Source organism: Desmodus rotundus, chromosome 1 (assembly GCF_022682495.2).
Source record: "Desmodus rotundus isolate HL8 chromosome 1, HLdesRot8A.1, whole genome shotgun sequence".
Lineage (NCBI taxonomy): Eukaryota > Metazoa > Chordata > Mammalia > Chiroptera > Phyllostomidae > Desmodus > Desmodus rotundus.
In genome coordinates, this window is record NC_071387.1 from 147870859 (window position 1) to 148015037 (window position 144179).

Below are 144179 nucleotides of genomic sequence, written 5' to 3' on the forward strand. Positions count from 1 at the left end.
TGTGCATGGGTGTATTGAGAAGGAGAGGAGAAACAGGAAGGTACAGAAAATACTTGGAGAGACAATGGCTAAAAAGTTCCTAATTTGATGGAAAACATTAATTTATAGATGTTAGAAAGATGAACACAAAGAGGTTCACACCTAGATGCAGGCCGTGTCTTCTCACTGTTTCCTCACTCAACATAAGAGGTGAGAGAGCTGGGGTTCTCTTTTATAGGGGCACTGATCTCATTCTTGAGGGCTCCACTCTCATAACCTAATAACAACCTCCCAAAGACCCCCCCCCCCACTGTCTAATACCATTGGGGTGAGGGGCGTGTATTCAAAAACACGTGAATTTCTGAGGAGACACCTTTGGTCTCTAGGAACACCCTTTGCAATACATGGGCACGGCTAGTAAGTTTCAGTGCTGCAGCTGCTGCCGACCTCGTTTCTGGTCCTCTCGTTGGACTCTCTTAGTATTTCTTGTAGTTTGTTAGTTGATGATCCTGAAATTTTTAAAAAGGACAAATAGATTATCTGAATACATAAGGCCATTTTCCCTATTCTTTGCCAATATTTACAGCTTACTTTGTTCTTGTCTTATATTTGTTAGAACTTCCAGTATAATGTTAGATAGCAGAAGTGATAACAGTAATTCTTGTCAATTTCTGACTTCAACGGAAGCCATCCTCATAGTTCACCTTTGTAGCTGAGGATTTGGGGAAATAAGGACTTTGGGTTAATAATATCCTTTATTTGTGTTAAAAAGGTTTTTTCTATTCCTAGTATGCTAAAAAGATTTTTTTAATTAGATATACATTTTATATTTTATCAAATGCCTTTCTGAGGCATCTATTTACATGATCGTATGGCTTCCATTTTTTATCTAGTAATAGAGTGAATTATATTAATTTTTTCCCAATTTTGAACCTCTCTGGCATAAACCCCACTTGGTTATGATGTATAATTCTATCAATATATTACTCAGTCTGATGTACTGACATGCTCTGCAGTATTTTTGCTCTAATGTCCACATTTGTCCCAACTCGGCACTTTCTGGTGGCCTAGGGCTCTTCCTGTTCCCAGCATCTGCCCTTTTTGGGACAGCAGCTCATTGGAAGGCATTCTCATTTTTAGGTAGCAGCTTATCTCTGTTAACATTATTCCATATGCTTTGCATATTTTAGGATCCTATCTAATAATTTCTGGCCCACCCAGTATCTACTTCTGTATTGTAGCACTGCTATTAATTTTATTTATTTTATATTTATTTATTTATTTTTAGAGAGAGGGCAAGAGAGGGAGAGAAACATCAATGTGTGACTGCCTCTAGCATGTCCTCAACTGGGGACCCAGCCTGCAACCAGGGATGTACCCTGACTGGGAATTGAACCGGTGACCCTTTGGTTCATAGGCCGGCACTCAATCCACTGAGCCACACCAGCCAGGGCTAGCACTGCTATTAATTTTTAAAAAACAAAAGCAAAAAGCATCTGATCTGTCATTTCTAGGAATTTGGGATGGGAGGGACAAAAGCCTGTGCATGAGCTCCGCATTCCTTCTTATCGAAAATCCAAGATTTTTTAGGCTCTTGTGAAACCTGATGATTTCCAGTGCTCTCTGATCTGTCTAAATATTACCAAAAACTAGGCACATCTCCCTAACATCTCCTTCTTTTTCAATAATGTGCTTTTTTGGTTTAATTCCACAAAATGTCAATGTTTGGGAAGGCAGGTGACATCACAGTAACCCACTCTGTCTGTAACGGAGGTGTGTCACAACACACTTTCCCACACGACTTTCCCCCCCACTGGGAACAAATGCTTAGAAGTTCTTCTTGGATGAACCAGCTTGGTAGGCCACCAATATTTTTTTTCTCCTCCACATCAGAAAAAGGTTTTGGGTTTTTTTCCAATGGGAATGCTCAATAGTGTTAAGAACAGAGTTTTCAAGTCCCCTTTCCCTTGAGGTGAAAAGGACATTGTATTTGCTCACAGTTTCTTTTCTTCAGAAGTTCATCCCACTCAATCTTTGTCTTAGATCCTTGTATTAGAGTTTCCCAAATGGCCAAGTTGGAACAGTGTGCACATAACCTAAGTCCTTAATCTCCCAAGACAAGTTATTTCTCTACAAGCAGGACTCTGCCCAGGAGGAAGCCTGTGATGGCCAGTGAGGGGACCATAGAAGCCAGCAGCCCCCTGGCACGCTGCTGAGCACATGGCATTTAGGACCCGAATCCCAAATCCATTCACTGAATCCCAATATGCCAACAACACTCACTGATTTATTCAATATGACTGACCACGTACTATGGGCCTGGTAGTGTTCTGCAGGTGCAAATTGAGCAGTAAGCAAGATACGCAATTCTTAAAATATGCATGTTCTTCTAATCCCATGCTATGTTTTGAAAGCTTCAGTTTTGTATTAGGTGGTTTTTTTGATACTGAGGTAATATGATCCTGGTAAGGGAGGGCAGAACCTTTTCTTCCTGCAGGGCACGCTGTGAAATGATATGCCGTTTCTTTCCTAGGAAATGAGATATGCAGAGATCATCAGTTTGTTTGTCATTAGATGTCAGAGAACAATACTGGATAACCAGTCTTTTCCTAACTCAGACCCTGGCCAACAACCCACCTCACACACGTTTCACAGCGGGGCATAATTCTACGGGGGACAATAGCTTCTTAAGTTATGGGGAAGGTAGGGTTAAGAGAGAAACTCCCTCTGATCAATACAGCTGCAGCACCATTATAAATAATTTAACCACATTCTCTGTTTTTAGTTTCTTTGATCTGCTTCTCTCATCATGTCTGAGTGTGTTTCTGTCACAAAGTTTGCTCTTTGCCAGGCTGAAGAGCCTCCCCTGAGTATTTCAGTCATCGTCTTGGGGCAAAGGTCCACCTTGTATTTTTCCTCCTGCCTCATAGCTGAGCATCCAAGTGCTTTACCATCCTGCAGGATCTGAGTGCATTTCTCTGTGAGGCCTTATAAGCCAGAGATCAAGGGAGTTGCTTATGAGTGCCGGTAATGAGATAAATGGGCTGGCTCTCAGAGCCATCCTCTTGTTGTTCCTTATTTGTTCTAGAAGGTTGTTTGTTTTGTGAGTGTTGGGGGAGGGAAGCTATGGGGAGGAAGGAGGAAGGATAATTTACAGAGTCTCAGATTCAGATTTAGTATGTTTTTTCCTGGCAGTGAATGAGAAGAATAGAGTATATTAAGAGGTAGTAATTAGTGTAAGATCGGCTGCTGTGTGATTATCGAAGGAAGAGATGATTGGCTCTGTCAAAAACGATGAAGTGTGTCTATTGTTCTACTTTGCCACCAGGACACACCTTTAAAACCTCTCTCTCACTGTGTCAGTGTTCCTCAACAGACTGCACAGCTCCTATCTCCACTAACCTGAAATTACAAATGTTAACACCACCAATACAGGCTACTGGTTCATTGGTTAAGTATTTGCTAGGACCCCAGCACTGTTGTTCTATTATAGAGGAGAGGAGTCTCTGGGAGGAAATTCACCCAATAGAAAAAAATGCTAAGAAAGGGATTCTATAAGCATCATACTATAGAAATAACATTGACTTTGAGGAGCAGGAAGGACAAGCTTTTGGCCAAGAGGCAGGCACATTTTCACCCGTCCCCAAACTACAAACTAGCCAGCCAGGGCAAAATATGGAGCTATGTGTATGTATGTTTAAATTTTTAAAATCACCTTTTTCTAAATAAGATCAAGGGCACAATGGGAAAAGCATGTTGAGAATTTTATTTATTGACCCATTTTCTGTTTTTTGTAAATGCCATATTCAGTCTTTCCACAAAAAGTCCTTCAAAGTCTTGCTGTTCTTGCAAGACTTAACTTGTTCTTGCTGTTCTTCTTCCCATTGCCTCTGCCTTACTTCATTTGCATCTTATGTGAATCCATAGTTAAAATGGACAGTTCTCTGTCTTTTGCAATTTGAAGTGAATACTTTTTATTTTAAGGACTCAAGAGGTTTTTATGGCCCTTTTCCCCCATCACCACACATTTCGACAGGTCTCCAACTTGTGTACCAAAGCTTCTGGTGCTCTAAGGTTCCTCCCGCAGCCATTGTTGGCTGTGTACTCTGGCAAACAAAAGGTGAAGAATGCAATAGTTTGAATGGCTTATCTAGTGTCAGAAGGCAGTCAGGATTAATAACAAGCTGAAAATAAACCAGGACACCCCTGAGAGCCTTAGGCTCTGATGCAGAACTCGTATCTCTTTGTTCACTGTGACATGCACAATTTTGAATTCTACCAGGGGAAACGTTATTATTACATTTTCCATTGTAGAAGATTCCTCTACGATGATTTTCTTCCTCAAACATTTCTGAAACACAGTAGAAATATTTATAAATATTCCCTTAGAGAAGCAGTATGGCTATGTTACTATAAATGAGAAGAATATTTCTGCAAATATATTTACTTTAGAGTTGTATAGGCTCTAGGGGAGAGCACTGTATTTCACAAACACATTTCACAATATATTGTTTACTCTTAAAAGGAAAATTGTTAATATTTGTCTTTTAGTATCCTTATATGTAAAGATTCATAATATGTTTTTCTATGTATAATGTATACATAGTTGAAATGTTCATATCTCATGATTCCAAAAGGTTTCAGTTTCTTTTTTAAATATACCAAGTTTGGTTTACCTGTATGAAAAGAAATACTTTCTATTTAACTATAAAAGTGTTCATTGAGGTACAAACTTTAAGTAATTTGGTACACATTACACAATTATTTTGTTAACAATGAGACAGAAAAGACTATCCCATATAAAGCATCCAACATCTTTTAAGTCCACAAGTATTTAGTGAATGAATGAATGAATGACTATATAACTGGAGAAACAGATCAAAAGAAAAATTTTAGCCATAAATAAAGTACAGTATAACTCAAGTAAGAAATTCTCTAAATATCTAATTCAAATGTCTTTTCCTTTCTTTCCTTAAAACACAAAGGAAAGCTTTAATATTGGACACTTACTCTTTGCAAGGGAAATCTGAGGGTCGTGTCTTGCAGAAAAAATCTCCAGATAAAAATGAGGAAAAAAGGTATTGCACCTAAATACCATTTCTTTCTCTCTTTTTTTCTTCCTCTCTTCCTTTCTTCCTCCCTCTCTTCCTCCCTCTTTCTTTCATTCTTCATCGTAAGTCTAAAATAATAATTTGAATACTATGAAGTTACAGAATCTCATCAATTGTAACTAAATTGTGGGTAAAGAAAAACTGGAAATCTAAGTAAAGTTCAAATTTTAAAAAATGTATTCATTACCTTGTTTGTGTTTTTCAAATGACTATTGCAAGCAGAAAATAAAAACACTAATACAGCCTTATCTCCACCTGCCAACAAAACCCACAATTCTATTCTGAGAAACTGTAATCTATGTTGCATGAATCTAAAATTTATTTTCTTTTTTCTTTTACAGAACCTTAAGAAATGTGCCCAACTGAGGGAAGGAGGGAGGGAGGGAGGAAGGAAGGAAGGACATTTCCCAGCTTGCAGCTGGGGGTAACCAATAGATGTCAGTAGAAGTTCTAAGGGGGCTTCTGGGAAAGCCCTTTGGCCCGCTTCTTCCTTCTCCTCTAACTGAAACACAGTTCTGATGCCTGGCATTACAAGCCCGCCTGGGACTACTCAGGAGGACCTGAGGATAGAACTCATGTGCCAAGATATCTAGAGAAGAAAGAAAGATGAGCCTGACTCTCAAAGGATGGTGAGACTGCCATTCTAGCCTTTGACCACCTGCCTCCCATCTTCTTTTACTCAAGAGAAAATTAAATTCTAATTTGTTTAAACCTTGTTATTTGAGTATCTGTTATACAACCAAACCTAGTCTCAACTGATATAGCCACATTATAGCTATTTGACCTTTAGCAATCCATTTAACTACTCTGTATCTTAGTTTACTCATCTGTAATAATGAGCACAACTAACAGAGAGTTGTTAAAGGGTTAAATGAATTAATATGTGTGAAGAGCTTAGAATTGTAACCAGCACACTGAGGGCTCAATGAATCCATCTATAACATAATACCTGGACTATAACCGTGAAAGAAAAAGGTATATGAAGGGGAGAAATCACCGCATTCCTTTCTTGCCACATTTTTCGGACACAGAGACCTGGGCAAAGAGCTTAACAGAACACTGCTAATACTTCTCAATTAAAAGCACTTTCGGATAACTGAGTTCCTCTAATCCTTACCACAGTTCTAAAACGAGGGTGAATGTTGAAGCTTATTTGTGTTGGCAGGTCATTAGCTGGCTGGCTGAGTGGCCAGAGACCAAGTTCGCTGTGCCAGTAAGGGCCAGTTGGCTTGGTTCCATCTCATGGCCCCAGACAGTGAAGCACACTGAGCCTCGGTTAGCGGCCCTCGGAACATGATTCCAAGTTTAAACTGTGTGGGAGAAGACATGAAGAAGTAGAGCTCAGGCACGTCCTTGAGAAACTCTAAGGGTCTGTCTTCTCCACTTGCCAGCAAGTGCATGCGAATGGTGACTAAGGCATTTTTTTTAAAAAAAGAGATTTTTCTGATCTTTTCCAGAACATTTTTTTTCAGATAGCTTATTTAGAAGGCTTCTGAGCCTTATTAGGATTGTAACTTTAGGATACTTCCCAGATTAGCACCATTTCAATCTTAATATAATAATGATGATAATAGCCAGTAAGTATCAAATACTCCCTATTGGTTAGGCACTTCTGCAAGTGCTTACTCATACCGTCCCATCAGAGCTCCACAAAACTCTGAGGCAAGTACCATTCTGTCTACCCTTCAGAGGTGACCGCCCCAAGGCACAGACAGTGGAGTGACTTGCCCAAAGTCTCTGGGAGAGGCAGGGCCAGGAGGGAGGCAAGCTCTGTTACCGCCTGATACCTGACATATTCATAAGCTCTCTGCTGTGTGCCTTTACCCCACTCGGTAGGGTGTGGGTATGTTCTTTTGATCAGGTGCCTTTGACTGTGGCCATATTTTTATCCCTTGCTATTCCACATTCCAGTCTTTCATTGTGCATGAAGGATGAAAAAATCCCTGACAGGCCTTTTCACAGGTCAACTGCCAGGATTGCCCTGTTTTCTATGCCCAGCCTGCTGCCTTTGGTTGGTCCCTCTTCTCAGCTGGCTCACTATCAAGTCTGTGGCTCTAAGGGACGCCTCCTGGGAAATGCTCGCTGAAGAGTCCATTCCTACTAGTGGTATCCAATCACGTAAGAATGGCTTCCTGTAATACATATCAGAATAAGGTAAGTATTTAGGATCAAGCCCCATTTCCTTGATCCTAAAAGCCACTATCAATACGATAACAGCTTTTGGAGGTAAAGGAGATAAGGAGGAATTGGCACAGGATTTTTAAAAGTAAAATGGTATAAAAATGCACTTTACTTCTGTCGTCCTCCCCAAAACCCATAGTCCCAGTGTAATAGAAAAATAATTGAGAGACATTGGACAAAATACCTGGCCAGTACCCCTCAAAGCTGTTAGAGTCATCAACGAGGGAAGTCGAGAAACTGTCACAGACAGGAGACACGAGGACTGAATGTGATGGATGCAGTGTTCTGGATGGGATCCTGGAACAGAAAAAGGAAACCAGGTAAAACCTAAGGAAATCTGCAAATAGTTAATAATGCATTAATATTAGTTAGCTGTTGCAAATGTACCATATGAATATAAGATGTTAATAATAGGGGAAACTGGGTGCTGAGTATTTGGGAACTCTCTGTCTTATCTTTGCAATTGTCCTGTAAATCTAAAACCTGTAAAATAAAAAAATTATTAAAACAAAACAAAACAAACATGGGCAACATAGTAAAGTGCTACCATATATGTGAGATGCTACTGGGCTGTCCGACCTACTGCCTTCTCAGTGATAGGGACTCCGAACCAAACAGCCTCTCCTCCCGTCTGAAGAGCTTTGGGCACTTTACAGACAGGAACACATCAGTTGTTCCTGTTTCTGCTGATCCAGGTAGCACATTTTATGGTTCCTGTGTTACACAGTAATGAGATCTGGCACAGGGAATGGCTTGTTAAAGGTCATTAGAACCGGACTTGGCTGGGTGGGGAGCCTTCTCTGTTTACCTTTCCCAGTACTGAGGCAGGATAATAAGAAGCTAGGAAAATTCTTTGGCAAATAGAATAAAGAAACTGAAACAGATAGGTAAATGGCCAAGCAATTTATAGCCGGATAATAAATTGCAAAGGTTTTATCTTCCCTAACAAAGGACACGTAGGAGCAAATGGTTTACACATTCCATACCCTATGGGGACAGACTGGCCTTGGTCCTGGTCCCTTTTGGGTGACATGATTTGAAGGTGAAACTGTCCAGATAATGACTCTATATACTCATTTTGAGGAATCAGCATATTAAAGGACACACCTAGAAAACTGATGAGTATTCTATTGAGATTCTCTCCAGACCTCCCATAAAATTCCCACCTTTAGAGAACAGATAACCCTGAAGACGAAGAACCTGGTGTGCGCTCTCTCTCTCTCTCTCTCTCTCTCTCTCTCTCTCTCTCTCTCTCTCTCTCTCGCACACTCATGTGTTCCCCCATTCCTTCTAAGGCATGTGCCTTTGCTCTCTTGCTCCTAAGCTCTAAGGGTTCCAATAACACTTGCAGCCAGGGGAGCAGAGGCAGCAGCAGCTCTTCCCAGGCTAACCCTCTGAACCTGTCTCCAAGGACCCTGCTTTTGCTTGTATAACTTGTTTCCTGAGTTCTCGCAGCCCAGCTGGCTCACTTTTCCGCCTCTGTGACTTTCTTTGCAAAGGGCCAAGGCAGCTCCACCTAGGTTCACTTCTGTTACTTTGATCTCGTGTCTTCTATCTTAAGCTCTTACTTTGTTTCACCCTCCCCAACTTTAATAAATGTACTCTCAGAATCACCTGGATTCGTGTCGTGAAATCTTTCCTGCACAAAGTCAGGAGCCCACACGTTCCAGACTGTGCTGGAGATCTGTCTCGGTCCCAGTCCCTTTCCAGTGACAGTTCCATTGTAGGCTGGGCAGGAAGACTGGCTTAGATGAATTTAATTCAGTGTTAACAAGCCCCCAGTATGTATTGTGAGCACTGGGAATTTGAAACTGAATAAGGTTTAGTTCCCTGCTCAAGGGTCACCTGTAGTCACTGAGGAGAGACACATATATCAACAGGTAATTTTAGTAGGAGAAGCTAAGTGCCATGGCAGATGTGTAAAGATTATTAAGGAACCTGGGAGGAAAGGCACCTCCAGACAGGAGGTGGCTATTCAGCCATTGGATAAAAATCTCAGCCTGAAGTGCAGGTGAATTCTGGTTGGAGTCCTGCTGCACCTGAATCCTTACAGTCCCAAGGCCTCTTCTGAAGGATTCACTTGGTGGTGCCAGTGGGACTGCACTGGCGCCTGTTTTCTGGCAGGACATGACTCTTCCACAGCCCAGGTCTGTGAGAACGTGAAAAGGCTTGGATCCCAAAATCACAGTCCAGGTCACTTGGCTTCCTCCTCTTTCTTTGCAGTACGAATAAAGGAGAAACGTGCAGCATCTTCTGGACGGTAACATATGTTGGTGCTCCTAGGAGAGTGTGACAGCCTGAACTTCCTGTTTATATTTTTAGTGACTGATTAGCTTGTCAGGACAATGGAGATTAATGCTATTATCTTCTGTCCTTTGATAGTAAGGCATTTCTGTGGGCTGTGAACCAGATTGAGGAGACACTCCCTGGGCCCCTTTCATCCCTCTGAGAGATTTAAGAATCCACATTAATTCTTTAGGACACTAAGCCCCAGTTTTGAGGCACTAAACAAGACCCATTTTGTAAACGTGATATTTTCTTCCTTTTGAATAGAGTCTCTGCACTAGAAAAGCTATTTCCTAAACCAGGGGTTCCAAATAAGTTGTCTGTGCTGCCTAAGTTTTATTCTCTATATGTTGAAATTATCTGCTCTCTTTTCCTGTTTTCTGAGGGATGGCCAGCAGTCAACTGATGGGTCCTCTTCTTTCTCTGCTCGGAGTCATCACGGTCACCACCACCTCCCCTTCTCATGTCTTAGTTCTAGTTCTGAGAGACAGATGCCCACATCAGATCCTATGAGAGTTCCACCCTTCCCATCACACACACTTTCCTAAACTCAGGAAAGAAACACTGTCTGCTTGGCTTTTTTCAGCACTGGATGTGGTCGCACAGGCTACAGTTGTCTGGTAGATTACACCAATAGTTGTTCAACTATGAGAAGAAATTGGTCTTTATAACATCTCTTGTACGAGTGTCCCTAACACAGAGAAATGGCCCTAGCACCCAGATGAGGACTGACAAGTGATGCATGGGGACGGCCAGCTGAAGATGTGTGTGGAGGAAAGTTTACAATGCTTAGGGAAGAAAAAGAATACAACATAACAATCTGACTTCTAAAGGGAATGCAGACCAGCTACAAATAACGATTTTCTTAGTATCTTTACAGTGAGTGATCAATATTGAATCTTACATTTTTTAAAAATAAGCACTGGGACAGTGATTTAGTAGACAGCAGTCCTATCAGAAGATAATTTATTTTGATAAATTCATCTATAATTTATCTTGATGGGATTTAATTTCACTTTGAAATAAATTTATCACAGTTAAAATATATTAAATTCTAAAGATCATAATTTTACCTCTGGCCTCAGGCATAAGAAATGAGTTTACATACAATCTTGTATGTTATAAAACTGGCCACGAATCAGAGAAATACAAAAAATTATTTTGAAATGATTTATAATTATCATTTACACTATTGTCTTTAGAGGAAAGAGTTTTCTGGCAGAAAAGGCAGCAAGATTCCCTGCCATCTGCTGGGAATTCAGACACGAGTACACCAAAGTTGCTGACACCAGGAGCTCACTTCTGCTTGAGGAAATAGACAGTAAGCGGTTCATTGCTGCTCACTGTGATAGTTACTATAACAGAAGCACATCATCAGAAATACGGGGTCACAGGGTGGAAGATGGGCCACTGACTCTCTTGCTCTGCCTAATCAGCTAGGCAGGTGAGGCTTGACTTTTTTTTTTTTTAATTTTTCCAATTATAGTTTATAATCAGTATTATTTTGTATTAGTTTCAGGCATATAGCATAGTAGTTAGACACTCATATACTATAGAGTGTTCGCTCTAATATTTCCAGTACCCAACAGGCAAGATACATGATTATTACCATATTATTGACTATATTTCCCATGCTGTATATTACATCCCTATGACTGTTTTGTAACTACCAATTTGTACTTTTCAATCCCCTCACCTTTTTCATCCAGCCCCCTGTGCCCCTCCCCTCTGGCAACCATCAGTCTGTTCTCTGTATCTATGAATCTGTTTCTGTTTTGTTTGTTAATATTGTTCTTTAGATTCCACATATAAGTGAAATCATATGGTATTTGCCTTTCTCTGACTGCCTTATTTCACAGCATAATACTCACTAGGTCCATCTATACTGTTGCAAATGATAATAGCCATTCTTTTTCTTTATGGCTGAGTAACATTCCATTGTATGTATGTACCATCACGTTTTTATCCACTTGCCTACTGATGGACACTTGGGTTGCTTCCATATCTTGGCTTTTGCTAATAATGCTGCAATGAACATAGGGGTGCATGTAGACTTTCAGATTAGTGTTTGGGGTTTCTTCGGATATATAGTGAGAAGTGGAATCACTAGGTCATCAGGTGGTTCTATTTTTAATTTTTTGAGGTATCTCCATACTCTTTTCCACAGTGGCTGCACCAAACCACATTCCTGCCAACAGTGTAAGAGTTCCTCTTTCTCCACATCCTTGCCAGCACTTGTTGTTTTGTTGATTTATTGATGATAGCCATTCTGACAAGTGTGAGGTGACATATCTCATTGTGGTTTTAATTTGCATTTCTCTGATGATTAGTGATGTTGAGCATCTTTTTATGTCTATTAGCCATCTGTATGTCCTCTTTGAAGAAGTATCTATTTAGATCTTCTGCCCATTTTTAATTGGATTATTTATTTGGTGTTAAGTGTGTGGTTCCTTATAAATTTTGGATGCTTACCCCTTATCAGATGTATATCACTGGTGAATATGTTCTCCCATTCAGTGGTTTATCTTTTTGTTTTGTTCATGGTTTCCTTTGCTGTGCAAAATCTTTTTAGTTTGATGTAATCCCATTTATTTTTTGTCTGTTTGTTTCCCTTGACCTAGGTGATATGTCAGAAAAAAATATTACCAAGAAAAATGTCCAAAGTTTTAGTGCCTATGTTTTCTTTTAGGATTTTTATGGTATCAAGTCTCACATTCAAGTCTTTAATCCATTTTGAGTTTATTCTTGTATATGGTATAAGGAGATGCTCTAGTTTCATGTTTTTTGCATGTATCTGCCCAATTTTTCCAGTACCATTTATTAAATCGACTGTCTTTATTGCATTGTATGTTCTTGCCTCATTTGTCAAATATTAATTGACCATATAGGCATGGGTTTATTTCTGGGCTCTCTATTCTGTTCCATTGATCTATATGTCTGTTTTTATGCCAGCACCATGCTGTTTTGATTACTATGGCCTTATAGTATAGTTTGATATCAGGTAGCATGATTCCTTCAACTTTTTTCTTCTTTCTCAAGATTTCTGTGGCTATTTGGGGTCTTATGTCATTCCATATACATTTTTAGATTCTTTGTTCTAGTTCTGTGAAATACACCTTGATATTTTTGATAGGAATTGTAATGAAACTAGAGATTGCTGTCAGTAGTATGGACATTTTAACAATTTAAATTCTTCCTATCCATGAGGGTAGTGTATGCTTCCATTTATTTGTATCTTCTTCAATTTCTTTCTTCAGTGTCTTATAATTTTCTGAGTACAGGTCTTTTATATCCTTGGTTAAATTTATTCCTAGGCAATTTTTCTGATGCAATTGTGAATGGGATTTTTTTTTTTTTTTAGTTTTCTTTTCTGATTGTTTGTTATTGGTGTGTAAAAGTGCAACTGATTTCTGGATTTTTTAAAAAAAATTATTTTGTGTCCTGCTACTTTATTGTATTTATTTATCGGTTCTAGTAGTTTTTTTGGTGGAATCTTTAGGGTTCTCTATATACAGTATAATGTCATCTGTAAATAATGACAGTTTTACTTCATCCTTTCCAATTTAAATGCCTTTTTTTTCTTGTCTGATTGCTGTGGCTAAGATTTCCAATACTATGTTGAATAAGAGTGGTAGAAGTGTACATCCCTGTTTTGTTCCTGACCTTAAGGGAAGTGCTTTTAGTTTTTCCTCATTAAGTATGATCGTAACTGTGGGTTTGTCATATATGGCCTTTATTATGATGAGATGTGTTTCCTCTATTCCTACTTTGCTGAGACTTTTTATCATAAATGGGCGCTAGATTTTATTAAGTTTTTTCTGCATCTATTGATAGGATCATATGATTTTTATATTTCATTTTGTTTATGTGGTGTATCATGTTAATTGATTACAAATATTAATCTTGCATCCCTGGAATAAATCCCATGTGATCATGGTATATGATCTTTTTAATGTATTGCTGGATTTGGTTTGCTAGTATTTTGTTGAGTATTTTTGCATCTATGTTTATCAGGGATATTGGCCTATAATTTTCTTTCTTTGTAGTGTCTTTACCTGGTTTTGGAATTAGAGTAATGCTGGCCTCATAAAATGAGCTTGGGAGTTCCCACTCCTCTTTGAGTTTTTTGGAATAGTTTGAGAATATGTGTTAGTTGTTTTTTAATGTTGGGTGAAATTCACCCCTGAAGTCTTCCAGTCCAGGACTTTGTTTATTGGAAGTTTTTTGATTACTGCTTCAATTTCATTCATTGTAATTGGTCTGCTTTTATTTTCTGTTTCTTCTTGTTTCAGTTTTAAGAGATTGTATGTTTCTAGGAATTTAAATATTTCTTCCAGATTGTCCAATTTGTTGGCATACAGCATAATATTTTCTTATAATCCTTTGTATTTCTGTGATGTCAGTTGTTACTTCTCATTACGGATTTAGAGTCTTCTTTTTTTCTTGATGAATCTGGCTAAAAGTTTTATCAATCTTGTTTATCTTTTCAAAGAACCAGTTCTTGGCTTCATTGACCATTTGTATTTTTTTTTTCGAGCTCTATTTTGTTTATTTCTGTTGGCTTTATTATTTCCTTTCTTCTACTCACTTTGAGCTTTGTTTGTTGTTCGTTTTCTAGTTCCTTTAAGTGGAGGTTTAGATTATTTATTTGAGATTTTTCTTGTTTCTTGAGGTAGGCCTTTAATGTAAAGTTTGACTTTTAAATTGACTGTTGAAGGACAAGTAAAAGTTCAGAAGGGTAGGTAAATGTCTCTAGGCTGACAGTCAGCCAGTGTAGAGGAAAGAATGGAGAGAGTGGAGTGTTTCAGGTATTAAAGATACTTCACTGTGGTTAGGTTGGGAGAGAGGAATGACCGAAGATGAGACTGGAAAGGTAAGTAGGGCTTTGCTCTCCAAGGGTTGTAGAAGCATGCTAAGGAGGTAGATATTATCTGTAGAACAACACTTCTCAAACTTAAATGTTCACAAGACTCACTTGGGGGCTTATATTGATTGATGGGTCTGAGTGTCAGCTTTTCTAACAAGTTCCACATGTTGTTGCTGCTGCAATAAAGTGGTCTGCAGGGCTCACTTAGATAGCAAATGATTACAAATTCCAGTTCCTGGAATGGATTCCCTCGGTGCTAATATGTACTCTCAGACCTTTGAGAGGAAGGGTGTTGGGTAGGATCTGGGCCAACAGAGCTTCCAGGATGGTGCATGTTCTCTTCATAAACTGCCTTCTGGGTTTACACCCTGCCTCCTGTGGGTGCCCTACAAACAATATTTTTTATGTGTTGTATGATGTGAAGAGGGTAAGGAAGCAAAGCTAGCAGTATATTCTTGCTTTCTACTAAGAGGCGGCAATGTTGCAGCAAATAGTCCTAGTTGTCCAAAGCAACTGATGTTGACTGTTGGCATGGTCCTGGGCCTTCTCTCCCAAAGCGTTAAGCATTTGGAGATGGAAATCTCAGCTCCAGTCCACCTCTGCAGTGGGACTTCGTTCCTCTCAGCCAGTGGCAGTGTCTACAGCAGCCCGATGTCACCAGGCCCAAAGTTGAAAGATTCCCTTATGCAGTAGCAATAAGGAGCAGTGGAATTAAGAAATAAGAATCTTGCTCTATGACCTTCCAGTTATTATTGTTTAATTATTTTTATGGGTTTATAAGTTATTAAGTCATTCCTCAATCCTTTCTCAAATATAACAAAGATTATTAAACTGGCCATTTTTCCTAATAATTGGTAGTACATATCTGGAATACAAAAATGGCAGGTTATGTCAAATAAATGAAAATTTAAATTTCTGCTGAGTCCACTGGTCTCTGGGTCACCATTATCTGTGTGTGAATTTAAACATGTTCATACATATGTGGTTGTACCCACAGGTCCAATTCCAAAAAACAAACTGCCTACTCTTGTTTTCTCTGTAGAGAACTCGGGAATGAGGTGTTGGGTGTGGGAAGGGGACCTTCTTGTCTGCAGTACCCCTTTTGTTCTGTTTAAAATTTTTCTGATATAATTGCTTACCTTTTTTAAAAAAATAGAAAGGACAAGAGTTGACGCACTGGTTTGGGCAGTAACAATCACTTTTCTCCCGGGGCATATAGTCTTGAAATGTCTTTCGCTGCGTGCTTAAGGGGAAAAGATGAACATCATTAGGTCTCCAGTGTTTAAAGCCAGGCTGCTAAGTTACCTAGAGTCTGTTAGTAAGGAAATGAATATTTGAAATAAAAAATTCCCCTTGTCAGAATTTTTTTTCAGTTGTGTCCTCGGATGCCAATTTCTGCCCTTTTTACAGACAACAGTGAAACATAATTGAAATGAGATGTAACGTAACAAGATGAAAAGGAACTGGAGGGAAAGGCGTTTCTTTTTAACAGTCAAGCATCTTCATTGATGTCTCTCCCACCAACCTCTCTCCCCCTCCAAATATAAGGCTTTGGGGGAGAGCACATTACAGATATATGCTTTATTGAATATTAAAATTTTAATGGGTATCTTCTACCACGTTATTATATATTTATAAGCAGAGAAATGTTATTGTGCCTCCCATAAATACCAAGTATTCAACATTCTACAGTTATAACCCAGTTTGCAATCTCCAATGGTTTAAGTAAAATCTCATTTTAATAAAGTGGAGTAAGCTCTACAAACTCATTTAGACACTAAAGTAACATCAGTACATGGCTATTATAGAAGTAAAAAGCTGAAATAATTTGGTTTGGAGCTCTACATTCTGTAATCTGTGCTTCTTCTCCTCCTGATAGGCAGTAAAACGTTGTTTGAAAAAAACTTAAACACAGCTTCCTGAAACTCATTTGTCTACTTACATATTAATAGGACTTACATGTAGTAATACTTCCTACATTTTTAGGTTTCATTTATGAAGGATATAGAGATAAAATACAAATGTTTTCAATATAATAACTAACACGGAGCCAAACCTCACTTTTTAAATATTTTCAATAAAAACGTCTTCCTTCTCCAGAGTTGGACATAGCCTAGTCCAGCCAGGTCTGACGCAGACACAGGAAAGCTACTGGGATCCCTTTTTTTTTGTTATTCCTCAAATGCTCAGGCCTCCAATTACTGATAAAACTCTCAGGAAAAAAATACTTTTGCTAGAAACTTAACTGCCTTCTAAAGATGCTGCCCTGAACTACTATTTAGGAGACATGTATTATTAGTCAGCCTGAAGTCACCTGAAGATCATGTCCTGTCCATGTAAGAAGGGGCTTTTTGAGTTATTTAATAAAGTGATCCCTAAATCTGGCTTCTCATCAGAAATTCCCACGGAGCTTAAAACAACGAAAAGATTCCTGTCTTTGCTCTAACCTTCTGAATAAGACGCTTTGGAAGTAAGAAATATTTTTACATACCACAAACCATTATCACAACAAAATGAAAAAAATAATTTTTATATCATTCAATATCTAGTCCATAATGAAATTTCTCTAATCCTCTCAAAAATATTTTTGTTCAAATTAGGACCCCAACAAACCCCAATGTGTTGTTCTTACATTTCTTTTAATCTAAGCTTTTCCGGCCCCCTGTACTTTTTATGCCACTGACCAGCTCTGGCTTTGGGAAGTCCTACCTTCTGATGGGGCTGATTGCTTCCTTGTGGTGCCATTTACGTGTTCCCATTTCACTTGTTACAAGTGAGATCTGGCAGAGTGATTTGTGGTAAGTGCACCTTACATGGCGTTGTATCAGGACGTTGGTAGTGTCTGTTTCACTTTTAGAGAATGTAGGATTGGTCAGTTGGTTCAGGTGAGCCTTCCGTTTGAAAGCTTTCCATCAACTTCTCTCCGAATAATTAATTTCTCTACGCACTGATGATTGCGGCCTAAAATCAGCCCTTGTTAATTCTTTTCTATCCCCAACATTCCTTCCACATTTACAAACAGAACTTTTCTGAAAAAGTTCCTTTATCAGCTAGCATGATCTGTTTACTCTGACATCGCAGTATGTTCAGAAGAGGCAATGTAAGTGCTTATGTTTTAGAGAAATGAGTTAATGCTCTAAACAAATTGTTTTCCTACTTAACACCTCTGTCCAAACTGCCATCTGAAAGTGGGTCCAGCTGCACCGCCAGCCCGCAGTCCTCAGCCCCGTTCCTGCCGTGCGACTGGGCCTTACCCCCTCCAGCCACAGGGACTCATCGAGCTAGCAGGTCCAGCCTCACGCAGCTCTGATGCTGCAGAGTTGTTTCCCACGGCAATTCATTTATTAATTCTATTATTCAACAAATGTTACTTGTTGAGAATTCTGAGCAGTGCAGTAACTACTGGTGGAGCCAGAGTATGACGAAGGAGGGGTATGTGTTAAGATCAACCTGCAATTTTCACCTGCTCTGTCTAAAGTAAATGCACGGCAGGGTACCGAAACACACGTCACCTTCAGGGCAAGCCCTCTAGACCTCCTGACTTCTTACTGATGGCCACTCTGAGCCCCTCCTAAACAGAAATTCTGGATTTGCCACTGAATGTAAACCTTCTTCCAGAGAAGAGCTCTGTATGTATTTGAATATAAATATTGCCCATTTCTCCATACCCCCTTGAAAACCCCGATCTTCCTACTTCTGACTGTAAACCCACTGGGCTGACAACACAGAGCACTTTGGTGTCACCACTTCCTTCATTTTAGCTACTGTACTTCTGTTCATGTGGCAGGGATACTAACTTCGAAAATTTTTGATGTGTATTTTTCCTTTTGCATTTCCTCTTCACCTGAGGCACTTACTTACCTGGAGAGCTTTAGCAAGGAAAAAGAAAGGAAATATGCACCTTTAGAGTCTGCAGCAAAATAAGTATCATAAAGTCAGGCTTTGTCACTTTACAAAGGATATTCTAAATTTCTTAAACATGTCAAGGCAGTGGTGGAGAGCGCTCAGGAAATGAAGACAGGCAAGTCCCTGCCACAAAGGCTGGAAATCCTATTACTCCCAGCCCTGGGAAAGTGTGGGAAGGATGAGAGGTGGGCACAGGAGATGTGTATGGATTGCCTAGTAGCGAAGTCCTGACAGGCATGAAGAAGTCTCAGACCATAGGGGCTGGTGGCCTGCCAGTACTGCCCTTAGATCTGGGCAAGAGGGGCCCGCGTACTCTAGAGGACTGCATTCTGGTGCTCCCCATGCGGGATGGACAGGGCCCCTTCTAGAGCATGCCCCAGGTACCGAAGATCCTGGCATTCTCCCGAGCCCACTCCCAAAGCCTGCATGGGGTCCTCCCCTGGCTCCTTTCTGGACTGTGCTGCCAGGGTGTGTACCCCTAGGTCCAAGGTGTGAGGATGTAACAGCTGTTTGGAGGAGTTAGAGGTGATACAGAACTTGTCACAAGCATGAAGGAGCTCCTGAAGGTGTGGAAGAGTGCCTCGGGTGGGAAAAAGAGGACTGGCCTTGGGCTGGGAACCCTGAGGCCAAGATTTCTAAATTTGAACCTGGCCTTTAAAAATCAGGTTCTTCGAGGTGCTTTAGTGGTGTTAGTGGGACAGGAAGCTGGGCACATGTTGTGAGCAAGGATCACCTCACCCAGACTGTGTGGAATAGAGAGAAAGCTTGCGATCAGAGGGAGGGTTGCAGGTGGTGAAGAATCACATGGGGATGAAAGAACCACCCCCTTCCCTCCAAGGAGAGAAAGCAGCTTTTATACCATGGCTATCCCCAACGATTGCAGTGAGCCCGGGCCAGGGAGCCAGGAAGAAATCTCTTCCCTTTGCCCACTTTGCTCCAGCCCAGCAGTGGTCACTACGAAGTCACAGCCTGGGGAGGAACACAAGGTTGATTACGGGTTTGTGCTAGTCACAATTATTTGGTATGGCCTGCTGTTTTGAAATCTGTCATTCTATTTAACAACCTATAATGATAGAACATAATTTTTCTACTTTGATTAGTAACTCAAATATGTAGACATGTGGTATGTGAGGTGGCCCTCTGAATTGCTTCTCCAGACATTGCTTAGGAGCCGCTGCAGTCCTGGGAGTGTTTCAGCTTTTATCTACATCCAGGGTGGCTCGCTAGCATTGAAGTGGAGGGGAGGTCCCTAGATACACGAAATGGAGACAGTGCTTCAGGCATAAACATCTAAGGGTTTGTGTATGCCAAGAGAGAGGGGGTGGGGTGTGGGGTGTGTGTGTGTGTGTGTAGGAGTTGAAGGGTATAGATATGGAGTCGCTAAGATCAGGTAGGTGGGTGGAGGCCTGGCATCAGGGCAAGGGGGCCATACTGCTGGGACTGTGCAATCAGGGGCAGATGGCAGGCAACCCACCACGAAAGGCCACACTGGATCAGTGGCAGACACCTCCACACCTCCGCAGGCACCAGTCCGGGAAACAAACTGAGCAGCAACCTGCAACAGAGTCCTCCAACAATACCCAGATAGCAAGGAGCAGGAGATAAAAGCAAAACGAAACACTGATATTAGAAGAGACTGAAATTATTAGTTGACCAATGTAAACGGCCCAGCCGCTCCTACCCCGTGATAGTCAAAAATACAGGCAAATGAAGATTGGGCCCATTTGAGAAAATGAATGTGATCCTTTCTTTGCATATCTGAGCATTCATTACATTTTTAACCCTACTAAAACGGACTAGTATCATCATTAGCTGTTTGGGGCAGGAGTAAAGATCGCATTGTTGAATCATATTGAGCTGTTAACTAACCACCCTCCCCCCCTTCAAATTTATGAGGTTCTCCCTTGTTTTTCCTGCCCAAGCAGCCTTTTCAAAATCTGCGACTGGCCCTCAAATTTGGAGTGCTTGTTAAAATACAGACAGCCAGTCTCACCCCAGAGTTTCTGGTTCAGTAGGCCTAAGGCAAGACCTGAGACCTTGCATTTCTCTAAGTTCCCAGGCGACGCCACTGCTCCTCTCCAGACCGCACTTCGGAAACTCTTGTTGTAAGTCCTACGCTAATAAAAAACCATTTTTTTTAAAAAAAATGTCACTACCGGACACACACCAATTAGCACTCAGTCATACAACACATATAAAGAATAAACTTCCCCCAAAACTTACTTATTTTTTATATATGCTGGTTATCAACAAGGGAATACTTTTTATTTTTTCATGAAGAATAGGAAAATTTTAAGATTGGTAACACCCAGTACTGAAGAGGATGAGGAAACAGGTAATCCAGTAGTCTGTTCATGAGTTTATAAAAAGCTGTGCTGGTTTTGGATGGCAATTTAACAGTTATTTCCCATATTTTTTAAGGTATAATTATTCAATCCAGAAATTTCCTTCTAGGAAAACCATAGAAAAATATTTGATGTTCACAACAACATTTGTGAATTGGAAATAACCTTAAGGTGAGAAATATTAAAATAAGTCACAAAAGTAAAAAAAGATATTGCCTGAACAATTATTCTTATATGCACATTTCCATAATGTAACCACTGAATAATTTCCTACAGTACGTCCTACAGCAGAGAAGACATTCTGTCACACAGTATTCTAGCATGGCACTCAATTACTGAAACTCAAATGGCAAGATGAAAACCCATTAACATTCGAGAGCAAGCTACTTATGTACACTTTTTCAAATTGATTATTTTCCTTCACTCCTTAGAGACTTCATACAGCTCTATCAAATTCCCTGACTTGCTCATCTAGGATTAAGTGAGGGAAACTGGCTTTGAGCCTAAGCTCATAGTTTATCCAGTGACTTTTAAGATGGCTTTCTGATCACATTTAAAAATCTCAGTGTCAAGTTAGTGTACACCAGGACAACCTTAGAGCGCAGTGTGGCAAGGGCTACCAGAATTTATAATGTGCATGCGCTTTGCCCCAGCCACCGTACACCTGTAAGTTTATTTAAGCAATTATACATTTTCAAACATCTTACAGCAGTATTTTTGTAATTGTGTAGGTGTAAAATAAGGCACTGATGTATTTATGCAACGCAGTACTATACAACTGTTTAAAGCAAAGTATGGATGGTAAAAGGCATTCTGAATACAGGGTCCGGCACAAATAACGTCCCTTTTTATTACAAAATCATAAGCATGTCATTCTGTAACGTAATACCACACTCAAGCACACCATATAACATTTTAGGTGAAATGTTCAAATTAAAACTATAAATTATTACACCTAAATTACCCCCCTACCAACCACACTTAAGCAGGTGTTACTCCTGGTGAACCCTGGATGTCGAAAATGGAAAAAATTCAGAGTATACAGTATATCTCATATTCATATGTATACTTACATAGGTGTATCTGTGTGATGCATGTATGTGGGACTGGGCAGATTTAGGAGTATGCTTTCATTTCGGGTTAGGCTGGTCTCCTCTCACTACTCTTTTTTTTTTTTTCTTCAGTTTTCACAGTTATTCTTGTATGTTTTCTCAAATAAAAATAAACATAATTTTTATTGGGATAGAATTAAATTTATAAATTAACCTAAAGAAAAAAAGCAAGTTTTGATGTTGAGTATCATCTGAGAATATGGTGTATCTTTTCATGTGTTCACGACTTTTATTTTTTAAGTTTTCCTCAGGTTTTAGACATGTCTTAAGTTTACACATAAGTTTCTTTGTTGAAATCATAAAAGGGATATTCTCTTCAAGTATATTTTCTAACTAGCTTAGGTTTGTGTATATATAAAGTCTTTCATTCTTCTTAGTAAATATTTTATTTACTGTAATTACACATACAGAAAAGCGCACAAATCAAGTGTATAGCTTCATATTCATAAAGTGAATGCGCCCGTGGAAACAGCACCTGGGTCATAACATGGAACATTACCAGCACCACAGAAGCTGCCTCGTACTCTTCCAGTCCCTGGGGAGCTGAAGACTACAGAGGACAGTTGAAAAAATAATGTATGCATTATGACTCCATTTACATAAAGTTAAAAACCAGGCAAAACTAGTTGATGGTGATTACATCATGACAGTACTTACCTTCGGGGAGGGAGGTGGTGACTAAAAGGGGCGCTGATTTCTAACGCCATAGGTAAGTTTTTCCTATTTTGAACTTCATTTAAATGGAATCGAGTATGCACTCTTTTCTGTCTGCTGAAGACTGCTGCTATTTCTATGTTAATAATACTTTACTAAGTTTTCAGAATTTTTCAACAAATTCTTCAGGTTTTCCAGATATGAAATCACATCTAATAGTTTTACCTCTTCCTTCCCAACTTATGTCTTTGTTTTCTTTAGTCAAGCTTCATTAACTAACCTCCCTAACACAATGTTAAGAAAGTAGAGAAGATAGTGGGCCTTGTTCTGCCTTGAGTTGGAAAACCTCTTCTGTTTTGACATTAAGATGCTGGTTTGGGGCAGAGGTACAATGTCAATGAATTTCCATCAACTTCTACCTGAGTACATTTGACACGAACGAGTGCTCAATTCTGTCAAATACCTTTTCTGCAAAGATGGAGGTAACCATATGACTTTCCCCCTTCACTCTTTTAATATAATGAATATTAATGGATTGTCTAATTTTCCTTGCATTACTGTAAGTCCAACTTAGTGATGATTTATCTCTTTTTGAAAGTGCTATTAAATTGTTTGCTAATACTGTTAAAATTTTTGCAATGATATTCATAAGTGACATAAGTCTATAATTTTCTTTTTGGTACAATCTGTCAGGTTTGGGAGACAACACTATCATATTCACTTTACAAAATGAGTTTGGAAGTCTTTTTTTTTTTTTGGCACTTTGAAGTTCAAGGTACTTTTTGTAGCTTTTGGAGTTCTTTAAACATTGAGACTATTTAATCATACAGGTTTGGTAGAAAACGCCTTGAAACAATCTGGGCCTGATGCCTTTTTGTTTGGTAAGGTGTCCTTTAACTATGTTTCTTCTATGATATATGGTAACTAGTTTGTGAATTTCTTTACTAGGGTAAATTCTGGCAATTGGCATTTTTCTTAAAAAGATACTTTTCTAATTTATTATGTAAAATTATTCAAAGTAGTCTTAAAATTTTTAAAGTTTTCCTGTTTTGTGGTTATTTCTCTGATGTCATTTAAATTTTTGTTTCCTCCCTTTTTCTTGAGTAGGTTAGCCTGTGGTTTGTATCTTATTCTCCCTGCTTCCCCACTTTTTACTAATTCCTTCTTCCGCTTTCATTTGTTTTGCTTTTTCTTCCTGTTTTTAAGACTTGGTAGTTTAATTTTCAGCTTCTTCCATTTTAACTGATGTAGTTCTAAATACTATAGATTTTGTCATAAGTGCTTTTTAAAAATATATATATATATATTTGGTTTCTACTAGTCTTGTGGTCATGTTTTCTTGGTGTGCTTTCATTGCCTATGAGGATGTTGATGTGCTTAATTCTCATAACTTTGAATGGAATCTGACTTTAATCCTTTTCATTTGCTCATTTTTTAAACTTCTATTTATTTAGTTACAGTTGTCCTGCCTTTTTCCCCATTGCTCACCCCTACCCTGCCCCCCACCAAAGTCAATCCCCCTGCCATTGTACATGCCCAGAGTCCTCTATTTGTGCTCCTTTGCTTGCCCCTTCCCCTTCAGTTGCTCATTTTTTAAAAAATAAGTGTTTTCCTGTACTTTTAGGAGGGAGAGTAATGATTTTTCTTAGATCCATGGCCCTAACACTCCCCGTTCATTTTTACAAAGTGATTTAAAAGATTATATATGTCTATAAATAATGCCTGTTTATTGGCCTGCCTTCCCAATTTTTATCTGGACTTTCTATTCTCTTTGTCCTATCGTACTTGTCCTGTCTAATGCTAGGAGTTTCTCCTCAGTGCTAGGCTTTGTCTCATCACTCTTAAGAGGTACCGACTGCTCTAGCACAATCATCGCACCTTATTAGACTGCTGTAACACTCACCTGAAAGTGGGAACCTGCAGAACCCCTCCCACTTTTAGTCCCCGTTCTCAGATTGGCCCACTGCACTTTGTGACGAGCAACTGAGGGCAGTGTTCTAGTTCTCCTGTTCTTGAGGCTTGTCAGACACCAGTTGTCTGCCTTCCACTTCCCTCCGCAGAGATGCTGAAACTATGTCGGTCAGTGATTTGCCCTCACGTGGGTATTCCTGTTCATGGGGAAACCTTGTCATTTCATTTTGTAGAATAGGGTCTACGGCTATCTAGTTACTACATATCCTGAGGAGGAGAGTCAAAAACTATACTGCTGCCGTCATTTCCCCCGATTTAAACTCTGAGATGTCTACTGCAGAAAAGTTTTTAATAACAATAATTTTTTGGTGATGACAGAAATTATAATTAGGTATTTATGATATTTCAGGTACTATGCTAAGTGCTTTATATTTATTATCTCATTTAATCTTCAACCATGTGTGATTCCCTCCCTTGCTTTATCAGTGGGAAGGTCAGGGTCTAAGAAGAACAGTATACTGATGAACGGGCAGGTCTGGGAGTCAGACCCACCGTCTGACTCCAGAGGAACTCTTTACTGAGTCTTAAATATTATCATGTCCAACAGTTTTCACACTATGTATTCCCATCAGTAAAACTTCTATTTGAATTTAAATAAGTAACTATTTAAACATCTAATAAAAATGCATACATATTACAGCTCAAAGCTAAAAACACTGTAGGTGATAAACAGACTGAACCACAGCTGTTGACCTGGTCACCCTGGTGTTCCTGAACACGCTCAAAGCAAGGCTTCCCCTACTACCTTCTCAAAATACCGTATTAAGAGTAGGGGTAAAGCACAGGGAACAGAGCTGAGGTTTTGGACTTCGTATTTCCCTTCTCATTCTATCACCACTACTAAAAAACAAAGTATATATATAAAATATTACTTATAATTTGCTTTACTAGTAAGTAGTTTTCTTGTAAATAGCTGTTTAGAGAAAGTTAGGAATAGTTTCTCCACAATTCACACTAGCCTGGTATATTTTTCGTCGATACGCTGCTATTGAATGTGGCAATCACTGGTGCAGGAAGTTTTACAAGAAGGCCTCTCACAAGTGTATCAGTTAGAACCATATTATAATTTACAATCTTATGCTATTAAATTAGACAAGGAATAAGAAAATATTTCTTAATAGTTTTATGAAATAGTTTTACCATGGAATTCTCATTCACCTATGAATACAGTTACTGCTACTGACTTTCTAACATTCCAAACACTATTGGTGATTCAGGAAAAACACTCTGAGCTTTGCATATAAACCTAAAGCCATTACATACATGGTGTTTTAACTCCCAATGGTTAAAAGATGATATAGCTTGAGACGTGGATGTCTTAAACTTGCCTGAATTTAAGCAGAAGCAATTCATGGAAGGGTGACATCTGTTGTTAAACTTATTCCCCCCCCATCATCAGAAAATTTATTTTTTTTAAATCTTGATCAACAATTTCATTTTTTTATTATTTTCCATTACTTTGATTTTTTTTTTTTAATGGCAGGGGGCTCCCGGTCAAGATGGTGACTTAGGCAGACATGGCTCACCTCCTCATACAAACGTCAAAATTACAACTAAATTATAGAACAACCATCACTCAGGAATGCCAGAAATTGAGTTGAATGGAAGCCTGACAGCTACAGAATGGAAGAAACCACATCCATCCAGACTGGTAGGAGGAGTGCAGACATGGAACAGGCTGGCTTCACACCCATATGGATAAATATTCAGGAGGAGTAGTTTAAAAAAAAAATTCAGGAGGGATTTCTGGGGAGCAAGGAGTCTCAGACCCACACCAGGACCCCCCAGCCCAGGATTCTAGTGCCAGGAAGAGAGTCCCCACAACTTCTGGCTGTGAAAACCAGCAGGGATTGAATTGGGGGAGGAAGCTGCCGGAGACCTAAGTGGTTCCTCTGAAAGAACCCACACACAGATTCACCTACTCAGACTCACTCCCTCTGAGCTCTAGCACTGGGGTGGCAGCCTGAAGGGCCCCAGTGGTTATACAGGGAGAAACCAAAGGGTCTGGCATCAAGGGAAGCACAGGCCACTCACTGTCCCTTTGCTGAGCCCTCCCCCAACAGAGCCAGTAGACTGTTGCCATATCTAACGCTCCATCAATCTGGTTAACCCTATGTGACCTGCCCTGGAGGTCCCTTGAGACTCCCTCCACCCCACCTAACTTACCTGCCCACCCAGCTGCTTTTTCCTAAGAATGCCCTGTCTTGGTGCCTAAATCCTATCAAACAAGCCACAGTTGGCTTCAGTCAGATTAGAGTCACAGCTTGGCTTCACCTGGGAATCTCCAAGCCCAGACCAAGTAGCAGCCATCTCAGATTGCTTTGTAACTCAGGCAGGGCCCTTGGGGCCAAACACAGGTTGGGAGTTGACCTTGCACCACCAGGGAAACCCCAGAGCCTGCCTACCCAGTGGACAGCTATGGATCATGTCAGAGCACCACCACCCTGCCCCTGCACAGCTGATCCTCCATGGAGGGCAATGGTTTGTGGTCAGTGGTCACAGCCAGTCTGCAGCAGACTGGCCTGGATAAATCCCTTCCATTGATCTGCCAAAAGCAATCAAGGCTCAACTACAACAGGAAGGTGTACTCAGCCCACACAAAGGGCACACCTCATGTCCTCACCTTGAGTGATAGGGAAGGCTGTGCCACTGGACCCTACAGGACACCTATATTATATTAGGCCACACAACCAAGACATGGAATCAAAGCAGCTCTACCTAATACACAAAAACAAACATACGGAGGCTGCCAAAATGAGGAGACAAAGAAACTTGGCCCAAATGAAGGGACAGATAAAAACTCCAGAAAAAGAGCTAAATGAAATGGAGATAAGGAATCTATCAGATGCAGAGTTCAAAACACTGTTTATAGGGATGCTCAAGGAACTTAATGAGGACCTCTGCAGCATAAAAAAAAAAAAAAAAAAAAAAGTCAGACACAAAAGACAAACTAATTGAAATAAAGAACAATTTACAGGGAAACAATAGAATGGATGAAGCTGAGAATCAAATCAATAATTTGGAACAGAAGGAAGCAAAAAACAACCATGCAGAACAACAAGAAAAAAAAGAATCCCCCAAAATGAGGATTATAAACAGCCTCTGTGACTTTAAGAGGTCCAACATTTGCTTCATAGGGGTGCCAGAAGGAGAAGAGAAAAAGCAAGAAATGTGAAATCTATCTGAAAAAAGTAGTGAAAGAAAACTTCCCTAATTTGGTGAAGGAAATAAACTAACAAGGAAAATGGGGACAGATCCACAGATGGAAAGCAGGATGACAGCTGGGGTGGGGAGGTTAGAGTGTGGAGGGATTGAACAAAAAGGAAAAAGGACTCATGGACATGGACAACAGTGTGGTGATTGCTGGGGGAAGGGGGTACAAGGAGACTAAATAGTAATGGAAAAAAATACAATAAAGATTAACTTAAAAAATGACTGGCAAACTGAAGTTTAAAACTAATCCTTTCTCCAAGTATAAACTAGTTATCTGTTTGTTTGGGAAGGATCATAATTTAAGGTTATTTTTTCTTCAATTTAGGAAAGAAATGAAAATAAAAATTTCAATATTACTATAGCTAAACAGTGATATTAGTAATTTAATTTTTATGCTGATACTTGGAGAACACATAATTCAACATTTATTATCACCAAGATCTTACTTAAAATCCAGCTCCTTTAGTGAAGCATTTTCCTTCTCCATTTCAGTACTAGTTTCATGTCTTTGAACATCATCAAGCAATAGTGATTGATGTGACTTGCTGATACACTGATTACTAACAAGATGACTTTTTATAGACCTCACTTGTGATTAGCAAGCTCATAGAATGAAGAAAACAAAAGAACATAAGTAAAACCCCAGTCTTTAATGCCTCCCGCTTACGTGAGAATGTAAAAATATAAAGTAGTCATACAAATATATGACCATGTATGGAGGAGCCAAACCATTAAATTTACGTGAGTGGTCCTGCTTTTTAATTACATTTTTACTTATTGAAGTTGAAAATATTAGAAAATCATCAGTTGACACCAGAGCAGCTAAAACGGGGCAACAAACTAAAAAAAAAAAAATTAAGTGGCTAAAAATAACTCAGTTCTAAAAGTACAAGTATAATTTATAATACCACATATCTCAGAAAAATAAACAAAACCACTACACATCTTTCCTTCCAGATAATAACTATTTTCTACCCATAAAGAAAAAAAAGCAACTAATAATTTGAGATTAAAATCAAACTTAACTGTTATTCAGCCCACCAACATCTAAATAAATGACCTGCATAACACAAACTTTTCCATTCACTATCACATACAGTTAAATTACTTTTCCCTCAGTTACATAATAGTCTTCTTAAAACAATCTCCCTTTAGAAAATAATTGTATTAGTTAAGCCTGTTCATTCTTGCTATGAAGTTAACTTCACTTATGTAGGCCATACAAGTTTAATTGGCACACACTTAAGAATAAGACAAAATAAGTCATTCTTTTTAAAAATTACAGGATCATGTTTTCAAAGAATAATCCCAGATATTTAATTGATTAAAGCAATTTTCTACCATCAGCACTCAAGCTTTCAAAATGATCACTAATTATCCACCCAAAGATTATCAATGCTACATGAACTGTAAACTTGAAGATTTGTGTCCATTTTACAATATAATACAATTTGTAAGGAAGAGTTTTAAAAAAGATAACCTACATACATACAGTTAATTTTCCTCAATAGAACTTCTTAGAAATATAGTATAAACATTTAAGAACCACAAGAGAGTCCACTGTAGTTCAAAATTCAAAGATTTTCTTGAAACCCACTACAAATACTGGCTCAAGACCATACCCAAAGTGACATCAACACAAAATTTGATTGTAAGACTCTACCTCTTAAAAAAAGAGCACACTTTGTTTATACATGGCTTTTAACCTTGAGCTACAGGTATGCTACAAATCCCACCCCCACCCCATCTGAAGTCAGTCATGTGGAGATGTGCACATTCTCTGAGCACTGTTTCAAGTCCTTGGCGCGCCAGCTCTGATGGAGATCACGAAGGCGTTCAGAAGTCCGCGTGCTTACATTCAGGGCAGGGTGGACTTTACAAATTCCACGTTCCTCCATCAACGACAGGCCACAAATCCCAAAGTATGCATGCAAAGCATCTGAAAATGAAGCAGTTTTTTAATCACAATAGGCATTCTGATTTGTACATGCTACAAAATACTTTAGCTACATATCAGCCCATCGCTACATTAAAAATAAATTTAGAAAAATTCTAAGTATAGTTTTTGAAATATTTGCTTTCATGAAGTCTCAAACACTAATTTTTAAATAACCAGGTAATCAAAATCAGATGATATTTGATTCAAGACAATAACATTAACAAAGGGAAATAGTTCCTAACTGAAGAAGAGATACCCCAACATCCTTTGTGATTAAAGGACAACAAAGAAGAGTAGCACTAATATAAAAGACTCCTCACTTTAGTGCGTTTTCTACTTTGCTTACTATAGAATGTGGAGCTTAACTTTATTATCATAAAAGAAAAATTTTTTCTTAAAAATGAAAAGATACAAACCTCTGAATCTAGGTAGCAGTATCCTTCCCCTTACTTCTTGAAGTTCCTAAACCATATACTATCCTAATATTGTGTTAAATGAAAGGCACTTAAACAATCCATTCTGGAATGGTGTACCATATTTAATCTTCCAATTTAGGGTAATGCCAGTCATTGTAAAGATATCTGACCTGACAATAAAAACAAGCTTACATTCTACTTGGCTATAATAATGTGAGTGCTCACAGAACAACAATTCTTCTACACTGTCCTCACTAGTGTCCTTCAGGGGTCAGCAACTCTTTTCCATTCAAGTGGCCACTGAAATCACGTGGCTGTTGCTTGCCCAAGGGCCTTATGGGTTCTGCAGTTATGGGAACACTACAAAACACAGATTTTGTAGGATAAAAATGTGTTTGTTACAAAAATAGAAAAAATTTTTTTCTATTTTTCATCTGGCCATCATTTATGACCTCAAGAGCTATTAAAGTGCAAAACATCTAAGTCAAACTTTTCAAAAGAATTAAAGAAAAGGTTTTACTTACACAAGTATCATTTACTTTTCAAAAGAGGAAAAACCAATAGTTGTGCTTACACAGTGTTATTTGTGAAAAAGTTATTTCACTAATGGAGGCCCTTCTTTGTCTTTTCAGAGAATGCCCAGGTTTCTTCTGGCTTATTTTCCTTTAATTTTCAAACCACACACACACAAAGCTGAATTTCCCTGAACTATTATATGCTCCTTGCAGCTATTCTAAAATTATAAAAGATACAAAGCAACATTAAATTTTACTACCTAGAGATGAGGAAACTTTTCTAGAAAAAAATGCAGCAGAAAGATAAATAAAATACATCCAGAATAACAAAATAGGGCCTTACACTTTCTAGTTAATGTAAAAATTAACATTTTTTTCTCAAAAGGATTTTTGTAAAATCCAATGAACCAGCAGTTAACTGCTTTAAACCTTAAATAGTTAAAAAACAAAACTCCTTATCAGTAAGTGGTAATGTATTCAAGCACTTTACATATTGAATTTTTTTTCATAAAAAACACAATTTCCTCTATAAAGTATATAAAATCTCTGTGTGTCAAATATGCCACTAGATTTATTAGGACCAAGAATTAGCTAATTTTAAAGACTTGTTAAAATTATTTTTATAAATAAAGACTCTAGGAACAGGTCTATCCACATGAGTTCAACTTATCATACAAAGATTTTCTATGCTCTGCAGTGGACCAGCTCTGAAGACTTTGTAACATATCCATAGAAAGTATTACATCCAAGGATTCACGCAAATGTTAAAGTTAGAAACTGATCTCCCAAGAAAAAAGCTTCAAGAATTTTCTTTTAAAAAAGCTACTGTAAATACTCAAAATGTATTTTAAGTATGTTTGTACAAGAAATGCTTTCCAAGAGACTGTCATTTCCCTATTCCCATTATTTGTTAAAATAGCATCATGCAGTGACTGAGAACAATGGCATGCAGACCAAAATAATTATTTTCTTAAGTCACTTTTCTAACATATCTATGGTTATGTGTTATATGTACCAAAAATCTTTAACTATTATTTTGCTTTAGAAATTAAAAGCATTGTACATTTTTTTCTAAAGAATACTTTGAATGAAAATACAAATTAAGTATGGATGAGAGAAAATATTCTTGCTCATTTCAAGTATAAAAATATGATTTCATGAGCCCCTTATTTATATTCTGGTTCAAGTACAAATTCTGACGATAGCAGTTCTATGACAGGAGATGAGCTGAAGAAGTTCTAGACTAATAATAAAAACTATGATTCTATTGTGCTAGTGCAAAAATGATCATTCCTTGAATCTAGTTTCATGTATTTATAGGTAATAATTTGTCAACTTACTTATCAAACATATCAGTGTTCTGAATTATTTTTAACAAATTCTCAACTGATTTTTTTTAAGCTATAAATAGATTCATTTTGATGGATCTAAAAACTAAGGGGGAGGGGCCAGTAGCCTGAAAATGATGCTAGAGGTGGGAGAGGAGCCAAATACCATGAGGGCCTTCTTGTGTACCGTGCCAAAGAACTGACTATGAGTGCTGTGAAAGTCTTTGACTTTTTAAAATAGATTTAATAGAAGAGTTCAGATTAGAGGTTCTTAAATTTTTTTTTGCATCAAAGATTCCTTTGAGAGTCTGAAAAAAGCTTTGGTCCTTCTCCTCTCATTTCAGCACATACACAGACACGTACACAAAGTGTCAATATGAGGGGGACTAGACTAGAGGCTGGAAGACATGATAAGGCTTCTGCTGAATCCTAGGCCTGAACTTGGGTCTAATGCCATGAACGTTTTGGGGCCAGGTGGAGCATGGAGATAATGAGTTCTGTTGGCAGGCGAAGTGCAAATGGCTTGTAGATGGCATCTGCATAGTCAGTCAGCAGGCAGCTTTATACTAGAGTATGCAGCCTGGAATAAGGTCTGTTTAGGTTTGGGACATAGTTGCATTATCCACATATTCTGAAGAAATGTCATTATTAATACAGATCTTTCAATATTTCTAAAGAAATCACTTAAAAGTACTTATGAAATACAAAAGCCTTTGCTATTTATACTTTCATCATTGCTGTGTTTAGAAAGCAGGGAATATTACACTGTCTGAATAGATTGGGTGGGTTCCTGAGTTTTAGGCAGTGAATGGTGAGAATTCAGATAGCAAAGTATTCACCTAAAAAAATAACTCCAATGTGCCAAAAAACCAAAGAACAAAAGTCTGGACAGTGAAGGATACCTTATTCAGGATTTGAGATCTGATTTAATATCTGAAAACAGCAAAAACAAGTTCCCTTTTGGATTGAGAGCAATTTATTCTACGTGCTCAAGTGATAGCAATAATCCTAAAGATTTTGTGATTCTTTATTTTGGACAGTGCTTACTTAGACTATTTGCCCTATTGACTCAAATGCAATAAAACGTTGCTAAATAAAATGTTTGAGAAAATGCAAACTATACCAATACACTAGATGATCAAATCCTTCCTTTATACTGTCAATACCTTAAGTCCCCTAAACTTAAACAATTTACCTTTTTAAAAACTTATTATTTAATGTGAGTTTACAACTATGGCTGAATTTTCTACCGTATGCCATTTCTGATAAAGAGGCTTGAAGGTTTAGTTAAGAAATAAACAAAAGAAAAATTGTTCTGGATTCATACAAAAAACAAATTACCTGGATGACTATCTGGCCACTTGGCAAATCCCCCTACAAGGCGATCTTGAGTTGATAAGATGTAATTTCTATTTTTCTCAAAGTTAGTGTATTGGAAAATTTTCAGAAGCTGAAATGACATGATATACAAATTTACTGGCATAAACTTTCATATCAACCATGGGCTCAATTTTCTGATATATATCATTTAAATATGCTTTTTTCTAGCTAAGGCTCTTAGTACAAGCCTCTGGAGACTAAAAAGTTGTCAACCACATTATCTTTTTTATTATCTTATCAAATCTACTGTCCTGATTTCTTGACCCAATCACTGTTTTTCTTTTGAACCATGCCCATTAAATCTCTTTGCATCGCTTTTAGCTAGGTTTACAGACATAAGACACAATTATTCCCCAATATGTTCAACTTCTTGAGTCATTTAAAAAAGTACAATTTTATCTATCCACATTTTAACTCTTATGATAAGTTTATGAGCTAGTAAGTTGCAAGATGGTAGCAGTCAAAACTAAAAATATTTCAAAAAAAGAGCAACAAAAATTATTAACCAGATGCTAGAGACAGTTGTGTTTGAGAATAAAACAATCTATAGTTCTTTAATTATGAAAAATAAAAGGTGAGGCAGATATAACTTTAGCATAAAAATCGTGTATCTTACAGATTTAGGACACACATTATTTGTTCTCTCTTAAATCCCATTAAATAGAAAAAATGAAGGTTAATTCAAATGTACAAAGAAGGGGATGGTGAGCGGTAGGCAAGGGAGTTTAAGAAACTTCTCTAAGACACAAAGTGTTGAAAGTTTGTTAATGACTCAGAGAGGCACAGAAGATATGGGTGATAAATGAAAAAGCATCATATTTCAAAACTAAAAAAACTAATAAAACAGTTATGGTACAAATAAGAAACAAACTTACTCATTTTGATTTAATTAATAGAATATATGGAAGGACTTCTGGTCAAGATGGCAGTGTAGGTAAACATGGCTTACTCTTGAACAACCACATTAAAATTACAACTAAACTGTAGAACAACCATATCCAGTACCATCAGAAATTGAGCTAAATGGAATTCCTACAAATATGGAATTAAAGAAACCACAGGAGACTGGTAGGAGGGGCAAAGACGCAGAATGGGCTGATCCCATACCCATGTGTGGCAGATAAAAACCAGGAGGGATATCTCAGGAGTGATGGAGTCCCAGCCCCATACCAGGTCCCCCAGCCTAGTGTTCCAGTGCCAAGAAGTCAGTCTCCATAAATTCTGGCTGTAAAACCCAGTGGGGATTGAGGCTATGTGATACAGAAACTGCTGAAATCCCAAGCAGTTCCTCTTAAAAGGGCCTCAAATGGACTTACTTGTACTTACTCTCTCTGAGCTCCAGTGCAGGGTAGCAGATTGAAAGGCATCAGAGACATGTGGGGAGGAACTGAATTGTCTGGCATCAGGGTGAGAGCTGGGAGGCAGCTTTCTCCCAGACGGAAGTGCTGGCAGAGGCCATTGTTCCTTTTCTGAGCCCTCCCCTCATACGGCCGGCAAGTGGGTGCCATACCTGAGATTTTATTAACCTGGCTCTCATTGTTTGCCCCAACCTGGAGATTCCCTGGGGGCCTGGCCCCAGCCACCTTTTGGGCCTATCCAAGCAGTTTCCAGTGGTTTTTCCATATAAATGCCTTGTCTTGGCCCATGCCAAGAAGCATCTGGCTTCAGTGAGCCCTGTACCTCTAAGATATCCCAGGTCTATACTCCAGGCCTGGCACTAGTATCAGCTGGCCTTGGTTCTTGACTTGGCCTCACCTGGGTACCTCCAAGCTCAGCACAAGTAGAAGCCATCTGCAGATTGCTTTGTAGCTTATACTTTGTGACCCTGGATACAAAACAGGTAGTGGCTGACATTGGATGTGACTGCCAACAGCAATCAAGTGTCAAATACAAGAGGAGGGTGTACACAGCCCATGTGGTGGGCTCATCTTGAGTAACCAGCTTGGGTAATAGGGGAGGCTGTGCCATAGGACCCTAAAGGACACTTACTACATTAGGCCACTCTACTGAGCCTGGGAGATGTAGCAGTTTTACTTAATACATAAAAACAAACACAGAGAAGCTGCCAAAACGAGGAGACAAAGAAACATAGACCAAATGAAAGAACAGATCAAAACTCCAGAAAAAGAACTAAACAAAATGGAGATAAGCAACCTACTAGATACAGTTTAAAACACTGATTATAAGGATGCTCAATGGACTTAGTGAGTCCCTCAACAACATAAAAAGATCCAGTCAGAAACAAAGGATATAAAATTGAAGTAAAGAACAGTTTACGGGGAGTCAACAGTAAAAGTGGATGAAGCTAAGAATCAAATCAGCTATTTGGATTATAGGGAGACAAAAAACAACCAATCAGAACAAGAAGAAGATAGAAGAATAAATAAAAATGAGGACAGTATAAGGAAGCTCTGGGACAACTTCAAGCATCACAACTTTCAGATCATGGGGGTGCTGGAAGGAGAAGAGAGACAGCAAGAAATTGGAAACCTATTTGAAAAAAATTATGACAAGAGGAGAACCAAGATGGAGGCGTAGGTAGACACACTGCGCCTTCTCGCACAACCAGAAGTGACAGAAACTCGAATGGCAAGGAAGTCCGACACCAAGGAGATAAAAAAATGAACCTTCATCCAGACCAGTACGAGGGGTGGAGCCGGGCAGCCGGGACAGAGAGAACTCGCATTGCTGTGGTTGGACCGAGACTGGCGGAGTGTGGGACGAACAGGACAAGCAGTCTGACCACTAGCAGACCCTGCAGCCCTACATTCGTGCACAGATAAACCGGAGAACGAACTGCCGGGAGCGAAGCAGACCTGTAACCCAGGGCTACAGCACGGGGAAATAAAGCCTCAAACCTCTGATTGAAAACACCCATGGGGGTTGGGGCGGCAGCAGGAGAGACTCCCAGCCTCACAGGAGAGGTCATTAGAAAGACCCACAGGGGCCTAGAGTGTGGACAAGCCCACCCACTCGGGAACCAGCACCAGAGGGGCCCAGTTTGATTGTGGGTAGTGGAGGCAGTGACTGAAATCCGGCAGAGAGTGGAGCAGGGGCCATTGCTCCCTCTCGGCCCCTCCCCCACATACAGCATCACAAAGCAGCGACCAGCGTCACCCCACCCAGCGTCACCCCGCCGGGGGGAACACCTAAGGCTCCGCCCCTTTAAGTAACAGCCGCGCCAAGACAAAAGAAAAAGAAAAAAAAATGGCCCAAATGACAGAACACTTCAAAGCTCCAGAAATAATTCAACTAAGCAGTGAACAGATAGTCAACCTATCAGATGCACAGTTCAAAACGCTGGTAATAAGGTCGCTCACAGAATTGGTTGAATTTGGTCAAAAACTAGATGAAATAATGAAGGCTATGTATGCTAAGAGAGACAAAGGAAAATGTACAGGGAACCAATAGTGATGCGAAGGAAACTGGGACTCAAATCAATGGTGTGGATCAGAAGGGAGAAAGAAACCTCCAACCAGAAAAGAATGAAGAAACAAGAATTTGGAAAAATGAGGAGAGGCTTAGGAACCTCCAGGACATCTTGAAATGTTCCAACATCCGAATTATAGGGGTACCAGAAGGAGAAGGGGAAGAACAAAAAATTGAAAACTTATTTGAACAAATAATGAAGGAGAACTTCCCTTATCTGGCAAAGGAAAGAGACTTCCAGGAAGTCCAGGAAGCTCAGAGAGTCCCAAAGAAGCTGGACCCAGGGAGGAACACACCAAGGCACATCATAATTACATTCCCCAAGATGAAACAGAAGGAGAGAATCTTAGAAGCAGCAAGAGATAAGGACACAGTTACCTACAAAAGACTTCCCATAAGACTACCAGCTGATTTCTCCAAAGAAACCTTGCAGGCAAGAAGGGGCTGGCAAGAAGTATTCCAAGTCCTGAAAGGCAAGGTCCTACATCCAAGATTGCTCTATCCAGCAAAGCTATCATTTAGAATGCAAGGGAAGATAAAGTGCTTCTCAGATAAGCTCAAGTTAAAGAAGTTCATCATCACCAAGCCCTTATTATATGAAATGTTAAAGGGACTTATCTAAGAAAAAGAAGATAAAAAATATGAACAGTAAAAATGACAGCAAACTCACAGTTATTAACAACCACACCTAAAACAAAAACAAAAGCAAACTAAGCGAACAACCAGAACAGGAACAGAACCACAGAAATGGAGATCACATGGAGGGTTATCAATAGGGGAGCAGGAAGGGGAGAGTGGGGGGAAAGGTACACAGAATAAGTAGCATAGATGATAGGTGGAAAATAGACAGGGGGAGGGTAAGAATAGTGTAGGAAATGTAGAAGCCAAAGAATTTATAAGTATGACCCATGGACATGAACTATAGGAGGGGAATGTGGGAGGGAGGGGGTGGGCAGGATGGAGTGGAGTGAGGGGAGGGGGAATGGGACAACTGTAATAGCATAATCAATAAATATATTTTTAAAAAATTTTTAAAAATTATGACAAAATTTCCCTAACTTGGTGAAGGAAGAAGACATACATATTCAGGAAGCACAGAGTTCCAAATAAGATGAACCCAAAGAGCCCCAAACCAAGACACATAATAATTAAAAGGCCAAAGATTAAAGACAGAATCTTCCCAGCCACGGACCACCACACACAGAGAGAAACCTAGTAGCAACTTGCTGAAAAAAGGAGACTACATTTTCATTTTTCATAGTTGGGAGTCAAAGATAATGTCTAAAGGTGATGAGTTAAGAAATCAGCATATTATATAAAGTTATCAATACGAATTAGTTTTTAAAAAAGGTTTAAAAGTGGTCACCTTTAAAGTTGTCAAAGACTATCAAGGTCCTATCAAAAGGACCTAAAAGTCAACTTTTCAACAAATGGTATTGAGAAAGCTGAATGTCCACAAGCAAAATAATGAAGCTGGGCCCTTACTTTATACCATATACAACAATTCACTAATATAGACCTAAGACCTAACTCAAGAGCTATACCTATAAAACTGTTAGAAGAAAGCATTGGAGTAAATCTGCTTGACATTGGATTTGGCAATGATTTCATGGATATGACAACCAAAAGTAAAAGTGACAAAAGAAAAAATAGATAAATCAGACTTCATCATACTAAAAAACTTTTGTGCATCAAAGAACATTATCAACAGAGTAAAAAGACAACCAAGAAATGGGAGAAAATATCTGCAAATCATGTATCTTGATAAAGAATCAATATCCAGAATACATAAAGAATGTGTAAAACCCAGCAACAAGAAAACAAACATCCTGATTAAAAAATGTGCAAGTGTTCATGAGGTTGTAGAGAAACTTGAACTCACGTACACTGCTAGTGAGAATGTAAAATGGTGCAGCTGCTGTGGAAAAGTTTGGTGGTTCCTCAGAAAGTTAAACATAAATCTACCATATGATCCAGAAATTCCATTTCTAGGTAAACATCCAGAAGAAATGAAAGCAAGGAGACGAATAGAAATTTGTACCTAAATGTTCAAAGCCACCTTTTGTTTAAATTTATTTTTTGATTACAGTTGACACATAATATTAGTTCCAGATGTACAACATAGTGACTACATCTTTATATACCTTATAAAATGATCACACTTGTCAAGTACCCACTTAAGGCCATATATAGACATTACGATATTACTGACTATATAGCCACCTTATTCACAATACCCAAAATGTGGAAATGACCCAAATGTCTAACAACAGATAAATAGATAAACAAAAGATATTACTCAGACATAAAAAAATGAAATTTTGGTATGTGACACAACATGGATGGACTCAGAACATTTATGCTAAGTGAAATAAGCCAGACACAGAAGAACACATATTATGTAATTCCACTTACATGACACACCTAGAATAGGCAAATTCATAGACAGAAAGTAGGACTGAGGTTACCAGGAGTTGGAAGGAGGAAAGAATGGAAAGAGTTACTGTTTAATGAATACAGAGATTATATTGAGGATGATGCAAAATTTCTGGGTGTAGGGAGAGGTAATGGTTATAAAACATTGTGAATGTAATTAATGCCAATGAATTGTATACTTACAAATAGTTAAACTGACAAGTATGACATTACATATATTTTCCCATCATAAAAGAAAAAAAAAGCTAAGGGGGAACTTCATAATGGATAAATCAGGTCTGACAATTATAGAGCTCTTTGTTAAAAGGAGAGACAACCAGAGATCACGCAACTCTTCATGCAATGCAATAGGAAATAAACATCATCAATGACTCGCTATTTAATGATAATAAGGAATTATGGCTACCATTTTAGATGTGATAATAATACTGCAGGTTTTTTTCAAAAATGGTATTTTTCTTTAGCAAGTATACTGAAACATTTCCAGATAACATAAAAGTAGTATCCTATATTATTTTAAGGGATTTGCCTTAAAATAATATAGGGAGGGGAGAGCAGTGGGTAGGAGTATGGATGAAGGAAGGCTGGCTTAGGGATGAAACTGCTGAGGCTGGTTGGTGGATGTACAGGTATTCATTAAATACTATTCCCTCTCCTTTTCAATATACTGACATTTTCCATAATTAAAAAAAATTAAAAATGGTGCAGGAGAGACGGAGGCTCTTTTTAAATCATTCTGGTTTCCAATTTATTTCAACCATGTGTATGAATTTTGTCTAAGAGAAAAATTTAGGAGACTCTATGGAAGATGAACATAGACTTTTGTTAGAATTCAGAATAGATTCCAGAATGTCAGAACTAGGTGATACTCTCTAAAGGTGAAGGCAATTTTAAGAAAAAGAAAACAGGTATTTAGTAGCTAATAACACTGGAATTAGGTAAATCAAAATGTAGCAGAGATGGGGGAAGATGTATAAACATATCAACCAATACATTTCAGAAGGTTTACACAAATAAATTAATAAAAATAGAAAACCTTAAATGATTTTTAAAAAGACCCGTAATTTATCTTTTAAGATTAATATCTTCCTATAAAATCTGTATGTTCAGACAGATCCGCACTCTAGATGAAACGGTGATCAGTTCCTGCAACAAGTTTTTTATGATCATACACCTACTTTCTTAACTAGGTTTTGGGCCACTTGAATTTTATAAGAATGGACATTTTCAAGTAGTACAACGGATAACTGAATTCTATTGAAAAATCATATAGACACTAGCTTTGCCAGAGCAACAGGAAAAGCAGTAGCCTAAACTTAACAATATTTGATGAATAGTACTAATACCAAACCCATTAAACACAGTTGATATTAATATAGAGTCCAGGTTTCTCATTTTTTATTATTTCTCTTACCTTGAGAGTTGCTCCCACCCAAAAAGAATAACAGGTGTCTACAGGTTTATTTGGTCTTCCATGATAACCATTTTGTTGCCTCATTATACACCATCTCTTTATCCTGTTCAATTCTTTTTCTGAAAAAACTTCTTCGAGTTTACCCATGAGACACAGTGATGCAATGCCACAAAAAGTGGATCCTCCTGTTAATCAAAACCACACATTATACTTCAAAACAGACACCTAGCAAAATGATATAAAATGGTTGGAGAAAAAAAGTGGTTAAATAATTCTAGAAAATTGTGAGATAAAAGTAATTTAAATTTATAAGGCAATTTTAAATAGTCACTAGCACTGAAGTTTTTAATATTAACTTGATGAAACAGAAAAGAATTTAAAATAATTGAAAGCTATAAGAAACATTTTACTTATGAAAAGAAGTAAGGCTTGGGGAGACTAAGAAACTTGTTCAAAATTAAATGGTTAATGGCAGAGTAGAAACTAAAATGTAGGATGAATTACTATTCCTTGTGCAGGACTCTACCACCTGAGTCTGATTTTAATCCCCTTACAGATAGTATATTATGAATTGAGCTTCTTTCTGTCTGAAGCTACAGGCTAATTTTCACATATAACATACACAAGCTAGAAGCTGGTATACAGATGTGATGTCTAGTCAGTTTAAGAAATTTAAGGGAAAAAAGTTTGAGTGAGGGGGGAGGGAGAGAGCATGTGTGGGCAGGGGAGAAGAAAACTATAGCTTAAAGTAAATGGAAAGTGAGTATCCATACTCACTACTGTAGAATGAATAAGGCCCCCCCAATGATATCCAGTCCTCATCCCTGGAATATGTGCATGGTACCATAGATGACAAAAAGAACTTCGCAAATGTGATTAAGTTTAGGCTCTGAGATGGGGAGGTAATCCTGGATCACCTGGGTGGGCCCTAAATATAACCACAAGGGTCCTTATAAAAGGAGGGCAGAGGGAGATTGAACTGCATAAAGAAGCAGCAACATGGAAGTAGGCACTGGAGTGATGCAGCAACTAGTCCAGGAATGCTGGCAGCCACCAGAAGCTGGGTAAGACAAAGGAACAGATTCTCCCCTGCAGTGTCCAGAAGTAGCCAGCCCTGTTGACATCTTGAGTTTAGCTCTATAAGATGTGGTTCAGACTCCTGGCCTCCAGAACTATAAGAGAATAAATTCATGCTGTTTTATACCCCGAAGTTTGCAGTAAAATGTTACAGTAGCAATAGAAGACCAAAATGCTCACAAACCTAATTATTTTCCAAGGAAATGAAAAGTCAGTATTTTTCCATAAAGAAAGGAAACAACACTTTCCATTGGCACTATTGTCAACTCCAAATAATTTCAAAATACTTATATTTCAATTTACAACAATTTCACTTAGTAATTTTTATTTATTTCAGCTATTTAAATAGATGATAGTTCCTAATATTCCTCATCCTGTTAACTCTCCTTCTGCTGTTACAAATCTTGGATGTGTTCTCTGGAAAAGAAAAAGTGAGCATTCACTGTAGAGAACTTAAGGCAGCTATCAAATCAAATGGATTACTGTCAGTAAGAACTATTTAATCTTTAGAATTGTGCCCAATTAGTTGGGAGATCTGTGCTAGTCACGAGTGAATTAAAACAGAAAATTTAAAAAATTATCATAACCTTTTAGAATAACTTCTATTAAGCAACCACATCTTATCTCCTCTTTGATAACCTACTAGTTTCAACTTTTCTTTCATGAAAACTTAGACATGACTGCAGGTATTATATGATCATTAAATATAAAGCCTCTCATAGTATGTCGTCTTTAAAACTAACTACCAAAAAGTAAAATGAAACATTTAATTGTTACTATCCAAATTACTAGTTAGGATTCTTTAAAGCAAACTCGTACAATTCAAAGTAAAAGTACTTTTTACTTTGACCAAATCAGCAGATTTTGAAAATATTAACTTCTGAAGTTTGGGCTCTGAGTAGTCAAAAAAAGTAATTACAAAGTCTATACTTAAGCTAAAATACATTTACCAAAACTTATCACTAAGAGGTTCTTGTTTCACACAAAATTCTAAAATCTAGTTCCAAAAACCTGGATTAAAAGCAGAATGTTAGGTATAAAAACACCAAGAAAACACAGTAACATCTCAACAATAAGTAAATTAAGGAATATGATACAACAGCAGGCACAAGAACTCAAACAGATTATCTTCTTGGGAGGTAAAATGGATTAAATCAACAATTCCTATAAGTTTTCAAAAATTTCAAGAATAGTACATCATTGTATTAAAGTACAAGAATTGCTCCTCACAGTAATGATATGAGTTCATCAAGAAAAGGTTAAATTGTGTTCAGTATGCCTTGGATGAAGAAGGTAGGGAAGTAGCCTTCTTCTATTCTACATTCGTGGGACATACCCAATCAACTGAGCCACACTAAAATAACTGTACTCAGAAAACCAGAGGACACTGAAGAAAGAAATTGAGGAAGATACAAATAAGTGGAAGCACATACCATGTTCATGGATTGGAAGAATTAACATCATTAAAATGTTCATACTACCCACAGCAATCTATAGACTCAATGCAATTCCTATTAAGATACTAATGTCATACGTCACAGATCCAGAACAAATATTCCAAAAATGTATACAAAACCAAAAGAGACCCCAAATAGCCTTGGCAATCATGAGAAAGAAGAACCAAGTTGGAGGGATCACAATACTGCTATAAAATTATACTATAAAGCTCTGTAATCAAAACAGTATGGTACTGGCATAAGAACAGACACATAGATCAATGGAACAGAAGAGCCCAGAAATAAACCTGTCTTTATGGTCAAATAACATTTGACAAAGGAGGCAAGAGCATACAATGGAGTAAAGAGTATCTCTTCAATAAATGGTGCTGGGAGAACTGGGCTGTACATGCAAAAAAAAATGGAACTATACCACCGACTTCCACCATACATCAGAATAAACTAAAAATGGATAAGAAATTTAAATATAAGTGGTGATACCATAAAAATCCTAGAGGAAAACATAGGCAGTAAAATTTCAGATATCTCACATAGCAATATTTTTGCTGATATATCTCCCAGGGCAAGGGAAATAAAGGAAAAAATAAGCAAATGGGACTAGATCAAATTGAAAAGCTTCGGCACAGCTAAAGAAAACATCATCAAAATGAAAAGGGAACTGACTATATGGGAGAACGCATTTGCCAGTGATACATCGGACAAGGGTTTAATCTCCAAAATATATGTATAAAGAATTTACACAACTCAACACCAGGAAGACAAATAATCCACTTAAAAAATGGGCAAAGGACTTGAATAGACATTTCTCCAAGGAGGACATTCACATGGCCCACAGACATGAAAAAATGCTCAACATCATTAACTATCACAGAGATGCAAAAACCACAATGAGGTATCACCTCACACCTGCCAAAATGGCTATCATTAATAAATCAACAAACAACAAGTGCTGGTGAGAATGTGGAGAAAAGGGAACCCTAGTGCACTCTTGGTGGGAATGCAGACTGGTGTAGCCACCATGGAAAACAGTATGGAAGTTCCTCAAAAAACTAAAAATATAACTGCCTTTAGACCCAGTGATTCCACTACTGGGAATACACTCAAAGAATCCTGAAACACTAATTCAAAATAATTTATGCACTCCTATGTTCACAGCAGTGCTATTTACAAGAGCCAAAATTAGGAAACAGCCTAAGTGCCCATCAGTAGATGAGTGGATAAAAAAAACTGTAGTACTTTTATACACGGCAGAAAGAAAGAAGGGATTTCTGCATTTGCAACAGCATGGATGGAACTGGAGACTATTATGCTAAGTGAAAAAAGCCAGTTGGTGAAAGACAAATACCACATGATCTCATTGATAAGAGGAATCTAATGAACAAAATAAACTAATAAGCAAAGTAGAACCAGGGGCATAGAAACATGAAACAAACTGACAGCTGTAAGTTGGGAGGGGGAAGGTGGGGCCTGATTGAAAAAAGGTGAAGGGATTAGTTAAAGAACATACATGAAGGACCCATGGACAGGACAACAGTGAGGGGAATGATTATGGAAAGGGGGGTGGGCTGGGTGGAGAGGAGAAATGGGGTACAAAGTGGGACAACTGTAATAGCATAAACAATAACAAAAAGAGAGAAAATGGAAAAAAAAAGCCTTCCTTCTCAGAGTCATTAAAAGTAAAAATATTAGGGCACATACAAATAAGAGAAAGATTTCCTTCTGAAATTACTAAAAGTTTGCCACCTAAAGCGATATGCTTCAGTTATATGAATAACTAATGTATGTACAATATCTCAGTCAGAAAACATCACAGGAAGGGACAATAGAGGTTCTCCTGACTCTGCTTCTTTGTGCTGATTTACTTATATTTTTAAAGTGTAACACAGTTAAAAGTTAACTGATTGCTTCCATTAGGTTGTACAGCTCAATTTTAAGCATACTCTTAGCATTATTTGTATATACCAAATTATCTGAATGAATCCATGTGCTCTGAAACATACAATTTAAAATGGTCAGTCAATGAACACATAGCTAAAGTAGAAAGATAAGTAATTAGGTACATAAATAAGTACACTGTTTTATACTTGAACATCACATGACAAGGGTCAAGTGAGGTAAATTCAACGAAGTTGAGTGCTTCGGTGAAATTAGGCCAAAGACAGTTTACTAGTATTTCTCTTCTGGATTAAAGAGTAGAGATATTTTAAAAGAATAATGGAATCAGATTAATTTATCTGAACTTTTACTGTTTTATTATGCATTCTGAGAGAACAAATAGTTTTAATCCTAGAAAAGCAGGGAAATCCAATTCTTACAAAACACATAGATTGTATCATCATCAGAGAATCACTAGGATAAACAATCATCACATGACCAGGGTGTGTAGAAGGGTATAACATGCCTGTGTAGTTTTCATGACAAATAGACTCCAGGTTAGGCAGTAGTTGGAGAACACATGAATTAAAAACAAAAAAACAAACAACAAAGTGTGTTAACATTTAGACTGCAGAATTAGGAAGAAAAGCACATGAAGAAACTTGATTATTACTGAACTGTAGCAGAAGTACATATCACAAATTCAGCCTTCTCAGCTTCGAGATACGGAGTAGAACATAGGACAACCAATTCATTTAATACTTACTGAACATTACAACATACAAGGGCATATGGAGTAAGACATGAACAAGACACTCAGCTTTAGCAGAGAAAATCACGTAAACTGAGGTAAGTGTCATGAAAATGGTATGAACTAAGGATTACAGAAATGTAGAAAAGGGAGAAATTGCTCAGGGCTGGGGCAGGGCAATGACAATAGATGATAAAAAGTTTTCAGAGAAAGTGACACTGGAACCAGGTATAGAAAGAGAGGTAAAACTGTGAAGATTAAGAAAAGGGAAACAAGGAAAAGCAGGTGGAGGGGAAGTATTTCAGACCAAAAAAAGAAAAAGAGTATTAGCAAAGTCCAGAGGTGAAGAAGCATGTAGGGACATTTGGAGAACACATTACACATTCTCTTCAGTCTATAATAATTTAAGGTCTCTAAGTAAATGACAACAATTATTGCAGAGGTTTTATACTGTATACCTTGTCTAAGCTAGAACTTCCTGTACGGCCTGAAGTTAGAAATCTGTATACGATTTGTAAGGTGGAAGTGAAGCAGCAGCCACTGCCCTGGTTGTTTCTAGGGGCGGTAAGACACAAAGGCAGAGGTGCTAGTAGAGTCTTGCTTGACCTGATGCTCCCATATTCTTGGAATACAAATTGTTCTTACTTCTTGCCCCCGTGACACCAGGTTCATAAACGGATGCAGGAGCAACAGCCCTCCACAGACTCCACCATTCTGGCAGCTGATGGACCTGGCTTTCCAGATTCCCTCACTGCCCACCTTTCAGTGCTTCAGAAGGGCTTGTCAGTGACTTGTCCCCAATCCACCAATTACTCATTTCAGGCCCTTACTCCTCCTCCATCTTCATCTGCAACTGTGTAAAATCTTATTCCTGTAATAATTCCTTATTTTTTAATATTCATAGTGATTTTGCTTCTCTGATTGAATCTACTACAAAGATGACTACCTTCAGAGGGCTGGGATGAGGATTAAATGAGACTAACTGGTAGTTGGCAGAGCAGCAGCTAAATAAGAAAAATTCTTTTCCTTTCAGTCTGTGGACCAAACATTATAAACTGGTAACTTACGGGGGACGAATGGTATGACTGGAAAATTATGCACACACACAAAGTAACAGAACAGGAAGTAAAACATCCAAAATTCTGGACTTCTGGCTTCTCTGAAAAATCAGTAGATCTAGTAGTAGTAGTTCCACCTTCCTGAATAACAAGAACAGGCTTAGGAGGAAGAGAAGAGGAGAATAATGGTTTAAACACGTGCAACCTGGGATGCCAAAGTTATAGCAAAGTAGATATGCCTACGCAGGCAGACAGAAAGGGAGCTGGGCAGCTCAGAAGCAGTATCACATGTTTGGAAACATAGTTTGAGTGACATCAACGCAGGGATAATCGATAGAGAACCATTTGCTGGTTCATTCAGCTGTGTGCCACACATGTTATCGGTGTGGGGGACACAGCAGTGAATAGAACAGGCCCGAATCTCTGTTCTTATGAGGCTTACGTCATGTGAGGAGGCAGTGAACAAATAGCTAAAATATAAGTGGCACTGAGAAAAATAAAGACAGAAAGGGGGATACGGGACAGGGTGTGTATATGTGGTTTGTTTGTGATTCTAAATAGGGGGCGTGTATGTGGGTGGTTTGCAATTTTAATAGGGGACTTATCCAAAAATATCATACAAACCCAGATCTAAAGGAATGTGAAATAAAGCCAGAAGTATGCCAGGGCTGTGGATGCAGGATTCTCTACAAAGAAGAGCAAGTACAAGAGCCCTGAGATTCACAAAGACAGAACTACCCTTTCTCCAAAGAAAAGGAGAAAGTTGGCAGAGGGGGAGAGGGGGAATAAGGGCATTAAATGGTACTGGAAAATACAATAAAAAAAAAAGAAGAAAGTTGGACTGAGGTAAAAAGATCAGAACAAGAAACAAAAATGGTGAAGGAACCACAAACAACTTGTCAGGAAGCAGGAAAAGAGGAATGTGATATTCTAAGAATAAAGGGGGAGAGGTTAACAGCTTCAAATGCTTCAATAAAGAGAAGGAATGAGAAAGAGACACTGGATTTGAAATAAAGATTATTCATTACTTTAAAAGAAGAACCTCAAGTTGCTGACGGTTCATACAAAAAATTAAAAAAAACAAGCCATTTTTGTAGAAGGGCAAACAGTATATTTGGACCACTATTCTAAAGAGATTAACAATAGAAAGAAAAAAAGGGAGCATACAATGACTTCACAGGGTGACCAACCGGAAGGACTTTATCTAACCCTCAGAACACACAAAGAACAAGAATATCTGATATTTGTAGGACATATTGAAGTGTCCTGAGGTGGTTGCTCCTGGTCAGAGGCCACCTTACCAAGGGCTCCAGACACCCAGGTCCTGCTTGGCTGTCCCAAGAGCTAAGGGAGTAATAGCTTGGTACACCTAGGACCCATCTGTGGTACGTCAATAAACTGGAGCACCATGATTAGGAAACCCTCCTCTAGGGCTTTAGGCCTCCAACCTACCAAGCTGAATTTAGAGATAAAACAAGAATGGAAGCTTTTTGGCACGAACCACAGTCCATCACTGACGATCTTGATGGGTATAATCCTAGACAAGTCATACTGACTCAAAATCACTGCTTGTGTGACTCAGCAAGTGTTTTTCCTGACAGGATCCCTTAGAGAGTATCATGTTTGAGCAGCTCCCTCTGTTTCACATTCCAAAGAATGCAATCCCAATTGCTTGGGAACAGCAGTGCCTGTCCCATATGTCTCCTATATTGGTAACCTTACCAGCTCCTCTTGGCCACCGTGCCCATTAACATCCTCTACAAGAGTAAGCAGCAGACCCTATCTTCTCAGAAATTCTTACAAATGCCAGATTTCCTCTTTGTGTAATGACAAGTGTGTCCTTCCTTACCAAGTGGTGATGACCAGTGACATACTGCTATTCCCAGCTTGCCCCACTGCTAGTCTCAGATAGGCGCGGGCACACACGAGAATTACCGGTGTCCTAATTACAGTGTGGCCTCAGAAGAAATCCAAGACAGTCTTCTATGCAGCCCTTAGTGACACACTCTACAAATACCTACATGGAAAGAGGGAGTAAGATGTGAGAGATGGAAAAGATACCTGATAGTAGGACAAGGTTCCAAGGGAGGTACATGGATATGAGATCAAGGAATATATATTAAAAACATCTTTTAATACATGTTTTATAGTTTATAATCCACTTTATCCCATATCTCTTATAATCCTAACAAAAATCTTTTAAAAAAAAGGTACAAATTTTTCTACTTGTTCATGAGGCAGCCTTTAGAGAAACTAAGTGAGGAGCTGAGATCACACAGCTAGTGTCAGGGAGGAGACCTGAATTCTGACCTGGTCTTTCCATTGTATCTCACTGGGAGAGGGATGGGCACAACAGGGGAGCACAAAAAACCTGCTGTGATGCAGATGAAACAAGGACTTCACTCCCAGACCCTGCTTGATTTGGCCTCTTTCTTTCTTAAAAGGGAGCATGAAAGCTTATTTACTTCTTTGTGGAAATATTCAATATGAAAGAGTTAGGCTATTGATGTGCTGACAAAGTAAGCGACTCTTATCTTTCTATTCTGGTTGTGCCAAAAGTGGGAAAAAGTGGGAAAGGAGAGATTGTATCAATATATTGAACATACGTTATGCAACAAAATGTTTCGTAACTATGATTTAGGATAATTATATTAAGGAAGGTAAATAAAACTTTTATTTCTTCACAAATTCACTGATTCATGTTTAATATTCTGCATGTAGCCTTACAGTATTATGCCAAAGAAGGAAAATGGCTGTTTTCTAACAATATCTTAAGAAATCACCACAAGGCCCTGACTGGTGTGGCTGAGTTGGTTGGGTGTCATCCTACAAAGCAAGGGGTCGCTGGTTGGATTCCTGGTCAGGGCACATGCCTGGGTTGTGGGCCAGGTCCCCAGCTGGGGTGTGTGCGAGAGGCAACTGATCAAAGTTTCTCTCACACATTGATGTTTCTCTCCCTCTCTTTCTCCCTCCCTTCCCCTTCTCTAAAAATAAATAAATAAAACCTCAAAAAAAAAAAAAAAAAAAAAAAAAAAGACATCATCCCAAGATACCATTGTGCAGCTAACACTTGAGAAGGCTACTAGAAAATATTGTATGAAAACTCTGGTCTGAATAGTTTATAAATGATTACTGACCCAGAAGAGGTTCAAACTGGCACAACAGTGTCAAAAGAGAGAAGGAGGAAAGAAGACGGTCAGGCTGAACAAAGGGCTGAGACAAACTTCGGAGGTCCTCCATGTGGAAGACACCATGATGTTATTTAAAGAAACTACATGTTTATTTATTTTAAGATGCCTTACCATGAGATTCAAGTCCAGCTCCCTGTGCCAACCCATTGTCATAGGACTGAAAAAGAAAAACATTGTTTGGTTTAATAGGGAAATAATACTTTAAATAAATTGTTATTACACTAATTTTTGTTGCTTGATCTAATTTTATTTCTCCTTTATATTTTTTCCACAAAGTAGTAGATATGGGCATTTTTAAGTACCCGCTCTTGTCTTATTCACCACACCAAATAACTAAATGCAGACATAAGGCACATTCTGACAATAGATTGTTCAATGACAACACCTTACTTGTATTCATTTCTACCTGATAAAAAGACTCAACTCTTACTCCTCTCCCACTTGTAAGAATATATGTGTTTAAGGAAAATATAAGAATTTTATACTAATAAAACATTATAAAAACAAAACAAATCTATTTTGAGGCTTTTGTGTAGCTTAGGATAATGACGACTGCCTAAAATTTAATTTCCCCCAACATCCTAACAAATCCAAACAATACAACTATATAAAATTGAAACCTTAGCAAAGCTGGAAGACATGCTCAAGCTCCAAATCACCTGTTTATAGAAAAATAAACATCAAATCCCAGCAAGCCATCTCTCACACTCTTGACAAGTTTGCAGAGAGCAAGGGCAACCTGAAAAATCACGAGGAAGACAGAGGAGGAGAGCCAGTGGCACATCTGAGATTGATCTAAACTCACTACCTGAAAGACAGACTTCACCCTAAGTGCGAAATACAGGCAGTCCTTGCTTTGCACAGTTCCCATATGCACAAATTCAAAGCGCCATGGCTTAAATAACACAGTATGACTCAAATTTCAGTAAACCACAGTACACTAACTATGAGCAAGTGCATAAAATACAAACTTCCTGCTAGTTTCTTGGTCCATAAATCACTACATAAATAATAAATTTGCATGATGACAAGGGACCAATCACATCACTCTTTTCAAAGTCTGTTAGTAGTTTGTCACTAAACATGTTATTCAGTTCGTGCAGAGACAGCAAGTGGGTGGTTGTGTTGTCTCTTTCTCCTAGTGATAAACCCACATGACAACGGGTGGTTGTGTTGTCTCTTTCTCCTAGTGATAAACCTACATGACAATTTATAAAAAGGCACAGCCAAAAGAGGTTTTGACCATGGCTACAGAGATGAAAGTGCAGTGAAGAGAAGAAAAGCAACACCACTGGAAGTGAAACTGAAATCAAACACTGGGAATGCTGACAGTGCTACAGTCAGAACAACTAAGTAAAGGCCAAACATCTACATGGGTGAAGAAAATGGTTGTGATGAAGAGAATAAAGATATTCTAAAAAGTGATAATGGCAAAAATCTTCACATAAAAGAAACTCTTAGAGATGTAGCACAAAAATGAAAACGCAAAAGATAAAATGTTGGAAGCTGATACAAACTTATAAAGTAGCATGATCATTTACCAAGACAGAAAAGATGACTGCTCCACTCCACTTTGTAAACCATATAAGAAGCAAAGCACTGTCCAAATTACTCAATAAATGTTTTTACAAAGAAAACACTTTACTTCTCAATGTTGCTAATGTTTTAAATTACAGTGCACTAAATAAATATTGGTTTTACCATTGAGAAATTCTCTATACATTTATAAATGACACTAAAAGTGTTTTCAGTATTTTAGAAAAAGTTGTCAAGGTCACAGAACAACCCTAATTTTTCCAGTTGATGATGCAGATCACTCCGTATCATCCCAGCTTCGTGAACATCATTACGGTCTGGCACTACCACGCCAAGAGAGAACCGCCTGAACTGGAAGACTTCTGAGCACTGACTTTAGGGGAGGGAGTTAAGAGAGTGCAAGTCAAGGTGGCAGTGTGCAAAGGGAAACTCAGAAGTGCAAAATTCAGAGACCTGGGAAACAAGGAAACCTCTCTTCCACCAGAATATCATTGAACTCACAACCCCACCAACACTAAAAAAGAAAAAAACAAAAAACACCCAACATTCATAAAAGAAATCAAACTTTGGAAGTTTCTCAAACTTTGGGAGTTTCAGCCAAGATGGAGGCATAGGTAGATACACTTCATGTCCTCGCACAACCAAAAGAAGGAAACAACCAATTTAAAAACAAAAAACAACCAGAACTGCCATAAAATAAAACTGTACTGAAGCCCAACAACCAAGGAGTTAAAGAAGAAAAATTCACGCAGACTGGTAGGAGGGGCAGAGAGGACCTGCAGCAAGGCAGTCGGAGGACCAGGCAGTCCCAGATTCATGTGTGGATAAACTGGGAGGAACAAGTGGGAAGTTGAAACAGACCACACAACCCACGGTTCCAGCCTAAGCAAAATAAAGCGTCAGAACCTCTGGCTGTAAAAACCTATGGGGGGTTGTGGTGGCAGAAGAAACTGCGAGTCTCTTGGAAACTAGGCGAGAGCACCCAGAAACCAACACTGTTCCCTCTCGGACCCCTCCCTGAGAGAGAGCACCATAATGCAATCATGTCGGTTGCCCCGCCCTGGTGAATACCCAAGGCTGTGCCCCTTACAATGTAACAGGTGTGCTGAGACAAAGAAATACGACCCAAATGAAAGAACAGATCAAAAATCAAGAAAAAGAACTAAGCAAAATAGAGACAGCCAACCTACCAGATGCAGAGTTCAAACCACTGGTAATCAGGATGCTCACAGAAATGGTAAGGTATGGTTGCAAAATGGAGGAAAAAGTGAAGGCTATGCAAAGTAAAATAAAGGAAAATGTACAGGGAACCAATAGTGAAGGGAAGGAATCTGGGACTCAAATCAATGATTTAGACCAGAAGGAAGAAATAAACATTTGACCAGAACAGAATGAAGGAACAAGAATTCAAAAAAATGAGGAAAGGCTTAGGAACCTCTGGGACAACTTTAAACATTCCAACATCTGAATCACAGGAGTGCCAGAAGAAGAGGAAGAGTAAGAAATTGAAAACTTATTTGAAAACATAATGAAGGAGAACTTCCCCTACTGGAAAGGAAATAGACTTCCAGGAAGTCCAGAAGGCTCAGAGTCCCAAAGAAGTTGGACACAAGGAAGCACACATCAAGACACATCATAATTACATTACCAAAGATTAAAGATAAGAAGAGAACCTTAAAAGTAGCAAGAGGAAAGGAGAGAGTTACCTACAAAGGAGTGTCCATAAGACTGTTAGTTGATTTCTCAAAAGAAACTTTGCAGGCAAAGTAGTGGCTAGAAAGAAGTATTCAAAGTCATGAGAGGCAAGGACCTACATCCAAGATTACTCTACCCAGCAAAGCCATCATTTAGAATGGAAGGGCACATAAAGTGCTTCCCAGATAAGGTCAAGTAAAAGGAGTTCATCATCACCAAGCCCTTATTATATAAAATCTTAAAGGGACTTACCTAAGAAAAAGAAGACCAAAACAATGAACAGTAAAATGACAACACAACTATCAACAACAAATCTAAAATATAAAGAAACCAAAACAAACAGCAAACAACTAGAATAGGACCAGAATCATAGATATGGAGATCATTTGTAGGGTTATCACTGTAGTGGTGGTAGGGAGAATGGGGGAAGTTAAGAATAGTGTAAGTGATGGAGAAGCCAAAGAACTTATATGTATGACCCATGGACATGAACTAAGGTAGATGGGGAATTGCTGGAGGGAATGAGGGTACTGGGCAGAGGGGAAAAAAAAGGAATGGAACAACTGTAATAGCATAATCAATAAAATATACTTAAACAATAAAATGGTTATATAAAATGAAAGAAATCAATCTTTGTTTCTCTGCATTGAAAAATTGGCAATCAAACTAAAAATTCTGGTAAGGAAAAACAATATACTAAATGAGTAAACAAGAAAAGACAAATCTATGCAAAGTAATTAAGTTGAAGATTCGGCAATTCAAATGAAAACATCTTAGTATATGAAAATCTGCTTCTACCTCCCCCAAACAGTGATAAAGCAGAAGAAAACTCATACAACATCCCAAATTCAATTACATGTCCTCAAACAAGCAACTGGGAATACAAAAAGAAAATTCTGAATGAAAAACAGAAAAAAAGAATCAGTAAAAAGAAATATGAGAAAATTAATGATTTCAGGAAAGAAAGGGAAGAAAAAGGCCAAATAAGCTGAGAAATGAAGACTAAATTACAAGATGCCTAAAGAATAATAGTCTCAAATGAAAACACAGTAAGAGACATTAAAGAAAGACTGAAAACAGCCAAGAGAATAAAAATTCTCTTGAGATAAAGGAGTAAATAAGGGTCAAAGAGAATGTGGTTGATATGAAAGATAAGCAAAGAAAGAACACACACAAATTTGGAATACCTACAGTAAAAAGACAAATAATGGACTAGAAGTAAGGGTTAACCAAAGCACGAATGCAGGCTAAATCTGGCTTGTGGCCTTGTTTTACATAGGCCTGGAGTTAAGAAAATGGTCACTCTTACTCACAATAAAATAAATGCAAATTAAAAGTACACTGAGATATCATTATTCACCCACCAGATTGGTAAAAATCGAAGTAAGAAAACATTTCATCTGTGAGGCTATATGGAAATATGTACTGTTCTACACTCACGAGAACATACATTAGTCCATACTTTTGGAGAGAAAACGGGCAACATCTAATAATGTTATATATGCATTTGTCTTTTGATCAAGTAATTCAACTACTAGGAATTTACTCTGGAGGAAAATCTTGATGACCTGATATGGAATGATTTCAAGCTATATTGTTAAGTGCAAAAAGCAAATTGCAAAAAAGTATTTATGGTACAGTACCTTTTAGTAAGAAATTGAGGGAGAAATAAAAATATACATATCTGCTCATCAAAAAGTACAGGAAAGACAAACCAAAAATTAGTAAGAACAGTTGTCCACAGAGTGAATGGGAATAAGGTGGTAAATAACATGGTTAAAAATGGGGGTGGAATACTGAAAGCACAGGAGGCCCCCAAGAGTTACAATCTCTGAATATACCTTTTTGTATAGTTCTGACTTTCAGAACCAGGTTAAATATTTCACAGAAGTATATAAAATCAACAAAGTGTATGTGTGTATATGTGTGAATGGGGGGGGGGGGAATGTCCTAAAAAGAAACCCAAACAGAAACGAACTTACTTGTTTTTTCCAATAAATAACAGAATGCTAAAGGGGGGAAATAAAAGAGGTAAACTAAGCTTCCCCCCCCCCTTTGTTTCAATTCTCAGCTGAGGACACGCTTATTGATTTTAGAGAGAGGGGAAAGGATGGAGAGAGAGGGAGAAACATCGATGTGAGAGAGAAACACTGATTAGTTGCTTCAACAGGAACACAACCCAGGTATGTGCCCTGACCAGGAATCGAACCTGCAACCTTTCAGTTTATAGGATGGTGTTCCAACCAACTGAGCCACACCAACTGGGGCTAAGTATTTCTTAAATATATTTTGAATATATAACTTCAGGCTTTAAACAAAAAGAATCATTCTGGATAATGGAGCCCTGTTTATCAGTGTCAGAGAAGGGAGTTAAAATGAAAAAAAGCAAGATTAAAATGAACCTTGTGATGTTGGATTGAAATCTGAGGTGTCAGGATGACTCCTGGTTTTTAATATAGAAATAGATATAGATGTTTGTAAGGGGGTATCTGTATACATGTATACATACATACATACATACATACATTTTCTAGCTGTGCCTGCTGAGGAAGGGGCTAGAAGCAATGATATCCCCATACCAATGAGCACATCCAGTGCCCAAATCCTCGTTTCTAAACAATACCCTCCAATAAGAAAAACTAATGCTCCTTGAAGAAATAACTGAGTCCAGGGCTGAGGCTGGGAAAGTAAAAGATGAACCTGGAAATATTTTGTGCCAGCAAGCAATGAGATGCAGGTATGTCAAAAGGGCAAAGAACCTGCTGAAAGGTTTTTCATTGGCCAACTCTGGGACAATGTGAGCAGTAAAATACATAACAGTAACAGATAATAACCTTGAATACAACAAGAATCTAGAGTCCACAGTGAAATATAGACAGATGGGGGCGAAGGAAAAGCTTTTGGTAACAGAATCTCAATCAATTATTACAGAAGGAATGATAGAGCTGGAAAATCATGAATGCATAATACTAGTGTTAGTATTAACTAGTAGTTGAAAGTTACAGTCTCCAAACATCTCACCATGAGATGCTGAATAATTACAAAGGGAAAAATGCTAATTGTACAAAGAAAAATCTGGCACACACCAACTTAACCAAGTGATCCAAGTTAACATTACCAGTAAATAAACAGACCAACATCTGTACCTCCAAATACAATGCACCAAGAATAATATAGTATTACTTTCTTTAGTATTCATGCCAAAATTCGTATCACCCACCCTTGGGTATAACATAAATCTCTTTTCCTTTTAAAACTCCTTTAAAGGTTTGTTCTTTCTGCCTCCAAAGCTTTTTAAAAGTTTGTGCTATTTGTACCTTCTATAAACTCTGATTCACCTGCACATATTCAGTTAAAAATAATTTCACTTCTCTAAGAATTTACATCTTCATTTTGAAATTCTGACTAGTAAAAAAGTTAAATTAACAGCCTAAAATATTCTAATTTATAAAAGTAAAAAATTTCTTATTTGGAAAATAATAAACCTGGGAAGCAGCACTTCCATTTCTCCAGTTTTTTTGTTTTTTTTTTAAAATATGGGAGGCTTCAGGAATTTGCGTGTCATCCTTGTGCAGGGGCCATGCTAATCTTCTCTGTATCGTTCCAATTTTAGTATATGTACTGCTGAAGTGAGCACAATTTTTCCAGTTTTATATGAGACTAAACAGTAGAGCAAAAGATAATTCTAGCTGAGACTCAGATTTTCTTATAGCTGTCAATAAAAAGATTAAATTGTACTCTATGAAAAAATAACATTTTTGGTATTCTCCTTAAAAGAAACCTTAGATTAAAACAAATGACTAAGAAATCAAAAGTGATTAAAAAAATCTATTGTTAGTCCAGTCAACCTTGTTACACTTGGGTCTTGCAAGTCAAAATGTCTTAAGGAACTCACACCTCACACACAATATAGGAATAATCTCACCAAGGATGCCATAATTTTCTATTATGCTTGGCCAAGGCTCCCCACTCGTCCCTGCTAGGATAGACTATCGATATTTGCCTTTAAGATTTTATTATTTTTTTCTGCTTCTAAGGCAGACAAATCTTCTTCTGAAAAAGACAGTGTTTCTTTAGATACCATCAGATCACATTAAAAAAATCAATTTAGCAACATAACTCACCATACTTCTTCTAATATAGTTGATGGCTTTTTTCATATCCATGCCAGACCAGTTATTCAGCATATAGCAAACACAGGAAGCACAGTATACGAATCGCATGTCATTTTCACTGCCTTCGGGTACTGCACAAAAACTGGAAATAACAATATGATTTACTAATAATACTGTATTACAATTTTATTCTATCACAAATACAGATTTAAAAATCTAAATATGGATTAAAAACCATAAACTACTTGCATTATTCAATAAAGAACTATTAACTTGAATAATCTAAAACGATCTCTAAATCATTACTCCAAAGTTCTGATTTCTGGGTGGCTCTACATACTACCAGTTACTCCTCCCAGATGCCATCACTCAAAGTTTTGTTCTCAGCCAGAAACAGCTACAGCACAATGGCCACACAAAAAAGTAGCAGTTAACACCAGGTTTTGCTATGTGAAATTTCTTCTAACTATATATAGATAACCATTAATTAATTGATCATAGTTTTAATTTTTCATCTATTTAATTAGTTTTAGAGAGGTAATAGTCTGTATCGCTTATCTATTCCTATGTTTATAAACAAAGATAAGGTAGCAGTAAACAAAGATTGTGTTGAAGTATGGAGAAATTATTCACATGTGCCTGCTGAGGTAAATATTTAGTATTATAGTAGTTCCAATTAATGGCAATTTATCTTATATTTTAACATTAATTTTCCCCTCATCAAGAGCAGCATTTTAAAAATACTGTCAGGAAAATAGAGATAACAGTAAATGGGACAGAGAAATAATAACATAGCAGAATTTGTTTGCAGTCTTTTCTTTAGACAATAACAATACTGCTTTATCATTTCCTGGATTTAAAAAGTTTCACCTTAAAACTCCAGGAAAATTTTTCTTCAGTTAGATACACCACACAAACCATCAAATATTAAAGAACTCATTAACTTCTTTTTCTGTCCTTTAAAAATATCAAGAAAACTACGTACACTGGAATATATTCAATGCTCATCCCTTTCTCCTCCTATGACCAAAGGAATAAAAGTTCAGATTAATAAGAATTTATGATAAATCTTTAAAGTTCTAGTATAGAACTATATTCCTTTTTTCTCAGTTTAAAAAGATTTTTTTTTTTAAAGTTAAGAAAGATTGACCCATACCTCCCATCTTCCAGCTGAAGGGCTCTCAAACCTGCTAAGCAAGCTTCTTTATTTACTCGGCTTAGGTCGTCTCCAAGAATAACTAAGCATGAAAGGCCAGTGTAGGTCATTGCTATGTGGCCACTGTCATAAGGATGGGCTGTTCCAGGATTCTGAATTCAAAATTAATACAATGTTAATTAGTAAAATGAAATAAAAACTTATTTTATTAGTTTCAGTAAATAGCTAAAATTAAAACGTCTATACTAATTGGTATAGATATGATTGGGTAAAACAATCCTCAATTTTATATATATTTGTATTTTATGAATCCTTTGTTTTTTGATTCCCTGCTAAAGGCAATGGGCACACATGACTGAAAACACCATGCCAATTCATGACTATGACATAGGCAAGTTGGTCTATAGCTTAAGGCAGAGGAAAAAAATTTAAGCAGTGCCTGTAGCAAATCATGTCGCCTTCTCCAAAATCACTATTTATTCCTAAATTCTGAAGCAGAGTATAGAAAAACTGGCAGCATGCTATTTGCCTTCAGATTGCAACTGGATATAAACCCTGAAACACTGAATGTAGCCAGGTAATAGTTTGTAACCACTATAAAAGCAAACTGATCTCATCAAGGAAAAAGTTTCTATTTTGTGAAACCTCTTGACAAAATGATGAAGTTTTTCTATGCTTGCCACTGTAGAAAAAAATTGGTATTTTGCACAAAGATGACATCTATGAAGCTTGTTCTGGGTCTGCTTTTTTAAAGAAAAAGGTTCCTCACTCTGTTAGGACTCACTGCTTCTACATCTGTGTGTGCTGGTACCAAAGCCTCTGGATATAACCCTGAAGATATTCTGCCTGTTGCCACAAAGGTCAACAAATTCATCACTACTTAGGTCTTTAGTTACTGCTGTAGTAAGTTTTTTGTTTTTTTGGTTTTTAACTAAGAAATGAGAACCATCTGTAAGGTCCCTCTCTAATGCATACAAGTGCATGGGCTTCTTAGACAGCAAGTATCAAGCACTTGAGTGCTTTAATTCCATTTTCTCCAGGAAATCATCAATAATTTACACATAAGACATAAGAGAGACATAATTTTTGTGTATGTGTATTGTGCATTCTTCCAGGAAATAGGGTGGGTATAGCTTTCCCTTAAAGAGTTCCAGTTCATAATATACATTAGACAGTATATAGCTGTATTGAAACATGGAAGCCTGGTTCTTTTGGTATCCTTTCTTAGTATTCTTTCTCACTGAAATCTCCTCACTTCCCTCCTCCTTTCTCCTGATCCGAAGAGAACTGACCTTTGATGGATTGAATGGAATACCCAGGTATGAAGAGCCTCGGAAACCACAGCGATTTAGATTTGATCCTAGAAAATAAAAACGTGGACTTATTTAAAGTATCCCTTACTTTTGTACAGATGCTAAACTAGTTCAATTACATAATCTTTCAGAAACAGAGTATTTTACTACCAAAGCTTTGTTATCACTACCTCCATTTTCATGGTAGCTAATGTTAAATGTGCCAGGTCTGTTCAAGGAGCTTTATGGAAATTTCCTCATTTAATTTCCAAACAAGTCAGGACAAAATAATGATTTTCTACCATGTACCTTTAGTTTACAACCCACCTCACTGTGTACAAAATGTTTTTATACTTTTCTTATCTGATCATCTTCAACCCCTCATTTTATAGAACAAAAAGCAGAAGTCCACAAGGGACATGTTCAAGGTAACTGTTGGTAACACGAAAGGATCTAGAATCCTTATCTCATCCAGTTTCTTTTTACTTTAACTCATTGCTTCTTCACAGGGGAGAAAGCTAAAGGTATAAACTGATGTATAGTCATAAAAATGTATACTTTGTAGTTTAGCATTAGACAGACCTCATTCTGAGTCCAATAACCCATTTTGCTTTGAAATATATAGAATACAGTAAGTTCCCACTTAGTCTCTACTCATTCAAAATTTTACTGAAAATTTTTTCTAAAAATTTTCGTTTTAAAGGTATCAATGAAATGTAACTAGGAACTTAATATAGTTACATTAATGAAAAGCAAACTCTTGTGCACTATTAGTGGAAATGGAAAGTGGTAGAGACACCATGGAAAACAGTATGGAGGGTCCTCAAAAAATTAAAAACAGAACCACTATATGATCCAGCAACCCCACTTCTGGGTATTTATCCAAAGCAAATGACGTCACTATCTCAGAGATATCTGTACTCTCATGTCTACTGTAGCATTATTCACAGTAACCAAAACAGGGCACAACTTAAATATCTATCAACAAGAGACTTCCAGCTAAGATGGAGGCGTAAGTAGATAACACTTTGCCTCTTGGCACAACCAAAAGGACAACAACAAATTTAAAAACAAAAAATAACCAGAACTGCTAGAAAATTGAACTGTATAGAAGCCCAACAACCAAGGAGTTAAAGAAGAAACATTCACCCAGACTGGTAGGAGGGGTGCAGACTGGCAGCCAGGGTGGAAGGCAGTGGCTGGCAGACCGCGCAGTCCCACATTTGCATGTGGACAAACCGGGAGGAACAACTGGGGAGCGAGATAGACCACACAACCCAGGGTTCCAGCACGGGGAAATAAAGCCTCAAAGCCTCTGAGTGTGAAAACCTGTGGGAGTTCTGGTGGTGGGAGAAACTCCCAGACCCACAGGGTCCTAGAACATACACAAACCCACCCACCTAGAAATCAGTACCAGAAGGGCCCAATTTGCTTGTGGGTAGCAGGGGAAGTAACTGAAAGCCGGCCAAGAGTCAAGTAAGCAGCATTGTTCCCTCTTGGACCCCTCCCCCCCCCACAGAGCCACAGCGCACTGTGTGAGTTGTGCTGCTCTGGTGAATACCTAAGGCTCTGCCCCTTACTATGCAACAGGCACACCAAGACAAAAAAATATGGCCCAAATGAAAGAACAGATCAAAGCTCCAAAAATTGAACTAAGTGATGAAGAGATAGCCAACCTATCAGATGCAGAGTTCAAACCACTGGTAATCAGGATGCTCACAGAAATGGTTGAGTATGGCTACAAAATAGAGGAAGAAACGAAGGCTATAGAAAATAAAATAAAGGAAATATACAGGGAACCAAGAGTGAAGGGAAGGAAACCAGGACTCAAATCAATGATTTGGACCAGAAGGAGGAAACAAACGTTCCACCAGAACAGAACAAAGAAACAAGAATTCAAAAAATGAGGAGAGGCTTAGGAACACACAGGACAACTTTAAACGTTCCAACATCCGAATCATAGGGGTGCCAGAAGGAGAAGAGGAAGAGCAAGAAATGAAAAGCTTATTTGAAAACATAATGAAAGAAAACTTCCCCAATCTGGAAAGGAAGTAAGACATGCAAGTCCAGGAAGCTCAGAGATTCCCAAACAAGTTGGACCCAAGGAAGAACACACCAAGACACATCATAGTTAAATTACCCAAGATTAAAGATAAGGAGAGAATCTTAACAGCAGCAAGAGAAAAGGAGATAGTTTCCTACAAAGGAGTTCCTATAAGACTATCAGCTGATTTCTCGAAAGAAACCCTGCAGGCAAGAAGGGGCTGGAATGAAGTATTCCAAGTCATGAAAGGCAAGGATCTACATCCAAGATTATTCTACCCAGCAAAGCTATCATTTAGAATGGAAGGACAGATAAAGTGCTTCCCAGATAAGGTCAAGTTAAAGGAGTTCATCATCACCAAACCATTATTATATCAAATGTTAAAGGGAGTTACATAAGAAAAAGATAAACAATATGAACAGTAAAATGACAACAAACTCACAACTATCAACAACTGAACCTAAAAAAGAAAACAAAAACAAATAAGCGAACAACTAGAACAGGAACAGAATCACAGAAATGGAGATCACATGGAGAGTTATCAGCAGGGGAGTGGGAGGAGGGAGAACGAAGGAAAAGGTACAGGGAATAAGAAGCATAAAAGGTAGGTAAAAAATAGACATGAGGAGGTTACGAATAGTATGGGAAATGGACAAGCCGAAGAGCTTATATGTACGACCCATGAACATGTACTAAGGTGAGGGAATGCTCCTGGGGCAGGGGGTGGTACAGGGCAGAGGAGAATAAAAGGGAGAAAAAAATGGAACAACTTTAATGGCATAATCAATAAGGTACTTAAAAAAATTTATCCATTAACAGATGAATGGATGAAGAAAATGCCACACACACACACATAGGAATATCATTCAGCTATCAATAAAAGGAAATCCTGCCTTTTGCAACAATATGAATGTGCCCTGAGGGCATTATGCTAGGTGAAATAAGTCATGCAGAGAAAGACAAGTACTTTTCTCACTTATATGTGAAATACAAAAAGCTGAAACCATAAAAATAGTAGATAGTGGCTTTTAGGGACCGGATGGGGGGAAGTGTGGAGGTGTTGGCCAAAGCATACGAAGTTTTAAGTTCTGGGGATCTAATGTATAGCATGGTTACTACAGTTAACAGCACTGTACTGTACACTTGAAAATTATTGAGAGGGTAGGTCTTAAATGTTATCAGCCTACAGACACAAAAAAGGGTAATTGTGTGAGGAGAAAGAGGTGTGAACTAACCTTATGTAGTAATCACTTCGTAACATATACATGTATCAAACATCATGTTGTACCCCTTAAACTTACATGTCATATATCAGTGATACCTCAATAAAGCTGGAGTAAATTTTTTAAAATGTAAAATAAAAAATGGTCACACCCTCAATTAAAAAATCAGCGTGATTGATGTTATCAGGTAGAAATGTAGTATCAACAGGCTAGACATGTGTAACTAGTAAAAAATAAAGTTTATTTAAAAATAGGCTTTGAGGAACTAGCTTCACATCTCTTATGACTGGTGCATGACTAATTCATAACAACTAGTTTTTACTCTTCTATTACTTTAATATGTATAACTTTTTATTTTGCAATAATTATAGTCTTATAGGAAGTTGCAAATAGTACAATGAGTCCCATGTACCCTTCACCCAGTATCCCCCAGTAATAAGATCCTATGAAATACTACTTCAAAACCAACATACTGAAAGTGGTACAGTACTCCTTAGTAGACTGCAGACCTTATTCAGTTTCACATGATACAATGGTACAATACTCCTTACCAGATTGCAGAACTTATTTCAATTTTACATGCATTTATTTGTGGGTGTGTGTAGGTTTATGCAGTTTTAGCACACCATGATCAAGATACAGAACTGTTCCATCAGCACAAAGGAACCCTGTGTGCAATCCCGTAATAGTCACATACATTCTCTACCCCTCTAGTCCCTATGCCTGACAACCATTAATCTGTACTTTATTTCTATAATTTTGCCATTTAAAGAATGTTATACTTTAAAAAAAATTCCTCATAGTACCCTTGAGGTCCATGCAAGTTGTATGGGTATTTGTTTTCATTGAATAATATTCCATGGTTGGTTTAACCACTCAACTGCAGGACATGTGCGCTGCTTCCTGTTTTGGGCTATTACAAATAAAGGCGATAAGAACATTTCTGTATAAGTTTTCTTGCCAACACAGGTTTTCACTTCTCTGTGATAAATGTCTAGGAGTTAATCTGCTGGGTCACATGGTATATGTACGTTTAACTTACATCTTTTCTTGTGCTTACTTGCTATTCTGTTTAGTGAAATATCTATTTATGTACTTCACTCATTTTCTAATTAGAATGTTGGTTTTTACTATTACATATTCTAGAATGATCATATATATGGTTTGCAAATAATTCTCTCAATAATTTACTCCTCTTAAATTTTTTGCAGAACAGTTTTTCATTTTGATAAAGTCCAATATATCAACTTTTCCCTTTAGGATTGCTTTGGGGTGAAGGCTTGGAACTTGTTGCCTAGCCCAACAATAAAATTTTGTCCATGATTTTATTTCTAAATTTTTTGGTGAATTTTTATTTATTAAAGATTTTATTTATTTATTTTAGAGAGAGGGGAAGGGAGGGAGAAAGGGAAAGAAACATCAACGTGGGAAAGATACATTGATCAGTTGCCTCTTACATGCTACCAACTGGGGAACCTGGCTGGTAACCCAGGCATGTGCTCTGACTGGGAATTGAACTGGTGACCTTTTGGTTCACAGGCCAGCACTCAATCCACCAAGCCTCACCAGCCAGGGCTATTTCTAAAATTTTTATAGTTTTACATCTTACATCTAAGTACATGACACATTTTGAGTTAATTTTTATGTAAGGTGTGCATTTTATGTCAAAGTTCATTTTTTGTCTTTGTGTGTCCAATTACTCCAGCATCATCTGTTGAAAAGACTATCCCTCCTCCATTCAATTGCTTTTACACCTTTGTCAAAAATCAGCTGGTTGTATACTATGCCACCTTGATTACTCTTGCTTTATAGTAAGTCTTAAAGTCAGGTAATGTGAGTCCTTCCAACTTTTTCTTCAAAATTGACCTAGCTTATTTAATTTTACACATGGATACTTTCATTTCCCCCCATTTTGTCTCTCACTTTATTCTAGAGAAGAAAGTTCTTGCATAAGCTCTTCCTTTTCTTGTTGCAATTCCTGTAAATGCTGTTGGTTTTGCTCCAGTCTGTCCTCCAGCCACTGTAGGAGAGGCCCGCTGACTGCTGACATCTGCCTGCACAGATTCTTGGTAAACGCTGAGCCATTATGGATCTCGGTTAGAGTCCAGATGTGTAAAATCTGAATCCTTCTATATGCATCCTGCTCCTCTTGGCACAGGACCTTGGGCAGCTCAACTGCTGATTCAAGGAATACTTTCCTAATGGTTACATGAGGTACAATATGGATTGTGATTTCAGTTCTCTCATACTCTTGAGTTCTTTTGAGCCTGAATGGATTGAAAGCAAGTATAGAGTACCTCGCCAGTTTTTGTGTTTTTATCTTCCATGAAATAGGAAAAATAAGTCCTACAAAGCCTTGATCCATCATCTGGTACACGGCTTGTGTGCAAACATCAACATGTGAAGGCCAGCAGTTATATGAGGATGGGAATGATACCAGCCCACAATTCTCATGGGGTGACCTGTTAGTTCAGCCAACCTCTCCGCCTCTGTTGAGACCGCAGATAGCTGCTCTGGAGAAATTTCAACTTGATCCTTCCTCTTATCAGAACATGGCAAGATGATAACAGAATGAATGTAAACAATTCTGACAGTGTCAATCTTTTCAGCAACTGTGCTTATTTTAGTTCTGGCACATATAAATTTAGAGTCATTTCTTGTGTCATCATTCAACTCCCTTATATACAGTCCCATCACCTGTTCCTTTTCTGTGCTCAGAGCATGGTTGAGACAAACTAGGCAAGCATCCAACTCAAGAATGCCTGCACTGCCATCATGGTCCAACCCTGCTCACGTCCGCCTTGGGCCCACTCAGGCCTGACCAACCTGGAGCTCCAGCCACTCTTCTATCCTTTAAATCGGGTACTGTGCTCTATTCAGCTTTACATACCCTGAAATACATAGAATAATAGCTTAGAGATTAATTCTTTGAACAATTTAGGAAACCTTACTCACAAATTTAAAACTGTCTACCAAATCAGTGGTTCCTAATTCTGACTGTGTACCACAGAGGGATTGTTGGACGGATTAAATATCACATACTGTATCTCCTCAAAAGGCACATTATACTGCTATTAAAGTAATAATTAGGGGGAAGTATGTAGCAACATGAGAAAATGTATACAGTCAAGAGTAAAAGATACCAAAATATGGGCATTGTGTTTATAATTAAGCAAAGGGTAACTTATCATCAAAGCCCAGAACAGAATAAACAAAATAGACACTGGATGACAACTTAGGATTCTAGATCCATTTTTGTTACTGACCAACTGTTTAGTATAAACTTGCCATTCATTCCAAATTTATAACTGAATGCATACTCAGGGTACAGTTTAAACTTGGGAGATTATTAGATGGCACCACCTAGTGTTCCTATTCAGTAATAGAAAAAAAACAACGACCAACCAACCAACCAAAAACCAAACCCTGAAAGAGTTCTGACAGCCTAACAGACTCAATCATAGAGTTTGAAAAAAATACAGATGTCTCTTGGGTCCTAACCCAGGCCCACATAAAAGCCCTAAGAGTTGGGCCTGGACAATCACATGTAAAAAGAGAAAATAATCCCTCTGTGACACAGAATTGAGAACTGCAAATATGATGGATGCATCTTCCACCATGGTAGAGCCAAAAAGTCAAACAACCTTATTTTGCTACATGGAAGTAGTTTAGATAGTAATATATTGTAAAAATCCATATTACTTCAGAAAATAAAACTGGGTAAATGGGAAGAAGGAGCAGCAAAACTGGGAATATGAATGTGGATGTAGTATGTATACATGTGTATATGCTGAGTATGTAGAGGGATGTGTTATTAGAGAATATACCATGTTCAGCTATCAACTATAAGGAAAAACAACCCCTTTATTTGCATGCCTGCACATGAAAGACAATTATTAAGCTACAAAGCTAACTCCTAATGATTGGGTCATATCTCACATTAAAACATAAAAGTTTTACTATTAAGCTCATAATAAACACAAACTATATGTCAAGCACTGTAAAGACAGTGCATTTAGATTCTTAAAAAAATAAGTTATAAACCTGTAGAATATAAAAATTTAATGAGTTTTAAAAGATTTATTTTAATCAGTGGAGTTGCTTTTCATAAGAAAGTGTATTTCCCCTCTTCTAAGAGAAAATGTTATGTTAAAGATAAAATAAAAACACATTAAAAGGTATATTAAGGGGCTTCTAGTAAAGAACAACTCTTAGGCTAAAATAGTGTAGTGGTACCACACTATTAATGGTGGTCATGCTGCTTAACTATAATTCAAAACCTGATTTGGTCATGTTCTTAACTACCTAACCCCAATTTTAAAAGTTCAGTTTTTGCACTAAGCAAACAATTCAAGTGAATAATGTGGCAATTTCCATGTAAAATTTGATATTTATATTTTGTGACTATAGAAATAATTCTTCATAGGTCATAAGAAACACAAGATTTCAGACTTCCAGTCAAGATGGAGGTGCAGGTAAACATCCTTTGCCTCCTTGCACAACTACAGAAAAATTTATAACCACACCTCAAAACAAGTTAACACCCAGAGCAGTCAGAAGTAGAACTGCATAGAAGTCCAAAAACCAAGGAGTTAAAGAAGCTACATTCATCTAGACGGGTCTAAGAGGCAGAGATGCAAAGATGGCAGAGAGATGTGGAGAGGCAGTGAAACAGGCAGTCCCAATATTCACATATGGTGGATAAAAATTGGGAAGGATACCTCAGGAGTGAGGGATCCCAGTCCCAGCCCAGACCACACAGCCCAGTATTCCAGTGCCAGGAAGATAAATCTCCATAACTCCTAGCTGTAAAAACCAGTGGGGGTTGGAGCAATGGGACAAACTGGTGGATTTTCAGGAGACCCTGCTTAAAGGGCCCACACAGACTTAGAATTTACACAGACTCAACTCCTCTGGGATTCAGCACCAGGGCAACAGCTGAAAGGTCGCCAGTCACATACAGAGAGTAAATGAAGTGACTGGAAAAAGGACAAGTGCCAGACAAACCTCGAGAAGCCAGGCAGTGGCATTGTCCCCTTTCTGAGCCCTCCCCCTACACAAAGCCACCACGAGGTGAATAGGTTGCCCCACCCTGGGCATAAATAAAATGCCAAAGGTTAAAGATAAAAGAGAAAATCTTAAAAGGAGACAGAGAAAAGCAGAATTACCTACAAACGAGTTCCCATAAGACTCAGGTGATTTCTCAAAAGAAACTTTGCAGGCTAGAAGGGAATGGCAAGAAGTATTCAAAGTGATAAAAAGCAAGGACCCACATCCATGATTACTCTATCCAGCAAAGCTATCATTTAGAATGGAAGGGCAGAGGAAGTGCTTCCCAGATAAGGTAAAACTAAAGGAGTTCATGACTACCAAGCCATTATCACATAAAATGTTAAAGGGACTTATTCAAGAAAAAGAAGAACAAAACTATGAACATTAAAATGGCAACAAATTCACAAATATCAACAACTGAATCTAAAAAACCTAAGCAAACACCCAGAACAGGAACAGAATCATAGACACAGAGATCATTTGGAGGGTTATCACCTGGGAGGGGGAAGGATGAGAACTGGGGGAAAGGTGCAGGGATTAAAAAGCATAATTGGTAGGTACAAAACAGAAAGGGAGACGTTGAAAATAGTACAGGAAATGGAGACACCAAAGAACTTACATGCATGGCCCACGGACATGAACTAACTGGTGGGACTGCTAGAGGGAATGGGGGTAATGAGCGGAGGGCAGCAAATGGGTAAAAATTGGGATAACTGTAATAGCATAATTAATAAATTATATTAAAAAATAAACAAGATTTGCTAGTAGAAGGACACACCTTATACAACCCTTTCCAGGATGTCAAGAGAATACAGACAAGGTACGTGCAAAATTCTACAGCTTAACAATGTTTTTTAATAACATTTTCTAAATTTCACATATTACTTTCAGAATTGGATCTAGACCAATTAAGGAAAAGGCAGAAGGAAGACTTTCTTTCATAGAGATTAGAGATTTAACAGTGTTTCATCTAACAACACAGTGAACTGAGAATTTAGAATTAGACATTTGTGATGTGGCCCATCAGACTCATGGACACAGGGAGATATGGCCAGATTACTGGGCAAAGGGGAGGGTCCTGGGACAGCACAGGAGAGGCTGTGTCCCTGGTAAAGGGTAAACAAGTGTTACGTTGCCCCAGTAACCAATGTAGGGCAGCATCTGAGGATAGAGTTCCCCATCCCTGGCAGAGGTGCTGTGGGCGGTGGCCCTCGCATGGAGTCTGCATAAAGCTAGAGTGTGATAAAGGGAAAATCCCCCGTATCCCCTTCTGGTTCCTGATTTAAGGAGAAACCACAGGTTACACCAACATGCATACCTAAAGGTTAACATGAGGGCAGGGGGCAGTGCTGACCTTCCAGTCTAATCTGAAAAAATGAGGGATCAGCTGTGGACCACAAGGCGGTTTGTCTGGGGAGATTTAAACAAAGGGAGGGCAGAGGCTTGCAGTTCTCTTCCTCTGGGATTCACAGACAGAGCCCCTTCATGACCAGGTACAGAGGTTGGCAGAGGCTCTGGGCCCCAGGCGTGGGAAGCTACAGATCAGGACCATGTGGATTCAAGGGAGGGAGCATTAAAGTGGAGAGCTGTCTGCTTAGCAGCCTTGGGCTCCAGAAGGGCAGGCAGATAAGGATGGAGTGGGATTTCTGGGCTTGATTTTGGGTTTCAGCCTTTTGGGGGACAAACAGGTTTTGTATGTGTTTTGCAGAAGAGAGTAGCCTGGAGCCTGGGAGTTCCCCATTTTCCCAAGTTGTGCAACATTTTTTTAAAGACCTTTTTCCTTCCCAACCAACCTTTGTCTTATGCCTGTATTTGATGGTGGGCAGCCAAACCCCACTTTTTTCCTGTAACATGACTAGGGATGGTCAGGAATACAAACCAACCCCTGTGAGATCTTTGCAAAAAATTCTTGATCACAATGCTTCCAAAAAAGTTTCTCTACAATTTTCTAAACTTGAAATATGTTCGATTTAGCCACAGGAAACTGCTTACATTTTAAGCATATTATTTTTAAAAGGAAGTCGTGTGACTAAAAAATCTACTAAAAAAACAAAATCGTAAGCATCTCACCTTTTAATATTAAACCACCTTATCTACATTCCCAAACACTTAACCCTAATATTTTAAGAGATCTATTAAAAACCAGATACCAGTAATGATAATAACAAAGGACTAGAAAACAAAAAACTGTATTCTAATTTGCCTCCATTCTCAACTAGCCATATTATTGTGAACAAATGATTAATCTCTCTGGACCTTAATATCCTCATTTGTGAAATGAGGGACTACAATATTCCCTGCTCTATTCTGGCTCTAAAGTTCTCTAGTCGTGCTCTTGATCAGAGACAGAAGCACACAATTTCCAGCCTGATCCCTTGTGATTCCTAAGTACTTGCACAGGTTGATGAGAAGGGTCCCAACCCTCCAATGGTCTGACCACACACTGATTAGTAGGACACCACTAGGGTCTTTACACTCCGGAGTTAAATGAAAGGCCAGGGTTAATTTTGATTAATTATTCACAATGTACTTAAGTGCCACACATGACAGTCTCCACTAGGCACATATACTTCATCAGTAAAGCAGCACTGGGACTTTTGAGTCAGAGCCTGGGATTTCAGTCTAGCTGTACCACTTAATGTGTGTGGCCTCGGGGCAGGTCTCTTAATCACACTGTCTCTCATTTTCCTCTTTTAGAAAAGGCAGATCAGGGGAAGAACAAATGTAATGAAGTATTTGACAATGCTTTTGAAATTCATAAAATATTAAATAATGTACAGCATTATTTCTGCCATGAGCAAAATATCAATATTTATGTATAACCTTAATGTAACTTTAAGTTTAGTTTCTAAATGTTTATTTTTGTTGTGATTTTAAGAGAAGTTAAGCTGACTTTTTTAACTTCAATTTTTAAATACTGAAACATATTTATTGTAAACATTCAAGCAATGCAGATATATAGACTAAAATTAAAGTACCTTATTCTTGCATCTCCATCTACTTTCCCCTCCACAAAGATTTTCTATGTATCCTTTCAGAGTTTTTCCTATATATTTATATTTACAACTTATTAAAACAAAATGCCTCTGTGTATGTTGGCATTTATCATTTACCCATGTATAGTGAACAATTTCATGCCAGTACATATAAAGATCTATCTCAACCACTTTACTACTGCATAGTATTCTTTACTAGACCAGAGTTTAACTTTCACTTTTGGCGAACATTTATTTTGCTTCTAATTTGTTGGTGGAATAAATAATGCCAAAACAGTCTCCTGCACATATTTTTGTGCACATGTATTAGCTTTCCCAGGCTACCAACAAATTACCATAAACCTGATGGCTTGCAAACAACAGAAATTTATTCTCTCATATTTCTGGAACCCAGAAGTCTAAAATCAAGGTGTTGGCAGGGTTGGTTCTTTCTGGAGTTCTGAGGGAGAATCCATGCGTACCTCTCTTAGCTCTCTGACTCTCTTCTGTGTCTCGAATCTCCTTTCTCTTACAAGGACACCAGTTATTAATCTCGAGATCGTTGCCTTAACTACATCTGCAAAAACCCTTACTCCAAATAAAGTCATATTCTGTGGTTCTGGGACAACATGTCCTTTGGTGCCAATTTCAACCCACATAAGAATGTCAGATAAAGTAAAAAATTGCACTGCTAAAATGCCCTTCAAAAGGTTGTAATAATTTTCATTTCCACCAAGGAATAAAGTGCTCTTTCCCCCACATTCTTGCCAACTTTTAAAACTTTTTGCTATATTGACATGTTAGGTAAAAAATAATGTAACATCATTGCTTCTATTACATCTCTCCGATTTTTAGTAAGGCTATTCCTCTTTTTATGTATTTGTTGACTATCTGTACTTCTTTTGTGAATTACCTATTCATACATTTTGTCATTTTCTAAAGTGATGTATCATTTTCTTCTCAATCTTTAAGAATTCTTCAGTCTAGACAGACTTGAGGCAGGCAATATATACAATGTTAATATTTTGTCTATTCTATTTATTTCCACAATTTCTTCCAAGTCTGTCACTTATCTAACATTTTATCTTTCACTACGAAACATTTAAAATATTTATTTAGTCAAATCTATCAAATTTTTCCTTTATGTTCTCTGGGTTTCATTTTACATTTTATTGGGTTGGCCAAAGTGTTCGTTTCGTTTTTTCCTGTAAGATGGCTCTAGTAGCACTTAGTTGTCTTCAACTTCATTTGAAACAATTTTGTTAGATTATATTGTGACAGCTGTCACACCAGTGTGCATTAAAAAAAAAAAATCAAAATTGGTGAATTTTTGTGTAGCCATTTTAATACTGCAGATGGAAGAAAATATGCAACATTTTCAGCATATTATGCTTTATGATTTCAAGAAAGGTCAAAATGCAACTGAAATGCAAAACAGTATTTGTGCAGAGTGTTAAGAAGTTGCTGTGACTGATCAAATGTGTCAAAAGTCGTTTGCAAAGTTTTGTGCTGGAGATTTCTCACTGGATGGATGCTCCACGGTCAGGCAGACCAGCTGAAGTTGATAGCAATCAAATTAAGACATTAATTGAGATCCACCTTATATTATGTTATTGGTGAAAATGAAATACGTGTCTTTTATTTTACATAAAAAAATAAACGGACTTTTTGGCCAACTCAATAGACTTTTAAGATTGTATATGCTATCACAAAGTAGGACAAATACAGATCTATGAGTCACAGAAAGCATATCCTACTCAGTCTGCAAATGCCTTAGGAATGAGAAAATATTGGAGGTGCCAGAGGATGCTCTAGGCTAAATGTGAAAATAAAGAAAGGAGGAACAGTAAAGCTGGAGAAGGTACAAGTGATTTAACAATCCACCAACTGCTGATGTGCAACAATGCTTTATGTCTGAGAGGGAAGACAAATGTAAGGCAAACACATTTTTCAGTCCTCCAGAAGTTTACAATTAAGATGTAAGCAAAAACATTTTAGGCAACAGTTAAGCAGCAATAATTTTTCAAAGAATTAGCAATGGGCTTCAAACCAATGGAGACCATGGAGATGACAGTACAATGTAGAAGAGAATTCTGATTGGTTTCAAGAGATGGAGAGTACCAACCCTAATTTTAAAAAATTAAAAATCTTTCATCACACTATAATAAATATCAGAAAAGCACACCTATAATAATTAAACAGCTCAATGAACTTATACAAAGTACTGTAAACACACCTGTAACACCAGCACTCAGCTCAAAAAAAGTTTACGACAGCACCAAAAGCCCCCTCCTACTTCCTTCTGGCCACTCCTTAAAAGTTGAGATTAGTTTTGCCTATTTTTGTGTTTTATATAAATGGAGTAATATACTATGTACTTCTTTCTCTCAAAACGTGTGTGACATTCATTCAAATCTTGTATGCAGCTGTAAAATTTTCTTTCCTTCTACTGCACAGTATTCTATTATGTAAGTATTCAAATACATCATTTATCAATTACACCAATGATGAGGAGTTTGTGTAGTTCCTACTTCTGTGCTCTTGTGAAAAGTACTGCAATGAACATTCTAGTACCTTGAAGTATCTTTGGGTGTATAGTAACTTTCGGCTATATACTAGGGGGAAGAACTGCAGAGTCATAGAATGTATATTATGTTCAGCTTTAGTAAATAATACCAAATGGTAGTTATAAATGATGGTTATAAAGCTCTTTCAGTACTGTATGAGAGTTCCAGTTGTGCTACATTCTCATCAACACTTTTTCCCCCCACCTTTTTCATTTTAGCCATTATAGTGAGTATGTAAGCAAACACAATTATTATGGATAATATGAAAGTTCAAAGAGTCAGCAAATCTCTCACAACAAAAGATCAAATGATAAGAAAAGAAAGCAGCCATTAAAAAGAATATGGGTATTAAAAGTATTGTAAAAACTCATTTTCACTAATAAAATGGTAGGAGAAAGCAAACACATACTAAAGACAGACAAAAATAGCTCAATCACAGAGCCAGCAAACAGTGCTTAAAAGTAGAGAAAAAAAAAGACAAGACAAAAATAGGAAGCATGGCGAATAAGTAGTCAGTGTTCTGGTAACTGTAACCTATAGTATGAGTTCTCTCACTAAGATACTACAGCCCATACTTTTCTGTAGAAGCAATGGCTACTTAATTTCGGTGGATGAATATCAATAACACTTTTCTAAATAAAATACAATGTATATTTTGGCAAAAACTTATAGAACAGCTTTTCTATATACACAATGTAAAATCCTACCTGTACTATGTGAGATATATTTCTTTAAGAAACTACAATGTATAGTTTGAATAAGGCATACATTTTTAGTATAAAAGCAAAAGTCAGAATCTGTAATACTACCTTCACATCTGTCTAATATCCAACTTAAAAAAAAAAAAAATCCCAGACTTCCGCTTAAGCTAGTAAAAAAAGAAAAATCCTGGTACAAAGGGAAAACACAAATTACTTGCAGGTTAGAACCATGACCTCATGTCATCCATAAGCTCCTAGAGAATGAGGACCACATCTTATAATTTATCAAAGCCCTTCCGCACACATTTAGCCGAATATTCTTAGCAGAACATTCAATAAATCCTACCTGCCAACATGTTAGAATCTACAACTCCTGAGCAATTTATCACATATGCTGCTTCAAGTAGCTGGTGAAAAGTGATTAGATATTTATGTATTAAGTTCTGGTAGACCTAGTTCAAATGCTCATTATTTATTTATTTTTAGAGAGAGGGAAAGGGAGGGAGAAGGAGAGGTCGAGAAACATCGATGTGCAAGACACATCGATGGTTGCCTCTTGTACTCCCCAGTTAGGGACCTGGCCCACAATCCAGACGTGCGCCCCGATCAGGAATCAAACCAGCAACACTTCAAGTTCGCAGGCTGGCACTCAATGCACTGAGCCACACCAGCCAGGGCAAAATGCTCATTTTTAACAAGAATTCATCTACATGCACAGATTTTAAAAGTCATAAAAAAACAAACACTGGGAACTTCAAAATAACAAAGTAGAAAGCCATAAACTATGTCCAACAGATCAAACCTCTTTTTTTCTAAATAAAGCTTTAGCTTATTTTTGCAAAGTTCATCTAGGAGAGATTTATACATGATTACTCCAACCAAAGAACAACACTGTTAATTTATAAATGCTAACTGTTAAAAGACAGATATGTGGTAACCTCTGATAAAAATTGTGTGATCTTCTGGGAGCTTATTAGCTTGATCTTTTCCAGGTTAGAATTTCTAACATTCATAAGTTAAACTGATGTTAGGTATTTTACACTTAATAGAGTGAACAATACAGTTTATAAAACTTGTGTGTATTTAGTTGATGAGGTAATTTCTAAATTTTGAGAATTTATTTAATTGATCAAAGTCTACAAAGTTTTAAGAAATATGAAGATGACTGAAGAGTAAGAGCGAGCTCTAAGAAATCATTTAAGAAATGCTAATGAAACATTAGAGGGCAGATGACCAGGAGACTGAAAAGAAACTTTTTGATGACAAAGAGATTTTTACTGACGAGACAAAAAAAAGAGCAAATGCTACAAAACTAATCAAACATAAACCAAATACAAGTGATCAACAGGCAGTCATCAATGTGAAAGTACACAACACAAGACGGTGCTACAATCGTGACTCTTTCAGTCCCAGACAATTCTAAACTGTTCTCCCAAAAGATTACAGATTAGACTTGTTAAGTGTAATATTTGAATAGAATGGGAGTGTTGTATTACAAGAAAAATACAGATGAATAAAATACATTTAATAGTTTATGAATAAATGCAAAGATATGCTCATCCAACACGTTATACCGGGTACAACTAGTCACACTGAAAATAAAATGCTAAAAACTCACTCACTGTCTTCTGTGGGAAGGACCTGCAGGGAGTAAATCCACTCTATTATATCCTCTTTGTTCACCACATCTAAGGAATCCAACATATCCAGCCCAGACAGCGCAAAAAATGCAATCGTCAACCTAAAAGAAAAAAAAGTCAGATTCCATCTTTACTATCAAATCACTGAAGACTTTCTAATTCAGAGTAATAATAAACTCATTCCAATTTTCCAATTAATTTAAACACAACTCCCATTTTGCAAAAGCCAGAAAACAAATATATTCTTATAATTTAGTAGTAACAATCAAACCTTTGTTTCAATTTTTATAAAAGGGATATTTTGGGGTTAAGAAACCAATCCTATTCATCTGAATTTACTGAAGTCTGTATATCAGTAGCCTGAAGGCTAAAAGTAGATTTAAAAAAGAGAATTTCCTGCACTTGTTCAGTACAAATAAAGTCAAAAGCCTGGAAAAATATATAAAAATCTCAATTTTCACTAATTTGCCTAAAATAATTATGCTTATAGTTACTGTTTAATTCTTAAGGAATGTTAGAATAAATCCATTTTTATTCAAATTTGTTAACAAATACTGTGACCTTAGAAAAAACTTATAATGAGTTTTAGAAAGGAACACTTTAAAAGAATACAAATGCATTTCAATTCAATTCTCCCAAAGAGAACCATTCTTGGATGGAAGGAAAAACTGTAAAACAATATTCATCCCCCTCTCCAAGACTGTGCACAAATCAGAAATCTAAACATTATGCTTTCATATGAAAACTAGTACCTTAGTGATTGCTTCTCACATGAAGAGCTTGCTATGTATAATTCGTTTCATGTTGAGATCCATTCCAGAATGTTGTTTAGTTCAGCATGGTTATCCCATTTTCATATTCTAGTAATTCCTATGACTGATATGGATAAATTAATATTTCAAGTCATCTGGTCTAAAATCTTATAGCAGGGCTGCTTGAGGCATTCTTCAACTTTTTAATGGAGATTCTAAAAGAGGATTAAGGCTTAATGCCCTAAAGCAGCGGTCCTAAGATACTTTGGACATACAGAAACATTCTGAAGACATTTTTGGTTGTCATAAATAGGGAAGGTTGCTTCGCCTAGTTGGTAAAGGCCAGGGATGCTTCTACATGCCCTATGTTGCACAGGTCAATACCATTAAATAAAGAGGTATCTGGCCCCAAATGTCAATAGTGCTGAGGTTGAGAAACGATGCTTTAAAGTCATATTATCTGTTATCTGTTTATAAGTGTTATCTAAATGATCTGTTTTTCATTTTACTTGTTCCTGAGAATGAAGGCAAATACCAGAAATCAGTCATCTGATGATACACTATTTTAAAATTTTGCATATTTAAGTATTAAAGACTTCTAAAAGTCTAGCATTTTCAACTCACAGTGTTACAGAAACCAACCCCCTCCCCCTAGGGGTCTTGTTACTCTATGGTTCTTCTTTGCCAGCCACCGGGTAGGAATTGTGGCTCTCAATGCCAGAGTTTGGTAAAAAGAAAAGGAACTATTTATTCAAAAGTTATAGAGTAATGGCGGAATGTTGTCATTACATCCCAAAAGCCCTTTAAAACACCAGCAAACACATAGTCCTGCCTCCCCTTGCCAAAGCAGGCCAGTCAGGGGTACCTATCTCAGGAAAAGAAAACAGAAGCTGGTAGCTCCTGTTCTTAATCCAAAACCGCATCCTCATGGTGAGCCTGGGAATCCTTCTGCATCCTTTCAAACTGTTGAGAGTTCCACATGGCTGCTATATCTTGCTTTCCTGCTTCCTAAGCCTTGTGGTCAAGAGAGGACCCTCCCCGCTTCCCAAAACCCCGTGGTTAAGCCCCTGCACGGCTGCTGTGCCTAGGTTTAAATCCCTGCGGTGCAGATCTTCTGCTGTAACCTCATTTCTGACTCCTCCCACAACTGGCTACACCTGCCAGCACTCTCCTATTCTATGCCTTTTTTGGCTTCCAGTTAGTCTGGGCAGGCATGGCCCCATGGCATGGAGGAAACATCTCCAAGCTTTCACACAGGCACTGGCACTGTAACCCTGGAGCTGCCTACCAGTTACATCAAGGGTCAAAGTGACACCCATCTTCCTGGCTGCAGGCAGGCCAGGAGACTAGTCTGCTGTTATTAATATGCAAAATAATTCTCAATCCCCGTGCTACTGCTTTTTCAAGCCTCCAGGCTAGGCTTAAGGGGGGCCCTACGGCCTCTCAGTTTAGCCCCATTAATCCTACACCCCATTAAAATAGCAGTTGAGAATAAGGTTTATAGGATTAACACAGTTACAGAGCAAAACATATGTTTAAAAAGTGAACTCCTCAGCAGTGGCTGGTAGACAGGACCAAGAAGTTATTTGGGGCCTATCCTAAGGGAGGTTAGGAAAGTATTCCTTTTCTGACCACACTAGAGTTCTCAAATAGTCCTAAAACTTTGAGAGGAAGAAAATTAAAAAGGCCACAGAAAATACAGGGGACTTTTAGTCTGTGGGCCTCTGAGAGGAATAATGTGGGATTTTATGGTGCCCTGATGACTGCTACTGGGGGTGTAGATTGCTGTGCAATACACCCTGATGCAGGTGTACAGAGGAGTAATCTTGTCATGCATGTACCTAAAGCCAGGCTAGTGAGATTATTTTTATTTTTCCTTTGGAGACCATCTGCCTGTTCTCTTCCTTTCTTCTTTCCCCTAGAACTGAACTCTGAGTGTATAGTCTGAAAACTCAGAGCAAGTCAAGTCTTCCTGCCTCTTCTACTCTAACAAATACATATAAAAAGTATGGCATCTCATGGATGAAAAAGTAACATTTTTTGTCCCTACATCAACTTGCTTCACCAGTGGATCATAAATGAAGTCTCCAAAAGATCTCAAAATGTTAAGGCTTAAGAACAAATTGTTTGGAGGGGAAGAAGGGCAGAAGCACAAAAAGGAACAAAGATCAAATAGAACCTCAAAAAACTTTTTTTTTTTTTTTTTAAGGAAAATGAGTCTGGGCAGTGAAAAAAAGAATTTAGCCACACTACTATGATTTTCCTATGCCACTAAGTGAGTAGTATACAATTAGGCTAGAGCAGGTGAGTGGCCATTTGGGAGTATACTGGAACACTGATTTATGAGAGTTGACTAGATTCCCAAACTTTGGATCTCTTGCTGCCCCTTTCTAGTATAATCTCTTTAATGGCATCTCCAAGTGTCTTTAACAGTGGACTACATTCCTAGATGTAGCCTAGATCTCAGGTGGGGCTATAGCTAAATTATATTGCAAAGACTTCTAAAATTAAAAACAAGCTGCTACATTAAAAAAAATAGGAACAAAGATGCTCAATAAAATGATTAACACTGGAAATGAAGAGCCTTAAAGGACACGTTAGAATTAATCTGAAGTTAAAATACATAGCAGATAGAGGTCCAAATAAATACTATGGAATGGCTGATGAAGTACTGAGTAAACTCTAGAATTTGAAGCCTTATTCTTCATCTGTAGTATTTTTAAATAGCTGACTCATCTGGTAAATATTTTTAAGTTCGGTCTTTTTTGGGAGTTATTTAACATGCAAAATAATTTTTTAATAAAAAACATTTACTGAACATCTACTGTAGACCAGATTTTGTGGTAAAAATGAATAAAACTAGCCTCCTAACCATAAGTAGGTTAAGTTATGGGGGAAAAAACTGTTGCTATATGATAAATGCTATTATAATCCTCATCTTATTCCTTTCTAAACCTGCCCCTTCTGCCTTTTTCTCTAGACCTGATGGCAGTTTTAATCCTTTAATGCTGGGACTCGTCAGTTTTCCTTCATTCCTCCTTTTATCCCTACTTCCACTGCCCCAGGACTTCCCTTCTGAACTACTCCAACAGCTTCCTAATTGGTCTCGTGGTTCTGGTCTTGCACCACTTAATACAAAGACCGATATCAAATCCAATGTTTACTTTGAAATGCATAGTTAACTGGAAAGATCCAGTGATTGGCTACTTCCCGTCAATTACATGATAGTAACTTCAAGTTTCTTGACGTGGCACACAAAGACCTCCGTGATCTGGTCCAAGTCTACCTCTCCAGAATGACTTCCTACCACACCCGCCTTACATTTTGAACCACTATTAGAGTACTGACTAAAGTTTCTCTGCTCAATATTCACTTACCTGACTTTATTGTCTTTGTCTATTTGCCTATAATACACTGGCATACATACATACACACAAAAAAATGAACATTTTTTTAATATTTAGCTCCAGGGTTACTTCTTCAAAGAAGCCTTCTCTAAGCCCGTCTTTCTTCTGGTTGAGCTATGTAGAGCGTTCCAGAATGCCCTGTGAATACAATTACTGTGCAAACTCAGACTGTGGTCAGGAGATCTGCAGCATCAGTTATCACTAGAGAGCTTGTTAGAACTGCAGTATCTCAGAACTCACCCAGACCTACGCAATTAGAACCTCCATTTTCAAAAGATTCCAGGTGATTCACAGGCACATTAGAGCTGGGCAGCACAATTCCAATCTGTTTGTGTATTTGTTCTCCTATCAGGCAAACAATCTCTGTCTTTAGTGTGCATCAGAACCACCTGGGATGCTTACAATAATGCAGACTCCCAGATCCACACAACATCCAATGTAGATCTGGGGACAGGCCCAGGTACGTGCATTTTTGTATGTACCCTGATGTCACTGATTAAGAGCCTCCCACCATCACCATCATACTTTGAGGGATACATTGCTAGACTGTGATATTCTTCAGATAAGGGAGGGGATGAAAAGACAGAATAATTTCGGGGTGGTTGTTAGCCACAGTTGCAACACAGGATATACAGGGGAAAATGGAAGGACTCAAAAGCAGAAAAATTATCTTGTAAAAATAAAAACTATCTAAACCCTTCTCCTTGAACAGTTGAATCTGTAAAAATAACATAATAGAAAACGGTCAATATTTTGTTCCTCAAATTAAAAAAGCCCACTTTAATTCCTCTTAACGAAATACAAATGGCAACAAGAACATATAACCAAAAAGCCCTCTCCAAACCACCCGTAAGAAACCTGTTCATTGACAAAGCTCACAATCCAAGTTTTACTATTCTCTTGAGGTGACTAGTAACTACCACTTTTCAAAGCTAATAAAGGAAAACCTCAAGTGAAACAACAATATACATTTGAGTTTTCATAAAGCCACTATTAGAAAAGTAAAAATTATCCCTATTAGTCAGTCTAAAGGAAACAGGGAAATGAAACAATTTTGCCAAAATGGAGGGTCAGAAAATAAGGTCAAATATTAGTCTTCTTAAGAATCAACTGTGTCACATCTATCAGTAAAAAGGAATGAACACAGGAACACCTGAATCATTGGTTTAACACCATATCCCCATTCCCAGGCACACGGGAGGCACTCAATAAATGCCTGTGGAAATGAACTGCAGTACTGGATAAGAATTATGTCTTTGTCAACCCACTGTTTTCCTTAAAACTCTAGTATTAGTAGAAATTTTGTGACCAATCACCTTTGTTTAAAAGGTTGGAGCTTCTTCACAAGTATCTTAGTCAATTATGAATCACATACACCACAAAAGAACTTAATGCTAAACTAAGGAAAGTAAAGACTGTAAATCAGGGAGCTGAAAAACTTTAAAAAATCAGTACAAAAACCAACACACACAGATTATCTTAAATGTGTTACTGAGCCATAAGAAACCAAAAATGGTTTTTAAAAATTCTACTCAAGTGACAAACACAAAGCATAAAAAAAGATATAATACCTCTTTGCTAATGTAACATAACATGACTAATGTTATTGTCAATTATTACATTAGTTGTTCAAACAATTTTGCTGTTTTACTTATGCTGTGACCAGGATTACACAGTTTACTGACAACATGCGTTAATCTATATGGTTTTGTCCATGCAGAAATTTTAAGGAATAGACCAGTCAAACACACCTGCATTTTGAAAATGCAACCACAGACCTATAATAGCTAAAAGCGAAGTTCAACAATCACAATAGAATGATTTTTTATCCACATAAAATTAATCCCAATAAAATATAAATTGATTTATTAAAATATTTCTTAACATCCTATATCATATAACCTTGGAACTTTCTCTTAAATTTATTGAGGTAACATTGCTTAATGACATATATAAACAGAAATCTTAAGTCTAGGTATGGGCTGTGCTAGTCATTCAATACCTATGGACACAGAAAGGCATATAAATAATGCTTTACTTTTTTTTTTATCAAGAATATTTTTCACCTTTCAGGGCTCAGATCACATTATTCAACAAATATTTACTTAATATGCTAAATACTGTTCAATGTCCCAGCACAGTGCCGTCCAGTAAAACTTTGAGACAACGGAAATACTGAAATAGAAACAAAAGCCATTGGTCAATGTGGTGACAGCAGATGTACTGCGGTGGCTACTGCAAACAGAGCTGAGTTTTTAATGTGATTTAATTTTAATTAATTCAAATTTAAATAGCCAAATGTGGCTATGGCTACCATATCGGACAGGGCAACCCTAGTGTTACAGAAACAAACAAGGTAGACAAAGACTCTGCCTTTGTGAAGTTTACAACCCAGTGTGAAGAAAAAAGATACTAAAAAGTAAACCAATGAATATATAATTTCGGGTGGTGACTGGAAGTGGTGTCTTTTGCAAAGGGTGATTAGGAAAGGCATCTCTAAAGAAATCTGGATTAGGTACCTGCCTTTCCTATATGCTCCCATGAACCCTATACAAACATAGCATAGACCCCATTGAAACTGCTTGTCTTGGTCAGCTGTACTCCAGCACCTAACATAATAAACATTTCTTGAACAAGTATGCAGAAGTGTTCTATAAAACTTCCAAAACGGACCCAGTCGCGCAGCGTTCAAAATACACCAGACTCCGAGTTCAAAAAATGTGGACAAAACAATCTGCTCTTTCTTCCCAGCTTGTCCCATGCAGCTTTGGAGCCTCGCTTCAAAACACGGCAATGCAGAGCAAAAACTGCCTCCTCCTCTCGTTCTTCTCATCCCCGACTTTTACTCCGAATGACTTATTCATAGTTTCTTAGCTTCTGCCAGATCATATTGCTCAGCCACCTCCAACTTACAAGGCTTTTGCGAATATACTTTACCAGGCTGCTTCACGCAACACTGTAATTCCTTTGCCAATCTTCTTCTATAGATTTATAGTTCCTGAAAAGTTAATTCCTATTCAAACCCGAGAGGATCCCTTCTGCTCCTATACATCAAACACAATACAGTCACTCTATTATGAATGAGTGTAATGTATAGTAACGGAAAACAGACTTTAATGATGAACACGCAATAGCGTATATAGAAACCGATTATAATGTTGTACACCTGATATCTGTATGTTATTAACCAATGTTACCTCGATTAAAAAAAAAGTCAATGAATTAGGAAAGGGAAATACAGGAGAGGCTGTTTATTTAAAATACGATGACAAACGCTTTGTTTTTTTCCTTTTATACTCGAAAGTAATGAGACCGGAAAGACGGAGTAAAAAGGAAGCTCAAAGTTGACAAGAAAAATGGGAAGTGAAAAAGGCGGAAACCGGTAATTCCAAATCCCTAGACTAACAGCTCCCAAACCCGCTCGCCGTAGTTCGAAGGGAAGTGAGCGACTACAGGCCCGCCGAAGAGGGGAGGCACCCGGTTGTGCCGGGTGGGCGGCGGCGCAGCCCCCCGCGGGCGCCTAGTTAGCCGTCGGGCTTCAGGGCTTCTTTCCGCTGAGGCCCGGGCCCCGGGACGGCGATATGGACTGTCGTCATCAGTTACCTGCTGGTCTCAAGCGAAGAATAGCGCTCCGGCAAAACCTGGAGACAGCGCTGGAAGAACCGCACGTGCCGATCCCGCAGGAAATCTAGCCGCTCTCCCTCACAATCCCCCACCAGCCGCTCGTCCTCCGTGGCCGCCATGCTGCTCCGGAAGCAACGTCTGCCGTGACCCGGAAGGAATTGGTGAGCGGTACTAAGAAACCCCTACAGGGGAATCGAATGCAATTACTGTAGAGTCGACGGGAAGTCGCAAGCAGCACTCTACCGCTACGGTTTCTTCCTAGGTGGCGCACCACCCAACTTTTTCTACTCCTTGGATATTTGGGAGGGAGCACAATGTCAATAGTTTTAAGTTAGCTTTGAGAAAATCAAGGACCTAAAGAACGTGATATGATATATATAAAAACAGGAATGACTCAGTATAATTTTTCCAACAGACTCACTTTGGGGGAGGCCGCAGTTTTAACCTGAATGGGTACGGAAAAAAAAAAAAACAACTACAAATCAAGCTATGGAAATAAACGTTTATTAAATAATTATTGACACTATAAAAGTTGAGTCGTTTCCAGTCCTCCCTAGTATATCAGAAAACACTGTAAGATGTATCTAAGTGTACTATACATACAAATAAATGTTCGCACGTGTGGGTGTTTGCTTCATTTTTCGTTTAGGAGTCTTCAGATTGTACTCTTTGCTCGAGTCAATGTTTTGACTCCAGCATCACTTTTATCAATTTGCAACAGCAAGGAAGCTCCACATGTTCTCCAACTACCCATATACTAAAACAATGAAATAACATGTTTCTAGCTATTTTTTCAAAAAGAGGGATATAAGTTGCTTCAGCCATGTTCCCTATAAAACTTCATATGGAAATCTTGAGGGGAAAAAAATCCACTCAAGGATCAGGCCTAAAATACTTTTTGTTTTTTAAATAATCAATTGAGCTAATAGAAGTTTGGGTATAATTTTAATTAATAGCTTTCTTAGAAAATGTATTTCTTAAAAAATGTACCATGTGGACTGGAGTTATACTTATTCAACAATCCAAAGTGCCTTATATAATTTTAGGTACTACTTACCTTATTCACAGTTTTCCCTGTGTATCTTTAACAAATACTGCATTATCAAATGGTTGAGTATAAGCAGAGGGCTGTCCTTGGCGATTCTTACAAATATGGAGGCCAAACCCTTGCCCTTCAGGTATGCCCAGAGTAGTTTTCAATACATTATTACAATTAAGATCTCTCTCACACACATACCACCAAATGTCTGCAGATGTTCAAAGTGGAGTCGTATCACATGCATTTCACTTACTATATATAAATAGAATTAACTCTGCACACTCTGTGCGCTCAAAGACAATCTTATTCAGCTTGACCCTTAAAAGTAAGTCAAATATTTCATCTGATTCTCAGCTCAAGAACCAGCAATCCGATCCAAATTGGGAACAATCTGGTCCAAATCTGGAGGAAATACTTCTATGATGGAGTCACTGAGAAATAATATAATATACTCCTAGATAAATAACAAGCTTTTTTTGTGGGTGATTTTGATCATACAAGGTTTTTGACATATGCATGACAGAATCTAACCCCTACATAAAATGCCACTCTACATTATTAGCCTAGAAGTGTAAATAGCTCCAGTCTTCAAAGTATGAGAATGACAAAGCACCCATTTATGGAATCTTATTTAGCCATTAAGTGATGATGTTTGAATTATATAGAAAGATAAGAAAATATGTATAAGGTAACATTAAGTGCTTACAATACAGTAACTGAAATGTACTCTATATAAAAATACAGTCAGGACTGACTGGCATGGCTCAGTGGAACGAGCGCCAGCCTGTGAACTGGAAAAATAGTCATACCTCGGTACTCGTCAGCTTCAGAACTCATCAAACCCTGTACTCGTCCCACTCAGATGAGAAAAAAGTGTTTCAGCACTTGGAGCTTGATTGGGACTCATTGCACTGCTAGTACTTGGGAGTCACGATGCTCCCATAAGAGAAAATGCTTCATCACTCATGGCTTGCTTAGTTCTCATCGGTTTCAGCGCTCCTCATGAGTTCAGGAATAAATTAAGGACGAGCACCAAGGTACCACTGTATGTAAGCATACTCTTGGAAGAAGTTACTCTGGGGTGGTGGAATTATAGGTGCTTTATAACATTTTTTAGGGTTTCTTTCTAAATGTCTAAATGTACTTTTCTTTTTGAATATTTTATTTATTCATTTCTACAGAGGGGAAGAGAAGGAGAAAGAGAGGGAGAGAAAAATAAATGTGTGGCTGCCTGTTGCGCAACCCATACTGGTGACCTGGCCCGCAACCCAGGCATGTGCTTTGAGTGGGAATGGAACTGGCAACCCCTTGCTTCACAGCCTGTGCTGAATCCACTGAGCTACACCAGCCGGGGCTAAATGTCTTAACATACTTTTAGAACCACTATAAGAAGTGTTTATCTGGCATCTCTTCTATGAGCTTGCAGCTGAAGACATTTCTATTATGTTTATTCTACATAGTCTATATGAAGGATCCATATAACAAATTCCTTGTTTATTTTAGATTCAGGTAGAAGGATGAGTTTCTTCAAAGAAACTTCCACACCTTCTTTTATTAAAAAACAAAATAAAAATGAACAAAAAACCCCATAAGAATCACATTGCCTGGTATGCTTACCTTAGATGCAGGAAACTGAAAGCTGCATTTGTGTGCAAAACAGAGCAACATGTTAGTAAGCAGCACATAAAAACCTATACTTTTCTGTATCTTCTAGCTATTCAATTCTATTTCTAAATTCCCTTGTCTGTTATGTATTTTATTTCTAAAATGCCTCAAATAATTATAAAAGTCATGGGAAATGAATACTGTAAAATGGCCATTCCTGATCAAGGATGTTTTATGTTAATTCTCCTATTTTGCACCAATAACTGTATAATTAGAATTTAGTTTCCTTTGGAAGTTATATCTACTTTGAACAGTAAGTGTAAAATAAGAAGAGGTTTTGACCACTACTCATAGTAAATTTCTGAGTCATCTGGCCTAAATGTATCAAGTTATAATTAAAGATATTCTAAGATAAAAGTCAGAAAAAATAAGTTTCCTATGTTTATTATGCATGTGATAATTTTCCTATAAGATGAGGACTAATTAAAGTTAGGAACTAAGATTTTATAATATGAAAAGTTGAGTCAAATGTTATATTGTGTTTTCATGTACAAAAGTTTGGACATTTTTAATTAACTCTTTTAACCAAATATATTGAGGCAAACAGAAGAATAATACTGAATCAGTCAAGAAGATGTGAAAGACACAAAGATATTATAAATGTGTAAAGTCCAGAAAGGCTGGAGGGAAATTTGAAAAAGCTAAAGGAAACCAAAAAGATTTTTGTCAATAATACAAATAACAGAGCAGATATGAGATGTTAGGTATGAGGCATATTTTTAAAGTTAATATTCTTTACATAAAACAAAGCATGCTTCAAACAAATACAAAGTATTTATTACACAAAAATCTATAACTGACAAACTACCAATTTGTAAACTTAGAAAAAGTACTTATTTCATAACAAAAGAAAAAAAACCCATACATTTTTGTTATTCAAGCTAACTTACCTCCAAAATATAAATGTTACAAAATTTTGGTTTGAAAAATGTCACTCTGTGATTGTCCCAATTTATTTTGCTGTGCCATGACAAAATCAAAATATCTTTGAAGTGTTTTCAGTATTTTAAATGAAATACTGTTTGTAACATAAACTCATTCAAAAAACTTTTACATCAGTAATAGGCCAACATACACATTAAATACCTTCTTAGTATAAACAGGAAATACTAACTACAATACCACTTGGAGCTTAATGACTGTCAATTCACATACAACACAATAATCAGTCTGTCTGGGCTAGTGATATTTAAAAAACATGGTTAGCACTCTGTCCTGTTACAGCTGAATATGCTAACATTCTCATCAACTGAATACCAATTTCATTATCTCATATTCTTTTCTAAACTCCTTGTCTCCAGGTTGGAATAGCCCTAAGGAGAAGAAGAGAAGAGCAATTATAAATACATGGGAAATTTCTTAAAAATCCTAACTGATTAAACGTTAACTTTTATTTTATTTTATTTTTTTATAAAGCAAGTTTTATTCAAGTAGATAAAGAGGCCAGGGTGTCAGCACTGATGTGGAAGAAGTGAAAAGTACACATCCAAGTAGATGTGGGCCAACTCCTGAGTGAGTTGTGTCCATTAAATGTGAACTTTTAAAAATGTATATAGATTTATTTTATTAACTTTTTTCTATTAAATATGACATACATACAGAAGTTGCATAAAATATAAACATGCAGTTATTAAATTATCATAAAGTGAACACCCAATCTAACTACTTTATACCTATGTGGAATATGTAGAAGTGGCCCAGAGCCTGTTGGTCCTATCTTTTTAGTCCGTTCTTCCCAACCTTTGGTAGGTTTGTAAAGCCTAGAGGGGTCTCGGCTAACATTGTTTTCAACCTGTAATGAGAAGTAAAATGAGTGCCAGTTAATTTACCTGAAATATTGTTTGGACTTTTGAGTAAAATCTGCAATTAGGATCTTACTAAGACAGCAGTTTAAGAAAAATATCTGTTATGAACTAAATTATAAAACTGTTAATAACCTCGTCAGAAAACTTTTCATTGTGTTCATATAGCTAAAATAAAATTTGGACTACATCAACATATTAATAAACTGTTACTTTATTTTTTCTAGTTCAATTATTTTATTCTATTTCTATTATGAGGGAAATATGATGCAGCAAAGTGTGATAGTGGTATAACCAGACAATAAATTTAGGATAAATAACCACTAGTAAGTTCTTCGTTTATCCATGAGAGTCACCAACATCTTTAGCTATGAGTATCACCACTTAGATTCAGCAATGCCATTGGTCTAAAAGAGAGGCTCATACAGAAACAATGAAGAAAAGAACAGAGTAGAAAGAGAGAATTAATTTAGGATAAAAGAAAATGAGGTGCTTATAATGTGAAATGGCAGAATTGAGACAATAGTTGCTTAAATTGTACTAAGCTATACTTATGTCAATATGTATAAATTTTAAAGATGATACAGAAATAAAGCTGGATATAAAGAAAATTGATGTTTGTATCCTTACAAATCAAGGAATTAGGATAACAATAAAAATAAATTAATATGAGTACAGAGTACCTTTTCTTTTAATTTTGCCAGTCTTCTTTGTTTTTCTGCCTTTTCATCTTCCTTTGTCTGTCTATCAAGAATTTTCAATTCAAGTTTATGTAAATCCTAAAAAAACATATACCAACAAAAAAAGATAACATTATGAAAGTAAAAGCCCTGACTGGTGTGGCTTAGTGGGTTGGGTGTCGTCCTGCAAACTGAGAGGTCATAGGTTTGATTTCCAGTTGGGGCACGTGCCTGGGTTGCAGGCCAGGTCCTTGGGTAGGGGCCTGCGAGAAGCAATGGATCAATGTTTCTTTCCCTCTCTTTCTCCCTCCCTTCTTCTCTAAAAATAAACAAATAAAATCTTTAAAAAAAGAAAGTAAAATAACTAGAATTTGTTTCAAACTTTTGTGGCTTGGAAGTAAAATAAAATCACCTTAAATACTAATATTCCTTCAATATTGACCTTTTCCAACAGTAGTAAAAGCTTTACTTCCTTTGACTATAAATATAATGCATGCACATCTTTTCAGAATCACTTTCTTTTCGGTGTCTCTTATATTACGTTCAATCTAAAACTCCTTTTTTTAAATAGGAGATTAAGCGCACTTTCACTTATCAATACAGGTATGTCTGGTTTCAGATCTCTCATTTTTTTTTTATTTCACAGGTTTTCTTTTTTCTACATCTTTTATTATGTGGCCTGCTTGCTTTTGGGGGGGAAAGGGGTATTTTGTTATTTAGAAAGATTATTTTTTATAGAGACTAAAAGAAATTGTACTAATTATGTTTCTATTTTTTGTACTTCCCTTGCTTTTTGCTTTATGAGTATTGTTGCTGTGTATTTTGATGCATATATCACTTTATTGCAATTATATTCATAATAGTTATATTTCATTTGTACCCTTCTTCATTTTAAAGTAAATTTCCTTGTCTTTTTGATACTCTTTGGACTGAATTCCACTTTGTCTGATAAGATTGTAATCTCTTTCTCTGATTGGCCTATTTCTTGTATATATTTGCTTAGAATCACTTATAGTCCTACCTCTCAGTAATAACCTTGATTCCTTTAAGTATACACTGAGTATCTATAATGTACAAGGTACAAGAATGAACAAGAGGACAAAACCTCTGCCCTCATGAAGCTTCTATTATGGTGGAAGATAGGCAACGAACAGGTAAGGAAATCGCCTGTGGGGAAAAGACAGTCAGTTTGGCAAAGAAAACACATTCATGACCTGGACTTGGCTACCTTTCCAGCCTGGCCTCCTTCTGGTTCCCATCTTCCACTTGATGCCCTAAGAATGGGCTTTCCCCACAAACCACTGTTACACTCCTTTCTTCTCCTTCAAGACTCAAGTATCACTTCTCTCTGATACTAATAGCTATGGTGAGCTTCCTTCCCTACATATGCACCTCCTAAAATTCTGTCACACCTCAATCACTACACTATTTACCACATTATACAGAAATCTACTTGCACATCTTTCCCACTAAACTATAATCTACTAGAAATGAGGGAGCATGGCTTATTCATTTTGGTAGGCACAAGCCTAACATATAAGAAGTACTCAGTTTTTCCTGAACTGAATCTGGAAGCAATACCTCTACATGCAGCACTGCAAATTATTTAGGAAACATATCTACTCACTCTTTCTTGAAATCTGGAAATTTCATCAGCAGCAATTTTCCTTTTTTCTGCCTTTTCTGTTTTTTCTCTTTTCTCCTTTTCAAGTCTTAAAAATTCTTCCTGTTCTTTTTTCTGCTGGGTGTAGTTTTCTAGTAGTAATTTTAGTTTAAACTGGCGTTGGCGTTCTTTCTGCTGCCTTTTCTCTTTCTCTTCCTCTTCCTTTAACTGGGAAGCATATTTCATTGACATTTCTATACTTTTCTGTTTTTTCCAAGCTTCCACTGCCAATTTCTTCTTTCTTTGTTCTTCTTTTTGCTTTTGATTATCTTCTTGTTTATTATGAAAAAGCATAGGTATGTTCTCTGCCTTTTCCTTTAACTTGAAAATTTGCTCTTTTTTTTGCTGCTTTTTAGCTTTCCAGTTCTGAATAGACTAATTGATTAAGAAAACAAAGCAAAAGAAAAATATTTTTAATAATCAACAGCACTTTAAAATACAATCTCAAGTCCATCTTTCTGGAAAGAATATTGATTGCAGAATGCTGGTTGCTTTGGTTTCCAAGTGCTTTTTGTTGTTGTTTGTTTTCAACCAGTGTACTTTTTCTACTGCTGTTTTAAAAAATGAATGTCTTAAAAACTGGATGATTTATACCTTTGGCCTTCCTCTTCCTCTCTTCATCCCCAGGTGCCTAAGGACTGCACCTCATTTGTTTGTGTGCATGGGAAACACCCTTTTCCTCTATCATCTCACTTCCAAATCCTCTAAGCGTATAATCCTTTCTGAGTGACCCTTTTTTGTTCAAGTATCAGAAGAGGAATTAAAAGTGGCATGGTTGAGAGAATGGGCTAGGAAGCCAGGATATTCAGGATCAAATCATGGCTCTGCCATTTACTAGGTGTGACCAGAGACTCTGACGTACTCTGTCTTCCTTTTGCTCATCTGTAAAAGTGGTAGGTAGTACCTCTCAAGCAAAGATATTGTGAAGGTTAAAATGAGTCAGTGTCTGGCATGTAGTGCTTTTTAAGGGTTAAAAAAAAGAGCAAATTAGCTTAACTTACATAGAATATGTAAAGATCATTTAAAATACTAGTAGCCTTCTCTATGCTATAAAAAATACATCCACTGAATTTCTTTACCCTCAAATCAGGAAACTGTTCCCTCACCTTTCCTCATGGTATTTCATTCATTCATTCAATAAGTCCTTATTGTATGTATACTCTATACAAGGCAATGTGATAGGAATCATAGATGATTAAAGTAATACCAAATGCCATGTAGTACTACTCAATGTGGCAGTCCACAGCAATATCAGGGAAAGTTCAGGCCATGTCTGAAAATGAGTATCTTTATTTAGGCAAATGAAGATAAAAATGATAAATCTCCTACTCAGAATCTTAGATTTAAAACTACATTTCTGATGTTTCCCTTCAAATTTCTTTTTCCTTCTCCAACATGCTCTACTTCAGTAAATGGCACCTCGATTTTCACAGCCCCTCCTACCTCACCCCTACATTTAGTCGATCATCAAATATCAGAAAACAGTGGTTGGGAACAAGAAGAGTATGGTAGAATCAAGGTGCTTTACCTTTATTACATGAAGCACTGTGTCTGTTCTTTTTCCCTAGAGAGGTTTTTCTCAAACCTTAGCCTGTAACAGAATAACCTAGAGGACTTGTTAAAACACAGATTCCTGGGCCCCGTCCCCAGAGTTTGGTTTAGGTCTACAGTTGGGGCCTGGTGAGTTCTAACAAGTTCCCAGGTGATGCTAATTTTGCTAGTCCATGCACCACTTTGCTGGGCCAGGGACCCAAGGTTTTCAGTATCCACAAAAAAAGCCCAAATAATTCCTAACAGCTTGTTATTTTGAGTTTTTAAAAATGACTTACATTTCAAAAATTTTCTTAAAGTCCCAAATTTCAATCATCTGACATTTAACTGATTTAGGGGAAATGAAATAATTTATTGTTTCCAGTAAAAATTTAGACTAAACATGAAATCAATATTTCTTTTATGCTCCGTAGGTATATCATCTGTTGAACAGTCATACTTTTATTGTTACATCAAGCAAGTTGAGGTTTATAACAGCTGAAGTCTCCAAAAAATGTGACTCAGACTTCAAGTATCTAAACCCAGGGTAGACAATTTTTGCCCTGTAGGGACATTTGACAATGTCTGGAGACATTTCTGTTAATCACAACTAAGGGGGTGTTACTAGCATCTAGTGGGTGGAAGCCAGGAATGTTGCTAATCATCCTACAATGCACACGACAACAGGCACAGCAAAGAATTCCGTAGCTCAAAGAGTCAACTGTGCCAAGATTGAGAAGTCCTAACTAAACCAAAGCCAGAAAAGTGTTTTTGTGAAAATGGAACTGCTGGGAACTGTCCTGTCTGGTTTCAGGAGCAATAGCCCCGCCAAAAGTCGAAAAGGGTCCACGGCTAGAGGACCTTGGGACCATAAGCCACTAAGGAGACAAAACTTATCCTCCCAGCAGGGGCGCAGCCTCTGCCCCCTTTATTTCACCCTGCTTGGCCCCTGGAGGATGGCTGGATAGTCAATGACAAGTAAGATTCCTCAAGGAAAGAGCCATAATCGCAAAGGAGCCATCAGGGAAGGACTTAGAGGATTGTGGAGGAGGGACAAAAGACCCTCACCCCTTGGCTTTATCATAGCCTGAGTCCTTATTCTATCTGTAAAAATTCTCCTAATCTCTTGGCTGCCTTGCTTCCCCTGCCTGATTCAGGCCTGAAACAAGGCTGAATGGGGGTGCAGCCCTGTGCCGGAGCAGGCAGTTCCTGGTCGGGGGCAATCAGGCCTAAGAAAGAATGCATAAAGTCCCCTGAAACCTGCTTTGCTAAGAATGTCCTCAACTTAAATGTTAATGGTCCAAGCACAAAATAAGTTTGTTTTCCAAGGTTTTACAGCCAATTGGTGTTACCCTGTCTACCAGACCCTGACTCAAAAGGATCCCTGTGATCCCAGAAATGTTGTCTGTAAACCATACCTCCTTTCTTTGATATGCATTCATATGCAAGCTAAACTCAATAGAAGCCCATTGAGAGAGAGGCTTGACAGCTTTCTCCTGAAGAGACTGGTCAGCCTTTCCTCTCCAAGCAGATGATGTCTTGGTAGACTTATTCTCATCCGCAGCGGTCGGGGGAGTTCTGCGGGCTGTGCCAAGATTGGGAAGTCCTAACTATACCAAAGCCAAAAAATATTTTTGTGAAAATGGAACTTTTTAGATATTTGCTACACTTAACAGTTACTCTTTTCTCTGGGGCAGTCAACATTTTGAGTCTTTTCAAATAAGCAATGAGGCTGAAGTTCTAAACCTCATGAAACTTTTAAGAGTTAAAGAATATTTTTTACTGCCTCTGTATTTCTTATTGAAAACCATGTGGCCTTTCCTGGTAAGATGCCTTTTATCAAAAGCCTGGGCAGATCTGGATTTCCCATATTTCTGGTGGGCACATAGGGTTTTGCCCATAATCATAAGTTTTCTGGGCCATTGTATTATTTCTTGGGGTAGAAATGTTAGCCTTGAGAAAGTCAAACCATAGTTCCATTAGTTAAGTAAAGTTACTTGACTTCTCAATGCCTGTATCACCTTCTATAAGATTGGTGGGGAGCGGTGGCAGAAACTACAATGTACCTCATGGAGTTGTAAAGTTAATAAACGTTAAAGAATTTAGCGCAGTACCTAGAACACAGATATATACAACAAACAATGGCTATCATAATTATTACCTCTTTTTTCCTTTCCTCTAGGGCCAGAAATTTTTGATACCATTTCTCATGCTGTTGAACCTCATCGTATGTTCTTCCAGGAAGGTGTTCTAGAACTTCTCCCATAAACGTTGGCTTCCCTTTATGTTTGTTTCTCACCTTTACAAAGGTCTGGTGATCAAAATCATCCCAGCCCCCTTGTCGACCTCCTGTTTGCTGAAGGAATTTTTCAAAATCTACCACTTCTTCTGGAAGAGTACTTGGTGTTACTTTGTCTACAGGAACTTTGCTTGACATTGCCCTGAAAGCTTCCTCTGTTTCTGAACTACCCAAAGCCCATGTGTCAATTTTTCTCGATATGGTGCTCAATTCATTATTAGTTGTTTTCTCTTCTTTAATAAGCTCTTCATATCTAAAATTTCAAAAATAAAGTTGAATAATAAGATATAAACCAATCCATATTAACTCTTTATTTTTCTTCTTATTTAAATTATTGCTCTTTTCATGTCATCTTCTCCACTTAACATTATTTATGTTTATAAATCTAAGCCTTGAGTTTCCTCAGAGAATAAAACAATCTTTCAAATTCTTATCTGAGATTTTAGTGTCCAAATATAAATGAAAATTCACTTTAAACACAAAAAGCAATCTAAAACCTAAAACAAAAGAAGAAAGGTATTATGTTGCATTTGCATAAAACTAATATTAAGTGTATAACAATAAAATGGTTTATATATAACAACCTAGTGGAAATTTATTGGAAATACATATAGGTCAATAATTTTATATTAAAATGTATTTAAAACATACATCAATCTCTGCTCTTCCTTAAAAGTATTAATTGCATTTTCGATTTCTTCCATCATTTCTCTTAGCTTTTCAACAACTGTAAAAAAAAAAAAAAGGAAAATTATATTACATCATTTCAGAATGACTAACAGTTAAATATTGGGAAAAAACGAAATGTTCCCCTGATTTAAAAACATTTCTTAGCCTAAAGAATAAGAAAAATGTGCTTTCAAAAAGTGAATTTTTATTGCAAATCTTTCCTTATGTATACATACCATTACATCATTATTACTTTCCAAAAATGTTTCTTTTTCCTTTTTATTTTTTGATTTAATCTTTATGGTATTTTTTTCCATTACCATTTAGTCCCCTTATACCCCCTACCCCCAGTAATCACCACACTGTTGTCCATGTCCATGAGTCCTTTTTCCTCAATTCCTCCATCCCCTAACATCCCCCTACTAGCTCTCATCTGTTCTCCATCTATGAGTTTGTCCCCATATTCCTAGTTAGTTCAATTTGCTCATTAGATTACACATATGAATGAAATCATGTGGTATTTGTCTTTCTCTGATTGGTTTATTTCACTTAGCATAATGTTCTCCAGGTCCATCCATACTGTCACAAAGAGTAAAATTTAATTCTTTTTTATGGCCGAGTAGTATTCCATTGCATAAATGTCCCATTGTTTTATTTGCTCATCTATTGATGGACACTTGGGCTGCTACCATACCTTGGCAATTGTAAATAATGCTACAATGAACATAGGAGTGCCTATGTTCTTTCGAATTAGTGTTTTGTACTCCTTCAGATATATTCCCAGAAATAGGATGGCTGGGTCAAAAGATCCATTTTTAATTTTTTGAGGTACATTCTCCATACTGCTTTCCATAGTGGCTGCACCAACCTGCATTCCAACCAACAGTTCAAAAGGGTTCCCCTTTGTCCACATCCTTACCATCACTTGTTGTTTGTTGATTTATTGATGATAGACATTCTGACAGGTGTGAGATGATGTCTCATTGTGGTTTTAATTTGCATTTCTCTGATGGTTAGTGACAATGAGCATCTTTTCATATGTCTACTGGCCATCTGTAGATCCTCTTTGGAGAAGTGTCTACTCAGATCCTTTGCCCATTTTTTAATTGGGTTGTTTTTTTGGTGTTGAATTTTGTAATTACTTTGTAAATTTTGGATATTAACCCCTTCTCAGATGTACTGGCAAATATGTGCTCCCAGTTTATGGGTTGCCTATTTTGTTCTTTTCCTTTGCTGTACAAAAACTTTTTAGTTCAATGTAGTCCCATTTGTTTATTTTTTTCTTTTTGTTTCCCTTGACTGGGGAGGTATATCCAATAAAAGTTGCTATGAGCAGTGTCTGAGATTTTCTGCCTATGTTTTCTTCTAGGATTTTTATGGTTTCGATTCTGACATTTAAGTCTTTGATCCCTTTTGAATTTATTCTTGTGTGTGGTGTAAGCAGGTGGACTAGTTTCATTTTTCTGCACCTATCTGTCCAATTTACCCAACACCATTTATTGAATAAACTATCTTTAGCCTACCTTTAAACAGAATAAGTTGTATGTACCTGCTTCCTGTGTTGAATATTAATTGTATATAAAGGTGTGTGCTTATCTCTGGGCTCTCAACTCTGTTCCATTGATCTATATGTATGTTTTTGTGCTAGCACCATGCTGTTTTGATTACCCTGGCCTATAGCAGGGGTCTCCCGTCTGTGGCCTGTCAAGAATCTGACCATTGAGTGAAGCTTGCCTGAGCTCTGCTTCCTGTCTCCTCCCCATGCCTTCCATAGCAGGCAAGTGAGCAAAGCTCACCTGAGCTGCACCTTCTATGCCCCTGCCCTCCAAACCGGTCCGTCCCTGGTGCCAAAAGGTTGGGGATTGCATCCTTATAATATAGTTTGATATTAGGTAGTGTGATTCTTCCAACTTTGTTCTTCTTTCTTAGATTGCTGTTGCTATGCAGGGTCTTTTGTGGTTCCATATACATTTTTGAAATATTTGTTCTAGTTCTGTGAAATATGTCATTGGAATCTTGACAGGAATTGTGTTCAATCTATAGATTGCTTTGGGTAGTATGAAAATTTTAATGATGTTAATTCTTCCTATCCAAGAACATGGTATGTGCTTCCACTTATTTGTATCTTCCTCAATTTCTTTCTTCAGTGCCTTACAATTTTCCACATACAGGTCTTTAATATCCTTGGTTAGGTTTATTTCTAGGTATTTCATTCTTTTTGAAGCAATTTTGAATGGGATTTTCTTAATTTCCCTTACTGTTAGTTCATTATTGGCATATAAAAATGCAATTGATTTCTAGATATTAGTTTTGTATCCTGCTACTTTGCTGAATTCATTTATTAATTCTTGGCAGAATCTTAGGGTTTTCTATGAACAGTGTCATGTCATCTGCAAATAAAGACAGTGTTACTTCTTCCTTTCCAATTTGGATGCCTTTTATTCCTTCTTCTTGTCTGATTGCTGTGACTATGACTTCCAGTACTATGTTGAATAAGAGAGGTGAAAGTGGGCTGTCTTGTTCCTGATCTTAAGGAGAATGCTTGTAATTTTTGCCTACTGAGTACAATGCTGGCAGTGGGTTTGTCATATATGCCCTTTATTATGTTTAGGTATGTTCCCTCTATTCCAACTTTGCTGAGAGTTTTTGTTATAAATGGGTGCTAGATTTTATCAAATGCTTTTCTGCAGCTATTAATATGATCACATGGTTTTTATCCTTCCTTTTGTTTATGTGGCGAATCAGTTATTTGTTGCAAATGTACCAACTTTGCATTCCCGGAAAAAATTCCACTTGATCATTGTGTATGATCTTTTTTTAAAAAAAAGATTTTTATTTATTTATTTTTAGAGAGAGAGGAATGCAGGGAGAGAGGGAGAGAAACATCAATGTGTGGTTGCCTCTCAAACACCCCCAACTGGGGACCCAGCCCGTAACCAAGGCATGTGCCCTGACTGGGAATTGAATCAGCGACCCTTTGGTTCACAGGCCTGCGCTCAATGCACTGAGCTATGCCAGCCAGGGCTGTATGATCTTTTTGATGCATTGCTGTATTTGTTTTGCTAGTATTTTGTTGAGAATCTTAGCATCTATGCACATCAGGGATATTGGCCTACATTTTCTTTTTTTGTAGTGTCTTTCTCTGGTTTTGGAATTAGGATAATGCTGGCCTCGGAAAATGAGTTTGGGAGCCTTCCCTCCTCTTGAATTTTATGAAATAGTTTGAGAAAGAGACATGGTAGTTGTTCTCATTCCATGGTAGTTCTTCATGGAATGTTTGGTAAAATTCACCTGTGAAGCCATTTGATCCAGGTCTTTTGTTGGTTGGGAATTTTTTGATTACTGCTTCAGTTTCACTTGGTGTATTCTATTTAGATTCCCTGATGCTCCCTATTCAGTTTTGGAAAATTGTGTATCTTTAGGAATTTATTCATTTCATCTAGGTTGTCCAATTTGTTGGCATATAGTTATTCATAATATTTTCTTACAAAGAAATACAAAGAAAACCTTTGTTTATAATACAAAGGTTTTCTTTGTATTTCTTTGGTGTCAGTTGTTATTTCTCCTCTTTCACTTGTGATTTTACTTATTTGGGTCCTCTCTGGTTTTTTCTTCATGAATCTGGTTAAAGGCTTGTCTATCTTTTTTATCTTTTCAAAGAACCAACTCTTGGATTTATTGATCTTTTTTATTTTTTATTTTTAGACTCTATTTCTTTTATTTCTGGTCTGATCTTTATTATTTCCTTTCTTCTACTTACTTTGGGCTTTTTGTTCTTTTTCAAGTTCCGTTAAGTGTCAAGTTAGATTGCTTATTTGAACTTCTTCTCATTTTTTTCAGACAGGCCTTTAACACTATGAATTTTCCTCTTAGGATTGCTTTCCTAGTGTCCCACAGATTTTGGATTGTTGTGTTCTCATTTTCATTTTTTTCAAGGTATCTTTTGATTATTTCCTTGATCTCGCTGTTGGCCCATTCATTGTTTAATAACATGTTATTTAGTTTCCATGTCTTTGTGCGTCTTTCAGTGTTGTTCTTGTGATTGATTTCTAGTTTCATAGGATTGTGGTCAGAGAAAACACTTGATATGATTTCAATCTTCTTAAATTTACTGAGACTTGTTTTGTGTCCTAACACGTGGTTTATCCTAGAAAACATTCCACATGCACTTGAAAAGTATGTATATTCTGCTGCTTTGGGGTAAAATGCTCTGATGATATCAATTAAATATGTTTGATCTGGTGTATCATTTAAGGTCGCTGTCTCCTTGTTGATTTTCAGCCTGGAAGATCTACCCATTGTAGTCAATAAGTTGTTAAAATCTCCAACTACAATTGTATTTCTGTTGATCTCTCCCTTTATGTCCATCAAGAATTGTTTTACATATTTAGGTGCTCCTAAGTTGGGTGCGTCAATGTTTACTAGGATTATATCCTGTTGTTGGATTGTTCCCTTTATCATGATGTAGTGTCTTTCTTTGTCTCTACTAGCCTTGGTTATATTATATAGTCTATTTTGTTGTATGTAAGTACTGCTAGCCCAGCTTTTTTTTTTTTTTTTTCCATTTGAATGAAACATCTTTTTCCATCCCTTTACTTTTAGCCTGTGTGTATCTTTCGATCTGAGATGGGTCTCTTGGAGGCAGCATATATATAGGTTTGTTTTCTTATCCATTCAGCTATGCTATGCCTTTTGGTTGGAGCATTTAAGCCATTTACATTTAAAGTGATTATTGATAGATATTGTGTATGTAGTACCATTTTGTTAGGCTGTTTTCCTTCTTTCTCTTTTTCTTCTCTTTAAAGCAAGTCCTTTACCATTTGCTGCAGTACTGGTTTGGTGTTAACAAACTCCTTTAGCTTTGTCTGGGAAGCTCCTTATTTCTCCTTCGATTTTAAATGATAGCATTGTTGGGTAAAGTATCCTTGGTTGTAGGTCCTTGCTTTGCATCACCTTGCATATTTCACACCACTCCTTTCTGGCCTGAAATATTTCTGTTAAGTAATCAGATGACAGTCTAATTGGTGTTCCCTTGTAGGAAACTACCTGCTTTTCTCTTGTGGCTGTGCAGGGGCAGGGTGGTAGTGCTAGTACGTTGTCTGTAGCTGTCTACTGGGTTTACAGGCTCTGGGGTATCCCAGGTGGTACCAGCCAAGGTCAGGCCCCACCTGTGTTCTGTCCTGGGCCATCCAGACTGAGCTACAAGGCAATCTGAAATGGCTGCTACTTGTGCTGGGCTTGGAAGTTCCCAGGCGAAGTCAACCTGTGAACTTCGTTTGGCTGTTGCTAGTGCCAGGGCTTAGGGACACTTAGCAAGAGTTACAGGGTCTGGGGGCTTGCCTAGGTCAACTGTTGCTTGTTTGAGAGAATTTAAGAAGTTGTGAAGCATGTGCGAAGACCAGCCATTCATATGGAAAAGCCACTGTTAACAGTGTGGGTGGGCATATAAATAGGGTGGGGCAGAGCCTCAGGGGACCTCCAGGGCGAGGCAAACTGTTAGCCAAGCTGATAGAGTGCCCACTTTTTTCTTTATGGTTTCTGATCACTGTCATTCTTATAAATACCATTATAATACTATAATGCCATTATAAAAATATTAACTCATGTTCTCTTGTAGATTTTTATGGTTCCATGTGTTAATTTAACAAATTATAATATTTACATTTGCTACATTTTAGTGCTTACTATGTTACAAGCAGTACACGAATGCTTTATGTGAACTGTCTCACTTCAGGACCCCAACAAGTCTATGAGTTAGGTCCTGCGGTTATTTCCACTTTAGAACTGAGGAAAAGAAAGCTCAGAAAAATCAAATGACTTGCCCCAAATCACATAACTGGTAGATCAAGGATTTGACTGAACATCTGATTAAGTCCATTCATCGCAAGCACTTTACTGATTTGATCATTCAGGAATGAATGTTGATATAAGTATAGAGGTTAGGATACAATTTTGTGTTTTACAAATGACTAGTATTTGCCCCAATACTATTTAACCATTTCTTTAGGTATTTGAAATGCCCCTAAAAAGCAATTATTTCAAAAAGCAAATGATAGGAAAACTACTAGGCTAAGAATCAGGATCCTAATCAGTCTTTCTGCCTCTTCATTGGCTCCATCTGAACCTTTACATAGCACCAATTCTTCATCCTATAAATGACCCTGACACCTGTTCTGCCCACTTCATAATTTATAAGGATTTATAGCATTTTAAAGATTAAAAAACCACATCAATGCCAGGTAGTACAGTTCTCCGATGTATCCTTGTCAATCCTTAACCAATAAAGTAAGGCTTAGTTCCATTAATGCCAAATAGAAAAATTCTTATTAGAAAAGTATACATTTTTTGCCCTGGCTGGTGTGGCTCAGCGGATTGAGTCCAGCCTGTGAACCAAAGGTCACCAGTTGATTCCCAGTCAGGGCACATGCCTCCTGGGTTGCAGGCCCGGTCCCCAGTAGGAGGGGTGTGAGAGGCAACCGCACATTGATGTTTTTCTCTTTTACTCCCTCCCCCTCTCTCTAAAAACAAAGAAATAAAATCTTTTTTAAAAGTATACATTTTTCTAATGAACAGAAAATACTAATATATCAGAAAGAATATAAAATTTAAATGTACTTACAATCGGGTGTAGGTTTCACATCTTTTAACTGATGCTGAAGCTTCTTTACATTGTTATGTATTTTGGCCAATTGTTGCTGGATTTTTGCTCCTATAAGGAAGAAGTATGTACTTTAAAATAATTCTATGGCAAACATGGTTACAATTCAGAATCCTACACCTGGACAGATCATCTTCACTTAGTAAAAGACAGCCGAGAGAAATTAAATAATGAACAAAAGATGGTTCTTTAGGTATCAAAACAGCCTGAGCGTTTTAATAAGTACCCTTGCTCTAAATAAAGCATTTCTCATTTTCCTCCAATATGTAAAAGCACAATGGGTTAAATGTACTATAACATGTGCCAAGAAAATGTCTTTTTTTTTTTTTTTAACTCTGTGGAGATGGGAGTTATTGGACACTGTTTTATTTTTATTTTATTTTTTTTTAAATCCTCACCTGAGGATATATTTATTGATTTTAGAGAGAGACGGAGGGGGAAAGAAAGAGAAAGAAACATTGATTAGTTGCCTCCCATACATGCCCAGGACCAGGGATCGAACCCACAACCAAAGTATGTGCCTTGACTGGGAATGGGACCTGCAGCCTTTTGGTGTACAAGATAATGCTCCAGCTAACTGAGCCATACAGTCCGGGCTGGACACTGTTTTAAATACATGGATTAGAAGCTTAGGCTTAGTCATATTTTGTTTTTCATCAGATTTTTCTTTTCTTTAATTTGTTATAACTTATGGAAATAGAATTTGAAATAGATCTCAACTCTATTTTTGGAAATATTAAAGTTGTCTAAACAATATTAATTCTGTGAATACTGGCAAACTTCCTAACAAGAATTAATTTCATCTAACCACATCCTTTGAGCAGTGGGGGCAATGATACCCACTAGTGTCACTGTTACAGCCTTGACGAAGTGCCTCAGGTGCCAGTTAGTGGTATCTGCCCTACAGGTTGCCAGGCTCATCCAAAGGACCAGCCTGAAAACATTAGCCCACGATAGAAGCCTGAAAAACAGAGGAGGGTCTCAAATACATTCTCAGATGTTCTGTATCAGCAACAGAAAGACTGGATTACTCATTCATATTTTCTCTCTGAATTAATAATCTCACTTTAGTATTTTATTTAAATTATTAGGCTAAAACCACACATTTACATTCATGAGTCTATATTTGTATAATACATTTAATAGTAATGCCATTTTATCATCTTTTGGTACTCTATTCATTCCCCTCCATGTTTTTTTCAATGCTTTCACAAATGGGTATGAAGCACCACATAACTGTCCTAAAAGCAATTTAAAAAAATGACCATTATATATGGGCTTGAAGCCAGTGCTAATATCCAAAACAAAAATATGACATTGGCTTTTTTGTTTTAATTAAAATTCAAGTGTTTCAGAAAAGCAGAAACTTTATCCAATGTATTTTTATAGGGTCTTATTCACTGTTGGAACTTCAGGTCAAGAAAGTCCTCTAGTAAAGGTAAGTAATTAGGAAAGTATTTTTGTTGTTTTGTTTCTGCCACAGTTTGATCAGCTGCAGTGACACCACTATACAGCAAGTGATCTTCTATTTATTCATTTGGAACTGCCACTCTATAGGCAAAGCACTTAACTACAATATTACATGAATGCAGGCTAAAATTGTGGCAGCATATTTGAGATAAGAAAAAAGTGTTTTCTACTTCTGGGCTGTAATATGGGGAGGGAAAACTTCTGTATCCCAACACTGAGTGCGTTCCTTCCTCTCCTAAATAAGATAAACACAAAGTGTGAATAAAGAGAGGCAGAAGGATAGCAGAAAAAGAAATAGAAAGGTAAAAATAAAGTGGTCTTAAGAGAGAAACTGAAGTGACTTAAAATGCAGAGAATGAGATATTCTACTCAGTGGCATGACTGAGACAGATCAGCCTCTCAGCTGTCTACAAAGGAACCAAGGGAAGCTAAGAGAGCATAAACTGGGGATGTTTAGATTGCTGGATGAATCAAAGAGGAGAACCGAAAATTTGGTTTTCATATTAGGTCCTGTTGTCACTCAAACAGAAGAGGGAGCATGATTCTTGCCACTGCCTGAAAAAAAGATAACTTCTTAAAATAGTGCAATGTTAGATTCTGAAAGGACTTATTAAGAATTTCTTTTAATTGGCTACAAGGGATTGCCACAAACTGTATAATCTCTACATAAGTTAATATTTTATAAAGCTTAGTTGATAACCATCATTTTTCCTTTAAGCAATGCTAAGCAGTTTTTAATTATAATCTAAGAATCTTTCAATATATAAAATCTACTCTACAATGAAATAAGGTATACTCGTAGAATTCTTTTTTAAAGCCAACATGTAGTATACTACTTACTAACAATAACTGATATCCATAGCAAACGATAAAATATTTTCTGTGCGATCTCTTGGCACTTTCTCCTATATTGCCTCATGGGATGCACAGGACAGTTGCCCTGAGGCAGATGTGGTAGGTGTTGTACCACAGACAGTAAACTCAGGTTTACCAGATTGTATGATCTGATCACTTCATGCTATTATTAAATACGGGTTCTGACTCTGTCACTGTTCTCTTAGTCCAGGCCTCAGTCAACAATACCAGGGTGATGAGCTAAGACCAGATAGCCCAGGAATAAATTTCTGTTAATTTTAAGGAATTTTAATAACATTAACTAGTTTGTCAACCAAAAATCCCAAACCCTCTTTTTCCTATTACATTGGAAGAAATTCACATAGAAAATAATCCAGCTAGAATCACTAAATAGTAACCTGACAAAATAAATACATATCCCTAAAAGCCAAACTCTTTGCTAACTAGAAAGTACCTTGATAGAAAATAGAACAGTCAAAGCACAAATACAAAGCACAGGGCAAAAGTGCAACTTTATATCACTTAACGGTTTTTGTTCATCACGAACTCAACTTACTTTCTGTTTTCCTGCTGTTAATCAACTTATTTTCCAATTCTTCCAGCACACTATGCTCAATTCTGAAGTCATTCTTTTGGTTGTAGAAATGACTGTGTTTATCTTTTTCTATGTTAATAACTCTTTAGGAAAAGAAACAAATGGTATAAATATGACTTAAATATATTTTTAATTACTTATAATATGAAGACAGAATAATCAGCACTTTATATTTGGATTCATTCATCTAAGGAGTCAAAATAGTCAGAAAAGAGTTAAGTTCAACTAAAATCACAGGTAACTTACATTATTTAAATTATAAAATGTTGATTTAAGAAAATGCAGTCATAGACTTGCTTTGAAAATACACAGGCCTTTGACTATTGATTCCAATGCAACCTCACTGTGGCCTGAAAATAGCCACCACTGCTGAAGGCTGCTTTCGTTAGAAAACAGTTAACTTTGTAACCTGAACCAAGACATTCACCCTTTCCTAAGCACTAAGATGTGAATAATAGCCTCTCCACAGGGCTGTGATTAACACTACATGAGATAATATGCACGAGGGATCTTTATACAGTAAAAATGTACTATGGAATAGCAAGTTATTGATATTATTAATAAAACTAAAACTTCAAGAGGCAAACAATTTATGAAGACAGAAATTTTAGTATATGTAAGTGATATCGTCTGTTTACTTCACAGCTTCTTTGATTTAAGTCCATCTACCAGTAAGAAGGTCTAATGTTAATTTGAATCCTGGGGTAAGACAAACAAACACTGTACTATCGAGAAACTTTTTTGGTTGGACAAAGAAATTTATTTTCTTAATACCTGTTCTCTCTCTCCCAGAAGGTGGAAATTAATATGAATACTTCTTCACTAATCCTGGATTTAAGGAGTGGTGGACTAGCTCTGGCCATTGACTTAATTTCATACAACCTGAGGGACAACTACTTAAGGTGGAGTTCCCAACCTTTTTCACGCTGGCACACAAAGAGAAAAATTTGATATTTTAAGGCATACTTAGGAAAACAGATGAGACTGCTCCAGGCCTATCTGGCTGCCCCAAAGACTGAAGGGATCTAACTTGGTATCTGGGTTTCAGAGAGGACGCAATGGATAGTACAGAGACATCATATAGATTTCAGCCTGCAAGTCAACTCTAACGGATTGAGCGTGGCTACTGAGTCCTGTGCTAAGGACTGGGAAGCCCACCTAGGCTCTGGTTTGGGCATGGGAGAAAGTACTGTGATCAAATAGAAATTTCTAGCGTAGGCTCAGGTTATGCTATGACAGTAAGTTAAGTCGAACCATTCATGGATTAGAAAATACTAACCTATAAAGACAGTCAAAAGACAATAATGGAGACAAATTGCCAAACATATGAAAAAATGCTCAACCTTGCTTATAATAGAAGAAATTAAAATTAAAATTTACCACAATAACACGGTATACCTATCAGACTGGCAAAAAAATCCCAAGTTTAAGTAATATGTACTAATGATGAAACTGGGAAAATATTATAAATTGTGTATAGAAGACAACTTGGCAATATATCACATGCATGTTCATACACACCCTTGACCCAGCATTTCTACTTCTAGGACTATTTCCTAAAGACACATTCACACATATGCAAAATGCTGTGGATATGTGAATACTGCAATTCATTGAAGCATCGTTTGTTATAATAAAAGATTGAATATAACCTCAGTGCCCATCACTAAGGGGCAGGTTAAATTACGTCACAATCATATACCAGGATACAATGCAGTGGTCCTGTGTTCCATGTACTGATAAGGAAAGATCTCCAAGACATACTTATTTTATAACAAACAGTTTATTTGAAAATGTTAGTCATACCCAAAAGTAGAAAATGCTAAATGGACTCTCCTTGTATACACTCAAATGATATTATGCTCCTTATATCACTCTGATTCAACAATTTTACCTCTTTTTCCTCTCTTGGTTCATGTATCTCTCTTTTCTATTTTTTGGGTTTGCTTAAGTATTCTAACCTAAATCCACTACACTATGTAATTTCACCCCAACACACTTCAGGGTGCATCTCTACAGGTATTTGACTTGCATCACTATAATACCATTATCATGTCTGACAAGATCAACAATTCCTTGGTGTCTAAGATATACTCTTAAGTTAAAAAAAAAAAAAGAGCAAGATTCAGAAAAAATGTTACCATTTATATTAAAAATACAAACATAAATACGTATTTTTATTTTCTTATAAGCACAGATTACAAAATATCTATGGTATAATACACAAGAAACTAGAAACAGTGGTCGTCTGAGGGGCGGGGCAGTGGGTGGCTGGGGTCACAGAGGAAACAGAAACCTTTCACTGTGTACCCTTTGACTTGTATTGATTTTTAAACCATGTGAATGTACTGAATATTCCTATTCTGAAAATACAACAGAATTATACTCCAAATTGTTTTTTTCTTGGTATGCAATGAGAAGTGCTAGAGAGAAATATTCTTCCAACAGATTCTTCTAACACTCTTCCAATGAGTTTTTCTAAAACCTTGTAATGGATGGAGAAAGCCTAATGAGATCTGTAAAACCAAGAAATAATGGTAGACAAGGTATCAATACTGGCATAATCTATTGGTTTACTATATATATGGACGTTAACCGCTTTGTAGATTACTTATTTAGAGAGAAACATAAACCAGAACACCTAACCTAGAGTCCAATTCTATCTGAAGTAGTACATTTTGTAAATCAAAGAAAAAACCTGTATGTTCTCAAATTCTGAGTACTAAAAATACTATGTATTATATAAATGCAATTGAGAATTCTCTCTCTTAAAGCTATAGTATAACTTTTCAAATGTCAAACAGTATACTTTTTTATTGGCAAAATTTCTAAACAGACAACTGTCACTAATTCTGGTCCAGAGATCATTTTTCGCAAGTCTCCTCTCTCGGTTCTTTAGCAAATTGATACTGCATGACTTCAAAGCAGTGTTTTGATGATGTTTTCAACTATAGGGTAGGGCTGAGTGCTTTGAATTCTAGTTCTTTTATCATTCCTCGTGATATACATTAAATCATGGTGTTGCTGGCAACACGGAACATTCCATACGTATCACTGGATGTTTTTTTAAAAGATACATATACACTACAAATTAAAAGTTCTCAATTAGCCTAGTCACAATGCGCAGGATGGATCTGAAATGGATAGAGACCAAGGAGGGGAGACCAAATAAAAGAACATTTCAAAAATATAATTTGAGGGTACAGACTTTTCATTAAATTATTCACTCACTCAAAAATATTTACCAAGTACTTATCTTGCTAAGTGAAAATGTATTCAATCTATTATTTGATATATGTGGTTTAAAGAAATAACAGCTTTTTCCCCTTAAAATACACTGGTTCAAAATGGTAAAAGTAAATAGAATTTAAATAACTCTACTTAAAATTAACTTTATATTAAATAGTCTATTATCATTTGTCTATTTCACACTTCCCATCTTTCTCTTGTTTTTATTTGAAAGGCTAGTGACCAGAATATTGTTAACTTAATGTGGGATTGGACAGGGTGCATTGGAATTAATTTTATACACTGTTCAAAATAAAATGGCTAGTAATGTTATTGGAACATAATGGTCTTATACTTACTGGTTTTTAAGTTTTTCTGCTGTGTGTAAGAATTCCACTTTCTTAGTCCTACTAACTTTCTGTTTCCAGTTTTGAAGCTGAAAAGGACGAATTCCACCTGAAGTACCAAAACAGCCATCATTCTGCATAAGAAATAAAAATAAGTTTATCTGCAATAATAAAAATGGTAACACATAAAGGTGGACTTTTTTTTCAAAAATGAAATACCAATAATAGAGTTTCTCAGGGGATAATTTTATCCATTCGTCCATTGACACTTATTATAAATAATGTTAAAATGAACATAAGGGGAATATATCTTTTCAAGTTAATGTTTTCATTTCCTTCCGATAAATACCCAGAAGTGGAATTACTGGATCATAAAGTAGTTCTATTTTTAATTTTTTGCAGACTGTCCATAATTTTCCATAGTGGCCACACCAATTTCCATTCCCACCAACAGGGCACAGGGTTCCTTTTTCTCCACATCCTTGCCAACTTGTTACTTCTTGTCTCTTTGATAATATCCATTCTAACAAGTGTGAGGTCGTATCTCACTGTGGTTTTGATTTGCATTTTCCTGATGATTAGTGATGCTGACTAACCTTTCATGTACCTGTTAGCCATCTGTATATCTTTGGGAAAATGTCAGTTTTGTTCCTCTGCGTATTTCTTAATTGAATTGTTTTTCTGACATTGAATTCTATGAGTTCTTTATATACAGGGTCCGGCAGAACTAAGGCCTGAGTGTGGTTGGTGGGATAATAATATGTGTAGTAATTTATAGTTTTAATTTGAACATTTCACCTAAAATGTCATATGGTGTGCTTGAGTGTGATAGTTATGTTACAGAATTTCCTGCTTATGATTTTGTAATAAAAGATTTTGCAATAAAAAATGGGCGTTATTTGTGCCAGACCCTTTATTTTGGATAGTAGCTTCTTATAAAATATGGTTTGCAGACATTCTCTCCCGTTCAGTAGGCTGCCTTTTCACTTTGTTGATGGTTTCCTTTGCCATATAGAAGCTTTTTAGTTTGATATAGTGTCCTTTACGTTTAGAGAATAATTTTGCTGGACATAATTCTTGGTTGATAGTTCTTTTCTTTCAGCATTTTGACTATCATCCCGCTGCCTTCTGGAAGCCAAGGTTTCTGATAAGAAATCAGCTGTTAATCTTATTGAGGATCCCTCGTACATGTTGAGTTGCTTTCAAGATTTTCTTTTTGTTTCTGCCTTTCTACAGGTTGATTATGATGCGTCAAGGTATGGAACTCTTTGAGTTTATTCTGTTTGCATTATATTTACCTGTATATATTAACATTTTCATCAAATTTGGGAAGTTTTCATCCATTATTTCTTCAACTATCCTTCCCATCCCCTCCTTCTCTTTTCTCTCCTCTGGGATTTTCATTATACATGGTGCTCGATGGTGTCTCACAGGGCTCTGAGGCTCTGTTCATTTTTCTTCATTCTTTTTTTCTTCTGTTCCTCAATCTGGATAATCTGAGTTGACCTATCTTCAAGTTTACTGATTCTTCTGCCAGCTTAAATCTAGTATTAAGTCTCTCTGATGAATTTTTCATTTGGGTTATTGTATTTTTAACTCCAGAATTACTATTTAATTCCTTTGTTACAATTTTTATCTCTTTACAGATATTTTCTATTTGGTAAGACATCATTCTCACACTTTTAGTTCTTTGGAAATGGTTTCCTTTGGTTTTTAAACATAGTTAAAATAGCTGATTTACTTTTGGCCATGATGGAGGGACAGATGGATACCCTCCACCTCCTCATGCAACCACAGAAAGAATTACAACCAGATCTCAAAACTAATAATACCCAGAACCATCAGAAAATTGAACTGTATGGAAGTCCGACAACCACGGATTTAAAGAAGACACATTCATCCAGCTGGAGTTGCAGAAATGGGCAAAGAGGTGGTGAGGTATGGAAAGGCTGTGGCGGCAGGAACAAGAGGGATACCTTGGAAGTGAGTGATCCCAGCCCCAGGCCAGACCGCACAGCCCAGGGTTCCAGCACTGGGAAGACAAGATTCCCCGTTACCTCTGGCTGTAAAAACCAGTGGTGGTTCCAGAGGCAGAAGAAACTACCGAGTTTTCACCGCTTAAAGGGCCAGCATGGTCTTAGAATGTACACAGGCCAACCCACTCGGGGATACACCACCAGGTCAGCAGCTGGAAGGGTGCCAGTTACACATGGGAAGGGGTTGAAATAACTGGAAATGAAGTGAGTGCCAGGTGAACTGCCAGAAGCTAGGTGGCAGCACTGTCTCCTCTCAGAGCCCTCCCCACACAGCCACAAAGTGGTGAAGTGGGTTGCCCTGCCCTGGCAATTACCTAAGGCTCTGCTGCACACAATTTACAGGTGTCTTTTCTACATAGGCCACTTTACTAAGACAGAGTGTAAAAGCAGCTCTACTTAATACACAGAAACAAACACAGGGAGGCTGCTAAATTGTGGAGATAAAGAAAAATGGCCTAAATGAAAGAACAGAACAAATCCCCAGAAAAAGAACTAAGTGAAATAGAGATGGACAACCTATCAAATGCAAAGTTCAAAACAGTTATGATAAAAGGATCATCGCTGATGGAAAAAGATACTCAGAGAACTCACTGAATATGGCAAAAAAAAAATAAAGGAAGAAATGAAGGTCACACTAAGTGAAATAAAGAATAATCCACAGGAAACCAACAGAGAGGGAAGGAAGCTGGGATTCAAACCAATGATTTGGAATATAAGGGTGAGATAAACATTCAACCAGAACAAAAAGAAACAAGAATTTTAAAAAAATGAGGATAGGCTGAGGAACCTCTGGGCCATCTCCAAATATTTCACATTCGGGAAGGGACTTCCAGTTAAGATAGAGGCAAAGGTAAACACATCTTCCCTCCTTGCACAACCACATCAAAATTACAACTAAACTATAGAACCATCACTCAGAACCGTCAGAAATCGAGTTGAAAAGAAGTTTGACAACTACAGAACTAAAGAAACCTCACCCATCCAGATTGGTAGGAGACCAGAGATGAAGAATGGGCTGGTCCCACACCCACGTGTCATGGCTAAAAATTTAGGAGGGTTATCTCGGGAGCTAAGGGTACCAGCCCCAATAAGGCCCCCCAGCCCAGGACTCCAGTGCAAGGAAGACAAGCTCCCATTACTTCTGGCTGTACAAACCAGCAGAGTTCGAGTCGGTGAAAGGAACTCCCGGAGTCCCAAGCAATGCCTCTTAAAGGGCTTGCACATGGACTTACTCACATTCACTCCTTCTGAGCTCAGGCACTGGGGCAGCAGCTTGAAAGGCACCAGTGGCATATGGGGAGGAAGTGAAGTGTCTGGCATCAAGGCAAGAGCTGGGGGACAGATTTCTCCCAGACAGAAAGGTGGGCAGAGGCCATTGTTCCTTTTCTGAGCCACAGAGACAGCAGGCGGGGGCCATATCTGAGAGTCCATCAACCTGGCTCTCATGGTTTGCTCCACCTTGGGGAATCCCTGAGGCTCCAACTCACCCAACTTTTGGCCCACCCAAGCTGTTAACAGTGGTTTTTCCATACGAATGGCTGGTTTCAGCTCAGGCTTCACATCTTCCTGAATCCTCTTAAACAAGTAACAACCAGCCTCAGTGAGCCCCAAGACCCTGTACCTCTGGCTAAGAGGCCCCAGGCCCAGTACTAGCAGCAGTCAGCTTTGGATCACAGTGTGGCTTGGACTGGGAAACTCCAAGTCTAGCACAGGTAGCAGCCATCTGCAGATTGCTTTATTGCTCAGGCTGGGTGCCCCTCCATGAAACACAGATGGGGGCTGACCCTGGCCTGTACCACTCAGGAAACCCCAGATCTTGTGCACCCAGTGGACAGCTACAGACCACATTGGAACACCACCACTCTGTCCCTACCCAGCTGTTCCTCCACAGAAGGCACAGGTTGTTGGTCATGGTCATTGCCAGTCCTTGCAGCTGAGTGGTCTGGGTGAAACCCTCCCACTGACCTGCCAACAGCAATCAAGGCTCAACTACAAGAGGGGGGTGTACTCAGCCTACACGGAGGGTGCACATCGAGTACTCAGCTTCAATGATAAGGGAGGCTGTGCCACTGGACCCTACAGGACACTTACTACATTAGGCCACACTACTAAGACAGGGAGTCATAGCAGCTCTACCTAATACATAGAAACAAACACAGGGAGGCTGCCAAAATGAGGTGGCAAAGAAACATGGCCCAAATGAAAGATCAGATCAAAATTCCAGGAGAATTAAACAAAATGGAGATGAGCAATTTATCAGATGCACAGTTCAAAACACTGGTTGTAAGGATGCTCGAGAAATTTAGTGAGGACCTCAACAGCTGAAAAGACCCAGGCATAAAGGAAGGATATACTAATTGAAATAAAGAACAATTTACAGGGAATCAAGAGTGGAATGGATAAAACCAAGAATCAAAGCAATGATAAGGAACATAAGGAAACAAAAAACAACCAATCAGAACAGGGGAAAAAAAGGATAATAAAAAATGAGGATAGTGTGAGCAGCCTCTGGGACAACTTCAAGTGTTTCAACATTCACATCATGGGGGTGCCCAGAAGAAGAGTAAGAACAAAAAATTGGAAATAGATTTGAAAAAATAATGAAAGAAAATTTCCCTAATTTGGTGAAGTAAATAGACATGCAAGTCCAGAGTCCTGAACAAAATGGATGGAAAGAGGCCCACTCTAAGACATTATAATTAAAATGCCAAAGGTTAAAGATAAAGGGAGAATCTTAAAAGCAGCAAGAGAAAAGCTGTTGGTTGCCTACAGGGAAATTCCCATAAGACTGTCAGCTGCCAGAAACTTTGCAGGCTAGGAGAGATTGGCAAGGAATGTTCAAAGTCATGAAAAGCAGGGACATACATCCAAGATTGCTCTACCCAGCAAAGCGATCATTTATAATCGAAGGGCAGATTAACAGCTTTCCAGACAAGAAAAAACTAAAGGAGTTCATCATCACCAAACCATTATTATATGAAATGTTAAAGGGACTTATTGAAGAGAAAGAAGATCAAAACTATGAACAATAAATAGGCAATAACCACATACCTATCAACAAGTGAATGTAAAAAACAAACTAAGCAAAGAACAGAGACAGAATCATGGATATGGAGAGCATTTGATGGTGCCATATGGGAGGACTTGGGGGAATGGGTGAAGAGGTGAGGGGATTAAGAAGTACAAATAGGTAGTTACAGAATAGCCATGGGGATGTAAAGTATAGTATAGGAAATGGAGTGGCCAAAGAACTTATACATATGACCCATGGACATGAACAAAGTGGTAGGGGTTGCCTGAAGGAGTGGAGGGTTCTATTTTGGGAGGCAAAGAAGGAAAAATTGGGACAACTGAAATAGCATAATCAATAAAATATAATTAAAAGAAATAAATAAAAATATTTCACATATTATATATTTTTACATATTTTAAATTTTTCCCTGTCATTTTGGCTAGAGTTAGAATAGTAAAGAGAATTACAGAGGATGTGTGAGAAAATTTGCCTAAGGTCAATTTCTTGAATTTATGTAAATAAAGACATTGCATTTCCTTAGAGGAAGAAAAGAATGGAATCTATCCTCAGCTCACAACAGCCTTCCTTCAGGTTTGGACTAATCCACATATATTTAGTGAGCACCCACTATGTACCAGGACTAAACATGCAGAGCTCTACGTGCTGGGAATACAATAGTGTGTAAAACTTCCAAAAGTTTCTGCACTCGTAGAGTTTACATTCCCAAGGGTGGGTAGTGGATGGAGAAAGACAATAAAGAAAATAGGTATAATATATGTAATACATCATGGTAAATAATGCTATAAGAAAAAGAAAACCAAAAAAGAGGACAAGTTGTGCTGGGTAAGGGAATTCAGTTTGGGGAGGTCAGGGAAAGAATCAGTGAGATGATGGCATTTGAACAAAGGTATCTGAAGGCAGTGACGGTGCTAACCGTGGGGAAGAGCATATTGAGCAGAAGGAATAGCAATTTCACAGCTCCTGAGGTAGGAGAGTGCTTGGCATCTCTGAAGGACCACCAGGAAGCCAGACTGGCTGCAGCAGACTCAGAGCAGGGGACTGGAGATGAGGTGACAGGAGGTGGTGGGGGCAGCTAATAGGTCCTGAAAGGATGTCGGCTTTTATTGAGTGAGATCAACAACCTCTTGGAGCCTTCTCAGCACCAGAGTGTTATCACTACTGGACTGAATCACCCTGGCTGTTGAGAATACTTTAGGAAGGCAAGAGTGGAAAAACAGAAACCGATTAGGAAAGTATTTCAGCCAGGGAGAAATGAGGGTGTGGACAAGGACAGTGGTGAGAACAGCGGGATTCCGGATTTATTCTGAAGGTGGAACAGACAGGAATCGCCCCTGCTTTAGCTGAGGTCTGTGAGGGGGTAAGAGAAGTCCAGCTGTTTGACCTGGGTTACTGGATCCAACAATTCTCCTCGAGGGATCCTTTGTTTCTCACTGTGGACAAAAGGGTCCCAAAAGAATCTTCGGAAACACATGTTACTTGGACCAGCCCATATTTGATTCCTCCTTGTCTTCCCAGCGCAGGTACAATAATAGAGCAGGCGCCAATTAATTATTCGGCAGGAAATCTCTCTCCATGGCTCGGAAAGATGCATATCACCAGCTCCATTTTTTTAGAAAAGAAACTGTGCTGCTGGGAGGATAAGTATGTTCCTATCACACTCTAGGAAACGACAGAGCCAGGGTTTCCACCCAGGTCGTCTTGGACTCTAAAACTCCTGGGAGGTGCCTCTCCATAAAAGCAGTTAAACGCACGGGCGAACAAAGCGCAATGCCGGGTGTATGCCAGGCCCTGAGCCAAGGGAGGCCGACACCGCGCCTCCCGGGGCCACGCTGCAGAGGACACCTGTTCAACCAGGGCCGGGGGGCCCCATCCAGGCGCCGGGCCCTGCAGACCCCTCGGGCCCACGGCCGCCACCGTAGAGGTTCCCGGCCCTCTTCCGTTTACCTGTTGCGGCACCAGAGCTGCTCCCACGCCGTTCCCGGTGGCCGCGCCCGCCCCTGTCACTGCCCCAGCTACCGCTGTGGCCGCCGCAGCCACCACCACTGTCGTCAGGGCGGCCATCTTTCCTCCCACGGCCGCTCCGGGCGCAGCGACCACCGTGACCCGGGCGTTCAGGCGCGAGAAGATCCGCCTCCACGGGATTCTCAGGGCTGCGGAGCTCAGTCTGGAGGTCTGGCGGGAGCGCGGGGCGGGGCCGGGGGCGGGGCGGGGCGGAGCGCGAACGCGGGGCGGGGCCGCAGCACAGGGCGGGGCCGCTGGGGCGCGGTTCTGTGGCTGCCCACCTGGACCGTGAGCTGCTGGACCGCGTGTAACCTTTTCCTAGAAACGTATCTCCTCTTATTCAGCAAAATCTTTCTACACCGCAACCCTCCCTAACTGCCAAGAAAATTCATTATCTTTCATTCTCATACTTACTGTATTCTTGACATAAATAGAAATATCTGTATCTATCTTAGATAGAGATTATAGATATATGTTACATAATAGAACTTCTTTCTAGGTTTCTACTAAGTGCTGGTGAAACGTAACCTAAGTGAAAAAGTATTATTGATAGGCTTGAACAATAAACTATATCAGACATTTCAAAGAGACAAAAGCATGCCTCACACTTATCAGATACCAAAGACAGGAAAGCCACGGGACTTGAGGTTTTTGTCTTTCTTTAACATCTTACATATGTGCATTTCTTTTCTCTTACCCTGAAAATTTGGATTCTTTAGAATATCAACATATGTACTTTTTTGCTTCTTCTTCCAACAGTTATGTGCTTTCAAAGTACAATTCTAATATTACCACCAACATAACCTACTAAGCGAAGTTTAAGATCATTTTGCAGTTGTTCTTGTCCTTAGACTATCTCCTGGACAGGACGAATGTTGTGTTGAAAAGTTCTCTGAAATCTTTGGCTTTTTGTGGTTATAGAATCAATTTGTATATAGTTGGGTTCTTTTGATTGTATTTGTGCTCAATACCAGTGTTTCATCTTTTATTTTCTTTTTGGTTTACTCTTTTGAAAATATGTGTAAAATGTGTAATATAGGTAAACCCAAAATTACATGACATGGTATGTTCAGCGAAGTCTTGCTTCCAAACACATCCTCTCTGTACTATTTCAACTAATCTATGTGTAACCATTTTTATGACATCTTAGCTTGTTCTTTTATGTTTCTTTTTTTGCAAAAATAAATATATATTCCTATGTTAACTTGCCTTTTTTTCTTTTCCTTTTTTTTTTTTTTACAAAAACATGTAGCATATTGCATTAGTTTCCTAGAGCTGCCATAACAAAGTATCACAAACTGGGTGGTTAATGACAATAGAAATTTATTCTTTCACACTTCAGGAGGCCAGAAGTCCCAAACCAAGGTGGTGGCAGGGTTGGTTCCTTTTGCAGGGCTCAGAGGGACTATCTGTTCCATGCCTCTCTGTTAGCTTCTTGTGGTTGCAGGCAATCACTAGTGTTCCTTGGCTTGTTAAAGCATTACGCCATTCCCTGCCTCCGTCTTTGCATGGCCTAATGCCCTGTGTGTTTGTGTCCAAATTTTCCTCACCTTGTAAGGACACCAGTCTTTGGATTAGTATCCACATTAATCCCACATAACCTTATCTTAACTTGATTATATCTGCAAAGACCTTATTTCCAAATAAGGTCACATTTGCCGGTACTGGGCATTAGGATTTCAGCATACCTCTTTGGAGGACACAATTCAACTCCTAATACATTTATATATAATACTCTACACCTGACATTTTTTTTTAAATATATTTATTGATTATGCTATTACAGTTGTCCCATTTCCCCCCCCACTCTACTCCATCCTGACCACCCCCCTCCCTCCCACATTCCCCCCCCATAGTTCATGTCCATGGGTCATACTTATAAGTTCTTTGGCTTCTACATTTCCTACACTATTTTTACCCTCCCCCTGTCTATTTTCCACCTATCATCTATGCTACTTATTCTCTGTACCTTTACCCCCCTCTCCCCCTCCCACTCCCTTATTGACAACCCTCATGTTCTAGTTGTTTGCCTAGTTTGCTCTCGTTTTTGTTTTATGTGTGGTCGTTAATAACTGTGAGTTTGGTGTCATTTTTACTGTTCCTATTTTTGATCTTTTTCTTAGGTAACTCCCTTTAACATTTCATATAATAAGGGCTTGGTGATGATGAGCCTCTTCAACTTGACCTTATCTGAGAAGCACTTTATCCTCCCTTCCATTCTAAATGATAGCTTTGCTGGATATAGTAATCTTGGACGTAGGTCCTTGCGTTTAATCTTGGGTAATGTAATTATGATGTGTCTTGTTGTGTTCCTCCTTGGGTCCAGCTTCTTTGGGACTCTCTGAGCTTCCTGGACTTCCCGGAAGTCTATTTCCTTTGCCAGATCGGGGAAGTTCTCCATTATTTGTTCAAATAAGTTTTCAATTTTTTGTTCTTCCTCTTCTCCTTCTGGCACCCCTATAATTCGGATGTTGGAACGTTTCAAGGTGTCCTGGAGGTTCCTAAGCCTCTCCTCATTTTTCCAAGTTCTTGTTTCTTCATTCTTTTCTGGTTGAATGTTTGTTTCTTCCTTCTGGTCCATACCATTGATTTGAGTCCCAGTTTCCTTCTCATCACTATTGGTTCCCTGTACATTTTCCTTTGTTTCTGTTAGCATAGGCTTCATTTTTTCATCTGTTTTTCGAATAGATTCAACCAAGTCTGTGAGCATATTGATAACCAGTGCTTTGAACTGTGCATCCGATAGGTTGGCTATCTCTTCGTCGCTTAGTTGTATTTTTTCTGGAGCTTTGAAGTGTTCTGTCATTTGGGCCATTTTTTTTGTTTGTTTGTCTTGGCGTCTGTTACTTTAAGGGGCGGAGCCTTAGGTGTTCACCGGGGCGGGGTAATGCTGGTCGCTGCGCTGTGATGCTGTACGTGGGGGCGGGGCCGAGAGGGAGCAATGGCGCCCGCTTCACTCTCCTCCGGATTTCAGTCTTTCACTCCGCTACCCACAATCAAACTGGGCCCCTCTGGTGCTGGTTCCCGAGTAAGTGGGCCTGTGCACACTCTAGGCCCCTGTGGGTCTCTCCAACAACCTCTCCTGTGAGGCTGGGAGTCTCTCCTGCCTCCCCAACCCCCAGGGGCGCTTTCAATCAGAGGTTTGAGGCTTTATTTCCCCGAGCTGGAGCCCTGGGTTGCGCAGCGGTCTGCTTCTCTGCCCGCCGTTCGTCCGGTTTATCTGTGGGCGAATGTGGTGCCGCAATGTGCTATCCGCCACTCTGCCTGCCCCACTCTCCGCCACTCTGAGTCCGGCCCTCTGGGTTTATCTGTGCAAATGTGGGACCGCAGGGTCTGCTAGTGCTCGGACTGCCTGCGCCATTTGTCCCACACTCCGCCAGTCTCAGTCCCGCCACAGCCACGAGAGTCCTCTCCACCCCAGTGCCGTCTCCGCCCCTCCTACCAGTCTGGATGAATGATTATTTTCTGTTTCCTTGGTGTTGGTCCCCCTTGCTGTTCGATTCTCTGTCAGTTCTGGTTGTGCGAGGAGGCGCAGTGTGTCTACCTACGCCGCCATCTTGGTTCTCCCCTACACCTGACATTTTTCACATACTATATCCTGGAACTCACTGCTATCAGTCTACAGAAATCTCCCTCATTTTTAAAGTGAATGTATAATGCTCCATTTTTTAATTCAACGAGTCATCTACTGATAGATGTCTGGTGATTTCTAATCTTTTGCTTTTACAAGTAATGATTCATTAGTATTTCATATTTGGACAAGTATATCTTCAGTAGAGTTGAGGAATCAGAGGTGAAATGCTGACACATTTCACCGTATTTTTCCATGTATAATATGCACTTTTTGCTCAAATTTTTGAAAGAAAAATAAGGATGTGCATTGTACATGGGTATAATGACTACATACCATGGGTATAATAATCCTGTGTATAATGCTCACAAAATTATACACTGTCCTTTTTCCTTTTTGCTCAATTCCTCTACCCCCTATCCACCTCCCCCTTAGCTGTCATTCTGCCATCTATGAGTCTGTCTTCATTTTGCTTGTTAGTTCAGTTTGTTCATTAGATTCCACATATGAGTGAAATCCTATGGTATTCACCCTTCTCTGCGAGGCTTATTTCACTTAGCATAATGTTCTCTAGGTTCAACCACACTCTTGCCAAGGGTAAAACTTTCTTCTTTTTTATACCTAAGTAGTATTCCATTTTGTAAATGTCCCATAGTTGTTTTATGCATACTGACTTCTGAAATCAGAATAAATGCAATAAGTGCTCACCAATACCACATTCTTATAGATGGGTAACAACTACCCCCACAATTGTCATTCTCAAATAAAAACATTTGAGCTCCTTCTATCAACCCTTAAATGACTATTTCTATACAAAATGTTCGACTGTTTAAACTTAATTTGGTTTCTGGAAAACTAAAAAAAAAAGTGGTTTAAGGAGTTTTCAGTCTTTCTGCTCTTATTTTACAGTGTCTCAGTAAGGTTAAATTTCCCTAACCAGATACACCCCAACAGACTGTCACTTTCCTGAGGACAGGCCAAAAAGTGTTATTGGTTAACAATACAACGATGACAACAACAGCAGCTGCAGCAACAACAGTGAAAATACTTTCACTGTTAAGGCAGTCTGAGGGCAGCACTAGATAAAATGAAAATTTGTAAATATTTTTTAAAAGTTCCTACTTTTGATTGCCTATGGTGTGCCAAACGCTCTTATTTACTTGCCTACTTACCCTTAGTTAATACACTTTTGAGGACCTTAGTTAACAAACTTTTTAAGATAATACAGCTAAAATATGGCGGAGTCAAGCATGAAGACTGAATATGACTGTAGAGTTAATACTTAATTTTCCAAAACTACAAAAACATCCAAGTCTATTCTTCTTCTTTTGAAAAATAATTTTTTTTTCCTGGAGGCCACAAGGAAATAAAGAAGAAAATCAGTGGTGTTTAAATGGATTTTGATTAGTCACTTGCAGGCAGTCCCAGGTTTACATCCCTTAGATGAGCCTTGGGAAAGTGAAGTATCTTCAGTGTGGTTGATAGGTTCCTGACTACACCACTTAGTCCCAACGGGGCACTTTTTCCTGAGAAGTCTAACCCACTCAATGAACATGAGCTTATCGTTTAAAAATTAATCTCAGAAAAAGTTATACAGTCATTCTTTTATAGTTAGATAGAAAATTAAACAGTTGTAATATCTATATATTCCCTTGGGTTTATAGGAAATGTTTCAGAAACTTTTAGCTCATAGGAACAAAATAACTTTTCAATTAAGTATTGATTCTTGAGAATTTTAAATTAAAAACATATCCCTATACATAAATGTGAAGTTAACAAGTTATACATCAACAGACTAATAAAGAAAACAGTGAATGGTTGGGACTTCTGTAATGTTGCAGGCTTTTTTGTTTCTGCTTTTTTTTTTTTTTTACAATCATCATATGTTAATTTGAGTAGTTATACTGGCTACTTCTAGGCTTCTTTTTATTTGAGAAAAATAACCAACAATTTTTAAAACTGCTTCTTTTTGTATTTTTGCTGAGGTAATCCTGAGACTGCCAGCTTAACATTAACTGATGCCTATAAAATTTAACAGAAAGTAAATGTCTGGTTATGGGCATAATTTGGAGCACAGAAACATTTTATGGCTTGCTCATGTTGGCAAGAAAATCAAGAAGTGTTAGCACCATTACCGAGAAAAGCCTGTAGATACCAAACCAGCTTGGAAAGGATAGGGAAATACAGGGAAGGGGAAGTTCCACCGTGATTTGAGCTTGGAAGTAGGCAGTACTGAGAAACTGCACAGATGGTGATACAGAGCAGTCTGAAGGAAGTATCTGGTGGAAACCTGATGGAATCAAAAAAGAAAGGAAAAATAAAAAGATTTTGGTTTTATAAAGTATATAAATCCAAGTGCATGCTTGATGTGACTGCTGGTGAGTGTAAATGAGTGAGAGATAATGACTGGTTCTTCTAGGTCTGTTTCCTCTCCCTACCAAGATTTCTTCAAGGACTGGTTCTTGGTTTGGGTGGCAGGGATGTTCACTCTCTTGGCAGAGCTTGGGACTGTAGCTGTCAGACACCTGCTGCAGACCTGCTCTACTTCTTTAAGGCTGCCAATCCATGGGGTGACTAACCGGAGAAGGGCATGGTGAAGGGGGCTTTCAATATAGAGTGGACTAAATGACATACTTTATAAGGTAAACTTAATTTTGTAAGGTAGATCTAATATATTGAACTCTATTCATTGAAAACAGGGACCATACCTTCTTTCTAATGAAACAGTCACAAAAATTGACCATATATTTAGGCCACAATAAATGCCCAAGAGCAGAAATCACACAGATATAATTCTCTGATCAAAAAGCAAAAAAAGGAGAAGACAAATAGATTCAATTACCTAGAATTTTAAAACTCTCTTAAAACTTTAAAGCATTGACTTTCAATCTTTTTCATCTCACGGCAAATATAAATTAATAACTAAAATTCCGCAGCAAAACAAAAACTGTACTTTTTGTCACTGACAAAAAAAATAGGTGTACTTCTGATTTATTCACACAGAATTATTATTGTTGTCTTGGATGTTACAATTTTTTTAATTCGACAATCTAAGGGAAAAGATGTCAATGTGCCTGACTAAATAGACAGGTATTGCATGTTTTTTTTATTGCATGTTTTTTAAAACTATTGTTCAATTACAGTTTTATATTACTGTACATTTACATTTGCATTACCCCTCCCATTACTCTCCTCTGCCCTACCCAATCCCCACCTCCCACATTCAATCGTCACCTCTGTTGTCTTTGTCCATGGGTCCATTATAGATGATCCTTGACTTGCCCTTCCTCTTCGTTCCCCCATTACCCCCTTCATCCTGCCCCTCTGGCCATGGTCAGTTTGTTTTTTATTTCCATGTGTTGTTCTATTTTGCTTGATTGTTTGGTTGGTTGGTTGATTAGGTTCCACTTATAGGTGAGAATATATGGTATTTATCTTTCACCACCTGGCTTATTTCACTTAGCATAATGCTATCCACTTCCAAACACGCTGTCAAGAAGGGTAGGAGTTCCTTCTTTCTTTCTGCTGTGTAGTACTCCATTGTGTAAATGTGCCATAGTTTTTTTTAATCCACTTATTTACTGATGGGCACCTAGCATGTTTTAGCACTTGGCAATTGTAAATAATACTGCTATAAACTTTGGGGTGAATTATACGGAATTGTTCCAATCACGGGAAATGTAGCCCAGCTCCCACGTGGAGAAGCCAGTGGGAGTGAAGTCCGCCAGGCAGGACCCACGCCCACAGAAAGGAACTCCAATGGGGAATCAGACCCGTGGGCCGGGATCCGAATTACACATCTAACTTCTGGGAAGCCTTATGGATCTTCCACTCCAGTCCTCACCACTGTGAGGATCGCTCTGTTTTTCCATCCTTAAGGGAACTCCTTTCTGGATGGAAAAACAGAGGAGGCTCCGAGGAGATGGCTTTAGTCAAAGACACAACTAGCTAATTTCAGGGCAGGCCCAGGGCCAGGTGTGGGGACTCTCAGACCTGAAGCCTCCCCAGAGACAATGTCTCCCTTCCCAGGGAGAATGTCCCCCATTCCTGAGTCATCCTTCCATGTTCAAGGGTCACTGTGACTTTGTTCATAGAACTGGATGCTTTCCCTACTGTCCAGAGGACCACACATTTTCTGCAGACCACATTTCCAAGCATGTCTCCCACCCACGAAAAGGCAGAGTGAGAATTGGAAGGACCAGGGACTGCCGGCCAAGATGGAGTATAGGGAAGTGTTCCACACACGGGAAATGTAGCCCAGCTCCCACTCGGAGAAGCCAGTGGGAGTGAGATCCGGCAGGCAGGACCCACACCCACTGACAGGATCTCCTGTGGGGAATCGGGCCCACATTGTACCTAGGCTGCTATGAGACTTGCTTTTGCTAAAACTCCCTCAGTCTGGATTGAGGCAGCAAATGTTTCCTGAGTATCTTTAACTTGTAAAGTTGGTGCTAAACCACCCAAGTGCAGAGTGTAACAAGTTCAACCACTTTCCCCCTGGAGCTGCAACATCCTTCCTTCTCTTTGAAGTAATTAGCAGCATTCTGTCCTTTGTGGTCTGTGAAAGGTAATCACCTACAGTGAACCTGTGCCTAGTAAAGGAGGACCATCCTCATCGTAATGTGCCCAGAAAAGCAGTAAAAGCCTGTCTGGGCAGAGGTCAGGATTTCCCGGGGGCTCTCTGTGGCCCTCATGCCCTCTCTCACTTGGAGAGTGGCCATGCCATCCCTTTTTCTCCAGAGGATTTCTGTAGTCCATGTGAATCTGCCTACTGCTGGCCCAGCATACGGATCCGACGGGTCGGGATCCACATCAGTGCATAAGTTGTTTTGAGTTGGTTTTTCAGGATTGTTAGGGTACAATCCCAGTGGTGGAATTGCTGAGTCAAAAGGCAGTTCCATTTTTAGTTGAGTGAAGAAATTCCAAACTGTTTTGCACAGTGACTGCACCATTTAAAAAATTTTTGTGACATACCAGTTTACCACGGGATGGAAGTCACTGTTCTAGAGTCAAAGATGATAAGAAAACTAAAACTGCAATTTAATTAGAAACATTGGTGACACTCCATATGAGTCTCCATGGATTATAGCTAAAGCAATCCTCACAAGAAAATTAGCAGTATCAATAAGTATATTAATAAATAAGAAAGAATAAAAATAAATGAATTAACCACATAGCTTAGGGCGAAAATCAACAACAAAAAAAGGAGAGAATGAAAAATGAATTAAGAAATGTTAAAGCAGAACATAATAGAATAAAAACCATAAAAATGATGATCCAAATGAATGTATTTGACCAATTAAGGTAGTTAAACCAGTGGCTAACCTGAGCAAGAATTAAAATTAAGAAAGTACAAATGTACATAATAAAATACACAAAGAAGAATTTAAAAATCATAGGGGACTATTTTGTTCAACTGTCCTGAAATAAAATTGAAAATCCAAATAAAATGATTTTTTTCTTAAAAATGCAACCGGGTCAATTGTTCACGATTTCCATGCTGAGAGGCAGTCTGTCAAACTAAAACAGTAACACAATGCAAACCATTTTGTGACTTAGTACTTGATTGCAGACAGCTGAGATTCAGTAGCTGAGGGGGGAATTAAGGACACCATCCACATGTCTGTAATAATTCATCTACTTCCACCCTGCCCTCCAAGTTGAATGCTGCATCAGTGTGTCTGCGTATTCCTTGTCTCTATAATTAAACAAGAAAACAGCACTGATATACATTTTGATCAGAAAAGAATTTACCCATTCACTAAAAGACTGATGAACATACCGGCAGAGTTACCTATCTAGTCTAGAAACTTTGCTTGTTAGAATTACTGGAACCCTTTTACAAATTTACAAATTTGGCATTTACAAATGACCCCCTACTGCAATCACAGCTGATCAGGACAACCTCGGCAGGTGTTCAGAACAGGCCTCCCTAAGATATGCTACATTAGCATGTGAATTGTTTTGAGCTGAAGGCAATGGAGACCTTGCATGCTCAAGAGAAACTATTTTATTTTATTTTTTTATTTTGGAAGGAGGGGAGAAAGAGAGGGGGAGGGAGACAGGCACTGATGTGAGAGAGACGTATCAATTGGCTGCCTTCTGTATCCATCCCAACTGGGGGCCAAACCTGCAACCCGGGCATGTGCCCTGACTGGGAATCAAACCGATAATCTTTGAGTTTGTGGGATGATACCAACCAGGCCACACCAGCCAGGCCCAAGAGAAACTTTCCCTTCTCCCTTAAAGAATTTAAATTGGATGTTTTCCCATAATAAGAGTTATTACCAGAAATCTTTTTATGATATATTTATATTTCTGGACAAACGTCTAATTACTAAATATCTGCTCTTCTTATTGTCCTGTGAAGACCTTCCTCCCCTCTGAAGCCTCAGGGACTTTGCCTCATTCTAAGTTTAGGTTGTCACATTTATTTCACTTTACCTTTCTGTGTCTGAACCTCTCAAGGATGTGGGGTTTCCGTACATACATATGTAATTAAATTTGGTCCTTTTCCCTTGTTAAAAAATACAATTTACTAAAATTGGTAAATTAAAAATCCAAACATCGAACATTAAAAACCTAAGAAAAAGGAAAAAGTTATCAAAATGGTGGGCTCCCAAAGACCAACAGACCCAGAGGGCTTCACAGGTTAATCTTACCAAATCTTATGGAACAAATAGGCTCTAGTGTTTTTTTAAATTGCTCCAGAACAGAGACAAAAAGAAGAAAACTTCCAAATTCTAATAATAAAAGTAGCATAGGCTTTCTACCCAAAACTGACAGCAATAGCACACACACTTAAAAGAGCAGACAAAAATCAATTATGAATATTGATATAAAAATGTTTAACAAAGTTTTAGCAAAATTATCTAGGAGTATCTCTGAAGAATGAAAAGAAAAATATTTTTTTCCATATTTTCCATTCTTCCAGGATTGTGAGAATGATTCACTATTATTCACTATGTTAGGATGTTTGGGTTCAGTCTGTTGGCTCATCAGCATCTATTCCCATCTCTCTTTAGGGTGCCATCCTATACTCCAGAGGCTGGAAAGCTCAGAATCCTCATTTCCCAAGCTCCCTTGCAGCTAGGGTCCTCAGTGTAAATTATGTTTTGCCAATCAGATGCACCCATGTGAAACTTGATTTCGGAGCTCAGGTAAATAAGGTAAGAAGTTGTGCTTGAGGCATACACTGTGCTGGGGTAGGTTGTAGCAGACATGGTGAAACTCTGGAGCGACAGTTCTAGCATCAGTTTACTGATCCAGAGGTGACAGATAAAAAGGTGTGTTCTCCTGGACCTAAGAATTCCAGTGGCAGCTTCTCATTCCCGGATCACAGTGAGAAGGTATGGTCCCGGAGCTCATGGATGATGGGAGTGTAGCATGACTTCTTGACTGGGGCAGAGGGAGGGAGCAGGTCTCTTGGCATAATTCTGGGAGTTATTCTTAGAGAACCTCCTCCTCCAGCTCTTTACTGATTTTCATTCCCTGCACTAAATGCCTTTCTGTTTCCTGCAACTGAACTCTGGCTGATAAAATAGATTAAAAGATAAAAAAGAAATTGTATGATTTTATCCAAATATGCTGACGAGGCATTTGATAAATTTCCACATCCATACTTAACTTTTAAAAGTCTTCATAAAGTAGAAAAGATATTTATTAAAAGCCAGAATTATGTTTAATAATAAAATCCTAATGCATTCTCATTAAAATCTGCAGTAAGACAATTATATCTACAGTCACCACTGTTATTTAGCCTAGTTCTGGAGGTTTAACCAATGGACTTAGACAAGAGAAAGACATAAGAGGTATAAATGCTGGAAGAGAAGGACATTTATTATGGTTTACAGATAGTTGTACACCTGGAAAACTCAATAAACTCAATTATAAATCCATGGCAACAATACGAGAAATTATGAGATGGGTGGGTACAGAATTAGTGTATAAAGATCAATTGCTGTCATCTGTACAAACAATTATACCTCAATTAAAAAAGTAAAGACCCAAATTGCAATAGCATAAAAGAAAATACCTAAAAACTGAATCCTAGTATTTGATAAAGATGACATTTTAAATTAGCAACCCACAGAGGACTTCTGAAAAGTTAACTTTCATGTGTCTAAAAGTTCTTTTGTTTTGTTCACAACAGAGTTTGACTCAGTAGAGTTCTCAAGATAGAAAGAAAGTTTCCCCCAGAATGCTGAAGATATTGTTCTGTTGTCTCCCTTATTTAGTATTGCCACTGAGAAATCCAATATGGTCTGATTCTTGTCTGCCTGCAGCTCATCAAATCATTTAGCTCTTTCCTGTCTGAGGTTGGAGCAGGACTCAAAGCCTGCCAAATCCACTAGAGCAGCGGAGTGCTCTCGCTATCACATCAGATACCATAATGCCTACTTACTGTGGACAAGATAATGCCAAGATATAAGTAAAATTCATCTTCAATCAATTCAGTTCAAACTCTTTAATGATTTCTACCAGTGGAATTTGAAAACGTCACCTTTTTAAACTACATAAAACTGCATTTCCATTTTTATCCAGCAGATGTCACCTGAGAAACAATAAACAACTGTACAGAGCCTATATTTGATTCTTTGCACAAGAAAAATATTTTCATCTTTTATGCATGAAAATTCGAACATTCCTGTCATGATATTTCAGCAGTAGAGGTAGGAAGCGCATAGCCGTTGAATCCTTGGCAGATGAAAACGTTTACTCTCATAGTCAAATTCTCAGTATAGTCAACAGACTTTTAGTTTCTTAAATAGGTTCAGTTTCCTGAATTTTATACCAAGAATCTAAGAATTCATTTTAGTGGAAGTTATTGGAATATTTTTAATACTATCAATTTTTATATGACATAAACAGTTTTAAAAAAGCAAACCTCAACTACTTATACCAGAATGTAAGCCAAAAGAAAAGAGACAAATAACTTCAAAGTTCGTGAACTAATTTTTACCAACAATCTCATTCAGTCCTCCACAATCCGTTATTCCCTGATGTGTGTGGCTGGACCCCTTCAATGACCTACAAGCCCTGCGTGAGCTGGGCCTGACCACCTTTCTCGCCTCCCTCTCCTTCTCTCCTGGTTCTCCAGCTACCCTGGGCTTCTTTCAGATCCCCAAATATACCAGTACCCCTTTGCATATGTTAGCAGCCCAGCCTGGAGTGGGCCTCTAACTCTCCCTTTATCTTATTAGTCATGGTCCTTCTGGGCACGGTCTGAATGTCAGTTCTTGGGCTACCTGCAGCCCCATTTAGCTTGGGATCCCCTCTAATCTGTTTTTTCTTCACAACAGGTACTTGTTCTTATCTATTTATGTGATGATTGATCTAAAGGGTAACCGCTTTGGGCACCCCTGTATCTTTGCCATCTAGCCCTTAGTGGTGCTCAATAAATATAAATAAACAAACTTACGTTCACTTATTATTTTTATAACATAAATGAAATCTTAATAAATATAAATAAGTTTATATTTACTTATGGTATTTATAAATAAAGGGCTTAGTAAGTATAAATAAGTATCACTTAACAAATACTTGTTTAAAGAAAGTTACGGAACTACGATGTTTGTAGCCTCCCCTATTAGGATGCAAGCTCCATGGAGGATGATCTTCGTTCCATCCACTTTTGCATCCGCAGCCTGACACAGGCCCACGGCAGGCATCCATAAATATATGTTAAGTGGGTCTGTGAATAAGTGAGTATGTGTTTTCTAAACCAAAAATTAGGACATATTTGGACATGTACATGAAATGAGGACTAACTTTAGACATATGGGACAAACTGTTGCCAAATATGGGGGCAATTAAATGCCTTTTTTTAACAACTATTTTTGTCCACTGGTGAAGTGGTATGTGGGTGACATAAACACCGGTCATCTGTGAGGCAAGTCCTAGGTGAAATTACTCTAGGTTTCTTATCACACTCATTCACTCACTTAGGGACCAACCGGAAACGTGACATGAAACCTTTCCCCAGGGTTTCTCTCCTTCCTAGGGACACTACAGGACTGTTTCCACCGGGATGGTGCAGTGCCATTACTGATGATCTCACCTGTGAGTAGAAGGGCGGAGCAGCCTTTCCGCCCAAGAAATGGTTTGGATAGGGGGTTTTTCCAGGCACTGCTACAACATGGCACAGAGACCTGAGCTGAAATTGTCGGTTATTCCACAAATATCATTCATTCAACAACTTTGTATTGAACAATCACACACCAGTTACATTGCTTGAAGCTAGGATTATAAAAACAAATGAGACATGATTCTTGCTCTCAAGAAGCTAACCATCTTTTAGGGAAGACTAATAGCTGAAGTCCAGTGTGGCACATAAATACAATACACAGGGTATTTCAGAAATACACAGCTTGACATCAATTAGGGTTGTGGTTGGGAGTTCTCAGGAGAGCTTAAAGAGGAGACACGGGAGCTCAGTTTTCAAGGACAAGAAACATTTAGCTGTAGTAATAAGGGAAGGTCAAACAGCTTCTTAGAAGAGAAAATAGCCTGAGGGAGGGCACAGAGAAGGAGAAGCAAAGGCTTGTTTGGGGAAGAGGAAGATGTTAGCTTGCTATACCAAAGCACAAAGCCCATTCGAGTGGAAGCTAGGAGACTCTTAGTGGTTCTGAGAGTCGCAAGATAATTCCTTCCTGCACTCTCACAGCTCACCCCCTCCCAATAATGAATTTTATTTAGTTTTTGAACATAAGGCAAAAAATAAATTAGAGGCAGTAGGAAAGTTGTTTTCGATGAGTGACAGTTACGGTAAGTGCAGGTTTACAAATCTGCATGGGCTTCTATTACTAGTTTTCCAGGGAAATTGAAGATGATCACAGAGACCAGGCAAAGATCTAGTGAGAGTGTGCTGCGTCTACAGTGAGATGCCCTTGTAGCCTGGGTCATGTTAGAAACCAGAGCCCAAGGGACAAGTTTCTGAGATGCTGCTTTTTAGGAAGGTGCCATCCCAGAGAAGACAGAGGAAGAGCGAGGCTGGGGAAAACAAGAGGGAGGCTTGAGTCAGTCTGTTGTTGGCATAAAATATGGTTAGTACTCCATCTCATGGGGTATTAACCATACCTGCTGCCAAAATACTGCTTCTCAAGGTAGCCTGTCGGGAGGGAGGAAGGGAAAGAAATTTATCTGCCAGCTCTTTCCTACTCCTGGTGTCCCATTGGTCAGAGTCTGCCGCATGGGGCATTAACTCCTCTGGAAAGGTGTGACTCTCTGTCCAGGCACCTAGAGGAAGCTGAGGTTATGCTACTTCACTGAAGTGATGTTTGCCAAGGTTTTTGACCACCCTTTCCTTTCGGGTTCATTTTATATTTGGACAGTGTCCTAATTTCAAAGTCTGCTCTCCAAAGAAGTCAGAAACTGTCTTGACATCTTAGATTTTAGGATATAGAGTCCAGGTTCTGCCCATCAGACCCCCCTGACTGAGATCTCCATGCAGAAGTGAGTGAGGTGCCTCATGGAATCCATCGTGGTAGGTGGAGGAAAGGCAGCACCTTCCAGAGACCAGGGCCAGAGGGTCCACCCCTGGTGGTGAGGGCTGGGCTGTCTGTGCCCAGGGAGAGCGGGGTGTCCCCTGGAGCCACTGTGCTGTGTAACTTGCATGTGGCTCCTGGTCTCAGTGAACATCCATGGTTGATTCTCTGGCCCTAACTGAGATTTTTAGAGCTACTGAAAACCTTTAATAAATTTTTTTTTGCATAAACTAGCTAGAGTGGGTTTTGTTTCTGAAGTCAAGAACTTTCAAAGATTCATGTACCCTACACATTTTGGATTGTCTTCAAGTCATGACATACTTCTTATCCTGGATCTGCTCACTTACGTGGAACACATCTCATTGTTTTCTATTCCGTGTCCTACAGTCATAGAATTCTCGACTCTTAGACGCAGAAGGATCCTTTTACACACTCTCTTATCACTCACCTTTGGCTTTTAGCAAATGTTCACACCACATGCATTTCAGGGAACCAAGTGTCTCCTGGAACAAACACACAACAATTTGTACTGGCTGAGACGCCTTTGTGACTGACGGTCATTCAATGAGTAGGGCTGAAAGGGCGCTGTTGGGAAATTTTATTTACATGAGAGACAGGTGAAGAACCTGCAGGCTGTAACCCAATTTAGCCAGACACTTCTGGGAGAAAAAAATCAGTGACCTATAAATCAGTGATTTTCCTGCAATATCTAGTGAAACAAGGTCACTATTTCCAGCCCTAATTTTGTTCCCTGGTCTCTTACCATTTAGCTATGTTACAAATTTCCTTTTGATAAGGTTGATTAGTAAATTGGTAGGAAAAACAAAAATTTAAAGCAAAACCTAAAGGAATTTTTGCAATGTCACTCCATAAAGTATCCATCTGCGTGCTAGGTATGCCACAGCTGTATTATAGTAGGATCAGAAATTACAAGAATTATTATGGCAACTTTTCTTTTTCTTCTTTTTAGCACAAGAAAAATCTGATGAAATGTTCTTTTGATTGGTTTAATTTCCCTTTTGAGTGGAAGATTACAATGGCCAACAAACACTGATTTTGGTTTTTATTTAGAACTCTTTATTCCTCAAGGATGGCTGAGTGACTGCATATGGGTGATAAATTGGGGTGGGTCCCCGAATCGCCAGAGGACGCTGTCACCGCTCTCCTCCCCCACAGTCCTGATGTGGCCCTTTGAGTGAGGATGGCAGAGAAGCAGAGCTCTGTGCTGGGTTAGGTCAGGCTGAGCAGAAATATTTTAAAGCAGAATTCATTAGCTGGTAAGATGGCCCTATGCAGTCCAGAGAACTCTGCCCCAAACAGAATACCTAGAAATGTTTTTTAAAATATACTACCTTGGTCACAAAAAAGGATGCAAGTCAATCATAATGACAAAAACATGCCTAATAGTTTTATAAGGATGTGTTTCTCTACCATAAACCATTCTGTGATCCCATTTCTGGGAATATTCTGCTCCTTCTGTCCCTCCGTTCCTGTCTGCCCATGGTCCCTTGAACAAGTTCAGAGCCACTTGTCCTGTTCCTGCAGGGTATGTGGCTCCCAACTGAGAATCACTTTCAGGAGGAATGGCTGTTCTTTAATAGAGTGGATTATATTCTATGCTGGGCCAAAATTAGACTGAGAAGCATGAATTTAGAAAAAAATAGAGGGTAAGTCTTATAATATCTGGCTTCTCCTTAATTTCAAATGAAAGTTACTAAGTCTACTTTCACTGAATGTTAATCCTTAATTTGAAATGCCATTCTCAGTAGGCAGTGGGACTAACTACTGTACCTTTCTCTTTCTCACACTGAAATACACACACACACACAGTAAATTCAAACATAAAAGAGTATATGGTGACATTAGTCTACCTCCCGTCCCTAATACCTATTCCCCTGGTCCCTCATTCCCCCTCTGTATTATCCCTAGAGATTCTTTCCTATACAAGCAAGTACACGTGTGTGCATCTATATTGTTCTCCTATTGTTGCACAAATATTTATATGCTTCATGTACTTTTTACGCATGCTTTTTTAAAACTTAACAAATATCTTAGAGATAATTGTACTATCAACACAATTATTCTTTTTCATGGCTGCAGAATATTTGACTATAACAGAGGACTTGATACTCTCTCAACTAATCTCTAACCATTCCATTTCCCCAGTCTCATATCATTGCCAACTCCAAAGTAATTAGAGAATGTAGCAGCATTTGATGTTAGCCAAATAGTTTTAGCTTTCTTTAAGAAATGCCATTTACGTTGTTGAAGGGTACTTTGCTAAAAATGACATATTTTTGTTCATTTTTCTCCTGCATTTTTTCTATGAACTTTTTCTTTCCCCAAATACTTTCTCTCCTCTGGGCATTGATCCTTTGCTTATTGATCCCAAATACATGCAGAGTTGGTTTAAGTTATTCCCAGGTGCCTTGATAGAATTATATTTCCTATTTTCAGTCAGGGTTAGGTGACCGGAGGACACAAGGTCTGAAAGTAGCCTAGAATTTTTGAAGGATGGGGTGGAAGCCAAACTCCATCTCTGCCCTGCACCAAGGGGTTCTTTAGCTTTTCTGACCTCAGAAAACCTGCCCTTGGAATTTATGTTGGCCTAACATTTGGGTACAAGCTGACATTTTTTATCAACTTTAAAGTTGAGAAAAAAATATTTTTTTTTTTTCCTGATGGGGTTACGGAGCTTTGCTGTATCAAGGGATCTCTCAATGTCTCAAAGTTCAGGAAAGTGACGTGAATGAATGAAACCTGCCATGCTGTCCTCCCCTGCGACCCCCTCTCAACAACTTACAACGAACAATGTTCTCTTTTATCATGCTGCCAAATACAATGGCAAAAAAGAGAAGCTAACAGTAATTCTACCCATTTCTCTTGCTACAAAGACTCACAAGCCTGTAACATCATCCTTAGTACCAAAACAAGTCTAGAGAATAAAAACCTTGGAGTAAATACGGTAACTGTTTTCTGAGAAGAGAGATGCAGAAGGAAAGATGGCAATAACAGGGAAATACTTTGTACGATTGTAGATCATTTTTAATAACTCTGACCAGCACATCCTTTTACCTCCTGTACTTCTGCCCTTTCTTTTCATGTTGCTGTTACTTTGAGTTCTCTCCTGTGTTATTCTCTTCTTGTTCTATACAATATCACCACACCATTAGTTGTAAATGTCATCCTGGTGTTTATTATTTCCATATCTAGATATTAGATTTAATCTTTATCTTTTCCCCATGATAAAGAGCCATATAGCCATGAAATTATCAGAAATCTCCACTTGGATGTTAAATATACCTCAAATTCAATTTGTTTAAAATCAAATCTGTCATCTTTATCATCAAACTTTCCCCATTTATCCAAGTCAGAAGCAAAGCATCATCACTGATACTTTCATAGTCACACTTATCTCAAAATCCTATCAGGTGTTGATTCCTTTGGGTTTCTACAGGTTCTCTGATTCCATGCTTTCTCCCACCTTCCAGCATCTGTAATACTATTCATGTTTTCTTTGTCCTTTCCACCCTCCCTCAGTCTTTTGCAACCTGTACTTCAGCAGAGTAACTCCCACTTAGAACTCTGGGGTTTGTACTAAACCTCCCATAACCTCCCAAGTCTGATTTCAATGGCCCTTTTATGTGATCTTAACTTAGTATCTTAAAATCCTCTTGTTGTAATATTTCTACACTAGATTATAATGTCCTTGTTTGGAATATGTCTCATTTACTAGATTACATCTCCAGGAGGAACAGGGTTATATTAATTTTGTTTTCATTGGCGCCCCCAATTCCTAGTTTGATGCCTGGGTCAACATAGAACTTCAATAAATATTACTTAAATGTAAGGGGGAAACACCCTCTTTTTTGACAGAACAAGCAACACCAATTTTAAGTGTTGTAGCAGGGATGGTCAGCTGTCCTTCAAAAACTGACGTTCCCTTTCTGAAGACAGAGTAGTTTGGGAATGAGGCTGCCTAACCAGGGGCCACATTTCCCAGCCACTTGCATTTAGATGCACTGGTTCTCACCAGAAGGGAATGTGAGGAGATGTAATGTGTGTGATTTCTGGGCCAGAGACGTTAAAAAGCTAGACACCCTTCTCCACTCTTTCTCCATCACTGACCGGACATTGGCAAACAAGCCGACCTTGACAGGAGGCAGAATCTCCTTCAACCTGGCTTTCTGAATGGTTCTGTGGAACAGAGCTATCTTTCTTCCCCTTTCTCACCCCCACCTTGTACATGTACTTGGACTTTATATAAGCAAGAAATAAACTTTCATTACATTAAGCCATTGAGGCTTCAGAGTTTATCTGAACTCAGGTTACATCTGCTAGCATTCATATAGACAGATATCTACCTTACAAAAATTCTTTCACAAAAAAATATATACATGAATATCGCTTATAGCATTGTTCACTCTAGAAAAAATGGAAAAAAATAACAAGTTTAGTCATGTACTGAAGTACTACACAGCAATATAAATGAATAGTCTACATGTATATCATGGGGAAAAATCTCAAAAACAATATTTAATGGAAAAAGCAAGTTACAAAAGAATGTGCACAGGATGATACCATTTTATAAATATTTAAAACACATAAAGCAATATAATATTGCTTGTGGACATATACCTATATAGTAAAAATACCAAAACATATATGGGAAGGATAGGTCAGGTTAGTGGTTAGTACTAGGGAAGGAAGAAAAAATATGGTGGTTGGAGGTGGGGGAGCTTTAGCTGTAATTGTAACTTTTATTTGTCTTTAGAAGGAAGGCTCTTAGCATGGTTAAATTTTAATGTTGGGGTTTAAGGAATCCCTCAAAATAGCACCTAAGTTCTGAATCAAATAAGAGAAAGACAAAGAGTCAGACTGACAACAAAAGATCACGTTTATAATTATGTAGGTAAATCATGCAAGTGTGGCTCCATTCTCAAATTTGCAATAGTGGACTCCAGAAATGGGCAGCAGTGCTGAGCCCATCATTAACAGGTCTGGACCCTCACACGGGAGCCTTTGAAACTTCGCTCCTAACGTGGCAGAAAGCCAGTGAGAGCCTATGCTCTCGGAGAGCAAGCGTGTTTTCAGGATGAAGAAGACAGCAAGGAACAGCCCTAAGCATGAGTAGTTAGTTCCTCTTCCCAAACTTACTAGTGAGGGAAGACCCTCCACCTCCCATGAGTGGGAGTAACTGACATCAGCAAGAGTGTATGTATCATCAGTAGCTGAGCTCCCTCCACGGAGGAGGAGGAAATCTTAGGAATGAAGGAAAATGTACCACCTTCCCTCCCCTACATCATCTCCTTAATTCTGGGGGTGATTACATAGGCAACTGTTACATTATTTTCTATACTATTCTGTTTATTTTAAATATTACATAACTAAAATTTGAAGTTAGACAAATCCTTAATGTAAATGCCTCATAACTCTGCCTAGAAGCTCTCCTCTAACACAGAAAGCATTCTTCAATGGTAATACTTCTTTTGTATCAAGGTCCACCATGAAAAACAAAAACACTAAGCCCAAATATGTTTGCTGGGCATTGCCGAATGAGCTGTTCCAATGCCCTGGAATTCGTCCGGAGCACTTGGCTTTACGGAAACAGCCAAATGGACCATAACACTCTTCATTCAGATTCAACTTAATGACATTTCTCAACTGAGACAGCGGCCCCAGTGAGGTGCTTGTGAGTTTATGAACTCTAGAGTTGGACCTAAATTCGAATCTAGGTTCTCCTACTGACCTACTTAGCTGAGTCAACCAACCTTGAGCAAATTACCCAACTCTCTGTTTCTGTCCGTTTCCTACCTGCCTGGCCGGGTTGTTCCTAAGGTTTAAATGAGGCCATGGGGCTGAAGCAAGGTCCCGTACTTGGCAGAGACCCAGCAGTCAGCAAACAGGGCCCTGGGTTTCCCGTGCACGTGGCTTTCCTTGAGAGATCCATCTCCGTGAGTGATGGCGCGGAGAATGACAAGGGCATGTCGCTCTGAAGGAGACTAATCTTTCTAGTCCACCCAATAGATAAAAAGCTATTTTATTTTATAAACTTCATTTAGAAAATGCATTTTTATGTGATTAAAACAAATGTGCAATATATAATTTGTTTCAGTAAAATCCGGGCCAATCCTCTTTTGGTTCAATAAAAACATAATCTTACTGGAAAGTCATGTTTCTCATGTGTCCCACTTGGAAATTCTCACTCAAATCTGTGTCTATGTGAAATTCTGAATTAATGTTCCCTGGGTCTGTCCAAATCAATGTTAATAATTTACACGAAGACTAAGAGAGTTTGGTCAAGACTAGCTTTTTCAGATATTTTGCTTGACATTTAGAACTTCCAGATTTAAATATGGAATTAAATTTATTTCCTTATTTGAGGAGTATCTGTCTTCTTTCCCTAGTACCTAACTTCTGTGAGAACCCGGAATTTTATCTGCTAAATAATAGGAACCTAATAAATCACATTTTAATAAATAAATGAATAAATGAAAAAACCAACAAGGTTTTAATCACATAACTAAAAAAATATATGAGCTGGAAAAATGTACTTAGCTAACCTTTCATTTGTATGCATTGAGTATTACATGTAGTTTTTCTCTAAATTTAATGAATTATTTTAAATTCTTCCCTCCTTTTTATTTATAAAATTAATCTAGAATCCTTCCCATGTATGAACTGAGTGCACTTTACATAGTATGCAAATTTAAATACATTTTCAATGATAATATTCATGTGCTATTGGCAAATTAACTAGACATGGTGGGTCTTAGGAGAGACTCCTGCTGGATGCCCGCTTCCATCACAGCCTTAGTTCACCAGCACAGGTAATCTAAGAGGCTGTTTAGATCTCTCATTCTGTGTGGAGTGTTTGTGTAACTTTCGTTCTAGTACAAAGGAACTTCTGTAAGGGTCTTTCCAAGGGTTAGAGATATCTTTTATTCTGTAAGATGAGTCAATTTTTATTTTTTGTGAAAATGTTAAACTACTCTCAGGTGTAACATTATTTTCCTTAATGGGCTTTTTAATATTAAGTTTTCATATTCTTTTAAAAAACTGGAAATGGAATCATAAAGTTCAAAGAGTGTTGAGAAGTGATTTTTGTTGTCTTCTAAAAGAGGGACTTAACCTTTGACCATGGTCCCAGAGACACTAAAGGGAAAAATTACTTGCAGGCATTAGGTGAACTCAAGGAAATTCCATTTGTTTGCTGGACTTAAAGGCGGTTTGATAAATATTAATAGGAGGAATGTAATTGCTAGTTAAAAGACACTTCCACACAGACTTTCAAGTAGGAATTTCCTGCCTAAATGGCAGCAGAACACAAGTATCAGAAGAATGCATTTTCAAAAAATATATTTTATTGATTATGCTATTATTGATTATGCTAGTTGTCCCATTTTTTCTCCCCTTTACTCCCCTCCACCCTGTACCCTGCCTTCTACCATCATTTCCCCACTTAGCTCATGTCCATGGGTCATACATATAAGTTCTTTGGCTTCTCCATTTCCCAAATTATTCTTAACCCCCTGCCACTGTCTATTTCGTACCTACCATTTATGCTTATTATTCCTTGTACCTTTTCCCTCATTCTCCCCCTCCTCCTCCCTGCTGATAACCCTCCATGTGATTTCTATTTCTGTGAATCTGTTCTTGTTCTAGTTGTTTGCTTAGTTTGTTTGTGTTTTTTTAGGTTTGGTTGTTGATAGTTGTGAGTTTGTTGTGATTTTACTGTTCATATTTTCAATCTTCTTCTTTTTCTTAGATAAGTCCCTTTAACATTTCATATAATAATGGCTTGGTGATGATGAACTCCTTTAACTTGACCTTATCTGGGAAGCACTTTATCTGCCTTTCCATTCTAAATGACAGCTTTGCTGGATAGAGTCATCTTGGATGTAGGTCCTTGCCTCTCATGACTTGGAATACTTCATTCCAGCCCCTTCTTGCCTGTAAGGTTTCTTTTGAGAAATCAGCTGATAGTTTTATGGGAACTCCTTTGTAGGTAATTGTCTCCTTTTCTCTTGCTGCTTTCAAGATTCTCTCCTTTTCTTTAATCTTGGGTAATTTAACTATGATGTGTCTTGGCGTGTTCCTCTTTGGGTCCAACTTGTTTAGGAATCTCTGACCTTCCTGGACTTGCATGTCTATTTCCTTTGCCAGATTGGGGAAGTTCTCCATTATGTTTTCAAATAAGTTTTCGATTTCTTGCTCTTCCTTTTCTCCTTCTGGCAGCCTTATGATTCAGATGTTGGAATGTTTAAAGTTCTCCCAGAGGTTCCTAAGCCTCTCCTCATTTTTTAAAAATTCTTGTTTCTTTATTCTGTTCTGGTTGAATGTTTCTTTCTTCCTTCTGCTGCAAACCATTGATTTCAGTCCCAGTTTCCTTCCCTTCACTGTTGGTTCCCTGTACATTTTCCTTTATTTCACTCACTATAGCCTTCAATTTTTCCTCCATTTTTGGACCATACTCAACCATTTCTGTGAGCATCTGGATTACCTGTGTTTTGAACTGTGCATCTGATAGGTTGTCTATCTCTTCATTGCTTAGTTGTATTTTTTCTGGAGCTTTGATCTGTTCTTTCACTTGGGCCTTTTGTTTTTGTCTTGGCATGCCTGTTACATAGTAAGGGGAGGAAGACTTAGGTATACACCAGGGTGGGGCAATCCATGTGCTGCGTTGTGGCACTGTATGTGGGGGAGAGGTATGAGAGGGAGCAATGCCGCTTGTTCACCTCTCAGCAGGCTTTCAGTCACTTCCTCCGCTACCCACAAGCAAATTGGGCTCTTCTGGTGCTGATTCCCAGGTGGGTGAATTTGTGTACTCTCTAGGACTCTGTGGGTCTCTCCAATGAACTCTCCTGTGAGGCTGGGAATTTCTCCTGCTACTGCAACACCCACAGGTTTTTTCACTCAGAGGTTTTGAGGCTTTATTTCCCAGCACTGGAACACTGGATTGTGTGGTCTGTCTTGCTCTCTAGTTGTTTACCCAGGTTTATCCACAGGCAAATGTGGGACCATCTAGTCTGACAGCTGCCACCTTGCCATGAGTCCTCTCCACCCAGGCTGCCTGTCTCTGCCCCTCCTACTGGTCTGGATAAATGTTTCTTTTTTAAATCCTTGGTTGTTGGACTTCCATACAGTTCTATTTTCTGGCAGTTCTGGTTATTTTTTTTATCTTAAATTTGTTGTTATCCTTTTTTTGGTTATGAGAGGAGGCAAAGTATATCTACTTATGCCTCTGTCTTGGCTGGAAGTCCCAGAAGAATGCATTTTGATAGCACATTCTAAATAGTTGTTTGACAGTCTTTCTGTGTCACCCTAACACACTCCAAAGACATGCTGCTCTTTGACCTAAGTTAAGTTTTCCTAAAGAGTTCTAATTATCTACCTTAGACTTTTTTTTAAGTTGTGGGGTAAAAATCTTGCTAGTTCATTCATTGAACAACTATCCATTGACTATCAATAAGTACAGAGGAAATTCTAGGCTCTCACAAAGCTTATCTACCGGTGGAGGAATACAGACCTTGTCAACTAAGCAAACAAGAAAATTTCAGTTAGTGATGAGGATTATGAATAAAATGAAACAGGAAGATGTGATGGAGAATATGAGTGGGTGATCTTGAGAGAAAGTTGTTGGGGTAGTGCCATTTGAGATGAGGCGCAACACATGAGCAAGAACCATCCCTGTGAAGATGTGGGGACACTGGTCCAGGCAGAGAGAAGAGGGAGGAAAGCAGGTGCATGTACTTGGAACAAAGGAAGGCTTATGTGGTGGGCCTAAGTGAGCAAGGGGAGAACAGTGGCAGATGGAGTTCAGGAAAGTAGGCAGAGCAAGATCATTGAATTTGGATTTTATGCTAAAAGAAGTTGGCATATTTTAGTCAAGGAGGGACTGTGTTTTCAAAGATCACTCAGCATTCTATGTGAAGAATCTATTTTAGCTTTATAATTTGGAAGGATTCCAATCAATCCAGGAATACTATCTAGGTTAGTAAAACAATTATTTGTACTTTCTTTCCCTTCTTTCCCTCCTTCCTTCCCTTCCCTTCCTTCTTCTTTTTTATTTTTATTTTTTGGAAAATCCAGATTAGTTTATGATCCTTCCCCTTATTCTTTCTCTTTAGATGTGACCTCCACAAATAGCTGAGCCATTTAGGTAAATAACCTTTCATATCTCCAGAGAACATGACCATAATGACTGCTGACATAAGAAATGTCCAAACCTATAGTGAATTTTTTATAAGAGTTTATCTGAGCCAAACTGACGACAAATGCCAGGGAGCAAGATCTCAAATGCTTTGAAGAATAACAGTTTTGCAAATAGTTTTAAGTTTTTGAAATTAAGGAGAGGACGTAAAGAAGATTGGAGAAAGCAAGGCAGGGAGTAGGTTAAGATGATGTGCTCTCCAGAGGGTTAATACCCTCTTCCAGGGAAATTACTTCTGGCATTTCAAAGGTGTGTTAATCTAGACAGACAAGGCTGACTTAAAACCTCTCACTATAGAAGTTATAGGCCTGGGCATGGCTACCCACCATGACCTGTCCAATTAGGAATTTATGATCAGATCACCCTGTGAGGTTACTTCCCATAGAAACCCTTTCTTTTTGGACACATGACCTAGTATGGGGCCACATGACCTAGTATTGCTTCATGCTTTCCTAGCAAATACATGTGTTTGTTTGACCTGGAAAAGCCAAGCTGCAACTGTGCCAAAATCCAAGATTTTTTTGACAGGTCAGCTATATTTGATTCATTAAAGTGACTGGAGTTTTCTCCGAGAGTAGGAACCTGTCAACCAGGTTAATGCTCTCATAACACAGGCCTAAAAAATCCAAAGCGGGGAAGGACTGAGGGTGGGAGGTGGGGGTGGGTGGGGTGGGGGAAGTGGTGGCAGGAAAATGGAGACAACTGTACATGAACAACAATATAAATAAATAAATAAGGAAAAAAATTAATAGATTTTCTAAGTGAGAGACTTTAGAATTGTGACTGAAGGATAAACTATTTGAAGTATGAACTGCACAAGGCCCTCAATGGTCGGGGTGAGACTGTCCCCCAAGACCTCAGTGTGAACGGTGATAACAGTCAATACCTACCGAGCACTCAGTTTTTGCCAAACACTCACTTAAACCAGGTGTGGGCAAACCTCTCCTGTAAAGGACCAGAAAATAAAAGTTTTAGGCTAGTGGACTCTCTGGTCTTCTTATAACAAGTACTTAATTTTTTTGTTGCAGTGAGAAAACAGCCACAGGAAATAGGTGAGGAATGAGTGTGGCTATGTCCTAATGAAAATTTATTTTTCCAAACAGGCAGCAGGCTGGATATAGCCCACAGGACATATCTTGATGAGTCCTGTCCTAAATGACTTATATGTATCAACTTATTTTATCTTCAAAACACCCCCATTGTTATTATCCCCCTTAATTTACTGAGAGGCCCTGTAACTGGCGCAGATGGCACAGCTCAAACATTATAGAGCTGAGGTTCACACCTGTGCAGTGTGCCACCGAAAGCTGTGTGCAGAGTCCCTGCAAGTGTGGTGGGGCCGGGACCAGCCCTACCTTTTGCCACGTGTAGTCATCCATGGAAAATGTATGAGTTATCCAGTTTCTTTATAGGATGCCTACTTCATAGGATTATTAGAGAATAAAATGTTGGGGAATGGCATGAACCAGACAGTATGACACTTGCGTCCGCAGAGCTTAGCAGGATGCTGTCCATTCACTCTACATTCTTGTCCTTTAGGTATAATATTAGCCGGATGCCTGGGGTCTCTGGGTTCCTGTGCACACCTGTATCTGGGTATGTGTACTCGTCTTGGATTTCATAGAAGAATGGTAGTATTAGCAGCCTAAGATTTTTCTGCTTCTGTTTTCCCCTTTACATCCTCTTTATTTCCCCTCCATGCAATTATTGCAAGAATCAAATGGAAGGGAAAGAAATATGGAGAACTGTGGAGAGTAAAGAGTTCCTGGGTTACAAGTTTTGTAGCATACAGAATGCATACAGCGAGAAACTTTAGGTTTCATTTTATTTCTCTGAAAATGTGGATAGGTAGGTGTGCTCATGCTGGGGAATTCCCTTTGATTTTAAAAGATTAATAAAAACGCTTGGAGTTAAAGTTTAATTATTAATTTGGAGAGCAAAGTTTGCATGATAAAATCTCCTCCGTCTGGGTTAACAAGCTAAGTCAGGGAGGAAGTCTCTTGGGTTTTGAACCCTCCAGCTTACTCTCCGTAATATCATACTGTACCCCTTTCATACGTGTCTATTGAGAAACACTAATGTTTGCAATGGAAATTTATTTTGTGTAGAACTTCTATTTATTTATTATTTTTTTGTGTGTGTAAGTTTTTATTTTGAGATAATTGTAGATTCACAAGTTGTGAAATATATATTATATGAAGATCTCAAATACCCTTCACTTAGTTTATTCCAGTGGTATCATTTGCATATCTATAGTTTGAAGTCAAAACCAGGAAATTGACATTGTGTGTATCAATACACACAGCAATCAATCATTTTGTCATTTCTACTGCTGAGTATGGATGTGCCACAGTTTGTTTACCACTCACCACCCACTGAAGGACATTTGGGTTGTTTACAGTTTGGGGATATTATGAATAAAGCTGACATGGATATTCATGTACATGCTTTTTGTATAAACATAAGTTTTCATTTTCTGGGATAAATGCCCAAAAGTACAGTTGCTGGGTCACATGGTAAGTGCATGTTTAATTTTAAAGAAACTACCAAACTATATATTGAAGTGACTGTACTATTTTATTCCCACGTATATTTAAAGCATATGTTAAATAAGAAAACTCCTTTGTTATTAGATATTAGCCATGACATTTATTATGTATATTTTAAATGTAGTTAAATCATTTATTTTGCCATAACAAAGGTAATTTTGGATCTACAATATTTTTACATCAAATTAACCCAATAGTAGAAGAGAATGTAATTCCCTTCATGTTCGTACTATTGAATACACTTGACCTTTTTTGATGTTTACCTCTCTTTATTTTATTTTATTTTATTTTTTATTATTATTCAGTTACAATTGTCTGCATTTTCTCCCCATCCCTTCACCCCACCCCAGTCAATCCCACCTCCCTCCCCTAATCTTGTAAAAATAAGACAGTCTCCACAGTACTCAAGAATGTGTTTTTCTCCTCTTTTTTTAAATAAGTGGAGAATATAAAGCAAAGTGAAGCCAAAGGATTTTTCCAGTATTCTGTAGTTTGAGAGTGGGAAATATAAGCTCTTCCTGGGTTGACTTAAAAGTAAATTTTAAAAAAATAAAAGAATTTGATTTTTATCCCTTTTTTTCCTTTACATTTTCATGTAGGTAGACCCAAAGATCAAACGGCAGAATCTGCTATCTCAAAAAAAAAAAATGCTTAGAAGGAAAGGTAACATTCTATATATAAAAAGCAAACAGAAATGAGGACAACCAGGGTGACACAGTTTCACCAACTGCAGAAGAACAAAGAGTCCATGATGTCAACTGCAATATTTATGACAATATTAAGTTTTTGTTGAGAAGTCACTATATGCCAGACACCGTACTACGTATTGTGGGGATGTGGGAGTTTAATAATATAGGATAAAACGTATAATGCCATCCAAACCCTTCCTGTCTAGCTGGGCAACAGGCGGATCCCACAGGAAGAGAGGCGGATCCCACAGGAAGAGACCGGAGAGTGATACAGAACAACACGTAGTTAATGATAATAGCTGGCGTGTACAGGGATCGTGGGCCAAACCTTGGGCAGACGAGTTGCTTATGTTACTCACGCGAGTCTCACAACAACCCTGTGAAGTCACTGTCATCGGTCCCATTTTACAGATGATTATAGATGAGGACT

At 38.1% G+C, this 144179-nt stretch overlaps 2 protein-coding genes, 1 non-coding gene and 1 pseudogene across 4 annotated transcripts; all 4 read right to left on the reverse strand.

The window, feature by feature from the left end:
• Positions 1–20607: 20607 nt before the first annotated feature.
• Positions 20608–83818, reverse strand: PGGT1B (protein geranylgeranyltransferase type I subunit beta). Of its 2 annotated transcripts, XM_024563265.3 has the most exons (10): positions 83650–83786; positions 76640–76763; positions 75870–75988; positions 59686–59753; positions 58394–58545; positions 57247–57379; positions 50003–50048; positions 40483–40667; positions 33165–33273; positions 20608–29564 (listed from the first exon to the last, which is right to left on the reverse strand). In XM_024563265.3, the coding sequence occupies exons 3-10, from the start codon at positions 75949–75951 to the stop codon at positions 29383–29385; spliced, it is 957 nt and encodes a 318-aa protein (XP_024419033.2). In that variant the 5' UTR covers positions 75952–75988; positions 76640–76763; positions 83650–83786; the 3' UTR covers positions 20608–29382. The 2 variants fall into 2 exon arrangements, with proteins under 2 accessions (XP_024419033.2, XP_024419032.2); XM_024563264.4 differs by lacking the exon at positions 76640–76763 and having other exon boundaries at positions 20610–29564; positions 83650–83818.
• On the reverse strand, positions 56653–56759 carry LOC112307238 (U6 spliceosomal RNA). The gene has a single exon (XR_002975031.2). It is a non-coding gene; the product is annotated as a U6 spliceosomal RNA (small nuclear RNA).
• On the reverse strand, positions 62972–68642 carry LOC112307139 (lys-63-specific deubiquitinase BRCC36 pseudogene; annotated as a pseudogene).
• Positions 83819–87129: 3311 nt separating the features above from the next.
• Positions 87130–115423, reverse strand: CCDC112 (coiled-coil domain containing 112). Its single transcript, XM_024563312.3, has 10 exons — positions 115185–115423; positions 108183–108304; positions 104557–104678; positions 101637–101726; positions 95000–95075; positions 94211–94601; positions 90484–90894; positions 88860–88955; positions 88048–88166; positions 87130–87687 (listed from the first exon to the last, which is right to left on the reverse strand). Exons 1-10 carry the CDS (start codon positions 115299–115301, stop codon positions 87657–87659), a joined length of 1575 nt encoding a protein of 524 aa, XP_024419080.2. The 5' UTR covers positions 115302–115423; the 3' UTR covers positions 87130–87656.
• Between the last annotated feature and the right edge of the window lie 28756 nt (positions 115424–144179).

Coding starts and splice junctions, on each gene's coding strand:
- CCDC112 (XM_024563312.3), bottom strand. CDS start 115,301: ATGGCCGCCCTGACGACAGTGGTGGTGGCTGCGGCGGCCACAGCGGTA. Junction 101,727..104,556: donor TAACAGCAGGAAAACAGAAA/GTAAGTTGAGTT, acceptor TCTTCCTTATAG/GAGCAAAAATCCAGCAACAA. Junction 95,076..101,636: donor TGTGAAACCTACACCCGATT/GTAAGTACATTT, acceptor TTTTTTTTACAG/TTGTTGAAAAGCTAAGAGAA.
- PGGT1B (XM_024563264.4), bottom strand. CDS start 83,789: ATGGCGGCCACGGAGGACGAGCGGCTGGTGGGGGATTGTGAGGGAGAG. Junction 50,049..57,246: donor ACTATATTAGAAGAAGTATG/GTGAGTTATGTT, acceptor TTTCTTTTTCAG/TCCTATGACAATGGGTTGGC. Junction 40,668..50,002: donor AGCTGGACTTGAATCTCATG/GTAAGGCATCTT, acceptor TTTGATTAACAG/GAGGATCCACTTTTTGTGGC.